The sequence below is a fragment of the Mytilus californianus genome, unplaced genomic scaffold (genome assembly GCF_021869535.1).
Source record: "Mytilus californianus isolate M0D057914Y unplaced genomic scaffold, xbMytCali1.0.p SCAF_6, whole genome shotgun sequence".
NCBI classification, from domain to species: domain Eukaryota; kingdom Metazoa; phylum Mollusca; class Bivalvia; order Mytilida; family Mytilidae; genus Mytilus; species Mytilus californianus.
The window spans coordinates 5,170,333-5,314,511 of NW_026262712.1; the positions used below are offsets into that span (position 1 = coordinate 5,170,333).

Below are 144,179 nucleotides of genomic sequence, written 5' to 3' on the forward strand. Positions count from 1 at the left end.
TGACATCTAAATTGTGCATTTATTCCCACAAGACTAGTAATTATTGGAATTTGTTTGAAGGCAATCAATACTTATATAGATCCATCGAACGGCAAAGTAGTTATTATGTTGTTTTGTAAAGATAGAAGGCAAACATTGTGTTATTCCCCCAAATAATGACCAAGTTGAAAAATTGATTCTAAAAACGTAAATATTTGATTTTGTTTACACATCTAAGATAATGCAATCAATCACCTATTTTTACTTATATAGATCCATCAAACGGCAAAGTAGTTATTATGTTGTTTTGTATCATTTGGCATTAATCATTATAACATATTATGTATTAAGCTTACACTTAAAAATTCATCTAATTTTACTTCAAATATACCTCAGGATATACTGGCAGGAAATGTTTTCGTATTACTTCCTTATGCAATCGTGCTGGCAATTTCGAGTCACATAGTTTTATACAGCAAAACATTTTCCAAGCTGGAACTATTTTTATGAAAACTATCCACATAATGTGTATGACCAGTATAGGCACGATTGCCTTTATAACAATGAGTATTTACATCTGTTGTATTTTTCCAAAAAGAACGTTATGGTTTTTACTTGGGCGAAACTAGGACATTTATACCTCATAACTCTTAACGCCTGCCTTTGAGTATCTTAGCAATCCAGTCACTTCACAGTTATGTAAAATTCCATGGTATGATGATGTGTTTGGGATTGTTCTTGTTGCTAGTACTGTTCTAGAAGAAGTACATACAATTGCTAATTCGTTTTTACTGGAACTTTGAGCATCGGGAGCCGGAATGTCAAAAATAACGTAATTAATGATATTCCCTTTTGAAATTGTAAAATTTTATCAATTTGGATTTGATTTAGGCGTAGAATGGTTTCTTGAAGCTACTTCATCTTGGATATCTGTGTCCATTGAATCAGTAGGGTTTCTGTCAGTTTATTTCATGTTGGTATTGGTTAGTTTTAGATCTGAACAAATTCAAAAGTTGAATGAAAGTATGTATGGCGTCCGTGCTACCATCAGCATAGTTAATATAACGTGTGTACTTCTTGAAATATGCAATCTAACTTGGAATATAACCACCGTCAAATGGAGCTTTATTATACGTATCATATTAGCAGAACTCATTCACCATACTTATGAGCGAGGAACAAACGGATGGAACGAATTTCAAAAGCGCCGAACTGCAGTTCAAAGACTGTCATTCCTACCAAATGCATTTCAAGAACAGTTACGTGTTTTCAACGATGGTTGTGCCTTCTGCCTTCGCAATATGACGTGCGCTTAGATTAAAAAGTGTTTATACTTAATATAAACTTATTATATGTGCAATGCCATCATTATTACTGATTGGTTTGTTCAAAGGTTGTTAAGAACTTTGTTGAATGAACAAAAACTTAACATTCCTGTGCCTATGAACACTTGAAGAGGCATCAATAAATTGGAAATTTGAAAACTTTTATTTTTTATTGTTTATATATTTTGTTAGTATGCGATGAAGATATAGATAGCATCACATTGATATTGACCAATACACAATGATTCATAACTTAACGTTGACTAGATAGGAAATATGTCTATTTAAGGAAAATTCCGTTCTTACGCTCTCTTCATGACGTCACAAATATCTTTTTAGGAACATTGGTACGTGGCTGTTGTTTTTAAGGCGTCGGACATATATATATCGCGTGAGTCGACAAAATATGTTTTAATATAATGTGTGTTATGACATTTTAACTATCTGTTTTATATTATGAATTTGTTTTAGACCATGCTTTGTGTTTCCTCGGTCTATATTTGGATAAAATTATTAAAGTTTTACAAAATGTTAACTTGTGGGTGGTAATTGTTTACGTTTTATAAGAATAGGTGTATAAAATAAAGTTTTATTTTCAAGTTTGAAACAGTTTTAGTGTTTGATTTAATTTTCGGAACCAGGTATGACCCGTTGCTTACTCCGATCCTTATATTGTGGAATTGTACCTCTTTTATTGTAAAACATTGAAAAATTTAAAAAAAACTGGGATTTCAGGATCTCATTGACAATTGGCCATTCTAATGTTAATACGCAAAAAAGAAAACAAAAAAAAGACTCAGTGTAATATCAATTAAACACACGGACATGTATGTTAATTTAGCAAAAAACCTATTGATGATGATTGTCACGTTTTGTTGATTTGAAAAAAGAATACGCATAAAGTAGAATTAAGAAACATGTATTTACAATAACAATTCATTAAAATAATCCCGATGCATGCCAGAATACGATGTCTTTGTCAAAGTTACATATAATAGATTGTGTAAGTACCATTACAAAATGCATACTTTAATTGTTACATCCACATTTCTTTATAAAATTGGGAGCCATCAATTTGAACTCTTCAATGGTCACTTAACCATCAACTGAAAAATAGAAGAAAACAAAATAACCAGATAATAACAATTATTTTTGTATTACATAAAATACATTCAATTTAATACCGTTTTAACGCCAATTAGTGGAGAAGAAGGGAATCAGTGAAATAGTAAAATTAAAGCAAAGCTATAAGCTCAAGAAGCTTAATGACTGGAACTGTAACATTTTTTTGTGTGTGGCTTTTTGATAATCATTTTTTAAACCTATTAATTCTGGATATCAATCCTCGTATGTATGCCTGGCAAACCAGCGACAAAAACAGCATAAACAATATAGAAGGCATTTATAGATATGTTTGGTAGAAGAAAGTATAACGCTACAGTAATTCTAAGATATAAAGGGAAATAATCAACGTTTTAATGATTGTTAAAAAAATCTTAAAAAAAACAAATAAATGAGAAAATCGGATTAAAATGAAAAAAAGTGAAAAATACAAAAAATTACCCATGCTGCAGATCTCTTTTGAAACTTCCCTTTGATGCCTATGTTCACACCTGCATTTCCCCGACTGTTTCCATAAACTGACCCTCCAAATTCGAAGTTTTCTTGTGTATGGGAAATTCCAAGATCTAACCTTAGTCCACTATCTTCATTTTTGGTCAGACTTCCTGTTACTGCGGTTTCCTTATTTTGGACAATAGTAAGACTTGCACAAAAAGCTGACAATACAAGGAAGCAACTCAGTGTTATGTCCTAAAAGGATAAATATTTATAGACATTATTTGACTGACTAGAAACCAACAACACATTAGTTTTCTCTTATCATTACTTCAATATGTCATTAACAGTTTTCTTTAATCATAATTTCAATATGTCATTAACAGTTTTCTTTTATCATAACTTCAATATGTCATTAACAGCTAATAACTATAAAAATAGTATGCTTGTTTAAATTAATTACAAAAAATGTCTTGCTATCATTTGATCAACAAATTACATCACTATTCGTATCGAATTTATCCACCATCTGTTTGTTAATCGAAAGGTCACAATAGGTCTCGCTCAATAGACAAGTGATCATAACTTTACATGATTCAAAATATGAATTTGTTCGTTTATTATGTTTTGCTGTTTTAACACTAGTATTTCACTCATGAAAGTTTAAAGTCAATTAATCGAAGTGTGCCAAACATATGCAATTTTCAAATACTCTTTACATTATTTCCTACATATGCAATATAATACCTAAGCTGTTTGGCAAAACCATACGGAATTTTGGGCCCTCAACGCTCTTCATCTTCGTGTTGTATTTGTTATTTTAATGATTGTTTTTTTGGAATCGAGCGTCGATGGTTAGTTTTGGCGTCTGGCGTACTACTGTTTAAGCTTTCTATCTATGATAAGCTTTTCCCCCAACAATGCATTTTTTCTCAAAATATGTAATGATTTTTTTTACCTGTTTTATTGTCGTCTTTTAGTACATACCATTAAGAATGAACATCATGCTCCAATTTCTTCATGGATTTAAACTTTATCATAAACTGTCAAAATCAAAAGTATAATAGCGCGAATGCATCAACTCTGAACAATTGTATGACCAAAATAAACTAAATCATTCATAAAAACTATCTACTTTGTAAACTTCATCATGTGAACCAAAATACCTACCATTTTGCTGAGTACATGCAGTTTCCACTGAGAAGCCGAATTTATAATTCAAATCACATCTTTCTATTTATATAGTGTACCGGATTCTGCAACTTTACAAAAACCAGATTTGCGGCAAATTTTTCTTTTGTTAAATTAATGTCACTCTTGTGGTAAAAAAAAAATTAAAAACTGCATTTTGGAAGGTTGTTTGATACATGTAAGACAGTTTGACCACATAACACGAAGAGGAATTTTGACAATGTTAATGTGTTTCATTTGTATATGACATATACACATCTGAAAGAATAATTAAGTACAATGTGTCGGTGTATCCCATATCACATATGCAAAAAAAACATGTTGTTATTCAGAAATTTGTGTAACTATTTACGTGTGTCGAATATGACATTAGTTTGTAAACAAAATGCCGTGAGAACCTAACTATCTATTTCATCTTGGAATTGCCTGTTTGTCCTTAAAAAGGATCTTTTCTTGAAATTATAATTTACAAACATATTTGTAAAGTGTACATTGGCATTTGATTTATATAATATGATTAACATTTATCATTACCGCATTTCATCTTGAGAAAAGACATATAAAACGAGTTGTTTATTAATCTATGTAACCGCTATTAATTGTTTTGTATGTATTAAATACAAAACAAAATTATTGGTCTACAAATATGAATTCATTTGAGTTAAATCAAATGATTATCAAAAGACACACGTGTAGTAGTTTACTCTGTTTGTAAGCCGTAACAAAGAAGAAGATAATAATAATGTTAATATCAATGGTACATGTCTTATGTCTTAGCATAATTCAATGCTATACTTAAGTCCAATACAACCAGTGAATGTCTTTACAAAGAAACGGGTGCAAAAGGTTGAGCTAGACATACAGAAACGTTCAACAGTACATTAGTAGTGAAATAACAAAAATACTGAACTCGAAGGAAAATGAGATTGTTATTATAATCTTTAAGTTGATCAGTTTTTAATGTTCTTTTGTTTGTTTGTAAGGTATTCTTGTCACGTAGTGTTGTCTTTTTAGCGGTATTTTTAACATTGACATATAAGCGGGAAGTTTGGCTATCCAAAAAACCCATCATTTTTTCTTAAAATGTCCTGTACCAAGTCAAGGGTATGGCAGTTGTTATCAAAAAGTCCGTTTTTATGTACATTGGTGTTTGGTTAGGTTGTAAGTCAGTGTTTCTGTTGTTCCGTTGTTGTCCTCTTATAGGTGATATGTTTCACTCTGTTTTTGGACTGTTACTCATCATTTGTTTTCTCTTAATCGAAAACAAAAATGAGTCTGGAAGCTTTGTTGAACAGCTACGTGTGCTATTGTTTGTTTTCTCTACGATTGCTATTACACCATATTATTGAAAAGTAAAATATCATGTTTTTTTAGCAGGTAAGTGATTTATGGTTTTGCCAGTAGCAAATCTATAGATGTATACATTCTAAGATCGTTTTTTTGAAAGGAAAACATAAAAGTAGTATTTGTTATCTTCAGTAGGTTTGCTGATATGTTCGTCAAGTATCATCTCTTTTTACTGAACTCATTACTTCTTTTAATTTGATGAGTGACACACAGTTCTCAATGAGCCTCATCTTCGTTCTTTGTTTTGCCGTTTTATCTTTTTAACTTTTTAATTTGAGTGTCACTGATGAGTCTTTTGTAGACCATATGGCAAAATCAAAGGTACTTTATTTAAATCATTTGCACCACGTGACTTTGTCCCTTTTGATCAAATTACTTCCCTTAGCTTAAGATTGAAAATATAATTTATTATAGATTTGCGGATAATCCAGTTCTTTTCCGTCATGTATCTAAAACTAATGTATCTTTAAAAACTTCCTTTGGCGGATATTTACAAAAATGCTGTGTAATTCTAAGGGAAAATGCTTAAAATTTGACTTTTTACGCAATGAGAAGGTTGAAATCATCATGTTTTTAAAAGAATTTGGCCGAAAACTTAAGAAAGCAGGTAAGTTAAAAGTTATTTAACTTTAAAATTCAACCTACAAGGTGTTTCCCTATATGCGAACAAATTATGAACAATATCTTCTTGCATGTGTATTTCTGTTTTGAATCTTGCTATTTTACGATTTTACGTCATTTTATTTGATCTTATATAGCAATTACACAATGGTTACGCTTCCGATTTTTAAACTAAAAAGGCCGAAAGATTTCAGAGTAGACAATGTCCATTTATACACGGACAGAAGCCTAAAAACATGTACAATTCACCTATATGCGAACAAATTGTTCATTCGACATAGGTATTTGCATATTGGCATTTTTATTAAAAGGGCTTATATAACCCTATTGTTATGGCTGCTGTCATGATAAGGCAAAATGGCCGCTATGCAAATTAGCAAATTACCCCAAATTTTTCCATATGCGCAACGCGCGTCTGGCGCAAATACAAAATTATAATCCTGGTATTGATGATGAATTTATTTGCAACCACTGGGTCGATGCCATTGCTGGGGGAGGTTTTTATTCCCCTATGGTATCACCAGCCCAGTAGTCAGCACTTCTGCGTTGACATGAATTATCATTGATATGGTCATACTTATAAATTAACTTTACAAAACAAGAACTTTTGAAATACAAAGGCTTTTCTACCTCAGGAATAGATTACCTTAGCTGTATTTGGCAACACTTAGGAACTTTTGGTCCTCAATGCTCAGTAACTTAGGACTTTGTTTGGCCTTTTTAACTCTTTTTATTCGAGCGTCACTGATGAGTCTTGTGTAGACGAAATGCGCGTCTGGCGCAAATATATTATAATCCTGGTATCTATGATGAGTTTATTCTTTTGATTATTTTCTGTAAAAAGCTCAGGAATTCATCCAATCTCTGTTGCGCTGCATATCGATTAACAAAAGTAAATTAGAAAATGTTGACAAAATCATATGGTACAGGTAAAAGATATTCAACTATTCGTTATGTTATCGTTTACGTCCCTGATGTTAAACATGTTAAAACCTGGTAGTGGTATTGCATATACACAAAAATTAAATATCAGCAGGTTCGTTTGGTAAGTTAACTGTTATATATGACAACATTCATTTAAGATATGGAGTGCGATATGTTCGATTTAAAATTGACAGAAAAAAGAACAGTTTTTGGCAGAGATTGTTATTAAAAGAAACATAAATTGCATGACTATAAACTTTGTTATAATTATAACTGATTCGGAGATAAGAATCGCTCTTATATGCGTTATATCGTTCTAAATCAGAATAACATTTATTTACTAGTTTTGTTAGTGATTGTTGATTAATTAAACACTGGGAAATCTCAGAAGCCGTTTTTTATCGATCATGTCATTCCCTGACTACTTAGTTGATAATATCCGTGGGGACTTTCTGTTCTCCACCAAAAGTATCGACCCAGTACTAGTAAATAAGAATAAAAAGTAAAATTACAAAAAAAAAAAACTCCGAGGAAAATTCAAAACGGAAAGTCCCTAATCAAATGGCAAAATCAAGAGCTCAAACACATCAAACGAATGGGTAACAACTGTCATATTCCTGACCTGGTACAGACATTTTTCTTATGTAGAAAATGGTGGATTGATATGATAGATTGTGCTTTTATAGCTAGCTAAACCTCTCACTTGTATGACAGTTGCATCAAATTCCATTATATTGACAACGATGCGTGAACAAAACAAACAGACATATTAAGTAAAAATGTTAAAAATACAGCAGTCAACATTGTGTTATAATAATCTTAATCACAAAAAAAAACAAAAAAAAACAAAAAAATATGTAACAAAGAAGCACTAAATGGCATATAGACCAAACATATTAGCAAAAAATAAAGACAAGAAAACACAATTTTACCATAATACAAAAACACAATGACGGGATGTTTAAGTACAGAGCCACGTCATATATGTAACGCAGAAACATTTAAAGGCATATAGACAAAGCACATAGCAAAAATGAACAACATGCAATAGACCTATTTATTGGGTACCTTCATACGCGTTATTCGAAAGTGGCTTTCTTTTAATGGCAATAATACAGTTACAAAACAGGTACATAATGCAACAACTTGACTTTCGACTAATTTAGATGTACAGCACAGCTCTTTCTAACAAAACTATACAAATAAATGTGTATATTTTGCATTCGTCTGTTCTATCAATAGCAAACATTTTGTTGTATGATGCTTGTGTTTCATGTAGTGTTGGCATAAATGTTTGATAAAAATCCTAATATGCGTTTTGCAGTCGTTTCAATGACCAGACATTTAAAAAGTCAACAAGCATTTCGTAACATTAACTTGTTCGTAAAGTTTTTTAAAAGTTCATGATTTTTGTTAATGGTAGTATACAGTAAAATCACAAAAATACTGAACTCCGAGTATACGAATCATTTATTATGGCTTGTTCTTATGTATTATATTTGTTGTTTGTTCATTTTTTGGACATGAATTAGGCCGTATAATAGTTTATTGGATTGTTGTTCACATTTGTCATTTCGAAGACTGTTATAGCTGACTATGCGATTGGTGTGTTGCTTCTTGTTGTAGGATGTACGATGACTGATGGTTGTTAACTTCTATGCCATTTTGGCCTGTTGTGGAGAGTTGTCGTATTGGCAATCATTCTATGTCTTCATATATTCAAATCCACCTTTGAAGATTCATTCGTCTATGAAAGTGTTTTGAAGTAGCTAATATTTTCCATTTTAATCGAGTGGGTAGAAATAATCGACCCCTTCTGTTGAAGAATCAAGTGCTACATTATGCTAGTCAAGAACAAAACTGAAATTGTTGCATTAACTTTTGTAGATGGAGATACCAAACATCAAAACAATAAGCCGTTTCATAATCTAGTGCATTATTCGTAATATTTACAATAGCGCACATTAAAACGTGTTGATTGGTTATAGACTTCTTAAAAACTTAATAATTGGAGTGAAATAATATTGCTTTCGGGGTACAAATAATACAATTAAGGATAGTCTTTTAGATTCGGAAACGGCAAATTGATTCAAGCATTACAAGCACCTTATATGCAGTCGATTTACAACATTAGCAAAATGTACTCACGACAAATTATTTCATACATTCACTTTGTCATTTTGAATAGCTACACACTGTGTAATCAATACACAAAGTTACAACGAAGGCGAAGAGCGAACCCCCATTTCCGTTTAATACCATCAGTTCATTACTGAAAATCAAAACGCTGAAATACAGATCAATAAAAGAAAGAGAAATATCAAAATTTTATTTATAATATGCAAAATCTATGAACAAACATATGCGACAAAAAGAATAACAAAACAATATAACTCAGCATAGTATGTCCTTTAACTATTTAACAGAATGTACAAATTCATGACATTAAAATCTACAAATTGTTCCATTCTTCTATCTTGAGATAAACTAGCGTTTATAACATATATAAAACAAATATAACATAAAAAAGTCACGTAAAAATATTAATAAACAATAGCATGATTCTAAATAGTAGGTACAATCGATTTGAGCATTTTAGCTAAGGTACCGGATAACAATTCCCAGTTCGTTTTGCATGCACACTTCAGGGATTATAATTCGAAACAAAATACTACAGAAATAAATAACAGAGGTCTAATTCATTTTTGTGTCTAAGCATTTTCTGAATCTAAATGATTGTCACCAATGTTAGTGTCTGAGTCAGGAATATGGCTTGGCCGATGGAATACTTTTCTTGATTCAGGCAAAGGGTTTGAACTATCCATTATTCTTGCTTTAATTTTGTCTTTGACTTTTACTGACAATACTGCATGAGTTATCTATAAAATAAAGCAAATGGTAACATAGAATATTAGAACAATAATCTACTTCAGAATCGTGTTTAAAAGTCAAATAATTGTCGGTTTTTCAAAACATGTTTCTTTGTTATGCCAAAGGTCAACTCTGAACCGTTGGCACCAGTAACTTCACAAACAATTTTTAATTGTAAGTCAATACGATCGAAAGAGCATATGAAAAATTCAGATTTGAAAGATCAAGCTCAAAGTATGATACAAATAGAACCTTATTGGGCTTTATGTAATGGTGCCAAAATGAGTATTTTAGAGCCAGCTGACTGGTCTACAGATACAACTTTTATCAAGATTTATTTTTAAAATGTGGCTGTTAAAGTGTTTTCCTAATATGTATATAAAACATTGATTGTATACATTAAAAAATCTCATTGTTGCTGTGATATGCAGTTCGATTGAAAAAACAATAAGAAAACAAACCATTGTTAATATTGAATAGTGTACAGAAGTTTTTGTTTAGAATGAACAAGTAATATGAAGTAAAGATTATACCAAGCATAAAGAGTTGCAGAGCCATATAAACTTACTATGCCACCAAAGTGATTAGGCTTTGCAATTTATCCGTATGTATATTTGTCAGGTAGAAAGAAAAAAAAATGAATGATATGAAATTCTAAATTTGTTTCCAATTGCATATTTTATAAATGAAGTTTTCTACTTACCACCTGATAATTTTTTTAACCCTGCCTCCTCCCTCTAAATTTTCTATAGTCAAAATAATGTTTACAAAAAAAGAAATAAAAGAAAACTGTGGATACAATTAAAGTAAAGCATGCAGATGACGTAGTGCCGGTTGTAATTATCTTCATCATCTAGATGTTTTATTTTAATTGCAAAGTATGGACTTGTAAGGAAAGTAAAGTCCGTATGTATTTCGCAAGTGGTGAGTAGAAAACATCATTCTTAAAATCTGTATTTGAAAACAATTTTTCATTCAAATTTATGTTGTACTACGCATATATTGAATAAGCACCAACCTGCATTAACATTTCAATAATCAGTACACTAAGTAGCACTCCGACTATGTAATTCATTTCAGGGCACGACTGAAATGATAATCGAAAAATAATTTACATTAAAGACAAATATGTTTGTTTTAGGTATTAAAACAGTCAAAAAGAAAATAGAATTTCTTGTTTCTGTTTTATTTCATAGGATATTATATTAACATGATACAAATGAATTTGACAATTTAAAATTTTGATATATATGGAAAAACGTCCGTATTTTTCTATGCGGTATCGGTCTTATTTATTGTTAAGGACGAACGATAAAATACAGTTGTTAATTTCTACGTAATTTTGTCTCTGACTTAGAGTAAGAATTATATACAACATTTTATTATTGTTATATAACTAGGTGTTTTAGATAGTTTTCTGTGATTCATGAGAATCAATTATCTGACCTTTGTTTTGACCAATCATGCGTTATTTGCCTTTGAGAAGAGTTTCAACTTTCTAAATAGTTTACATGAATTTGAAGAAATCACCCTTACTATAATTAAATGTTTGAAAGCATCACATTGCAATACGTTTTCAAGGTGAGAGGGTTTTTGTACTCGGAAATATTGACTGATGTCATACTTTAGAGGCCGCACTATCTTTTTTGAAAATATTCGATGTCTTAAGTATATAGTTTGTATTTTTTTTTTTTACATACTTTGTTTTATCTTTCGCTTTTTTTTTTTAACTTTTTGCGTCAAAATTGAATTTTTGTTTTATTAATTCTTAAAAGTTCCGGGAAAAAACTGTTAAGGATGTCAATTTGCATATTTCCGTTACCATCATCTTAAACAGTATTCACAAATATGAAAACAACACGTTACAAATTTACTGAGTCTGTAGCGGTTTTCTGGATTTACCTTTGTCAGGCAAGCTCAAAGCCAAATATTTGGAAGCCGAGAATGTATGACATAAACAATATTGAAATATAGTCATTTATCCAATGCAGAAGTTATGAAAAAACTATTTCATTTTCGAATTTTTAGCCATTTGGTTCACAAAAACCATCAATGAAAAACACTTTCTTATTTGTCATGATTTGATTTTGTGACTGGATATAAAACAAAAGTTATATGATACATACATGAATACTACCATCTGTAGTATAGGTACAACTGTTTTCCTAAAATACAAGATTAAATGATAAAATTCAATCCATTGTCTTAAGTTTTGTGCCCGTTCAATTCACAACACTGAATGTAATCATTTGTCTATGAATTTAAAATATAATCATCAAGATGATATTGCAAATTAACTCATCATAGATACCAGAATTAGATTTTGTATTTACACCAGACGCGCGTTTCGTCTTCAAAAGACTCATCAGTGACGCTCGAATAAAAAAGCAATATATTTGTACATATCTTTATTTAAAAATGTCACTGTTTATTTGTATTTGGTTTATTCATTTTTATACAAAAATTACAAAAATCCTACTCTTGTCAAAGTCAGGTTGTGCCTTATGTTCATGTACGACAGTTTTAAACTAGATTGGTTGTGATTTATTAACACAATTGATGGTATACACTATTAAATTTTCAATTTTTCCATAAGGATCAGACAATTTTCTACGCCATTTTAGCCTAAATTCGATCTAAACAAATGTGACAATACTTTGAATACAAACAAGTGATACACATTTAAGAATAATAAAACTATGTTTATGTGTTTGCTTTTGTTTTTGTTACTGTCCATCTTTGTTGATTTTTGTTGCTATCTTGTTTAACACAATGTGCATACAAGTATATATACTGAATCTCAATGTTGATAGTTTAATTCACCATCTCAGAATCTAAAGGATTAGGGGTAATAAAAATGAAAATAACGTTTCGTCATTGGTTGAATTCCAATTGAATAGAACTTTTTCAACCAATCAAAACGTTTTGGTATACGCTTTTGAAAATTTTGCCAAGAATGCATTAGATTCTGAAACGGCGAATTAAAATGAGGCTGAGTTTTTAATTTAATACTTACAGCAGAAAGGAGAATCGATGTCAGAATAACAAATATAAAGGTCACAACGGAAGCTACTATCGTCAGTATTAAATTCTGAAAAATGACAAACTTATTAACGTACATCTATGACTTTTAAGTTAGTACAAAAGGTTTTGACGAAAATAGACGTTCGATTTCTTTTCGTTGATATAGTAAACTTTTCAAACAAAACTAAGAAATACTCGTCGTCCTTTTTAAATTCACTATTTAGTTTTTTGCTTTTTCAACACCTTTCTTATAAAATGAAATAAAAAACATACCTGAATTAAAAATAATCACATTTGTTTGAATAAGCATGGCGCATTCCTATTTTAAAGTCTCGCTTTTTTTGGGGGGTTTAATATTTTTTTTTTTCAAAATTTTAACTTCAATTAATAAGAATATTAAGCTTTGTCAGATATATATCATCATTTGTTTTTGACCAGTACAAAAAAATTTTACCTTTTCTTTAAGAATAACGCTAATATAAAAAAGTTGTCATTATCCAAAATTGGATTAACTGTGTTCTTGTTCGAATTAGAAACGATGTTACCTTAGTCGATTTATGTTCAAATTGTATTTCCTGTCTTTCACTTACGATATAAAGTATTTTCGTCTGTTTTATTGAGATTGCTATTAGTCCAACGAATCGGTTAATCGAAATGATAGGTATGATTACAATGGAACCTATAGACAAGAATTTGTAGAACACTTCAAGGTCCAATGAAGACATTATGTACTGGTTACTTAGACCTTCTGTTATCCATTTTCTGTCTATCACGTGTGAAAGCCCATATACGGCGTTCAGTACAATGAACGGTATTTCAATCATCTAAAAAATACAAGAGAATACTTGCAATTTTTCATTTGAAAACAGTTGGACTATCAATAACCTTATTTATCACATATTTGTTAAAAAAACATTGAATTTTGCATATGTGATTACCGCAGAATTGTCAGATTCATATTGCTGCCCGGGCCAAAATGTGGTGATTGATTATTGTGCCATGATTCCAAATGACATGACGTCATTTTGTCGTTAACAACAATGGCAAACAACAACGGTACTCAATTCATCTCAGTGAAGTAAAGCGACACAACTATGTAGAGCAAATGAAAGACCCTAACACAAGGAAATAACTAAAAGTGACATTAACATTCAAAAGAAGTGGTTAAAAAGTGCTGGAGATGATATTTCTTGAAGAATTGAACATTTGTTTTGAAGATTTTTTAGATCTTACCTGTTGTGGTAAATTGAATATTAAATTTGATAATTTTTCTCTTTTCTTTTGATCTTAAATATGTGATAAATAGATTATAACATGTCTTATTATATTAGCCCCGGTTACGTAGGTTGATATGAGAGTCTCGGGGTGATTCCAGGTTCAATATGAAAAAAGGCATGTTATTATCATAAATACATCGACCATCCGGTCAAATATAATACCGAGATGCTTAGAAAACGGTGGATACGTTTGTTTATATGGTGCTCAAGTCACCGTTTGGACGTCTAAGGATATTGTTATTTAGGACAGGGTTAGTTTTTGGTAATAAAGCTTGTCGACAGGTTGAAGGTATTCATAAGGTCACCAATAGCGCCTCTTTAATAGCAATCTTACTTATTAATGTACTGTTATGAATCACAGTGTATGGCCAAACTCAGACTTTGATGATATCTTTTCGTTTAATATTTCTTACTATACTGCCAAAATTCAATAATTTTGATTGTTTTCAATAGAGCAAACAGCAACGGTGATAACTTTCCTTTACTAGATCTAGATATTTTATTTTTACACGGAAACTCTACACTTAAATATACGACAAAGAGGACAATGTTTCATTTCCTATTGATTAATTTCCCTTTTTTGGACTATGATGTTCTTTTCGCACCATCCTACGGTATTTGTTTTTCACCACTTGTTCGCTATGTCCTCGTGGTTTTTTCTTACCGTTAATGACGTCATTATACTAAATTCTTACGTTGAACGGTGCTGACAGATATTTTACTCTTAGATGGAATTGAGAATTGAAATAGGGAATGTATTAAAGAGACAACAACCCGACCATAGAGCAGAAAACAGCCATCGATGGGTCACAACACAGCGAGAACATTCCACACTCGGAGGCAGGCTTCACCAGGGCCCAAAAAAAAAATGTGTACTAGTTTAGTGAAAAAAAAACTCATACTAAACTCCAAAACATATAGATTAACTGAAATTAAAAATCATACAATATTTACATAAGCAGGAAGCATGGTTTGTTTTTATTAGTTGTTATTGGCTTTGAAGTAGCCGTAATGAACTGTGAGTACTCTCAAATCTGTCCTGTTTTGTTGTGGGGACATATACACACCCTGTCATTTTCACTTGTGTTTTTTTTTTATGTGTATTTCTGATTTATATCTATCTGATAAATTAAGCACTTTATGCTGATTTTAAACTTTATTTTGTATTCGTTTTTCGTTCATTATTATGCTCATGCATCAGGCCGTTAGTTGAACTGTTTTACATTTGTCATTTCGGTTCCGTGTAAAGCTGACTAAGGTATGGGTTAAACTTATTGTCGAAGGCCGTGCGGTGACCTATAGTTGTTAATGTCTGTGTCATCGGGTCTCTAGTGGAGAATTGTCTCAATGGCAATCATACCAACTATGTTTATTTTTATTTGCTGACTGTTATTCACCAGGGATTTCATCAGCACTTTTCCAGTACTTCACTTTTAAGAACTAGGTTGGGTAAAAATCACCGTAGATATAGGAATGTATGTTTTTCGTATACACCTCTTATTTTTGTCATGGTTTTTGCTCCCTTTTGATGTCATAAGATTGTGTATGAGGTGTTCGATTTAAATTATTCCTGACAATATTATACTGAAGAAAAATTACTTGATAAAATACACATCTAGTATATACTGTTCACATTAATGTTGAAATGCTATGAGGTGATTTATAACGTACTTCAAAATGACCGTATGTTAGAAAACCCAATTCCCTTAAGGATGTACTTAGGTGAGGGTTTGGAATTTGTGTCAGATGTTCGGAATCCTTGGTGTTTTTCCATACGATACAAGGTTAAATATTTTGCCCCATAACAACTATTTATCTTTTAATATAAGACTTAGTAGCTCATAAAAGGTCATTTGACAAAATTTAAGCAGATTTTTTATTTTCTTTTGTTTGATTTGAGACCCAAATAAAACCAATGAAAATATAAGGTAAAAGTCCGAGTCAGCCTTTTGCCGCCATATTTTATAAATCAAATATCTTGAAAAGGAGCTCCATGACCTATCAAAATTTTTAGCTTATTTTGGTCCTTACCTAATACCCTTCCAGCTTATAGTACCAATTTTAAATTCTTGATTTATTTAATTTCACCTTAGATCACCTAAGTACATCCTTAAAAGCAAACAGTATCGGTATTGACAGTGTATCGTATCTTTGCTGATTACTCTCACAATTGAACTGAACCACAATTTGGAAGGCGTTGATTAGAATACAGTGCTCGAATTCTTAGTTGGAGTCGGACCATCTGTACATTACGTTAACCCTTTCACTTTCAACGTCGATCTTATTCAATTATCAGGTTTGAGGTGAAGGTAAAGAAAGGATGCATGATACGTTATGATATGGTTTAACCATTAAAGTTAGACCTTCTGTAATCAGTTCTACAAAACTAAAGGGGTTTGTTATATTACTCGTTCAATACTTACATTGTAAGCGTTATTGTATACTTACAAGTACAATGACTGCTATCACAGAATAAACAGCAATCATAACTTCAGTCTTTACTGCGTTTACGAAAGGTTTTCTGAAGAAGACAAAAAAAAATTTCAACGTAGACAATATAAACAACGTATTGTTAATAACGTGAAAATAACATCCCAGTCATATTCCAGTCAAAGAGCATGACAATACCAATACTTGTCTTTATGACAGATTTGAAATATATTTTGACCTATAACTCCATGTTATAAAGTACTACACCAAATATCGAATTATTCCAAATAAAGAAGAAATCGATAATACTAAATGTTGACTAGGCAGATAGGAATATAGTTCTCAATTAACATCTCATTATAATAAACATGATAAAGTTTCAGACAACATACAATATATTACCTGCAAACTGAGAAATATATAAAAAAACAGATACCTGTTAAGTTAGTATTATAACCATACAAAGAGTCTTGAATTAGGTATTTACTGATTCTTAGGTAAGACCATTGCTACAGTGAAGTGAACATTTCATTAAATAAAATTCCAAATCAAATGATGAATCTTTCTTAAACTCAGAAGTTGAGTGTAATCCTATAAGAGACATGCAAGGATACACGCAGGATACAAACCCCAAAGTGTTTGAAATAAGAATAAGAAGATTTTTTATGATTGACAATGAGACAACTTTTCACAAAAGACATATTTCTTTGTCTTGTTGTTTAGTGACATTTTTTACGACATAAGGATATTTTTGGCCCACAAAAATATATTCTTATACATGTAACTCTATTGATGCTTTATCCTGACAAAATCTTTCTGATATTTTAGAGGAACACGTCATAAATACATCAACAGTGTTTTACAACCAAGCATTTATTCATAACAGATCAGTGGTTACCTTCTTCTGAATGTTTTATCATAAATCATAAGAAAAAGTCCTTTTCCTGTATCCGCATTCGTCGTGTCGTCCTGTTCATTAGGCTGTATCTTTTCAATGTACTTATGACTTCTATCATTAACAGCTACTGATAAAACCTAAAAAAGAATAATTACTTGTTATACTCTACTCTTTGTTTATTTAATGACACGTTGCGTAAACATTTGTAAATAAAGTACAGCAGGTTTAAACAGTTCAACCATTGTCGCGTTGATGGTTTAGCAAGGGAAAAATAAGAAGGACCATGAAAAAAATTCAAAGAAGTAATATGTTTTCCTTATATTACATATAAACATATCACAAAAACAGAAATAAGATTTGATTCTCTATAACTGGCGCTAATACATAACCAAATAGAAAAATAAAACAAAGCATTTCATTATTTAATATCGTTATTCAAATGCTTGTCTTTCGTTTAGTTCGGTACATACCAAGCTTACTAATTCAAAGTGAAAATAAATAGCCATCTGTTTATGTTGTTAGGTGTGAGAAATGTGCTGTTGTATGCAGGGTTCTCTTTAGATAATGTAAGAACATGTTACACGAGAAAGACATAATTCAGGTCAACGCTCCGATGAATTTAGCATCTAAAGGTGTAATATCAACATTGTTTGTCCCTATTAGTCTTTGTTAAATTTGTACTTTTCAAAAAATTGTGCAGAATGTATCTTTACTTCAAATAAAGTAACTATTGGACTGAGTAAAGTTTTGTCCTGTCCAGTACTAAAGAACAAATTTCACAAAACATTTCATTGCATATAAGAAAATAAGCATCTCTAGAAGTTAACCAATCAAATGTTCACCTTTTTTTTACTTGTGTACAAGCTTTAGTAACCATGTAACATCAAGTTCAAAAATATTCTATAGAAACCCCAAATAAAAAAATAATAGTGCTTTGAAATACCCAAGATATATGTTTATGACCCAGAAATGTTTTACCGCAATGAAATATAGAATTAATTACCTACAACGGTCAAATTTAAGCTAATATTTAATTTCAACCTAATTTCGTATGCAACCGGATGTGACGTACTATGATTTGGTAGTATTACACCTTTAGAACAATAAGGTTTATATATATATATATATATATATATATATACTATATACATTGCATACAAATCACTGTCAGCCAATTTCTTTTCTGTTTTTCGTGAACAACACCATCAACACATTAATAAATATCAGTTGCATCTATTATGATTTTCTGTCATAGCTTAATAAATATATGTTTTGCATCTAGAACGTATTGCAGATCTGTTACAAGAGATCACATTAAAATAGCATTATTTGGTGTTTGAAATTTTAATTTTTATGTTGTTCCGTTGTTTTTTCCTTATAGTTGATGTGTTTCCCTCGGGTGTAGTTTGTAACCCGGATTAGTTTTCTCTCAATCTATTTATGACTTTTGAACAGCCGCATACTACTGTTGCCTTTATTTACAGAACCATGAATATATTTTTAGCAAAAATAATATAATTATGAATAACGATAAGTTGTTTAACAATTTAACTTTTACTGAGTATTCATACCCCATCTCCTAATTTTATCATTAGTAGAATGTCGGTACCCAAGAATACTATTAGCGGAGTAGCCATTTGACAGGACTTAAATGCATTACAAAACCAGTTCAGTTTAACATTCTGCATACGCGAAGCGTTTAATTCCGTCATGAAAAGTTGATATTAGAGAGTTGATGCTGATATATTTATATCGGTGTTTAAAAAGTTTAAAGGTCTATTTCATTGATTTTTAAGGTCAAATCACAAACATACCGAACGCCGAGGAAAATTCAAAACGAAAACATATCAAACGAATGGACAACAACTATCATATTCCTGACTTGGTACAGGCATTTTCTTATGTAGAAAATGGTTGATTTCACTTTTCTCTACCATACGTATCACAGAGCAAACACAATGGTAATTTAGAATATATCATGTTTCTCATCTAATTGCAAAGACAAAAGCAGTTATGTAATATTTGCCTTGTAATCAAATAAAAATAAATCGTATTATAGAATGTCCTCTTTTTAATAGGACCTATATATGTATATAAGTATATAATGTAAAATTGTAAACTTAAAGATACCTGCATTAGGAATTCAGAACAAAATATGGCAAGTCCTACTCCAACTGTTGCCCTCATTTTTGGACACTTCTGCAAAGATATTGTTTGAAGACATACATGTAAATTCTGTTTATGAGTAACAACTTCCACCTGATGTGTGCATTATTCAAATACGTTGATGTTCCTTAATGTTTAATTTTCTTTTTAACACTTTTCTTTATAGATTATTGACATTAAACGCTCACAAAATTAATGAGTGGCGTGACACAAACCTATGACGTACAATAAACGTTAAACATATGTAAGATTTAGATGTGCTTTATAAATACTTTGCACTTCAACTTTTAGTAATATTAACAAATCCGCCGCTTCGAAATATCAAAAGAGCGATGTGTAATTTCATGGTTTTACGCTTAGATTACAATAACGTTACGTCGTTGGTTGAAATGCAATTGTCAGCTGATCTTGACATTGATATTTACTTACCACTATAACAGGGTTTAATGCGTCCATATACTGACATTCAGATTCCTGAAATAATGGTACCACAGTGCAAAACTACGTTTGTTTTTACAGCTTTGAAACAAATTCATTGAAAAAAATATCTAATATATGCTTAACATTTCTTATTTTTTAGGTCTCGCGTATCAATTCCACATTATTTGTTATAAAAATAAAATAAACGATACCAATTTTACTGCACTAGTCCAGATTCCCATTTCAATAATTAAGGTCTATTCAGTGATAAATTATGAATCATATTCATAGATGAATACACTAGGATAAACGATGAGAAGTGTTCTGCAAAGTTATGTTTTTTAGAAAAACCGCAAATCTTTCGGCATTTTTCTTTGGTGGAATAGGTCATTTCAATTTGCATTTTACATCCACATTAAGGCAACAGTATTTTACTGATGTTCAAATCTCATAAGTAAGTTAAGAAGTAGCATAAGAAAGTACCAACACCAAGGTAGTCTTCCAAACTTTAAATCATTTTAACCGTCTCCTACTTTGCAGGCATCACCAGCCACGAGAACTCTTACAATCGGGAGTTGTTATACAATACTATAAATACGGGGATTCAAATTACGTTAAACTGAGCCATCCTGTTCAGTTTTCTATATTGTAATTTGTATAATGTTATTTGTGTTTTGATTTAAGGAATGACTGTAATATTTTTTCTGTCTATGAAGAAATAACATCAAAAATGTGGTGCACACTGAATAACCCGCGTAGCGAGTTATTTTAAAGTGTGCACCACATTTTTTATGTTATTTCGAATAGACAGAAAAAATATTACAGTCATTTCTTATAATTTAATTCTGAATTCCATTTTAAACCGTAGTAAACCATGACAAAACGTTGATGACGTCACGGTCACATGACAAAATTATGTCTATGAGCTGATAAACAAAAACAACGTCAGCCAATCAGAAGACGCTTTACATCCAAAATTAAATTATTGTTATTTGTTCTTCTATGGGATTGTCGATATGTTATTGAATATTCCTTTTGTAACTTTCCCCGATATACATTATTTCTTTCGCTATAACTCCCTGTCGATATTGACAATTTCAGCAACGCAAAAGACTGACAACAGGTCAGATTATAGGTCTTGGCAGTTTGGAGATGTTTAACCCCGAATTTAAAACTAGAATATTGGTTATTGGTGATATCATCAATTAATTATTGACAAATGCAAACCCACCTAAAACCAGGGGATAATAATCCGGAAAGGTAAATAGTTTATGTCCAAATGAAAGTTTCTCACTAAAGTTTTGTTGTTGCATTTCTAACTGTTAACATATTGATATCAAGGAATTAATTTAATTACTTACTTCGTGTAATAAGATCGCACCAAGACAAATGAAGACTATATTGATTGATAGTGTAAACGCCATGATAACAGAATTCTGTGAAATAAAATAATTTAAAAATAAAACGATACAAAGAATAAATAACAGGAAATCAAACATACGTAAAAACAGTCTATAAGGGAAACATGTTTAACATCAATGATTTAACAATTTATTTTTCAAATCCATATCTTGGAGTTCTGTACTTTTGTTTCGTACATCTGCTTTTTACGCGGCAAATAAATGCTTTTTGAGGTCATTTTATACATTATACGATATATCTTTTTAAAATATATTTGTTTGTGTTTTTTTTTCTATTTAACTGTTTCTGTGGACAAAAATACCATAAATAGAGTTAATAATCTCTAAGATCGGAATTTTATATATGCAAAATGTACGAACTTGTGACAAATTAACCTCAAATAAATTACAAAATACTTTGCTTACTAAATATACGACTTTGATCCAGCTGCACGATACTGCTATTATACCGATGATTCTATTTATACTGATTAATGGAAGCAACACAAGGCATCCAATTGACAAGAATTTGAAGACAACTTCAAGATTCATGGCAATCTTATACATGCTACTGAGTCCGGTTGTTATCCATTGCCTGTCAAGAACCGATGATAATCCATACACAGAGACCAATACAACAAAGGTTATTTCAATCATCTGAAGAAATAAAAAAAAAGTAGATATTATCACAAAGAGTCGTTTTGTGTTGTTTCATAAAAAGTCGTTCGTCAGAATTCCTTTTAGTGTCTGTAATACATGTCCTTTTTTTCACTAGGATATGTCGAATGTATTCGTAACGATATCTTTAAATATCACTATTTTACTGTTTAAGGATAGTTTTTCTGTTATAACGCATGTAAGACAGATTTGGTATATATGAGTGTATAAGGGAAATAGCAAAAGAAAAGTAGTTCGACAGAGAAATAAGGAATCGTTCATAGATAATATATATTATTTTAGTAAAAAAATAAATATCGTAGCTTAAAATGTCCCTCACAATAATAGAAGCAGGGACAGCCTGTCGTTTATAAACATTTTATAGAGATGTGTAGACCAAAAATCATTATACAGGATTTTAGAGCGTCAAACATTTTGAAATGACTGATATTATATAATACTGGCTCTGTGACGGAATATATATATATCTGTGACATGTATTATGCATTGATAAAATTATAAAACATAGCTTAAAATTTATTTTAAAAGTATCAAAATACATAAGCCAACATACAAGAATAAATACAGCTAGTACGAAATGAATGGCAATTAACACTTCTATCTTTCCACTGCTGAATTTTTTCCTACAAAAGTAAAAATAAAAAATAAAAAGTATGTCTTACTCTTGAATCATCTGTATTACAAATTTCGTATTATGACAGCTTTGTTATGGTGTTCTTGTTGTTTAATATTCAATTTTATTTGTAGTGTTTGTGAGATGGTCTATGTTGGTTTTTTTTTCATTTTATACAACTATTTATCATTGTTTACTTGGCTTTATTTTTCGTTCATGGATAGCACATTAACTAAATTAGGACATTAGTAATTTACCAAATATACTTATCCCATACACTTTCTAAGAAGAACAAAATCGATTTAATAGACAAATATCCGTATATGATAAATTAAACTGAGACTATTAAAGATCTTTATAAATGTCCGAACATTTTATCATATGAATAAACGTAATATAAAGATTATACTGTAATCCAACTTATTTTCGCGGATGCTTTTTTTTTGCGTTTAGCCCTTACTAGCTCAGTTCTCGGCTATTTAATTTCGCAATTTTTAAAATTGTTTGATGTAGTTATATAAGGGAAGATCCCAGTTATACATATTCGTGACGAATTATATTCGCGTTATTTTTCTACTCTCGAAAGTCACGAGAACAAATCGTTCGCGAAAATTAGTTGGTTTATGGTAAAGTAAAGTAAATACCTTCGTCTAAAGAATGTATCATACATCTTTAAAAACATTCCTTTTTGTTGATCTGGACCAACCAAGGATTCTGTACCCTCCTCAGGAAGAAAATATTTGTAGCATCTGTCGTGAACAAGGAAGGAAATCACCTAAAATGGAAATCACTTTTTTAAAGCATTACGTTTACACAAAATGTATCAAACGCAATTTTCATATGAAACCATTACCTTATTGTTCAACAGATAAGTTATCTTCAACCAGATAGGAGCAAATCAATACAATTAAGCTAGAAACTTCAGTGGTTTTATGGTGAAGGCATATATGTATTAAAAAGAGTCATGACGTTCATTTAAGGTTAGATTTTAATTGAGAGAATTAGAGCCTGAGTTTCCTAATAATTCATCAATTAAGAGATGTTTTAAAATGATAGAAATAAGTCATAGATTTTGCAATCAATAAGGATGAGATATGAGAAACCCTTTTTTTATTTCTCGGGATGACGTTGATTAGGTTGATGAGAATTACCTCAGGTCAACCACGACAATGACATCCAGGAAAAAAAGGTAGAGCTAACCTGAATGTAATTATAATTTGACTGTACAAGAAAATAATTATGATAATAATTATAATAATTATAATATGAAACGATCACATTACTTATAGGTTTGTAGTTACCTGTAATAGGATTTCAAGAATAATTATGGCTACTGCTACACCAACTATAACATATCGTCGTGAAGGGCAAGACTAGAAGCAAACAAAATATTCTATATGTGCAAATGAAATAAAAAGAAAATTGAAAATAACAATTTATAAATTGCCTGCGTTCGAAGGGCTGGAACGTTCAAAGCGAATTACTTTAAAAACAATAAGTATAAGAACCGAAATAGTTGAATAGCTATATGACTAAACAAGAGAGAACACGCTGAAATGTCTCGCCTTCTTTACTAATCATTGATATTATGTTGATAGTCCTAAATATAAAGCTTTACTAAAACTATCACATATACTTGACATGATCCAAGAAAATGATCTCAAGGTCATATAAACCAAACAAGAAATACATGTATACCTTACAATCATTCAATACACTAAATATAGTTGACCTATTGCTTATAGTTTCTAAGAAACAGACTTAACCAAGAAAACTGAACATTGACCAATGAACCAGGAAAATAAAGTCAAGGTCAGATGACAAATGCCAGCCAGATATGTACAGCTGAAAATTCTTCCATACAACAAATATAGTTGACCTATTGCTTATAGTTTAAGAAAAACAGACCAAAACACAAAAACTTTACACTGAGAAATGAACCGTGAAAATGCGGTCAAGGTCAAATTAAACCAGGGAGACTGACATGTACATCATAAAATATTTCCATACACCAAATAAAGTTGACCTATTGCATATAGTATTAGAAAAAAAAAGACCAAAACTCAAAAACTAAACTTTGGTACCTATTGCATACAGTATAAGAAAAACAGACTAAAACACAGAAACTTAACTACAACCACTGAACCATGAAAATGAGGTCAAGGTAAGATGACACCTGCCAGTTGGACATGTACACCTTACAATCCTTCCATATCCCGAATATACTAGACTTACTGCTTATAGTATCTGAGATATGGAATTTACCACCAAAACTTAACCTTGTTCACTGATCCATAAATGAGGTAAAGGTCAAGTGAAAACTATCTGACGGGCATGAGAACCTTGCAAGGTACGCACATACTAAATATAGTTATCATATTACTCATTATAAGAGAGAAATTAACATTACAAAAAATCTTAACTTTTTTTCAAGTTGTCACTGAACCATGAAAATGAGGTCAAGGACAATGGACATGTGACAGACGGACACTTCGTAACATGAGGCATATATATACAAAGTATGAAGCATCTAGGTCTTCAACCTCCTAAAATATGAAGATTTTAAAAATTTAGCAAACGCCGACGCCGCCGCTGGATTACTATCCCTATGTCGAGCTTTCTGCGACAAAAGTCGCAGGCTTAACAAAAAGGACACAAAGGAAAATCATTTAAGGTTAACTTTGCCTGACGGAGTTGAAACCTTAGTTTCTTTATAATTTAAAATTCTATAAAAAAACAATTTTGTAAAGGTTTATTTTAAATCATGTTCCAAAGTGCAGACTACTGAGCTAATGATACACCTGGGGACTAAAAGTCTATCGGTAGAGGTAATGCTCAAGAGCTATCAAACGAAAGCAACACGTTATAAAAGATATCTTTAAAAATGATCGTAAATACAAAATGCAGTTGGCTACTTTTAAAAAATCTTTTTATAACTTACGTGATAACTTTTATACCAATTTATCAAAATCAGAATAAAAACCCGACGTTTTGTGTCCTCTGTTTGCCGTTATAAAGTTGTATTTGTATAATGATCAGTTGATAAATAAGATAGATGATTTAAACAATAAGGGTCTTGTGTATCAAAATAAGGCATTAGTATTTGCCGTTGTTCAAATATGATAAGTCTATTCGAAGCTTTATCAATGTAAAAAATACTAAATGTATCGCACGATCTCCTAGAGACGCAAGGTCAGTTGTGTCGCTTGCTATGCGTCGATATGGCAACTATCTCAACCTATGTATGCATCGAGTTATCCTGAAGTAATATGGAACCATGACAATAATCTTCAATATACAAATGTCCCGTCTAGAGGGAAGAATACAAATGATCATATAATTTTTTTAAGAATTAGATAATGGCTTGTCGGTATTACTTTGAAACACTTTCACGAACACAATTTAACATCATAAAGAGAGATAGTCATCACTAATATTTATTACTACAGTACTGTAGATGTGTTACATGTTACGATATTTATGGTCAAACAGAACGAACAAATACGTTGAAGTATCAAAACCACTACCATAGCGACGTATCATATTTATAGTTACCCCGGTATCCAAGGTACACCTGCTCACCTGTGAAACAGAAACAATGAGATAAAGACAATGGAATTCAAACATGAATGATGGAGGATGTATATTACAAACGAATCAATTACATATTTCCCTTAAGATAAACAGCTAACAAAGCAACTGATGCAAAAAAACAGATCACAGTCAATGCATATTTATAGAACCAGCACCGCAAATCAAATTTTATATGCAATGTTTATATGCCAGATGTATGCAGACCTTTCTTTGCGTTGACATCCATGTCAACCATTTGGTACCTGTTGCATCAAGTTAACATGGACAATCATGTTATGTCTCTATATTTTTGTAAGTATTTGTTTAAATTTATGCCTTGAAAAAATATAAGTAGTTTCAATACGAATCATCCAACAAATATATAAACGCCGTTTAGCAATATACCACCATTTTATTTGTCATAAAAACATTTCATTTCCATGAATTAAATCGACTTATCATTCCAGTAAGTACATGATTCATATGTCACAAAGTTAACACAAGTGATGTAATAAGGTTTACCTAGTATCCGTTATTACATGCAGATCGGAAACAAAGGCATTGTTTTAAATGTATACATAAGAACTTTATTTGTTGCATTTAAACGTGGTAAGGTCAAGCCAAAAATGAGATGCATATCGCTGTCAATCTTTTGTGTGTTTGTTTTGTTTGTTTGTTTGTTTGTTTTCTAGACAATGCATACTTACCGCACCCAATACTATTGATGAAAGTATCAGAAATATTATTGAAAGCAGTAATGTGAACGCATGTACACCTGACACCTATAAAAATAAAATATCAACGCAGTTTGAAATAGTTAAACTCATAGTAATCTACAACATTTATAAATACAAAACATATAAATTTGTAAACCTACCACATCATTGATCGCTTAATCGATATTGAAATAAATGGACAACTTTAAACACAACTTTATGAGAAAACATAAAAATTTCTGCTTTCTAATTTCCAACTGTACATTTCTAAAATTCATGAATCTCCTTTCTCGTCGTTTACTGTTCCTATGTATTAAGCAATAATATCGTGTAGTTCATCCATTGCAGGTGCTCATTACAAAAACAATAAAATTCCAACGAAGTGTTTTGCGCCTGAAATCGACATCGATATGTTTTACAGTCACTATTACTAATTGCGAAAGCTAAACACTGTGTAGGTGTCTCATATCAAGAGCAAAATATTTTCACAGTTTTAGATTTTCAGATACAAGAAAAGTATTGTAAATTCGCATGAGGACAGGAAATTGTATATCAAAGAGACTCTGATTTTACTTCTTTTGGTGTTCCAACAGTTCTGCTGTGTTGCCTTGACGTTACACTGTTGTATTTTTAACCGATTTGTGAAGTTTGAACATCGGTTAACTAGCAATGCTTAGATTAATGATTTTGCTAGATAATACCGCTTCACAAATTGATATTAGTTTTTCAAAAGCAAAACTGTATGACTCATATACAAGCATACCACACCTTTTTATTTTTTTCTATTTTTTAGTTTTACCTTTTTTTAGTTGTTCAAATATATTTTTCCCTCTGTAAATAAACATTACATTATATATGATATAGATTTTATGAAATGTGTTTCACTTACCACATAAAGAAAGATTTTACGTCTTGTCAATACAGAAACAACTCCACATATTCTATTTATACTCATTATAGGAATCACAGCTAAAAGGGAAATCTTGAGAAAATCGAACAAAACTCCAATGTTTACAGTTTCTTCATCGAGTATGTATAAACCTGTTGTTATCCATCTCCGGTCCAGTAACCATGAAAAGCCATAAAAGCATACCAAAACAATGAACGTTGTTTCGAGTAACTGGAAAATAATTATCACGATATGAGTGTTGCTTGTGCTTAAAACTCCTGTTATCATTATTGCATGTAAATGTGACGGCAAGCTATAATTGGTAGAGGTACACGGAATGTCCGTTCAGAAACAACTGGCAGGAAAACTGGTAATCCTTGTTAAATTAAGATCGAAATCAAACATACCTGCAACGTTTGGGATGAAAGAGAGGTGCAATATACCAACGAGACATTCAAACGCATACGTCTCACTACCTGTTGTGTATTCGTTGGTTAAAAGCTTATAAGATTTATCTCACGGTCAATGTGTAATAAAATTAATGATTTTAAAACTTATCCCTTCTAAAAATCTAAATTCCTCAGCTAAAAAAATGACTTTATTTTATTAATTTGCAGTTGGCATTCCATTTTTCTATTATATTTGTTATCCAATTGTACCTAATTGAACAGGTTAAAAAACTTATAAGATATATATCACGGTCAATATTTAGATCGTTATTTTATGACGTTTACTTACCGTCATCACAATGCTTGCCCCAACATACACAGCGACAGGGATCTCAAGTTTCCGATTATTCTTAAATAACTGTCTGAAATGTACAAGCATGCACTGCCTTCGTTTTACAAGTAATTCTCATGTTTTACCTTACGTTGTAGTCAAGGCGTTGGTTCTGTTCTGTTTTTTTTTTTTACATTTCTTTCAATATACTTATGATAAATGATTTGTATAACATGTTGTACGCCAGATTGGCGTTTTGTTAAAAGTTGGGAAAAGCCAAATAACATGAAAAAGTACGAAGTTGAAGATCATTTGGACCAAAAATTTCGATATGTCTAAGTTATGTCATGAGCATATGTCACAGCAAACAGCCGTAAAATGTGTATGAAATGTACAATCAAATTGATTCATCTGTCTTTTAATTGTGTTTAGATTTGAGCGTTTCTGATTAGGGCATATCATTTTTTAAAAGTCTCTACAAATGATAGGTTTCGATTGACAGCATTTGAGCAAGAGTCATTTCTCTTTCGTTACCATGCTTTAAGACTCAGTGCACAAATTCCTTCATAAATCAGACAAGTTCAGCATGCTATACTTACTGCTAGACTTTAAAAAAGCTTTTTTGAAAATAAAATTATTTCATAAGCATTTATTGATACATCAGTACGATGAAGAAGGGATCTTTAATCAGACTTGTTTTTATGGCATTTTTCAATTTGGTTAATCAAATTATAAAATCAATCATTTATCCCGACAACATGGTGGCCAAGGGAATTGATTCAAACTCAAAAAACATCATATATTCCTTAATTCATGGCCTAGACTAACTACATTCTTTACCTTTCTACCAACAAAAAGGAGTATACTGTCCTGAAGAGTCCTGGTTGTTTCTTTTCATCTGTTTGAGATAGCTCGTCTGTTAGGTCTGTATACTGATGGATCCTATCATGTATGATCAAAACGCATATCTTTGGATGAGAAAGAAAGATAAAAAAGAAGTAGTTTAACTTAAATGATCTGATTCAGTCAATGATACAGAATGCATTTTTCTCATTGCTGTATGAAGTACTTTGAACCAATTATATATATTGTAGCTATTCTTGTAATGAACCATTATCTTTCGTGTAGGTGTATAACTGTATTGTTTGCATTTGATCAAAATTATCATTTAGTTGAACCTTGACTTCATGAATTTCCGATAAAAAATTAAAGTCACGTGATGTTTCTTAAAAAATGTTTGTATCTTTCTAATTAAGCATACAGGAAACTTCACGTGAACATCACGTTACAGAAAGCAGCATACGCGCATGTGGTAATAGATGACAAAAAGACGCCTTAAAAAAGACTTAAACTTAATTCTATAATAAACAAGGCAAAACAATAGTAAGTCTCAAAATGCTCTTAAGATACTCTCTTGTTTTTTCCGTTAAAATTTATATTTTTAATTATTCACAATAAGAAATATGGCTTTTCATTTTCGTAAAATAAACACCTGCATAAATTCAATGTATATAGATGCTTGAGAAATCTGACAATAAATGGTAATAGTTATCAAAGGTATAATTTGATACACAAGACGCGCGTTTCGTCTACATAAGACTCATTAGTGACGCTCAGATCAAAATAGTTAGAAAGCCAAACACGTATAAAAGATACAACGCGATTACCTGTGAAAACAGTTCGATAACAAATATTCCAATAGCAATTCCAGACGTTGATTCTAAATCTGACGAGCAGTCGATCTTAAAAGAAAATCACCAAGATACAGTTATTTACACAAATTAGGAGAAAACTTTATTTTCAATCGAGACAACCACAAAATGTCGGTGATATAGTAAGTCAACATGAACTACTCATCACATGATTCAGCGTGGATTCAAGCAATATTGCTTGCACTATTAAAAGTCCAGTCGCACGTATGTAACAATCGCCTTTCGTTTTTTTGTTACAAGCAAAAGATTAAACGACAATTCGTAATACTACCTTACATTCCATATGTTCCATACATATCACCTACATTTGTTCCTCTTTATACTTATATATATTTTATGTATTGTCTGATATCGATTCAAATGCATACGATACGTGTACTGAGAAGAACCTTGATCGGATTACACCACACTGATAATTTATTTATTAGCTATAACCCTCGTTATTTTGATATTCGACCTTTTTTCCCTTGAAATTATATTTTGCATTTTCAATTAGAAATGACATTTGAACGTATATTGTTGTTGCATTACATCCTTACATTGCGACTTTTGGAGACATTTTTCTTGTTGGAGTGACTCATTGCAAAATACTTCTCGGACTTCATGTTCGTCTTTTTTTTAAGGGTTAAGTATCGTTAGTTTTCTGTGACTTAAATGTAAGATTGTCCCTTTAATATCATATGTAACTTTTCCGTATAGTCAGTCCAATTTTCAAAATCTGAATAAACCAATCTTGATCGAGATTTCGATTAAAGACTTTTTAAAAATAACATCTTTATTTTTGACTACCTTTAATGAATGATAATTGTAGGCAAACTAAAATAATCGCATGTAAAAATAAATACTCAGAAATTCATATTTTAAAGTGAATAATCTATATAAACACTCCATTGAATATAATGATGTTTTTTTTTATATTTCAACTTCCTTACATGCTGAACAGCTGCCAAATTGTAGTAGCTACATGGATATTCCTGCAATAGATATAACTTTGATAGACTAAGAATTGAATTAAAAACCGCTATACAAATTATAATAAAAATTCAAAACAGTATACACTATGAAAATATGTAATATGTATAATATAATTATTACAGGTGCTGCCCCCACCCATACAAAAAAACAACCAAAATGGCCAAAAACATATTTTTACTATGATGATCAATTGTGCAGATTCTTATAAAAAATGCTAATGTATAAAATAATTCCTCTTTTAAAGAACACGTTAATGTTGAGAAATCTATTGTTTAATATTCTCTAAATGTTGCTACTTAGTGTTTTCCTAATGGCAACAAGTTATAGCAGGTGTATTGTAAAAAGTGAGAGGTAAAACAAAAAATTGCAGGGACAACATTCAAATGAATAAAAATTCAAAATAATTATGACACTGATAAGCAGCTATATATAAATTTCTTATATATTACTTTTCATTTGAGTTGTAAACAACGTACTGTTCTAATTATGGGTAAACATTAGGTACATATGCGTGTCCTCAAAATTGAAATTACAACGTCAGTTGTATTATAAATGACACTGGAGATGCTGGAAGCCAAATGTAAGAAAATCCAAAACCTTATTCAAATGTCGAAGACTCAAGCATACCACATCTTCTTTTTTATATCTTCATCAACAAAGTCTAATTTGATACACTTACTTACATCATAACGCAATACAGATCCCATTATTAAGAATGTCATCGTCAGCAACGTATTTATTGTTACAATAGTTGTTATCTGAAATTTGATAGAATCATATATGTATACCATGAGCTATGAAATATATATTTTACCATGGTTACATTACAATGAAATTTATATTTCATCATGATAACAATACAATGAAATAAAATTATGTATTTTACCATGATTACAATACACTGAAACATATATTTTACCATGATTACAATACAATGAAATATATATTTTAACATGATTTCAATAACATGCAATATATATTTTTACCATGATAACAAGACAATGAAATATATATTTCTAAGCAGCAGGTTACATCTTAGTGTAAAACAATAAGGACTGGCTGCACTCGGTGTCATTTGTTGTCTGTTATATAGACAATAACTGTTTAGTGTCTTTAAATATCATCTGTATTTGTACGAGGGTATAAAACAGGTGTAATGCAAGCTTCAGCGAGCTATTACTCCAGTTTCGAGCCGCGAAAAAAAAGCCAGCGGATATCTAAAGACACTATTTGAGAACTCTGTTGACTCGAAATTTCGGATGAGTCGAAGTTTTCTCGTGGTCCCGAATTTTGTTCCATAAAAATATCTGTTTCGACTCCTGGTGGGTCGAAATTGGATGAGTCGAAATTTCAGTTGAGTCGAACATAATTTACGGTACCAAGGTTAACAAAAGCATTTAAAATTCATTAATTATCTCGAACTGATACACATATGTCAAAACATTACCTCCCGGATTTAAATTGGAATGTGATTGAATTACACATTCTGAGGTCACGAAAGTTCATACAACACTCGTCAACCGCAATTCACAAACATAGTCCGGCAGTGGGCGGAATTTTAAAGCGATATCTGTATAGCATAGAAATACAGGCTTGCGATAAATGTTGGGCTGCTAATAAATGATACATTAAGACACCCAATTGCAGGATATATATACATATATTAAACATGTATTTAAAGCCTTATTTGAAGCCTCAGTGGCCGGGTGGTCTCATTTGTTCATCAACAGTAATATTAGCCTGTCATCACTCAGATTGGGAGTTCTAATCCAGCAAATAGCGGGTCCCTCAAACCATAAAAACGTGTTTCAACGATATAGGTAAGACAAACAAAATTACCGCTGAACACCAACAAGTAAAACATTGAGCTATTGTATTGCTCTTTAAGTACTCGGTTAGCCGAAAGGTAAATAAAAATGAACTGGAAAACGTATTTCACAGTAAAGCATGTTCACGAGAAGCATAATATCAAATTTCATTTGTAGTTTTGTAACGAAATTCTCAGACATATCCAGTATATAATTGAATAATAAATAGACATTCGGTAATAACGAAATTTGTGAGCAATTACCCTGAAACCGCTTCACAAGGAATAAAACAAAGCCTAATAACAAATTTCTGAAAGATATTTTGCGTAGTTCCCTAGTAAAAAGCAATGAAAATGTCATACATTTCCAATATGCTTAGAATTTTCGGTTTCATAGAGTTTAATGAGCGACAAAACTGCGTGGCACGGTTTAGTAACCTGACATGAAGATCGATAATAATTTCAGGAAGCCATTAGGTGTAGTTCCTGAAGAAAATGTGACAGACATTTATTGGGACAAACGGATATATGGACTGTCTGACGGGGTATAACTATCAATCAACATATAAGTTTATAATCAATCAATGATATAAAAGTATATGTCATATAAACAACATTTTAATTTCTTCATAATTATATAGTGTGTTTTTTTTATTCGAGGAAACTGTTAATTCGTTTGCCGTATCATGTTGGAATAATTTCCCCTAATGAGATATAGGTAAATCTGTTCTACATCTTTTCATTATGAATTCAAAAAATAAGATTGAGGAAAACATGGTAAAGACTAAGTATGTCTCCCTTGGCTTTAAAGCGCTATAGAGCACTTATTCCAATTAGTTTCTAGAGTAATAAGCTTTCCTCATGTAAAGTGTTCCTCTTAACGGCTTGGTGGTAAAAATCGATAATTAACCTCTGAATAACGTACATGTGACATTCAACATGCATTAGACTCATCGGTGGTTCTTAAAAACAATTCAATAGGACGGCCATATCAAATACAAAGTTAAAGAGCATCAAAAACAGTACAATCTTAATATTTTTGTCAATTGGTGGCAGAAAACCTTAGTGCTTCAACATTTGATAAGCAGTATGTTTTCCGAAATTAAACTTTAACAAAAGGTCAAGTTTACACGCCGATTACGTGGTTGGTTATACTATTTGGAACTCAAATTAGTTTACACAAATTATATATTTGATAAATGAATGTTACGTGACTTATGTGAACCTTATCAAACCCCACGTTTTACAGAGAGTTTGCAAAATTCAATATGAATACGAATAGAGTACAGAATAACAATTTTGTATTGAAAATGAAGCCGTTTTTTATAAATTCTTCAGTTCTCCAGATTTGACAGCTTACCACATAAAGGCTTTTCTTCCATCTTTTAAGAACAACAATCAAACCAGCAAACCTAATGATCATACAACATGACACCAGGACGATGCTACCAATAGCTAAGAATACATACAAATCTCCAATATGATCTATATAGCCTCTACTGACGTGGTTTGACATACCAAATATGGCCGCTAACACTATGTATGCCATCTCTAGTAACTGAAAAAGATTTTATCAAAGCCAATTGAACTTAAATACACATTTTTGTTGAAGCATATTGTTAAGCAAAACGGATCTCTTATATGACAATGCATTGCTAACTGAATTAATTAATTCGTTCGTGAATTTATCCATTTATTCATTCATTCGTGTATTCCGTTTTGTAGTCATATTTTTTTTAATTTTCTTTTTGTGTTCAGAGAATGAGTTTTAAACTTAAAATACAAGTATACTTTTTATAAGGCCTTTTCGGTGTTTTATATAATTAAAGAAAAAAGTAAAATAACAAACCGAACTTCGAGGAAAATTCTAAACGGAAAGTCCCTAAACAAATGGCAAAATCAAAAGCTCAAACACATTGATAACAACTGAAAAACGCAGAATATCAACAATTAAAAGGATAATATCAACAATTAAACGGATAATATCAACAATTAAAATAAACTTGTTTTTACATTTTAGAAGAATTCAAAGACACAAGGTGTATTTATAGTTCAGTACGCTAAATTCAGTACGCTAGACGCATGTGTCGTCTGCATGAGAAATATCAATGGCGCTCGAATCAATACAGATGAATAGCATTGAAAAAATGTTCAAAAATTGGTGTGCCAAATATAGGTAAGGCTATCTACTTACGAAAGTAAATGGAAAAGAAAAACAAGAAATATACAATTAGAAAAATTGAAAATTATGATACACTTTAATAATCATACAAACCATCATAAAAACTCCCAAACATATGTATAACGATAATAGGAGACTCCTTAAAATAGATAAATTGTCGTACATTAAACAAAAGTCCTATTTGAATAAATCTACATATATATTGACACAATAAAATCCGATTGTATGTACTTCATTAAGATGGTTAAATTTCGATTGGTGTTTGGTTGTTAAAGATCCTTTAAGGATGCCAGCTATTGAACATATGTTATTTTAGTAATCAGCATCTTTTTAAAAAGAAAAAATTCATTCCTTGAAATATTTTAGTAACCGTAACAATTCCTTGACACGTTATAGTTTAATTGATGTTTTATTTGGGCTTTTTTGTTTTCTTAATTTTGCTATCAATATAGAGTTAAGACGATTTTTTTGTAACACGTTTCAGTATGTACTTTAGCTAGTTTACTGGTCAAGAATTTAAAAAAGGAACGAGTGAAGTGTAAAAAAAATGTTTTATGTGCTGTCCAGAAAAACTGTCAGTGTTAGTCTTATACCATTATGTATAAAATGGATACTAGAACCTTGTGTAACTGAATTTACGTAACATATTGGATAGTACAACACACCACGAAAACATAACAGTTATTTGAATTAACATGGAAAGAATTATAGGAACATATAAATTTTACCCCTAAACCTTATACATAACAATTCCAACTCGATTGTGAAACCGAATTTATTATCAGGTGTTCAAACCTGGTAAACACAGCCAGCCTAGCATGCCGGACAAAGCACAGCTAAACGCAGAAATAAACGCTTATGCCATATTAAATAGAAATAGATTTCTTATCTCTGTCGCTCTTATATTTTCCAGAGTATTGATATATTCGTTTTGATTTCTGGATAGTTCATATTATTTAGCGAAAAAAATTAAGTGTCATGATCTTTATATATAATTTGGGCATTAGGATCATATAAGAAATTGCAGGTATAGGAATAGGACACAATTGGTAACATAATACAATAGTATACTTTTGTAATGTTTGAAGATCTAAGACTGCGACAACCCAGAAGCATATATAATTTGATATATAAAGAGTTACATATTTGATTCAGAGGTATACAGAGGAAGTAAGACGTTAACCAAAGTCATGTGGTAATTTTGGCAATTACAGAATCATATATGACGTTTTATATTGACATTAACGGTATCAATGTGTTCTGCAACAGCTGAGTATTTCGACAAAAAAACGTCTCTTTAATGATGCTCGAGGCCAAAATATTTGAAAGCTAATAAAACCAAAAAATGAACAGAATTAAAAGAAATTTGATGTGAAGAAACAGTTGAGTACATGTATTACCTGGTTTGTTGCCATGACGTATTCAAATAGGGAAAAACGATTACATTTAACATACGACGTTGGAACTTTTCCAGTAAACCATTTGCAATACAATCAGATAGTTTATACTTCATTATTGATGGCATTAATTATTAATTACATTTATTATAACAGCCAATGTAAACATGTGAAGATTATAAAGTATTTCATCCTTACTTAACTTTGATATTTCCTTGAGAGAGTTTAGGTTTTTTCAAATGGTTGTCGTATTACTAACAGCCCAATTTGTAGTTTTGTTATGAAAGATCACTTCTCCAATCTTTTCACTATTTTCACATTTCGCCACCGATTGTGAAAAAAAAATGATCTTATCACTAGTGAAATAACTGTTCTCAACAAACGATTGCTCAAAATTTTATTCTGACGTCAACTGTTCTTGATTTCTTCTGAATTTCTTATTGTGACGTCATGAAAAAATTTGACCGTGCCTGATGATGTCATATATAAAGAACACAAATTTCTGCAAATCTTTGAAAAGGAAGGATAACAATCATTAGAGAAACAGATTCCACCCTCATAACTCGTGTATTATGATATTTCTCCGCTTTCAACAGTAACATTTAATTATTTAAAAAGCTCAGCAAGCCTCGCGCTTTAAATATTAAAGTTAAACTGTCACGAGTGGAAAAATATCATAACACACCTGTTGCAGTGGTGGAATCTAAATATACAATATTCATGCTTGCCGCTAAATCAAAAGGGTGACAAAGGAGTCAAAGGCATAATACTCATGTTAAACGTATTCATTCTATCTCGTAGTGGACAAATTTATCAGATTTTAACTGAAACCCTTGCTGTCGATTGTTCTATTTCCGGTTTGCTCTTATAATAGAGTAAAACTTATCACATAACACACATACACAAAGCCAAGGAATAGCAAACAATAAATTTCGAAGCCATTCAAACATTATGAAGATATTTCTATTTAAATGTATAGTTTACCTTGGTTTATCACGTCTAAATAAATGATTTAACCATGGAACCAAATGCATAGCTTCCTTGGTCTCTTTCGCAACGTTTACTCCTTGATTTTCCTTAAATTCTTTACTGATTAAAATAGGTCCTACGAACTGCAATATAGACATGCTTGATATGACATTCAAATGGATATAATATGTTGGTAAAGAGACACATTTAAAAAAAAATAAGCAATCATAAACATTTTAAGTGTCCGACATACTAACAAATGTCTACCCTATAAATAAGTTACCTTACATGTATATGGCAATATCTTTCAGAATTATGGGTCCACAATGCTCTTCAACTTAACTCTTTATTTGGCCTTTAAACTTAGTTTTATTCCAGAGTCACTGGTGCTTCTTTTGAAGAGAAACGCGTGAATGACGTACACAATTAAAACCTGGTACCTGTGATGAGTTTTTATACTTTTTCATATGGATGAGTTAAAAGCATTGGTGATATAAACGTCTTTCCGATTATAAAATTTAAACCCAGGTATTCCCATTTAAGGATGAAAACCACGTAGACATTAGCAACAACATTAACAACTAGAGGCTCTAAAGAGCCTGTGTCGCTCACCTTGGTATATGTGCATATGAAACAAAGGACAAAGATGGATTCATGACAAAATTGTGTTTTGGTGATGGTGATGTGTTTGTAGATCTTACTTTACTGAACATTCTTGCTGCTTACAATTATCTCTATCTATAATGAACTTGGCCCAGTAGTTATAGTGGAAAATATTTTGTAAAAATTTACAAAAATTTACAAAATTTATGAAAAAATTGTAAAAAATTGACTATAAAGGGCAATAACTCCTTAAGGGGTCAATTGACAATTTTGGTCATGTTGACTTATTTGTAGATCTTACTTTGCTGTACATTATTGCTGTTTACAGTTTATCTCTATCTATAATAATATTCAAGATAATAACCAAAAGCTGCAAAATTTTCTTAAAATTACCAATTCAGGGGCAGCAACCCAACAACGTGTTGCCTGATTGGTCTGAAAATTTCAGGGCAGATAGATCTTGACCTGATAATCAGTTTTACCCGATGTCAGATTTACTCTAAATGCTTTGGTTTCAGAGATATAAGCCAAAATCTACATTTTACCCCTATGTTCTATTTTTAGCCATGTCGGCCATCTTGGTTCGCGGGCGGGGTCATCGGACACATTTTTTAAACTATATACCCTAATGATGATTGTGTAAAAGTTTGGTTAAATTTGTTTCAGTAGTTTCAGAGAAGATTTTTGTAAAAGATTACAAAAATTTACGAAAAATGGTTAAAAATTGACTATAAAGGGCAATAACTCCTTAAGGGGTCAACTGACCATTTTGGTCAAGTTGACTTAATTGTAGATCTTACTTTGCTGAACATTATTGCTGTTTACAGTTTATCTCTATCTATAATAATATTCAAGATAATAACCAAAAACGACAAAATTTCATTAAAATTACCAATTCAGGGGCAGCAACCAAACAACGATTTGCCTGATTGGTCTGAAAATTTCAGGGCAGATAGATCTTGACCTGATAAACAATTTTACCCCATGTCAGATTTGCTCTAAATGCTTTGGTTTCAGAGATATGAGCCAAAAACTGCATTTTACCCTATGTACTATTTTTTAGCCATGTCGGCCATCTTAGTTTGTGGGCTGGGTCATCGGACACATTTTTTAAACTATATACCCTAATGATGATTGTGGACAAGTTTGGTTAAATTTGTCTTAGTAGTTTCAGAGGAGAAGATTTTTGTAAAAGATAACAAAAATTTACGAAAAATGGTTAAAAATTGATTATAAAGGGCAATAACTCCTTAAGGGGTCAACTGACCATTTAGGTCAAGTTGACTTAATTGTAGATCTTACTTTGCTGAACATTATTGCTGTTTACAGTTTATCTCTATCTATAATAATATTCAAGATAATAACCAAAAACGGCAAAATTTCCTTAAAATTACCAATTCAGGGGCAGCAACCCAACAACGGGTTGTCAGATTCATCTGAAAATTTCAGGGCAGATAGATCTTGACCTGATAAACAATTTTTTCCCATGTCAGATTTGCTCTAAATGCTTTGGTTTCAGAGATATAAGCCAAAATCTACATTTTACCCCTATGTTCTATTTTTAGCCATGGCGGCCATCTTGGTTGGTTGACCGGATCACCGGACACATTTTTTAAACTAGATACCCCAATGAGGATTGTGACCAAGTTTGGTTAAATTTGACCCAGTAGTTTCAGAGGAGAAGATTTTTGTAAAAGTTTACGGACGACGGACGACGGACGCAGGACGACGGACGACGGACGCAAAGTGATGAGAAAAGCTCACTTGACCTTTCAGGTCAGGTTAGCTAAAAATGATACATTGCTCTGAAACACTAAGATCGTAAATTATATTTTTGGCTAAAGCTGTTGTCCAAACGTCACGACAAAAACGACTTAGATATATATAAAACAACATACGACGAGTATTCACATTAACCAGGCAATTAAACATACGGATCACATGTATAAAGTTCAATTTTGAGATTGTTCATAAATTATTGATTGCAACCTTTTTCCGATCCATTAGAATTTAGAGCTTTACAAAACTACGAAACTCTTTGGATTAAACTAGCTAATTCTAAATATAACACGAATATTTTTTTAGACCATGTGAATATCCATAAAATTGTAGCTACAGGTAGATACATGTTGTATTAGCATACTGTGATACTCATTCTGTATAATGCGTGTGTCTGAATTCGGTAAATGTACTTTTGTGGGCACTTTGAATATACTTACATCGCAAATTAGTCCAAGTATTAAAAAAGAGAAATAATATCCTGATATTACGAATAAGCGTTCTCTGATAGCTTGAGAACAATACTGAAAAAACAAACAAAATAAAAATATTATATTCAAATGATACGGTTACCATGACTGCATGCTTTACTATAAATTAAACTTGTCCCGTTCTAACGGGTCATGCATAGAAGGAGACGTTTTTCGTCGAATGTAACTAATTTCCTTATTTTTCTTTTTAAGGTGGTACCTAACACTACAGGGAGATAACTATGTAAAAATCAGCTAAGCGTTTTAATCACGTTGTATTGTTAAGAAAATATTAAGCTTCTCAATGATCCAAATTAGTGTTTGTTAAACTGCTATATAACCAATGAAATTTTTCTAATAAAGTGGTTGGTTCAAATTTTTTGAAATTTTTATATTTTTGTCAAAGGGTCAAAGTAAACATTTTGTCAAAATTTTATGAAAATTAAACGAGCCAAATTAATATTAGTCAAGGTGTTGGGTACCACCTTAAGAATGCATCAGATTCCAACTTATTTCAATTCCATGTGTGGCTTTTATTTTGTCCTTTGATATATATCTAATTAGAATTACAACCTTAAAAGAGAAGGGATGTTGACTTTATATCTAATTTAGTTATATTCTCCTGATGTCTTTTATTTTAATTTCATATGAAAAATGTTGATACTCCAAATGCTTTCATGTACTGTTTCTGTTATAACAAGCTTTGATTTCCCCCTTCATACATGTATAGATTTATCTCAAAGCTTGATTGTAGCAAATATGCAATTTTTATATATGCATATGCAAATATGTGTATAAACGTGATTGATTAATTGGTAGATAAGTAATAGTATTTGTAGAATTAAAGGATTTTCTTAACCGCATATACTTGACTAACTTGGCTGACATGATAAATGAAATAGAAGTGGAAAAACGAAAAATACAATTTGAAGGATGTATGTGATTCTTCCTGTAATTTGCATACCTTTACACCTTTATCGCTTCCATAGAGCCCATTGTTTACATATGAACGATGATTAGTCCAGGAATGTCCGTAATCAACTATACTTTCGTGCATATTAGAATAACAGAAATACCCTTCAGTGTGTCCTTTTATTACACAGCATTCAAACTAAAGCGATAATAATTAGTGAATCAAAGTTTATATAATTAACACATTTACAGTTTACGTTGTCTTTACAAGTCTACGGTGTTTTTCTGAATTTAAATATTTTTTTTTTGCAATAGCATATGCTTTGTTTATAAGTAACGAACTTGCACAATAAATATAGTTGGAATAAGATTTGCATACATAAATGAATATTACACTTTACAAATTATATTTGTCATTAGCGCTTTTCTGGATTTACCTTCAGCTTATTGTTGATTTAATTACACTGACATAATATATTCGAATTGTAAATACTTTTGAAATACAATAAATTAACTTGAATAGCTCAAAATAATTGAAAGTCACTACGCAGAAACAGGAGGCATACCGCGCATTGGGCTGCTGTAGTAGGAAGTGTCATGGAGGACAAGGGCTTTCAAATATAACAAAAAGTGGTTATGCCAAATTAAATACCTGAAAAGGACAGGGTACCCTGGGTATAATTAATATCCCTTAAAAAGCAAGAGCTTAGGAATTTAGAACCAACTGTGGCTTACATTTTACCAGGTTTTATTTATTCGTAAACCTGATCATGTTATACTAGATATATACTAGTTTATAAATATATACAATTATAAGAAACAAAGGTTTCAACTCTGTGAAGCAAAGTTGACCTTAGATGGATCAGGTTAAAATCTGTATATCCTTTTCGGTCATATAGGTCCTCAACTGTTTCGGTTCTTATATATCCTTGGTTTCCAAATATTCGACTTTTAGTTACAAGCTTGCCCCAAGAGACCAAAGGCTAGAAAAAAATACTGATCAATCTAAAAAACCGTTATCACAAGGCAGTGATTAGAAAAATAAGACCACTGTTAAGAGGTACCACCTTCTTATGATCAAGAGTGTTCCCTCTCTGACAGCTGAAAGAATAAAATAAAGCACCGGATGAACCTGACATAAAATTTCTATAGAAAAAAGGTAAATGAACATTTAAACCTACACACATGAGAGTTTACATATAGCGTGGTGAATCATGCCAAGTACAACATACATTTCTTCGCGTATCGTAGTCTTCCACATGTATCTATCAAGGAAGCAGAATCGTTGTAAATCGTGTTTTGTGTACATGAACAATTTTCTACTCTTTTTTGTGTATGTTACTTAAAGAACGTCAGTACTGTATTTGAAGAGTTGTCGCTCTCAAATTTAAAAATTGACGTTGACAACGCGTCACTTACAGAATGATTATTTCTATTATAATATTCTAATAAAGTACTCTTTTAATATTCAAAGGTAAACTTTTTTAGTATCACTCAAACGTCGACTACGTTTGCGCAACGTTGTTGCCAATGACTCCGATCGTCCATTGTGGAATTGATGTCAGATGTCATCCTATCAAAATTGGATTACATATCTAATTACATTAAAATATATGATTTTTTCTTTGACTAATAGAAATATAAGAATAAATATTTTTAAATTCTTTTCAGTGTTTTTGATTTATGGAACCGGAAAAAGAATAGTTTTCTTTGTTTTTCTGAAAGAGTGAATCCGCTTTAAATAAGAACTCATTAATAGTATTGAGTTGATGTATGTTTAAGATATAATAAAATGATTACTATATGTACATGTACGTTTGGAGACCAAGAAAAATGCAATTTGAGGAATGTGCTATTTGACCAAGTCTCGAACTTTAATGTGTATTTCATTTTAACCGAAACATTGAGTCTGTTTGCTTTACAACCAGCTACAATGCAACATTATTTTTAGCATATGCATAAGCACGCAGATGTATGCCACATGCATAAGAAGGATGTGTCTACCGTTTTCACTTTCGATTTTTTTTTTTTTTTTTTTTTTTGTGAGGTTTGTGTTGCTTGGTCATTCGTTTTCTATGAAGTGTACTGTAGACTGTCGTTTATCTTTTCATCCTTTTTAGTTTGACTCGGTATTGTCGGTTTCTCGGCGAATTGATAATACTGAGTGCTTCCCCTCCCCCCTTTTTTTGTCAAATACCCACCTCCTGCTTTTTCACCCTAACCCTTACCCTAATCCTCAACCATAATCTTCCAATTTTCACCATCTGATACAGTAACACTTTACCGATATACACGTAGATTTATGTGATTTAAGAACGAATTGTGATATAATTATTTTAACTTGACATTATTTCAATCTGACATCACGTAGCATGACGTTATATCACCGGCATGGTGTTGGAAACTTTTTTTGTCTTAAAGAAACCCAAGTCGATACTTCTCCCTTTGTGAATTTAACAATTACTAACCTTCAACATTAATGTAGTGTAGAATATATGAGTTCCACTTAACTCGGACAGCTCATCTTCGACATGGTTTGTTATCTTGTAAGTAGATAAGTAATATAAATGAATAAAACCCGATAACTCGTTGCAAAATACTAAAATTATATTAAATTTACTATGAAGAGATACAACTATGAAATTATTATTTCTGACAATAAAATATCGTGCCCTCTAAAATTGGTATTGTCTGTTCTACATTCAACAATTGCCGGAGATCGGATGGTTCTACAAATCCTTTACAGTTTTTTTTTATTATTATTATTAATCTGTGACTGATTCATTGACCTAAACCCAACATACTCCTCTACTTTTATACATGTTTCGTACGTTGTGCATACTAGAACATGTATTTCAAAATAGTATCACAAATTGTGAAATTTCTTCATTAATCTGAGATCGTGGAATTTGCATGTTTTGCCAGACCTCTGAAAGAGATAATTATTACATTATGAAAATCTCCTAAATTCCGGTTATTTTAACTCTTTATTTGACAAACCTCTTTCAGCATAACAGCCCAAAATATCGATGCCATTATTTTCAATCCTCCAAGTCCAATAGAAGACAGAAATGCCTGAAAAAATGAATGAAAGTGAGTGTTACTATGTTGAAACTATTTTTGGAATCTAACTTGAATTTCTGTATCTTTCAAAACCGAAGGAATATAACAAAAGTGCCATTGGGTGTTTTAAATAAGCAAGTATGTAATTCGTAATTTGACGAGTAGCATGTTTAAATAGTAAGAAAATTAGAATAATTCAGTCCCGGAAATTACACATTTAGGAATCTTTTCTACATAAGAAAATGCCTGTACCAAGTTAGGAATATGACAGTTGTTATCCATTCGTTTGATGTGTTTGAGCTTTTGATTTTGCCATTTGCTTAGGGACTTTCCGTTTAGAATTTTCCTCGGAGTTCGGTATTTTTGTTATTTTACTATTTTCCACATTGGGATTTCAGTACTGATAGTTTTATATATTTCTCTCATTACCGTATTGAAAATTTTTTACCGATTGCCGTTCTCTTTTACTAGGATATGCATAGTGATAACATTGCTTAATTTGGAGTTGCATCGGTAGATGTGTACACTGAAGAATGATCAACCTGATGACCTCTTTGTCCCCACTCAGACGTGTCTGACTATTTTCAATTCCTTGTACATTGCAGGCTTATAAGTATCCCGAAAGGTAAATTTGTAATTGTCTTCGGTGTAAAATTAGTCAACCTGGGATAATTATGTATTGCGACCTTCAAATAGATACACGTTATATTTAAGAACAAAATAGAATTTGTTCTGATTAAAATAAAAATATATTACTTTATTGTATGGGTTTTGATTATTGTTGAATGTCGTAAGGTGGACTGTAGTAGTTTAAATCATTGTGACTCCGGTTGATAGCTTTTTCAATGGAAATCATACAACATCTCTTTATTGCATAAAAAGTAAAATAACGAAAATACCGAACTCAAAGGGAATTCCAAAACAGAAAATCCTTTATAATATTGCAAAATCAAAATCTCAAACACATCAAACGAATGGAAAACAACTGTCATATTCCTGACATAGTACAGGTATTTCCCAATGTAGAAAATGAATTATACCTTGTTTTATATCTAGCAAAACCTCTCACTTTTATTACAGTCACATAGAGTTCCATTCTATTGACAACAATGTGTGAACAAAACAAACAGACAACAACGTAAAAATGACACAAATTGGGGTACAGCAGTCAACATTGATATATAGTCTTAATCACTATAATAACAAATAACTATTTCAAAATTGAAAAACAAAATGGCATATAGACACTCTATATCTCATATCTGATCTTTGTATAACAGGTTATAAACGTCATCTCTTTGGTTATAATGAGGTGAGGTAAAGTCCATAGGTATTTTCGGTTGTTTGTTTTGGTGTATTTTTTCTTTGTTCTTTGTGACGAAAACAATTATTAGATGAGCTATAATTTGTTCTTCCTCGTGCAAATTGGTTACTACAACTGCAGAACATTTTTAGAGCCCTTTGTCTAACCTATGCAAGTAGTATGTAAGCAATTGCCAATTAACTCAGTAAAATAATTAAAAATAGGGATGTCAACTCGGTGAAGAAAAACTAATCGAGCACTCGTTGGCTTTACCGGGCGATACTCGAGTATAGATATTATCTGGGCAAAGTCGGTTTCTCAACTTTGTTGCGTAATTTATAGTCCTGCAGACGAAGATATTTGTGCTGATGGTACAGATGTGGTGTAATAGCTAAGACAAGTTTCGTTTAGCAAAACGTATAAGCATAGAGAAGCTACTTTCGTATATAGTCGACCTCTTTAAACAGGAATTTTAAATGACAATTAATCGAATATATTCAAAACGTATTTCAATATCGATCAATCAAAGATTGCTATTTAATTTCCAGAGAGTCGCTCTCAATACAAATCTTTTTTTTTAAAGAAGGCAACAACATTATAACATGAATCCGGTTAGTCGAGTATCGTTTTGGTATTGGAGACTCGGTCGGTCTTACTGAGCGATACTCGAGCACTATATAACTCTTTGACATCCCTAATTTAAAATTAAATTTTCATGTTTCATTTATTTCATTCACCTCTTCTCTGGTCTTAGTTTTTACGCTAAGCTATAAATTAAGGCGACAGTAGTTTAAAGATGTTCAAATCTCGTAAATCGATTAAGAAGAGACAAATCAAGTTAAAAAAAAAAGAAATGATGGAACCGCATGGACCCTAAAAGGAGCGAGATCAGATGCGTCAACAGGGTACAATCTCATGTTATGCATGTATCACCCGTCAAGCACATTCACACTCAGTCAAAATATCTCAATCGTGAAAAGGAAACAATCGATAAAATTACAGATCAGACGTCTTTACTTGCAATCCAAGGATATAAGGCCATGACAAAATATCGCCAGTGAGTTGAAACAACAACACATCGGTATAGGTCATTCAATTCGTGATGGTGATCGTATACATCACCTTTAGTCTTAAACAAGTTCCGAATAAACTTGCATTTTTAGAGAGCATCAACTTCGAATTATCCAAATGACAAAAATAGTTTTGTATTTGTCTAATTGGTGCAAGGTTGTGAAGTGTTTGTTTTCTCCAAATGTCTTAATATTATACAGATTTGGTCCATATGCTTCGACCTCTTTGTCATACTCAAGATGAATAATTGTTCATAAGAGCCAACAGAGACGACAGGCAAAGTGTCTCCTGTTATGCATCCAACACTTTCCATGCAAATTCAGACCCAGTCAATAATCTCACTTTTATGAATATGACACAATCGATAAATACAGAGCAGACAACTTCTAATACGGCGCAAGATCTTCTTACCCTTCAGGAGCACCTAAGATCACCCCCATTTTTGGGTGGGGTTCGTGTTGCTCAGTCTTTAGTTTATTATGTTGTGTTCTGTGTATTATTGTTTGTCTGTTGGTCTTTTTTCTTTTTTGGCCATTTTTTGCCATGGCGTTGTCAGTTTATTTTCGACTTATGAGTTTGAATGTATCTTTCGCCTCTCTTTTAAGATGAAGTTTTTGAGTCAGACGCACTTTTCTGTTAATGAACCCCACCTGATGTAAACATGCATGCTTATAATGTGTCCTATCTTTGACTGATATGTACGCCTAAAATAAATGATAAAGTAAAACTTACAACTGTGTGTAGTGCTGTCGATTGTTTTGTTGAACCAACAAGGCCAATTACACTTATCACGATACCAAACGTTCCTATTGCAAGTGTGCAACAGGCAAAACCTGTAAATACGTTGTGATAACTGTAACTGTATACATCCATTCGCCGGAAGTAGTATAAAAACTCTTGATTGGTTATTAGATCACTTCTTATAAACCATAGACTAGTTATTATGAGTGCTACACTGGATAGCTGTAAATTATAGAAAAAAGTGAGATAATATTAGCAAAAATGAAGTGTAATTGATAAAACAAAATTAATCTAATCTTGTGACAATCGCGAGATCAATGAGGGAGCAAATTCCATTTATTACGTCTGTGGTTGGTTCAAGTGGGAATTGAAATCCAGAAACCACCACACTCAAAAGAACAGGCTATGAAGATAGTACCGCGGTAGTTAATTATAGTTACATGTAGGGCTGATATCTGCTAAATACAGGACAACCATTATGAGTTACACATAAGACTTCAACGCATATCTTAAAAGTAGACCATTAGATCGTCAACCTTTATTGTACTCAACTACTTAAGTAGGTTAACCCTAAGTTACTTGATATGATATTTTGAATCATTAATGTTTTATGCCCCCTTCACATACACAGATTTGTCTTACGAATCCTTACGAATCCACAAATCGTATTCAATCGCAAGCATCCATAGATAACTCGCTGGTATCCGTCACAACTTGTTAACATTCTTAAGGATTCATGAAAGGAGAAGCAAATGTTTTGAAATGTCAAAATTCTTCTCATACGATTGTCCACGGATTGATTGTTCCGTAAATAACCTTTCACAATACGTACCTTTCCATAAACTGCTCGCAAGAATCCACACACAAAAATAAACACGATTTGTTACAGTTATAGTGTACGATTTGTTTACGGATTGTTTACCTATAATTACGAAGTGTTTATGTGTTGTTTACGGTTTTATTCGGTTGTCTAACGATGGCTTTACGGATTGTTACATTGAAGGTATTGAAATAATTATTAGCACTTTACGCGTAGGTTCGAGTACTATACGAACATATACGTATACTTTACGTATGCTGTCGTCTTGTTTACGATTTGGGGAAAAGTATATAAGCTGCAAAATCTAACACTTCATTTTCAATTTTAATGTCACATCTCTCCATATCTATTGTATAATATCAACAAGCATGACTCCAAAGAAGAAGGCAGTCAACAATAGTATCTTGCTCTTCGAAGTCTTTTTCTTTTATATGCTATGGTGTCCCTCTGGATGTAAGTTGTTAAATGGTGATATATTGAGATTTGTAAATATATTTTTGGCAACCGTAAGGTATGGTAAATACTCGAAACGTACTCGTAACAACACGTACACAGGTCATAGCTATCAAGCAAAATATTTGATGAATAGTAATAGTCCATGATATACTTGCAATAAACCGTAAAAAAACTCGTATGATGCCCGTACATTGCTCGTCGTTATCCGTGACAAATCGTAAATTGAAAAAAAACTCGTAATAATCCGTAATAAACCGTAAATGGCTCGTTATAACTCGTACCAACTTGTAACAACATTAAATTCGGTAAAAGTTGCAAAATCGTAAAAATCTGTGAATTTGTGCGATCCGTAAGTAGCCATAAGAAAACATCCGCGTACGTGAAGGGTGCATTATTGTTTTTCATGTAATAAATAAAATGATTTAAAGTATTTATTATTAACCACAAAGTAAAATTCTCTTTGGAGAATTGAAGGAAAACACATTATGAAAAATAAAGCTGTTTCTTTATCAGTTTATCCCATTTGTTCAATCGATTTGTCGATGAAATATATCTAATTAAAATTGATTGAGAAAAAAAATGAAAATCTAATAAAAACATAAATAATCGAAAAGAACTGTTTTGTTTTAGTTGCCTATAAAATGACTACCTACCATGTTTATCGATTTCACAATAACTGACACAATGCATATGGGTGTTCTGAAAATAGACAACTAAAATAACAATTTTTTAATTGTTGCATTCTTAGCGCGTTTTTGGATTGATATTCATCGGGAACACTCACGCCAAAAAAATTGACAGCAAAAAAAAAAAAAAAAATGAAAACAACTGCACGTTATAGATTTCATGCGTCCGAAGCGCTTTTCTGGACTTACCTTCATCAGGAACGTTCAGAGCCGAATATTTTATAGCCAAGACTGTATAAGAATCGAAATAGTTGAAGAGCTATATAACCAAAAAAGACATAAAGAAATGCCTAAACCATTTAATGTCAACTTTGCCTGAGGGAGTTGAAACCTTAGTTTCTTTATAATTTCAAAATCTATCAACGGACAATTTTAGAAAGGATTCTTATAAATCACATTTAGGTACTGACTATTGTGGGTCTCATTGGGGTCTAAGCGTGACGCGGGATTGCCGATTTTTTGTAAGCGTGACACGTGAAAGTCAAATTATTGTGCCGTGAAAACGGGAAATGAAGTGTAGCGAGATACCGGAAATTCCAAAAAAAAAATGAGAATTGCTTACGTACATAGTGTAAGCGGGATACAGGAATCTGACAAAACAGTAAGCGGGATCCGGGATCAGAAACCCCCAATGAGACCCCCACTATTGAGCTGAATATATCATTGGGGACTGACAGTCCACCAGTAGAGGTATCGACCCAGTGCTGTAAAAAAATAAAACAAACGTTATAAATGTTCTGAGTCCGAGGCACTTTTCTGCATTTACATTAACATTCCTCCGGAAGGCTCAAGATATGTACAAATAATCTACTTTTTAAGAAGTTATAGAATCAAATTAACACACAACAAATGTGCCTATAAATAAATAAATAAAAACTATTTTTATTTATTAATTTCGAATGACTTGAACAGTACCAATTAACTCAACAAGATGCGCATTTCGGTAAAAAAGATGTTTCTTCGGTAATGATCGAGGCCATCATATGTGAAAAAACGTATACAAACGTTGAAAAACTAATCAACCAAAAAAGACCTAAAGTATTTGGACAGGAATCATAGGGAGATATGTTCTCTTATTTTATATAATTCAAACATTGTATAACGAAGTTACCTATTCCAAGTTTCCTTCAGGAATTTTAAGAACGTACGAAAAACTCCATATTCCTTCATACAAAGAAGATATCTCCTTTCTGAAGACAGCTTTTTGACACCTTTGCTTTTCATTTGTTGTTTTATTACTGTATAATCTGCAGCAACAATACCTATAATCTACAAAAAAGCAACACGAGGCTCTATTGGTTGTTTTATTAATGTATAATCTGCAGCAACAATACCTACAATCTACAAAAAAGCAACACGAGGCTCTATTGGTTGTTTTATTAAAGTATAATCTGCAGCAACAATACCTACAATCTACAAAAAAGCAACACGAGGCTCTATTGGTTGTTTTATTACTGTATAATCTGCAGCAACAATACCTACAATCTACAAAAAAGCAACACGAGGCTCTATTGGTTGTTTTATTACTGTATAATCTGCAGCAACAATACCTACAATCTACAAAAAAACAACATGAGGCTCTATTGGTTGTTCTGAATAAATTTAACTTAAAAGAAAACTATAGGTTGGTGTTAGTATTAGACATTTTTATGAAAATTTGCTGCTTTTACTTGTCAAATTGACCAGGCTGTCAATTTTGTAATTTTTGGATTTTATTCTCTTTACTTTTAGAACAAAAAGCATATTATTTGAAATTCTTTGTTATACATGATTGAAAAAATACACAATAGAATTTTGAAAAGAAAAAAAAAAACTGATATGGGATGTAAAAGTTTGTTAAAATCATTTCTTTGTATCCCATTTTCTCAACATTTTGGCTGATGACCCTTACCGGATTGGTGATAGAATTTGAAAATTCTATTACTCAAAAACTACTTATTGTAAGTACACAATTTATTTCAAACAGTTAAGTTTGATTATAATATTTTTTAAATTCATTAATATTTTCCACTTGTATCACATGTTTGGGAAATAAATTTTCGAACGAGACTGAAACAGCAGGAGATTACATCCTTTATAACTTTGACCCGGACATATCACCGACATCATAATGACTGAACCGACGTTGATAAGATTGACCCGAACTTGTCAAGTCATCTTCTGGTTTAATGGTGAAACAAAACAAAAAACATGTAAACTACGCAAATACAACCCGATAAATCGATTATACTATAACATACCTGACAAAGAAAGCATACTATTATTATTCCAAGATAAACCTGAATATATAAATTCATTTTCTCCGAAATGAGGTCAAAACATCCAGGAAAGTTCACACCATGGTTAGAATCAACACCGCTACATGTATTACCAGTTCCGTTGGTGCCACAACATTCCAACTAAAATGCAAAACAAAAGCAACATCGCTATTGAATGTACATATATGAACTATTGCGGTACGAAAATACCGTTCAAACTTCGGTATCTAATTGAAAGGACAGCACTACTAGATATTAATTTAAAGGATTTCTCCTAAAAACATATTTCTATTATTTGTTGATGATTGAAATAATGCTGTTCCATATGACCGTATATAAAAGACACATTTATTCTAATTCACTATGATAGTACTTGAGGAATGGTCAAGGTTGTAACGTCACTGTGATAGTATTGTTTTTGAATTTACTGTTTTTAATCTTAAAAAATCGTTTTCAATGCATCTCCCTCATGCAAAGCTTTGATTCCTTTTCCAGTTTTTGCTAAACTTTTGGGACCTTTACGGTAATTCAAGCTCTTCAAAGTTTGCACAAGGTTTTGGATTTTCAAAACTGTTGGTCTCGAGCATCACTGAATAGACATTGCCTGTCAACATGGTGCAGTAAAATATGTACCGTTAATGTTTTAAGTTTATAGCCACCATTTAGCGTGCAGAAAAATCTGAATAACTAGATGCTTCAAATCACATTTAAATTAACCATAAAATTAACTTTGTGTGGATTTTCCTCTGTGTCCAGCATTTACGTGAAAAGAAAAAAAAAATGTAAATAATGTTCTGTTTAATATTGTTATTTAAAAAATAATTTGTAATTTACATTCTATTCCATGTGAACTTGCATGCATTTAATAAACTTTTTAAAGATACGTACAGTATTATATAAATATCTCCAGTTGTGATCATACCCATTTAAAAGGCGGCTTCCGGAATATCTTTTGAAAAAGGTTTCAATGTTTTCCTCCAGTGCATGGTTTATCTATAAAGTATGCAATTATTATTCACATTTTCGTATATTTTTTTCCCACAAATTCACGATATGCAATGTGAGTGATGCATAGTGAAGGTCTGCGTTTGATGTTTTCGAGACGATTAACAAAATAGTGCATGTGTTATGTTTGCTATGCGGTATGGGGTTTGTTCATTATTGAAGTCCGTGCGGTGATCTATAGTTGCTCACTTCAACGTCATTTCATGGGAAATCAGATATATACACATATAGAAATAAGAAGACGTGGAATGAGTGCCAATGAGACAACCCTCCATCCAAGTCGCAATGCGTAAAAAGTAAACAATGTAAGTCAAAGTACGATCTTCAACACGGAGCCTTGGCTCACATCGAACAGCAAGCTATAAAGGGCCCCCAAATGACTCGTGTAAAGCAATTCAAACAGGAAACGGTCTAATCTATATAAAAAAAACAATAAACAAGTAACACTTAAGAACCACATCAACAAACGACAACCACTAAACAACAGGCTCCTGACTTAGGACAGGTGCATACAAATGCAGCGGGTTTGTTCGAATATCAACTGTGATTATATGCTGTCTTTGCCATAAAAGTCGACGTTGCTTGTTATTTAGACTCTGACCGCACCAAAGGATTCATAATGAACTATGACGGTATCATTTATTTAACCATTGTCTTTTAATAAATAAATAAATAAATAAATAAATAAATAAATAAATAAATAAATAAATAAATAAATAAATAAATAAATAAATACATTTTATATCAAGAGGATAATCCTATTAGTTAAAACTAATCGTCCTGACAGTTAACAAAAAAAAAACCATATACATGTCTGACAGCAAGAGTCACGCATGCAAGTGTGGATCCATAATGGAGATCAGGAATGAATTTGGAATAGTATTTTTACATGGTCGCTGAAATCCTCGAAAAAGATGTCGTCACGTTTGTGAGTGTTAAAAAAAGTTTGTTTTTACAGCCAGTAATCTATACATCATTTTTTTCTTGAATTCCTATAAAAAAAACATTCAAATTAATTTGTTTTTACGAAAGTAAACTTAGTCAGAACCTGGTTTATCAGCGGTTTTAGTTTGTTGCTGTATATCATATTTGTTTTTCGTTTATTGTTTTGTACATAAATCAATACAATAAATTAAGATTCATGTGGGTTATGGATTTTGCTCATTGTTGAAGGCCATATGATGGACCTTAATTCTACGCCATTAGGTCGCAGGTAGATATACATGTATGTCTCATTGGCAATCATGCCACATCCTCTTGTTTTTATACGAAAATTTCACTGTCAATTTTCAAATGCGGATTCAAAGATTTGAAAAATGGGGGCCTACATCGAGACAACGTTAGAAATATATGTAGCTCCATATATTTACCTCATACATTAACATGATTAACACTGTGCAAAGAGATAATGAAACCTGTTGAGACAATCTTGACTTAGTGTCAACAAACAGGCAGTGTGAGTACTATAGGATAAAAAAATCACTAGTCTGAAAGCCGCCAATAAGAAATATTAAATGGCAAAATGGCAAAACATGAGCCAAGAATATGCAAATATAAAAGACTGAAATAATCCAAATAAATCCTATAATCAATTTGTTACAGAAGTTGGAAGGGGGTATTTTATAAACCATTTTGGATTTAAATAGACGAATATTTTATATTATACTTATATGATTGTTCGTGAATGATTGAATGATAAATGGTGACTCTATACCAAAAGCAAACATTAAGACACGCATATTCATGACAATAGTATGATAATACCCTAGTTAGAACTTAGCAACACGCTGATTCGGATTGCTAACGTGCTTGCTCACTGTACGACTGTCAAACGTCCTTCTACTCGGACGAGAAAGTATTCTGATTTTGAATAAACCGGCCACGTATGCATATACCAGTTTAGTGCCTGAGACGCAGCAAATCTTTGTGTGATCTGGTCAGCGATTACATTCACTACTGGTCCTCCTTTAGCAAGTGACAAACACCCTACATATAACACGTGATCACACTGCTTAAATATTTGTTTATGATAGATTTTATGTTAAGCTAATAGTGTATGCCTTTAATATATGTTTTATGAAGGGAGTACAAGCAACACGGAGTATGAAAGGAAACAAAATAAAAATTGAGAAATGTCGTATCGTATGGTGGCATATATCTGCCCCTACTTGTCACTCAGTTAAGCCGTCTTAATTAGCAAAATAAGTCGACTTGTCAGTTAGCTTATTCTACTTTTCACTTAGTTAAGTATATTTGTCAGATAATAAAATGAAACTATTTTTTAGAGAATAAAAACACCTTTTAACGTTTTTGCCCATTTCATGACATGTAAAAACAGACTTATATATCTGACAAGTGCACTTAACTAAGTGACAAGTATACTTAATTAAGTGACAAGTATACTTGGGTATCTGACAAGTCTACTTGTCACTTAATTAGGTATACTTGTCATTTAGTTAAGTGCACTTGTCAGATATATATATAAGTCTGTTTTTTAAATTCTTTCGATTCATGTATGTTGGTATAGAAATACTTGTCCAATAATCAAATTCTTACCCAATAATACATTAGTGACCAGAGAACTATTTCCACTATACAGATTAACATAAAACACAAGCAGATACAGATGTACTACAAAAAAAAAGACTGATATACATTTTAAGTCTTGATGACAACCCCTCCTCCACCCTTCGGATGTTCTTTTATAATTTTGTTTTATTAACATTAAACTAAGTTGACACATTTTAGTGATACTAACGATTTACAAACGAAATAAGTCATACATAATAAGTTAGCTTCCAAAGATACCCAGCTGTTGTTATTGTTAAAAGTTGAGTTTTGTCTGTTTTTTTTTTTCATTATAATTATGTATTTATTTATTTTTTTTTTTTCGTTCTGTTTGCCGGCAGCCCTATTTTAACAACTTATCATTTTTGTTCTCTCTGCTATTTGCATCAAGGCGTGAATGTATACATATACATCTTTTTCTCTTGGTGAACACGCTTACAGTGTATATCGTTTATTTGCTGGTTCATTTGATACTACTTTCTCCATGCACGTACATCAAATCGCTACATTTGTACCTTGTATTGTAGTCGGTCAACTAACCAATTTTGAAAAAGATTACTTCTCTAATTGCCTAAAGCGTTCTCTGCATTGAAGTTTATTTTTTATCATTCCCAAAAAGTAAATCCGGTAGTACGAAATTTTAACAATTACTGCTACAACCATGTGCTATCACTGTTGTTTAATGCGCATGTCTTTGTTTCTATGGTTGCAAACACCCGTTACTTCTTTTGACTTTTCTTGTGTCTTTTCTTTTAACGTTGATTCCGAACTTGTGAGAAAATATATAACATATACTTACAGCGATCAAGAAGTTTTTTCTTTTATTTAAACCAGCATATATACCAAATATACCATTAACAAACTCAAATACGAAAAACACGACAGTCGAAAATACTACTCCCCGGATAAATGTCCCCAGCTGCATGCCATAGATATCCATACTGTTGAGACCAGGAATTACGTCATCGTCAATGAGGTGGTCACCGTACTTCATATAAAACGCCAGCCCTATGCACCCTAATCCAAAGAACTGAAATAGATTGAAAATTCAGTTACCCATTATTTACTTCTAATCCGTATAGAGTTATACTTAATTATCCTTTACCCTAAACCTTATCCTAACCCAAGGAAGTCCTATAACATAAGCCATTACAGATCCATATCAACATTATTTTGTTGGATTCAGCACTGACAGTACACATAAAATATCCGATAAAAAACGTTGAAGGCAAACGATATGGACACACAAAGGCTCACATTATAGGACTAAACCCATACCAAACCCCCTAAACCTAGTTCAAGTCCTAACCCTAAAACTCAACCCTTACCGTATAAAACCTAATCCCATGCACCATGGGTGAACCCTAATCCTAATGTATAGGAACCCCTGAAGTAATAGAAGGGCTTTACATAACATCAATATGTCGAGAAAAAAATGCAAGATACATTCAATCGCCATCTAGATTTGAACAAAATGGTCTTAATTGTCATGTATACAATATAATAAAGTTGCCGAGAGTCTGATCTTCGTAAAATAATTAACACCAATCACACGCGCCTTGAATAAATTATAAAATATAATTCAAGTAAGGATATTGACACGAGGGATTGTAACATATTTGATAGATTCATGTAAACAAAGTTTGGTTTTTTTTTACTTTTTTTTCACATCTCCCATGCAGGGGCCTTTTATAGCCGACTATACGGTATGGGTTTTTCTAATTGTTGAAAGCTGAACTGTAGCCTATAGCGGCAACTGCTTACATCCACCTCATTAGAAATCTGGTGTATAGTCGTCTAATTGACAAACATACCACATCTTCTTATGTTTATAAGACAAGCATAGCTGTGGTAAGAATCTGGTATAGAAATAGAAATTACAATGTTCCATGCAAATGGGGAAAAAAATCACTATCCTGTACCAAAGCGCGTGTGACATCAACATAATACTGGAATCATTGATTTCGTACTTTAACGCGAACGAAAGCTTCAAACGATCTTAGTTGACCTTATTGTGGAAATGTCCGATGACCTTCTCTTAAAATACCCATCGGTGTCGCTCTTTCCATAAAAATAAAGTCGAGTGGCTAATATTTCATGTATATTCAGGAGAACAGCATATTTACAACAGATACATTTTGCAAAGTTTGTCGGCCGAGATGGATGGTTCAAATTTCGACTGCCACTTGCTAATGAACGTTAGTTGATTATCTGTAGAAACAGCCCACATACAAACCCCTCAAAAAGTAAGGGTTGAGCTTCTTTTGCGTGAATCTAATTAGTATATGTGATATAATCCCGTGAATGAGAAGAACAAACTCATTACATCTTCCCAAGTAATCGACAGTTATCAGTCAATTTACATAATATCACAAGGGCTCGTATTTGTGTCTCATAATTGCAATTAATTATTTTGCTCTTCATGGTCCTTTTAATTGGAATAAAGTTATCTTATCTTATCTTATCATATAGGCTGGTTTTAGTCGGAAGCATACACCAGGCGACTGGTATGCGTTCTAGTTTGTGCATTAGAAGGACTAATTCACGGTATAGAACGAATACCAGTCGGGTGGCTTTCTGCCTAATGAACAATCTACAGAACGTATACCAGTCGATTGGCAGAAATTTCCCACCCAAAAATATTTATGATATGCACCCCTGTGATTAATGTGACACGTGAGTTTGAGTACGAATCGGAGGTTTTCAAAAATGCCCAGACATTTGAAATTAATTCATCTGAAATAGAACAGCCTGTTTTCCGACAACATTTATATTTTTCGACCCCCCTTTTTAACTGAAAATAAGAAAAGCTAACTTACCCTAACAACAACAGAGGACAGCATAAAAACTGTAACCGACACCGATAATCTCCCATTAAACAACTTCTCCAGCATTTTCGTGTTTCAGTGTTTATCCAAATATGAGTGCACTTTACATGCACATACACATAAAATTTATATATGGTACTACTTCCTACATTGAATTAAAACCGATTTTTATCTCAAACAAGTAATTTAACTACATCTAAATCAATGGACTTTTAAATCTTTATGCTATCCAGACTATTTGTTTAAAACTGATACCATAATGGCACGTGTCCCGTTGTCAAACTACATTTAAAATAATTTAAGTTTTATATAATATGCAACTTTTATATAAACAATTTAAACTACACACATCTGATGATTTACGTTTCATTCAGTATTGAGTTTTATATACAGAATATATAACCGCGGAATGCAATCCGACCTTATAAAGGATAATACACACAATTAAAATGTACAAAAAAAAAAGAAAAAAAAAGAAGGATTTAAAAAATTAAAATATATATAGTATAAAATTGAGAATGGAAATGGGGAATGTGTCAAAGAGACAACAACCCAACCATAGAGCAGACAACAGCCGAGGTATAGTCTATTTCAGAACAATAATGAGGTAATTAAAAAATAGCTGGACACTTTTTGTACATGTCCTTAACTAAACTTATGCTGTAACGTGTGTTAATCCATTTATTAGGAAGTCAATATATCACTAGATGAGAAAAACGGACGTGTTACAAGCAGTAGGAATACACCACTGAAAATCCATTATCTGCTCAAAGATCCCCGAATATGAAATGTAACTACAATGAACTACGCACAATATCGCCACGTGCAAACATGTAAAGCACATTTTGTATCCTGTTTTCCAAATTCCAAAAATCAAGTGAGTGGTCATAAGATTGGTAACAGGACTGTGCAGGATTTTTTATGATGTGTTTTATATGTTTCATAGTTACGGCAAATAGGCTAGATAGGTTAACAAAGAGGGAGGGGTAGGACTCAGTGCACATCAAATTGTTTCAACCTCATTCCATTCTGTGCTGGTACTACGTCAGGCTACAGGATCATGTGTCGTTTGTTGAAGTTCATCTTTGTAAGTTTATCTTCTCGCAAGAGTCGGTTGTTTGTGGTTGTTGTATGTGCTGTATATCATATGTGGATTTGGTTTATTGTTTTGTAAATAAATCAGGCTGTTAATTTTTTGTTTGAATTGTTTTATACATGTCATTTTAGGGCCTTTGATAAAAAAAATAATAAAAGGCTCCCCAGGGCGCAGCTTGATACGCCCGCCGATGTTGAACCCTAAACAGGGGCAAGTATGGACACATCTTCAAGCTTGATACAACTCTGAATTTGGGTTGTGATCAAACATTTGACAAATCCTAATTTTCTGACACAGAATGAATGTGGTCTAAGAACTTAAAGATTTGAAATTGATATCTATTATGGGCCAATATTCAAAATCTAGATACACGGTTATATTCAGAACCGCAAGAATTTTAATTTTTGATAAAATCAAACAAAGTTTAATTTTGGACCCCTTTGACCTCAATGTAGACCATGATATGCAGTTCTTTTTTGGAAATTATTGTTATCCTTTTAATATTGCCATCATTTTTTAGTGAAATCCGTAGTTTTTCGTTCTTCATTCCGGTCGAGCAACTTGGTAGAGCCTTTTAAATTTTTTAATTTGCTCGCCTTCTGCTTATGCATCACATATTTGCCACTGGACGTTAAGCAAACAAAAATTTAAAACATCCTATTGCTGCGGATGACGAAGTAATTGTCTTATAGATATTCCTTAAAAAAATAAATATTATGTAGCAACACATTGTACATTTAATTGTTATTCAATTAAAAGCATATCGTTTTTAAACCTCCTTCTCTTTCATTGATATTGGTACAGTTCTTTAAATATGTGTGGCCGAATTTTCAATGATGTATTTAAACTGTTTGTTATTGTATATTCCATTACATGTCTTTAAACAAGAAACGTCGTTCATTATTAATAGTATTAGAACAAGTATTGATAATGTCAGAGGTCGTTTTATTATTGGTGTATTTGAACTAGTTGTATTATACTTCAATATGCACATTTCAAGATAACATCATTATTTCTAATCCTTTTTGCATTCTTCAATTTTTCTATTGTCTTTGATATTTAAATATTGTTAAGTTTAAATATATCTATCTTCGGGCACACATGAAGGTAGTTGTAAATAAGCAGTTCACATTACTTTGATTGTATACAAAAGTATACAATGACTCATTTTGTCTGAAAAAAATTAAACATAAATTAAATGGACAAATAAATAAATGAATGATTTTTGAAACTTAAAAAGTACGCTTTTATAACGTCCTTAAAAAGATCAGAAGCAGCACATCTATTGTCTTAATTTTTTTGTCTTATTACAATCAAAATTTGTTCTTAACACACAACTTTACCTCACATGTTCTATTCTAAAAAGTTAGAATGCACTCTTATAAGTTATCATCTGTAATTAAACTGAATACACGAAAAAAGTAGAACGCCGGCTAGCTTCACAATAGTGAAAAAAGTCAATTGTTTCATTTTTAAAATTTATTTACTGTACTTCAAGTAAAAAATTAACATTAATACTCAGCATACCCATTCTCCATACAAGTAGCACTGAATTTTAGTTAAGTCAACGTTTTACTCATTGTTGAAGGCCGTACGGTGACCTATAGTTGTTAATTTCTGTGTCATTGGGTTTCTTGTGGAGAGTTGTCTCATTGGCAATCATACCAAATCTTCTTATTTTTGTATATGAATAATAATGAAAGGACCAGACAGGTTTACATCCGGGCCTCTTGTCCGAGGTTTTTGCTCGATTGACTTAACAAGAACCGGGTATATCGGAAAGAATTTTTTGTTAAACTTTTTATATTGTTTTTTTTTTTTTCTTTTTTTCTATTGAGTGTAAATAGATATAAGAAGATGTGGTATGAGTGCCAATGAGACAACTCTCCATCCAAGTCAAAATTTATAAAAGTAAACCATTATAGGTCACAATACGGTAAAGTATATCTTTGTTCAACACAATACTTATTTATAACAGTACACATGATCATGGTATTTTGAACAGATAAAAACAATGAATTGTGCATAAAGCGGTGATTGGGCCATCTTCAACTTTTGGTAAAAAAACTCATTTAGACTTTGAGATGAAGAACAGTTATAAAAGCTCTGTTCCTTTGCCTTTGGTTTCGTCATATGCCTGCAATGATTTTGTGTCATGAATTAATACTCATATTAATTGCTTCTCGATTATATCATGTTCGCTTTTCGACATAAACATTTACTGTGGCTTTAGGCCTCATTTCTTCTCTGAACATGAAAGAAATGTTTAATAACACCGATTATGCATAATTTAAACATTCGAAATTCAATAACAATTATTCTTTCGCTATCAACACGCAGCAAAAAACACTCGCATTTGTATTAGTCCCAAGGCGCATACATGATAGTTAGGCGTTTCCGTGATGGGTAAAATAGGAATATAATACCCTGTGACAAATACTATCGTAGTTACGGTTGACACGAAGTATCCTTGTCCACATACCTCTGAGTTATGAACGAAATCAATTTAACGAAAGTTAAAAACGTGTACAATTATACACTGCAAGGAGATCAACCAATCAAAATCCAAGATTGATACCAATACTAAAGATCTATCTATCTAAATAATCATAACGTATATAATTTATAGATCTGATTTTCTTTTCTTTTTCTCAATGGCATATATCATAAAAAGACAAAGGACAAATAAACATCAACGAAAGGAAAGGAAAGGTTAAGGAAAACATCCGGTCTTACTGAAATTGGTAGAAGTATGAAGACTTAATTTATTTACGATAATTAATAAATGCCGGCAGCGTTTGCAAAAGAGGATATCAAGGTGACGAATCTAGAGATTTGTGTTCTGAAAAATTCGGATTTCTAAGAGAAAAAATGTCAACTATTTTGAATTTGTTTTCTTATTGTTTTGCTTGTTTGCCAAGTTTTGGCCTTTACATTGTTCGCTTTCTTTTTTCTTTTACGGTCCATATCCAGTTGTGTTAAGCCTTTTAGAAAAGTTCAAACTAAATTTTTAAAAGAACATAATTTTTCCAAAATTGAATAATGTAACGATATATATATTATATATCACTGAAGAGACATTAATTGTCGAAATCCGGATATGGTGTACAAAAAATATTTGCACCTTTGTTTGCGGTATACCATCTTCGCCGCAAGTTTATTGTTTTCTGTTTGGTATTAAATTTAAAGTTAAGATCCATTTATTACACCTTGTGATCCGTTTATTTGGCAATCGCCAATGGCAGTCAGCAGGATTTAAGAACATTTGTTGTTCGACCTGTTAGTCAAATGCGTTTTGTTAAAATATACTTTTTCACTTTTTTGATCTTTTGGAAAATGTTGTTTGTGCTGTATTTAGACCCCTCTAACAAGAAATTTGTTTTGCATGCACACGTATAAAAATTGCGGTTTTTATCCAACGCAATCATAGGTTTGAACGTTGTTTTCAATTTAGACTTGTTTATAATTTTTCGTTTGGGCTTGTATTATATTTGCCTTCGGGTTTATATGATCCGTTCATCCTATTTTGACTCCTCAAAATTCAAGAGTCTATCCCAAATTGAGGTAAATTATGTGGCCTTCCAATAACCGTTTTGATTCCTAACATCACTGAAGAGACATTAATTGTCGAAATCCGGATATGGTGTACAAAAAATATTTGCACCTTTGTTTGCGGTATACCATCTTCGCCGCAAGTTTATTGTATATATATATACAAGTCTAAATTGAAAACAACGTTCAAACCTATGATTGCGTTGGATAAAAACCGCAATTTTCGGGTCGAACAACTGATGTTCTTAAACCCTGCTGACTGCCATTGGCGATTGCCAAATAAACGGATCACAAGATGTAACAAAACAGATCTTATTATTAATCGTTGTCAAATTTGAAATATTTACAAATTTAGATCGTTCAGTGCTGTTTATTTGGAATTCTTATTGACGCAATCGTTCTTGTAACATCATAACTGTCGTCACCGTTAAAGCTTTAGAATTGTGCTAGTTCATATCGCACATTATTATTTTTATTTAAAGCATATATTTGAACTCTCTGTTGTAATTAGTCATATAACCTATGTCGTGTTTAACACATATTTAGAATTGTGCAAGCGTCTTACCTGATGTTCGGTTTGGTTTTTTTTTATTGTATAAATTTCCATTTTCCATTTTCCATATACCTTTTGTTGTTCAACTAAAAAATGTGACATTCAGTATACGGAATGATTAGTACTAAATCTTACTAACAGTTTCGAGTATTTGATTGTCATGGTAACTTTGTTTACAATTCTCTTGGACTCAGTACAATTATAGAAAGAGAGGCGAATTATACCAACGGGACATTCAAAGTCGAAAATAAACGGACAACGCCATGGCTAAAAAGGTAAAAGACAAACAAACAACAGTACAAAAAACACAACATAGAAAACCAAAACCTCGGGGTGATCTCCGGTGCACCGGAAGGGTGAGCAGATTCTGCTCCACATGTGGCACACTTATAACCTCACAAGTTTTCAATAAGGCGTGCAGGTTTCCATATTTCAATGATGAATGTTTTACGTGACAGTAATGTGTACTGAACGTGACCAATGTGTGCAGTATACTCCTGGTGTTAATTAACTACTAAATATTTGGAAATAAAAACATGAGTTATATTAATTTATAGATGTTTAAGTCTAAATATAAAAGTAGGAAGATTTAGTATGATGGCCATTGAGACAACTGTCCATTAGAGACCAACGTAGAAGTTGGCAAATATTATAGTTACCATACTTCAACAATATACTTTTTTTTATTACCGACATTTTGACTACAGAGTGTATAATTTCGGTTTTGTGTTTCTTTACACGACACAATCAATGCAAAACAGTTTTTATTTCCCCAAGTTGCATTGATTGTAAGCTTTACTTCTTTTAGTTTCTCCTACTTGACCTAGTACTAGAATGTCCTACCACAAAGAAGGTAACCCACCAAAAAGTTATACACTTCGAAGTCAAAAGCTGGTAATATGAAAAAAAGTGTATTAGCAAATTAATCTATACCTATACCGCATATTTTCAGTTTAGTAAATATAATTTCCATGGTGTCCAGCGAAAAACATAACAATTATAATAGTCAAATTACATTCTGTTTTATGTTACAATTATAAAAAAAGAACTATGATACATAGTAATCACAAAATACAGAATAAATAAAACACATATTTACAACTCAGGTTAAATATCAACATTTCAGCACTATATAACAGTCTTGGTAGCAATGTCACCTTTCACAGGGATGTCAACACTATTTTTCAATAAACTGGTACCCCTTTTTTCAAGAGCAACGACAGTCAGTTTTCATTGAAACCGGAATCCAGTTAATCTTAAATAACATTTGAGCACGAGAACAAAGGTGTATAATAGCTGAACAATTTCCGGAATAGCAGTAAGTGTTGACAAATAAATTGTAAGGTAATAATCTGTACAAAAATGTCTTGATGGATTTCTAATTTCACTACTCCGTAGTTTTTGGATGTGTGCCTTTCATTATCTCACTAGCACTTGGATAATATAGTTTGTCACTGTATACGGTGAAATGCATTGTCTAGCTGTTAAATGCATTCCTTAGGAATTCGTCGTTAATAAATAAATAATGAAACAAATAATCTCATTTTCATCATGCTGGATCAGGGGGTGCTCCTCTTGTGGGTAAGGTCAAAGTTGTTTTTATTAATGTTGTGGTCAATAAAGTTGTTGGTTCAACAGTTGATGTTAGTAATGTTGTACTTTTGATTGGAGCAGAAGTTGTTTCTGTTGTCGTACTAGATGGTGTGGTGTGTATGTTTGCTGTACTTGAACGAGAAGTTGATTGTGTGGTCGATTCCGTTGTCGCTGAAGTTGATTCACTTGTAGTAGTTGATTGAGTAGTAGATGTTGTCGTCGTGTGAACATATGATGTAGTTGAAGGTGTGCTCGATGCCGTTGTCGCTGAAGTTGTTTCACTAATAGTAGTTGATGGAGTGGTTGGTGTTGTCGTCGTATCAACATATGAGGTAGTTGAATGTGTGCTTATAGGTGTTGAAGTTGTTTCACTTGTGGTGGTAGTTGATGGTGTAGTAGATGTTGTCGTCGTATCAACATTTGAGGTAGTTGAAGGTGTGCGCATAGATGTTGTAGTTGAAGTTGTTTCACTTGTAGTAGTTGATGGTGTAATAGGTGTTGTCGTGTCAACATATGACGTAGTTGAAGTTGTTGTAGCTGTAGTCGTTTCGCTGGTAGTGGTTGACGGAACAGTTTGTGTTATAGTTGTACTGTCAGGTAACGAAGTTGATGATGGGTACGGAGTTGTAACCGAAGTTGTTTCACTAGTTGAAGTTGATGGAGTCGTCTGTGTTGTAGTCGTGCTAACAATTGATGCAGTTACTGGTTGACTTGACGTTGTATCGGATGTTGTTACACTAGTTAAAGTTGATGGAGTAACGTGTGTGGTCGTCGTAGTTGATGGAGTGCTTAGCGTTGTTGTAGCTGATGTAGTTTCACCAACGGTGGCTGACGGAATAGTATGTGTTGCCGTAGTGCTTACATATGGCGTAGTTAATGTTGTGGAGGTAACTGGATATTGCCAAGTAACAGGTACTATAGGTGGCATTGTTCTCCACACCCACGGTGATGGTGTCGTCGAACGAACCAATGCAGTAGTTGCGTCTTTGTATTGTGCTGTAGTTGTTTCCTTTGATTGTGGTGTAGTTATGACAGGTAACCATACAGTGGATGGTTTAGTTGTCGGGGGTATTGTGATTGTGGGAAGTGTTTGAAAATCAATTGGAGGAAGTGTTTGGCTATTCCAATATATTGTTGTCTGTGGTATGGTAGTTTGTTCTGTTGGCATTGAAACAAAAATACCATTGTTCGACATGGTACTTTTTTCAGTTGACCTATCGGTGGAGGTCATGGGTCTCTTTGTTGTAGATTTTGTAATCGATTTAGTAGGTGAAAAAATAGGTAATGTCTGCAATGAAGGCTTCACGGATGAATAACGTTCCCAGTCACCCGAATCACATCGAAAGAATTCAACCTGAAACATAAACATCGAGATTAACATAAAGTGGATTGACAAGTTCAAACACAGTTTACCCTCTTAAGGATGTTCGCTACTCTGTTTCAAAATAACAAGCTTTTTAAAAGACTGTTATAAATTGATAGTATATAGATAACGGAATTAAAAAGCAGAAAAAAATAAAGTGTCCGTGTGCTTGTTTTTGAGATATAAGCCATTGAAAATTCTCTCTAGATTTTTCATACTATTAACATTAGCACTTTTGTTCTTTCAAAAACAATGAAAAAACTACATGGATTTTACAAGATTTTCAAATATGGCTTTTTAAACTATATGTTACAAAATTATGAAAGAAAAATAGGGTTTAGTGGGCAAAATTTGAAATGGCACTACATGGATAAAACCAGAGGATTCCGAATATCTGACAAAAATTCAAAAACAAGAGGAGCGAACATCCTTAATGGCTGTCAGTGGTTATCCTAAGGCTTTATGATATCTTAATAGTTTTATCTTTTAAACAAATTGTTGTGTAATACACATCTTTGATAGTAATTGTTTTATTCATTCACGTTATTCCAGGTTCTTGGCTATTTACAGCTCGTCATGCAGACATTGTGTGATTCTGTGATGATTGCGGTGATATATGATAGAGAGTCTGGACGGGGTTTACAGAATAGAGAATAATGGTCCAATAATACAGAAACATTAGCCAAAACATACAGAATAAAGAAAAATAGGCCACAAAAATAATATGAGTAAGTGCTGTAATATAAAGAATAGAGAAAAAAAGGCCTAAAAAATTGAAGAATTCAAAAATAAATAATCCCCCATCCAGACCCTCATAATAGATTTCGGTTTTTTCGTTTATCATTGGGTTTACTTTCCCGCTGTCGTTTCCCGACGACTTTTTTTATTCGTACACAATTCTGTATTTGAAAGTATTTCTATTTGTCGATTGTTGTTTTTTATTCTATATCTTTTAAATAATTTGTACATTATAAGCATGCAGAGGCCCTTGTTAAAAATAGGATACGATGTCACATTTGTTTCTCAATAATTATGAATATGACAATGATGCAAGAAAAAATTATGTCAACTCAAATATAGACATCAGCACTACACAAACGCAAGCCATTGTTCCAAAACTTTACTCTCAAGGCAAGTTTAATTATATTATATATATTCAATTATACGTTCAAGGCAAGTGCAATTATATTATTTCTCTAATTCTATGGAAATTTATCCCTTTCCGAACCCATTGTATAAAACAATTTAATCAACGTGTGGTTGCCAGTGATCTCAGAAGATGATTGGATGAGTTTAAGGGTCATAACCTTTCTCAGCTCACTGGATGCATCAAAATATGCTAACTTTATGGAAAGTGGAAGGCACTCGAAGGGGATTTTAGTTTAGCAAAAAAGGAAAATTTATTTTTTAATCATTAGTGACATAGTTACTCGTGGATTATCGGATTTATCCAATCTCGGACAAGAGGCTCGGACTTTAAAATTGATAATTTAACTATCTCGATTGGATAAATCAAATAATACACTGACCAGTATCAATGTAAGAATCTATATATATATTTAATTATATTCATCATTGTCTCCGATTCTATCTAGAGTTCAGAGAAAAAAATGACAGCCGGGTTTACATTATCAATTTTTTCCTAGTTTACAAGAAACCAGTATGTCAACGATGTAGTTTAACCGTCGCTGGCGCTCTTACGTAGTTGGCCCACAGTTAGCCATTCATTGGACAAATACACAAACAAAGTACTTAGTGTATAAAACAGGGTCAAACTCGGTTTCTGAAACTATCAATATGTTTATCATTTTCAGATGTTTATCATTTTCTGATAGCAAACTCTTCTTTCTCTCTTGCAAATGAACTATTCATTTCTATATAAAACTTTGAATTAAGATAAAAAAAAAAAAAATGAACTCGGATGTTTTTCCCCCGTGTTCACTACTTCAGCACGTAAATGAATGCATAATAGGAAATTTTACAATTGAAAATTGAATGCCTCTTTTTTTCAATTTCATTAGGGTAAAAAAGAATTGAAGGAAGAACGTTTTGTATGAAGCACGGAAGCAATTTGTTCGTGTACTTTCTCGCATTGTTGACGTTGTCATGAGACGCACGCGCAGTCATGAATGTTGAATTATATTTTGCAATACCATTTGATTTTGGAATGCCTCGCGAATGCTTTCAGCTAATCAAAAGTATGAATTCTTATGAAACATACATGTAATGTAAAATTTTGTTGATAAAAAATTACCTCATCTATAAAACCAACAAAGTTACTGAATCCTTCACCATGACCTATTTGAAGTGCGCATTTTCTCTTCTCAATCTGACCTAAAAATATAAAAATGAAATGGTATTATTACTTTCATTTAAAATAGACAAGCTAACTCGTTAACTTAAATCAAAGTTTGCATACTATTTAACTACTAGCATTTTATTGAAGAAGTTCATTTTTTCTTACCACTAAAATGAATGTCAATTTTTTTTTTTCGCTCCGTTTTGAAGACCTCACTGTGACTTTGAGATTAAAACACCAATAAAAGCGCTGTTCCGTTGCCTCTTTGCGTGTTTTTTGCTGTGCATGTACTGATTTTGTGTCATGGATCGATACCACATATCCTTTGTTTTCCTACTATCTAGTTCATTTGATGTGCTTCTGTAAATCTGTAAAAAGTTTGTTTAATTTGCATTTCCTTGCTTTTTAATTGTGTGTTTTGTCTTTTGAGCTGCGTCCATCTGGTATCGGACATGTGTTGATCCAAATCATTCAAAATGGCAGTTCACTCCTTAGTTACGACATGATCTTGTATCACATGTTTTGCTTTGGTTTTTTTTTTCTTTGCTTGAGACATCACCGAAAACGAATTATCGCCGAAAATTTGGTTGTCATGATCACATGACGGGTGCCACTTATGGAGCAATTAGTAGCACTTGTTTTGGTGGGGTTCGTGTGGATTAATTTCAAATCATACTGTAAAGTTTCGCCGTTTTCCGAGCTGGTATTTTCTGTTTTTCTTCGTTTTGTGAATGATAATTGACCCCCTCCCGTCCCCCGTTATCCCTTCCTGCTGTTAAATATAAAGTATATAATGTTTTTACCTGACGCTATAACTGAGCTTGCCTCTCCGTTGACCCATCCATTCAATTTATTGTCAGTCACATAGTACACAACTTCTGTCCATTCAACTGACTACAAATAATTAGCAAACGTTTTAACAGAAACAAAAACATATTAGGGGTTGACAAGGGATGCTCATTATCCAAATCCTACTCTTTTTTAGTAATTTTTTCCAACTTCACGCTTGTTTTCTTCTTTTTCCCAGATCCCACTTTTTGTACCCCTTATATCCCACATCCCCATTTTTTTTACTCCCTATATCCCCATTTTTTTACTCCCTATATCCCCATTTTTGTTACTCCCTATATCCCCATTTTTTTTACTCCCTATATACCCATTTTTTTAAACCCTATATCCCCACTTTTTCACTTCCTATATCCCACACTCCAACCTTTTTACCCCTATACATCCTACATCTACACTTTATTACCCCGATATCTTATATCCCCACTTTTTATCCCTATATCCAACCAATCCCAAAAGCGTGTCACCCCCTCAAAGACACGTTATTGTCACCTTATTATAGCGTACAATTCTTAACATTTTTAAACAGAATAAAAAATAGACATGTGCATGTCCCATTATGCGGTTGAATAATTTCGTATCGTTAAAACTACAACAAAACAATGACTGAATCGAAAACAACTGCCTCGTATAAGTACATTTGCACTTACATGATTACTTGATTGACAATGTACATTTTTACCCTAAAGGTTAATATAATTTATTCATTAAACAAACATTCAAATAAGACAAATACATAGAAAATATAATATTCATCAAAATCTGTAACAAACAGCTATTCAAGTCTTCATTAATTCATATCTATTGTCTTAATATAATCGCGTTCAAATTTTGTAATATTTGCGGCTGGATATAAGCAATAAAAAAGTGCACAAACAAATCCTCCTTTATACGTACATGTTTTACTTATCTTTCAAATGTAGATCTTATTGACAGACATTGAACTATAATAGTGTTCATTTTCAAAAAAGTATTAACAAAAATAATTAAACTCCGAGGTAAATTCAAAAAGGGGAAAAAACCATAAAATCAACGTTAGGCCATATCAACCAAAGGAACGAATAAAAAAAAAACAATTCAACAACAATTCACACTGATATTAAAACCAAATATTATCATTTTTCTAAATTTGAAATTGACCATAGCTGTTAAAGTCATTGATGACTGACAGTATGAAATAATGGATTTTGCTTTCTTTGACATTTACACATATAAAAACTTCTATTATTTAATTGTCATTTTTCACAGTTGGGACGACATGTTAACAATAAATTTCACCATAAATGTCCACCATGATGACAATTGTAATGCAGAAATGATTTTTTTTTTTCATTTAGTTAAAACGGAGATCTTGACGATGCCTTGATTTAGATCTTATACATTCTTATTTAACTGGCTAATTTTTGTATTGATTTTACTAATTGGTGTACTATATATATCGGCATTATTCAAATTTGATGGACGTATACATGAATTTAGGACTGTTCCTGATTGTTTTCCATGTATTTTAATATTCACAAAATTTGATAAAGTGTCTTATATACTTATGAATGATATTCAGATATAGTTTTTTAAATTTTAATTATATATTGTCTTGTGTATTGCTAAATTATTTAGTAATCGGTATATTACTTATTTCAATCTTTTTTTAGGTGGTCTCCCCTTATATAACATGGACTTGTATCATTGGAGGGAGAATAAGGGAGGGGTTACGTATCGTTTATCGTTAAATTCTCCTTACTAATGACTAAATGTCACAGAAGCTTACAGAGAAGCTTCATAGTATATAAAGGTTTTGTGTATCCCTTTGTTTCGATTATTTTATGTACCGGTAGGAACACCTGGATTTGCCATGAATCACTGACTGGATTTCAATACACGTTTCATAATTTTTCCTTAAATAACAATTTTCTTAAGGACCTTTTTTTTATTGCTAAATTTGGATTTCCCAAAGATATTTTGAATCAACAACTTATCTGAGATGATTTAAATGAGACTTTTAAAAAATATCCTTATCGTCAAAATCCATAGTAGAAGTCAAAATGTATGTTTTAATCAGGACGATTTTATGGGAATTAACTCACATATTTATAGAAAACATTTGACTCTGCCATATATACATTGAATCAACAAAAGAGGAATGGAAGTGGGCGTCTGCTAACAACTTTTGTAGTTTTGTCCCAGGCTCTCCAAACTTAAGGACTTGACTTAAATTGATTGCGCAATGAAATAAAGAAATGTGACTTTCAAATTACAAAACTGTGTCAGTAGAATAGCGTAAATTAATTACTTATTAACCTACTTACCGACCTTAATCTACATAATAAACTATTCAATTATGAAACGTGCTCGTACAGAACTATCTGACATTTTTAAGTTGTAAATCCTCCCTAGTACCCTAACACACTCAGGATTCATTAATTAGTGTCATCTTCGGAGAAAAATAAAATGACATAAGTTCACGTCCTCGTTTTTGACACCTACTTAAACGGAACCTTACGTCAGTCAATTGACGTATTTTATATGTTCTGTGTTGTTGTTAATAAATTACCCTGTACATTTTAATTAACAAATAGTTTATTTGTAAAATTAAAAAAAAAGAAGGTTTTTTTTGCAATTTTTTGTTTTATCATCTCACATGACATGCACTTTAACTTTAAAAGTTGTTACATGGAGTCAGTACAGATAAATGAATGGCGCTCATAACCCGTATCAAGACCTTTTGAAAGAGTTTTAGAACGTCATTTAATTTTGAAAATACCACACTAGCATAGTACCGCTGGGTCGGCAAGGGGTGTATATGTCATTTTAAAATCAACTTCTACGCACTGCACCATCAATGCAAACCGATCGTTATAGGGTATTTGTTAATAGATTTCTATGTCCGGTATAGTCTGTTGTATGTCTATATTTGCACATACATTGTATGTATAGTGATCGACATACTTTGTATAGAAAATCTAAAGATTTCGCTCAATTTGGTGATACCGGCTGTCTTGGAAATAGAATTGGGAAGCTTTGACCTTACAGTGGCATTCAAATATAGAAAAAAAGTTTATGACACAACTATTGTATAAACTTACTGGTTTTTTTATACGTAGTTCCTTAGGTCCTTCTTCACCATCTGTTTTAAGACCAAACTCCACATTGTTGTCGTTTATCGTCAATCGAACAGACCCAAGATCACCACAGTCGCCATTGTTGATAATGCTCTGCCTCAACCCATGACCAGGATATATCTTGGTTTCTTTAAATCTAATCCGAAATCCAAAATTATTTCCAAGTTCAGCGTTTGTAAATTGCGGAATAACCAGTCGAGCACTTCCGTTGAAATATGCTACCCCGTCTGTGACTTTTACATTTTCATTTTTGACAAATACGTCATTTCCGGAACTATCACTGATGTGTTTTGTAAACTCTAAAAACATCAGAGACTTGCATGCTGTAAAGATATGGAAGACATGCATCAAAAAGAATATTTTTATATTAATGCAAGACTTCGGTAATGTTCAATGAAAGAAAAACGTTCTCTAATTGAATTTCAGTTTCCTCCTAAAAACCTGCAGTTATGCTTTATATAAAAAAGAAGATGTGGTATGATTGCCAATGAGACAACTCTCCACAAGAGACGAAATGACACAGTCAGCTATAAAAGGCCCCGAAATAACAATGTAAAACAATTCAAACGAGAAAACTAACGGCTTAATTTATGTACAAAAAATGAACGAAAAACAAATATGTAACACATAAACAAACGACAACCACTGAATTACAGGCTCCTGACTTGGGACAGGCACATACATACAGAATGTGGCGGGGTTAAACATGTTAGTCAAGCATTTAGATTCTCTTCGTTCATCCTTTGTACCCAGTATTAGTGTTTCCATTTGTACAGTTATTCTGCATGATAATTTACTTTTGTGCTGAACATTTATAATATATGTGCCACTGCACGTAAAACAAACAAAAAATTATTAATCATTTTTAATTTACCTTGTGGGAGATTTTTACTAGACGTTGTCAACGAGCAGGAACATTCTGCAGGGTTGAACTGTGTTCCAGCGGCACAATGCATCTTGACCCAGCCGTGACCAGGAACCAGTTGTTCAAACATGGCGGGATCACGCGAATGGATACGCTTGTCACACCCTACAAATACAAAAATACACCGCGTTTAAATAGACTATTGAAAGTAATTGTCTGATTCCAAATCAACGGTAGTAGTTTCACTTTATTCGAATAGTTCATGTATGCAATATTTTTAACAAAATAATAGAAACCAATAAGATTTTGACGAACATGTAATTTGGTCTTTGTCTGTTCGTTCAGTTGCTGTCTTATTGAAATACCAACGTCTCTTATTGATAGATTATTTTATATTTAACGCCACTTTCAGCACTTTTGGCTATTTCGTGGCGAGCAGTTTCTTTATTGAAGGAAGCTGGGATGTCCGGAGAGAACAACCGACCTTTGGCAGGAAAACTGGCAATCCTAGTCAATTAAGACTGGAATCGAACGCACCTGCCATGTGCAGGATTCAACTCTCAACCTCAGTGTTGACAGGCTAGTGATACAGTAGATGGACTACTTGATCCACTCTACCACCGAATCCATTTGTAATTTTGTAAGGAAGTATGCTAGATAAGAGTGATTATGTTTGTTTACAATACCAACATAGTTTCTTAGTACACCTGTATTGTAAGATCATGGTTAATATCATTTACCTGAATATTTCGAAACATTGTCTAATTGGCGTTCATCCTTGTATGCGAGATAAAAACATTGGTGATTTACCTGAATATTTAGGAACATTGTCCGATTGGCATTCATCTTGACAACTGTAATCTCGAACACAGCCGACATTGGACAGATACGCATGACCTTGAGGACAACACATCGGCACAGAATAACCTTGACATTCCCAATAAGCTCTACAAGATGATTTAGCTGCATACGTTTCAAACCGGACATTCAAACACGGATCTGCAAATAGAAAAGTTCTAAATATAACAAATACTGCATGGGAAAATATTAAGATTTACTATGTGGTTAAAAGATCCGCTTGAACTATTTATTTTTGTATTTTTTTATATCTAAAACGTCACTTTCCTAGTTGATTCAAACCGGACATTCAAGCACGGATCTGCAAACCGGAAAGTTCTGGAAAGTATTTGGATTTATTATCTGGTTAATGGATTCGCTTGAAATATCTATTTTCTTATTAAACAATGCCTCTTTCCCAGTAGATTCAAACAATTAAAATAATAATTTTTGAATAAGTTAAAAAAAACAAATAGTGACTTTCAAACTATGTTAATGTAAAAACATGAAAATATTTTTTGAGTAGGAGTAATTGAGAGTTTGAACTATTGAATAAACATTTGTCTTTTAGGAAGATCATAAATTGACCTTTAAGACGACTCTTGATTTTTGTGATGTTGGGTTACTGCATATGTTTACACCCCATCTCTTGCTCTTCATATTTGATAATAACCTTATCTGAATCTGATGTTCAGTAGTTGTCGTTTGTTGATGTGGTTCATAAGTGTTTCTCGTTTCTCGTTTTTTATATAGATTAGACCGTTGGTTTTCCCGTTTGAAAACTAGTAATTTTTGGGGCCCTTTATAGCTTGCTGTTCGGTGTGAGCCAAGGCTCCGTGTTGAAAACCATACTTTGACCTATAATGGTTTACTTTTATAAATTTTGACTTGGACGGAGAGTTGTCTCATTGGCACTCATACCACATCTTCTTATATCTATTTACACCTCTCAATGTGTTCTGGTACTTATACATCCCTGGCTAATATTTTCTTGGTTGAGCGTTCCTGCTGAAGGTGAATCCAGAAAAGCGATTCGAACACAGCAAATTAGATTTGTCTTTTGCAATTCATAGATTTACTAAATCATATATAGCAAATTAATAAAGTTTCGTATTAAGTAACGTCATCGCTAATTTGAATACACCGAAGAAGTATATGCAATATTATGTGAATTACCCGAGGCCCCCAAAATAGTATAATTTAAGAAATCTGCTACATTTTGAGGACGGTCTTTAAGATACATACCGTTTTTACACATTGCATGTTTTGGTGGTTGACAGGACAGAATGTCCTGGTTCCAATGTTGTCCCCACGGACAGTTTCTATAGAATGCTGTCAATAAACCTTCTTTATCGAACAAACACTGAGTATATTTATCACAGTCTGTAGGATGGCTGTTATAACCGGCTCCATTCTCCATTTTACAACCAGTACATGCACCTTAAAAAACAAACAATTCTTTATGTGCTTGTCCCAAGTCAGGGGCCTGTAATTCAGTGGTTGCCGTTTGTTGCTGTTTTATATATCATATTTGCTTTTCGTTTTTTGTTTTGTAAAGAAATCAGCCGTTTGTTTTCTCGTTTGAATTGTTTTACAATTGCAATTTCGGACCTTTTATAGCTTACTTTGCGGTATAAGTTTTGCTCATTGTCGAAGGCCGTACGGTGACCTATAGTTGTTAAATTCTACGGCATTTGGTCTCGGGTGGATAGTTGTCCCATTAGCAATCATGCCACATCGTCTTTTTTTTTATACATAAAAACATCTGACAATATTTCGATATTTGTTATTACGATATAAATGTAAAGAGAATATAGTGTATATACAATGTATGCCTTTATAACATCACCACCATATCAGCCTGAGACCTCAATATAATCCCGGGAGCTTTTTGTGTACTCTTTAAAGTCGTATGATGCTTCAAATACATAACGTTTCATTTAATTGAAAGGCTTAGTTTGACTTCCCGTACCCTAATTCGCGGACAGCTTTTCCGTATGCAGTATCCTTACCGGGACACCCCACGTTAGAATTTCGATAATCGTCTAGCGCATACCACGTGCGAAGGGAAACTGTTGTATTATAACGGCGGTGTCTTATCCTTCGGAAAAGAATCAATATTGAGAGATTATAAAGCATTTTATTATTTTGCCAATATTGAACCCATTATGACAGAACAATTGGCTACTGGACATTATACTAATTTTAAATCTGGTAGTTTGTTTTGTGCTTTTTTTAACGTAAATTCATTCTGTTTTGCTTAATAAATTATGTGTACTTCCTTACATGTTTGGAGCTTAATCTCTGGATATGCCGTATAGGACACTCAAAATACATTATAAAATTATAGCCTTTGTATGAGGTCGATACGAGGTTATATCGACCTAAGAGAAACATATTGACTAAGGACGAAGTCCGAGGTCGATATGCTTCTCTATGTCGATATACCATCGTACTGAATTCAACCAAGGGCTACAACTGTTAATTATTAATCAACAACTATTGCAAGAACAATGTAAAATTGGGGATTTCTAGAAATATATTTTTAGCAACATGCTGTATGCCCTGTGCAATATGCTGTTTTTGACCTACGAAAAGCTGAACACAACAGTATTCATACCTTGAGCAGCAATCGTTTCTAAAGGCGTAATTCTCCTATCACTCATGGCTAAATTAGCAAGATAATTGTCTTGTACCATATCTGACGAAATAACTGGTAATTGCACTGGTACACCGACCGCAGAAGATCTTTTATTTGGAGTAGATTTTGTCGGAGATGCCACCAAAGGTTCATGACTTGCTACGAATGATTTGATAGTCGAATCAAATGAATTCACTGTTAATCCATTGAGAAAAGGCCATTGTGTTGTTGCAATTACAGAAGGCTTGTGAAAGATTCTGCTTTCCTCGCGTGTTCTATCTATTGATTGTTTGCTGAATGGAGAATCATTTTGCACATTTAGAAATATCTCTCCGTTTTGTCTTGCTCGAACAGAAATAGTTTTCTTAGAACTATTTCTACCTATAATGTCTCTATATGTAGGTGTTACTATTGTATAAATTTCAGATAAAGGTCTGAATTCGACAGTAGCAGGCTTGTATTCTTTTGTGATTGTATATTGAGGGTCAAGCATACTTGTGCCAGGAGTTGTGGTCACGTGTTTAAAGATTTGTTTTAAGTCGTTACGAAATACTTCCTCAGCTTTTTCTATCGGCGGTAAATATTGTACACCAGTATCTTTATTTTCCTCTTTATCAAAAACAGTCAAGCCACCTGATTCTGGCGTTTTTCCGTTACTTAGGTTTTTACGGACATCTTTTGGAAGCGAAATCAATGATGATCCTGGTGACATTTTACCAACTGTTATATTATTAGGCACAGCCGTTGTCGTTGGTATCACCACAGCAATATTTCCCTGTACAGTTTTTATTTCATATATGTTTTTACCCCAACTAGATTCCGCTGATGTGTGGCTAGTAGATGATTCGGAAACAGTAGTTTCCGAACTTACTGTTTCCGAACTGGTGCTTACATGTGATCCAGTAGTAATATGAGGTGTAAAAGTGTCACTTTTGTCTATTAAAGGATTGCTGTCCTGTTCCTCTAAGGCTTTTTGTGGCGAGTTGGTTTGTTGAATAGGATCGAACCTGTTAACAGGAAGATCTATAATTTCAGCATTTAAATTGTTCTTTGATTTTTCATCGCTTAAACCTGAATTTTTATTGTTTAGCTTTTTATGCGAATCATCGTCATTTGAATAGGTGTTTATGGTTGCCACTTCCTGTTGCATCTGCGTTGAGAGTAAATTCAGAAGCGATGGTGTTGAGACTACATGTGGCAGAGTTGATGTCGAAGCAGATGACGTCCTAGAATTTAGAATTTTCGATTTCGCAATTTGCTGATGTAGCCAACCTTTTAAAGCTGGTCTCGGTGTCAATAAAGTTGCAGCATTGTGCTTTGGAAAAGTATTTCTTTGAAACCAGTTATTATTTAGGCCTACAAGGAAAATAATCATAAAAAAATATTCATAATATACATAAAGCTTTTCGCAATATAAATGATATACAACACATTTATAGATTAAAGTCACACAAAGAAAATGTATGGATTATTTCTTAGACCAAAATATCTGATTACTGCGTTGAAGACAGAATACATAGGGTCCAGCGACACATATAACACGAGTATGCATATTATTGACTAGGGAAAAATATTAATACTTTATTTCATGTAGTTTTTACTGAGGAATGCAATTTGTCTAGCTATATAATAGATATGGGCGTATCAGCATGCACAATAAAATGGTGGCGAAGCCACTCATATATATTTTTGGGATATTGCAATAGTTTTGAAGTTATTGAAGCTATATGTATCATAGTTTTGACAAATAAATTGTTCTAGTAAATCAAAATATGGCATATGATCAACGAAAATAAGGCGTCATTTAGTATGGCAGCAAATCAACCGATTATATGTCCCTATTTCGTGCCTCAAATCGTGTCTTTGCCCGAGAGAGCTGCGTAATTTTGAACTTTAAAATACTGACAAACATGTCAACTCAAATCAATCAACTACTAGTAGATTATTTATTCTCCAATTTGCAGTGGCAAATAGTGTATTCCTGGAGAGAATCGAAACCAAGTTTACCAATAATTTTTTCAAAGGGAAAAAAGGAGGGGGGGGGGACATTTGCTGAAAAACAACTGAAAAAAAGAAGGTATTGTTGATTGTTGTAGAATATTTGCGTTGCTATCAAGTCTCCAACGGACCGCGAGGTACGATTTACTTCTATATACATGACAACTCGAGGAGCTATAAGACCGCATACGACACAGTTTTGATCCCACGTTGTTTTTTTAACGAAAATTTGCATACAAGCTATTTTTTATCTAGTCAATTCTAATATGTAATAAAAAAAAATATACCTCCATGTGCTACTTTAAGAAATAAATGGGGTCGAAATTTTTGACATTTACTCAGAATTTGTTTGTTTTTGTTTTGACATTTCTATCCTTTGGAAAAACATACATAACTTTTTTTGTTTCAAAAGATAAACATAAGCGGATTTTTGTAAAAACATTTGGAAAATCTTCTTTCCATAAGTATGCTCTAAATTTGTATAAAAATTCTTTGGGAATAATTTTTTTTATCAAAGTTTCATGATTGTAGAAAAAAACGGCTTTTTTGCTGTACATTTATCTAATTTAAAAAAATTTCATCGGTGACTTTTTCATAAAAATTGATACAAATAATCTTCATACGTAATCAATCCTAATGTCATTTTAAAAAAGAGGGATCCATGAACTCGTTCTCAAGTTAAGTCAGTCTGAATAATAATAATCAGTCGAAAAATGCATCTTTTCCAGATATGTCACAGTTTGACGTCGCGAAAATAATATTTTACGTTAGCAACGTCATTACCTCCCCTGTACCTGTATCGTATGTCCTTGACCCTGCAGAAAGAGAGAGAGAGAGTAGACATTCTAATTTGTGTGACTCCTGATTTAACGTCCTTTATTGTTCAGTTGTATGGCAAATGTCCCCTCTTTGCAGAAACTATTGTTTAATTTTTATTTTATTCTCTCTATTCATGAACTATTTGCTACTGAAAGTTTGAATCATGTCTCAGTTTATCTGTTTTCCTAACTTGCCAAAAGACGACGGTTTTGCAGTTTAGTAATTTGATACATATTCAAATTAGATAAAACGCATGTAATTGGTCACACAATCATTTAAACTTGAATCTCAATTTATCTTTACAAATTTTAATAGGTCTTTTTTGAAGAAGATTGCTAACAATACAAAGCTATAGAAATTGTATATCACAAATTATGTTAATTATCTTTAGTAAAATTCTTAATTTTGTAGTATTGTATTCCTATTAATAAATAAAATAAACAAACAGAGTGGTGTTTTATTCTATCGTATGGTTAAATTGACATTAACGATAAATATTTCATTATAAATATGTCTTTCAACAAATATGATTTCTTAATGAATAAAGCGAGGGACAGTTGGACCAGCAGACCATAGTTGTTGAATTAATAATACGATCGTAAAATTATCATAAATATCTTTGACTTTGTATCTTACATATTTGCGGTCAAAACCTACAAGTACATTCTGTAGACAAAATACCTACGATCTACAAGAATATTGCAATGAATGTAACCTATATGGATAAAACATTCAACTGAAAATCACCAATTATTTTTAAAGCGATGGCGGATTCAGGGTTATAGGAAAGAAGGGGGGAGATTAATAGTGACAATGATAAAACACTATGTTTTTGACGATCAAACAGGGGCGTACGCCCTCTACTAGTAGTAAGAAACAAAGGTGCAACGCCGATTCGTATTAAATAATTTTGTATCCTCTTAATTATATCTAAAAATAAAAAGATGTGGTATGATTGTCAATGAGACAACTCTCTACGAGACCAAATGACATAGCAGTTAACAACTATAGGTTGCACATATCTGCATGCTTAGATGATACAAAGTCATGTTGACAATTTTCCAAAAATATTGCATAAAATTTTGGTCCGCTATTTAAAATCAAAATACTTAGATTTTGGAGTTGATACTGCAACACTACATGTATATTAATTGTGTTAACATATTTTTCAACAGTAACTTTGTCTATTTCCTCAATATATTTATTTTTCTCAAAAGGAAGTATAACTTTAAGAAAAAGGTTTGTGAAGTGCACTGTGATTAAGAACCCCTCCCGTTACCCCCTTCCAAAGGGTCCAACTATGAAACTAGCATTTGTTAAAAAATAATATTTAGTTCCATGACATGGATCCCAGCAAAAATCTGATAAAAATTTTCATTTCATTTTATTTGTTTACAATCTATACCATGTACATTTGTGTAATATAAAACACATCATGCCGGTGAGACAATTATCAACTCAAGACCAAAGGACAAGGATACACACATATACAGTATACATATAAAATATAGTTTAAGTTCTATGGGAAATACATTTTGTACTTTAAATTTAGTATTTAAACTTAGAGCCCTCGTTTTGACATCTTTCATTGGTCAATGTTAAAATTTTTCACGATTTACATTAATTCTGGATGAATGCGCTTTATAAATTACATATTTTAAAACAAACAAAATGAGCCCATTTCACAACACGAAACTCCTGTTATTAATTTTGTACACCTGTCTGGAATTTACAATGATGAAGACAAAGTGTCGATTTCGTGTTGAAATTCGACATTGATATTAATTACAATGAGTTTAAAGGTTTGCTTGCCATTTGAAATTAATGTTTGGTTTGACCTCTGGTCATCAGGTCATATCATGATCTGTCAGAAACTAGCATTAGCCTGGCTTCATATTTTATCCCGATTACAACGAAACATTATTAAAAGGAAAGTTGACACTTGTGCATCATCAGCACATTAAAGGGAGTGATTACATGTATTAATCATCGTAAAGATCCGGAGCAATCATTTAACTTTACTAGGAGAAAAGATTTGGAGTTTCCCGGTTTGGTTTTTTTTGCAATATTATATTAGTATTATTAAGAATTCAATAAAAAAGCATTTGTACACGTCTCAAAAAAGAGGCGAAGGATACCAAAGGGAAATTAAAACTCATAAGTCGAAAATAAACTGACAACGCCATGGCTAAAAAGAAAAAGACAAACAGACAAACAATAGTACACAAAACATAACATAGAAAACTAAAGACTGAGCAACACGAACCCCACCAAAAACTGGGGGTGATCTAATGTGTTCCTGAAGGGTAAGCAGATCCTGCTCCACATGTGGCACCCGTCAAGTTTACAATAACAACTAACAATAACCATAATCTGAGTGAAAAGAATCAATTACTATCATCCGACCTGGAGAATAAGGGTATTTGTACTTTGAACAGAACCAAATGTTGCTAAGTTTTTTTTTTTTTTTTTTTTTTGTTAATATAGCTTCTGAAGTGCTGAAGGTAAATCTTTGATAGCTAACTGACAGTCAGTTTAACCTCGGGGTAGATTAAGAGCTTGATATACATTTATAGTAACCTATTGTCTCACTGACATATAGCCAACACCCCAATTAATAAATGACCTAATTTTTTTTATTATACGTCATGTTAAAATGCCAGATTTTGATTGGTTAATATGAGGGAGACAATTTACTCTATCCCATGGCAAATACTCTATTGCCCTTCACGGAGACGCTTGCTCAAGTGTGCGCTTTAATAAACAGGGATGATTGTTATGTACAAGACGACATAGTTTATTATTTTGAATTTGAAATTTAATGGACAGAACATTCAGTATAATAAATTAAATAACACATATCTGAGAGGGTGATAGAGCAGATTGTTACCTCTCGAAAAGACATTGTCAACCTTGGCTTCGCCTCAGTTGACAATGTTTCCTCGGGGAAACAATCTGCTCTATTACCCTCTCAGCTATGTTATTTATATAATATTGTTATGTTTTCTTCTTTTATATGCGTGAGTATGTAGTATCTCTATGAAACCGATATCAGGAGTCGCTGTAAGCAATGCTATATTGCTAAGTAACTAACTTCATTGTTAAAAACGTGAATTATCATGATGAACATTTGCTTTTAAAAGTTTTTAAACAAATAGCGCGTTATCAAGGTGTGGTTAAAACGTCACTCTTCTACCAAATGTGTCAATTCTTACATTGAGTAATAATAATAAAAAAAAAAAAAAAAAAATGAGCAAAAAATTAATGAATAGAGAAAAATGGGGTACAAAAGTATAACGAATAATTGTCGAAAATAAAAGATAAGTGAAAAAATACTGATTACAGAAATGAAAGATGTACAGAATAAAGAAATCATATAAAAGAGAAACACAATCATATTAAAATCATTTTTATGCATGAGAATTTTACACAATAAGCGTTATTTCTAAAGATAGAAAAAATGCCACAAAAAAAAAAATCAAGAGTACAGAAATTAAGGACCCCTCCCTCCAGAGTCTCATGCAAAGTCTTACCATGATTGTTACGAAGCCATCTGTGGTATCCAAGTGCAAAAAGTAAATCCTCGTCTATTTCGAACGGGAAGAGATTAAAATCCGGAATTCCACAAATCGTATTGATGCTTATTATAATAATTATAAGACTTAGAACTGGATTCATTATTATGTCTACAAATAAAAAATAAAAAAAAAAGCAATGTGAGACATTATTATGTATTTTAGAATGTCTTCTTTTAGATTTGATTGTAAAAAATGAAAAATAACAAAATAGATTTTAACATAGAATCATGTAATATAAATGTTTTATCAACAAACAAAAAATATTGTGATGAAGTGCATCAACATGTATCTTAATAGGAAAAACATCAATAGAATTTGAAAAAAAAACTTTAGAATTTAGTTTATTTAGAATTACGTTTTAAGGTTTGGTGCAGTAAAACATGAAAACGCTAGACAGACTATTTGCAATTATGAACTTGTTTTCATGTATAAACTAATTTGGTTATTTAACATTTACTTTTTATAAAAACAGACATAAGTATTTTTTTCTACGTACAGCACAATTCAATGTAAAAAATTATCGAATTTTCTTTTTTTCTAGGATTACTAAATGAAAAATAATAATAATATTCTCTTGTGGATTAAAAATTCATCTTTATACGATATGATAATTAAATGCAACTTACCTGTTAATTGTGTGTTTAAGATTTTAATTTGTTAACATGCATTTTAATTTATATAAAATGATCTCCGATCCTTTATCCTCATGTTTGACGTCTTTTCTCTTTTTTACCTGCTGTCTAAAAAAGGAATTAATAAATCTCGACATCGTTTACTCCATCACCCTTTTAATAAAACCACAGGTGTGCTCCAATACACACAGGTAAAATATGTTCGTTTTACGATGCAAACCGCATGTTTTTGACAAATCAGCTGATAAAAAAGAAATAAAGTATATATTTGTTCCCTACTAGTATTGTTGTCCTACTTTTGCCCAATGATTGTGGTCAGTTTTATTTCAAATATCAGACAATTATCAACGACCTCTAGCCTGTAATGATACATGTAACAGTTTGAATATTTAAGAAATATAAACCTTTCACAACAATTATAACATTAGCTAGTATTTTGTTTATGGTATTTTTATAAGCAAACCATTTTAACTTTACAACATGAACGGAGTGCAGGGATATAGATTATACGTAAATCAACAAAAGGTTTCGTGTAAATATTAGTTTGGAGAACTTATTGAAAATTTACGGTGACCTATAGTTGTTAAATTCTATGTCATCTTGAACCCTGGTGTAGAGTTGTCTTTTGGCAATCATACCACATCTTCTTATTTTTACATTTATCGAAAATTTTACATATTTTTGTAAAGTTTGTTATCAATAGACATCATTACCATAAATGATTTCATTCTTTCACTATCAGTTTTGTTTGACTAAGAATGGCCTTATAACTACTCAGAATTTGCAAAAACTGAAGTGTTTCTATAATTTGATCAAAGATGCTGAAGTACATATATTCAAGTGAACTTATGATACTGTAAATTTTAGAAAAGATTGAAAGACTTTTAGAAAAAGACTCTTCCGTGAAATGAATTAATAGGAAATTGGTCCCACCTCTTTTTTCTTTGATTCAGGCAAGATGGCTTATATATCAAATACAAATGTATGTCATGCATATTCAATACAAATGAATGTCATGCATATTCAAATACAAATGAATGTCATGCATATTCAAATACAAATGAATGTCATGCATATTCAATACAAATGAATGTCATGCATATCAAATGCAAATTTATGTAATGCATATTCAATACAAATGAATGTCATGCATATTAAATGCAAATGTATGTCATGAATATTCAATACAAGTGTATGTCATGCATATTCAGAACAAGAAAAAGTTCGTTGATGCGATGGAAGGGTTCTGAAAGATCCTGAAGAAAAAAAAAAGGTTGACCAGGAGCACATGAGATCACCCCCAGTTTTTGGTGGGGTTCGTGTTGCTCAGTCTTTGGTTTTCTATGTTGTTTTTTTGGGTAAACGGACAGAAAGTCACAGGACAAAAAGTCACAGGACATAAAGTCACAAATTGGATAGGACAAAAAGTCACAGGACAAAAAGTCACAAATAATTAGTTGACAATTGTTTGAATATATAAGAGAAAGATCTTCAAATAATTTCTTTTTTTACATTTATTCATTTTCAGTTTAGGAAATTGTTCATAAGCCTTGATAAATGAAAAATTATTAAATTTTAAATCGTGCAAATGATATATTTCTTGGCACCATGAAGCCATTTAAGTGCCAAACTACTTTGACATTTTGTCATCATAACAATTATTTGATCATCATAGATATTTATTGAATACATTTTAATTACAAAGTTGCTTCATATGTAATAGTTCAAGAAAAAATCAAAAATTTATTTTTAAAATTAGTGTTTTCTTGTTCAGAGAAAAATAATCTCAAAACTGAATTGTGACTTTTTGTCCTGTGACTTTTCGTCCGTGACTTTTTGTCCGTGACTTTTTGTCCTGTGACTTTCTGTCCTACATTCGTTTTTTGTACTGTTGTTTTTTTCTTTTTTTTTAGCCTTTTAGCCATGGCGTTGTCAATTTATTTTAGACTTATGAGTTTGAATTTCCCTTTGTTATGTTTCGCCTCTCTTTGAATAAGATTACGGAAGGACAGAAAATTACAACTGCCACTGGAAAAAGAGGAGAGTATAATAGATAGGGACATACATTATTATGTCTTCAACAGGTGAGCTACATACCATCAGATGGATTGATTGCTTGATTGTTGGTTACTTAACGTCCAGTGGCAAATATTTCATGCATTTTTAAGACGAGAATAAGTTAACAATACAAACAATATGCAGGTCCTGTAATCGTGGGGAAATTTGGACTGTCATTGGAAAATAATGGTATATTGCATGGATAGGGACAGCAATTTTGACTTGTAACAGGCCACCAACGGACCCTTGTTGAATTGTGTCGAGGGTTCTTAACGTGCAGATAACGTAGGTTCTCTTTACAAGAGGCATCGGATTTATAACGTCCTCATTCTGACCGGACGTGACAAACTATTTGTACATCGTTCACAGTCAAACGGACGCCCCACTTTTGCATCATGGATGTTAAAAGGTTTTTTTTAACGTGCTTGATAGCATGACAATTAAACTGCACGGGGTATCCGATTTAATTTCCCTATTCCGATCGGGAGTTGAAATCTCGATGATATACATGTATTTAGTCTAATAAAAGGAATATAAAACAACTTAATTGCAGAATAACCAGAGAATAAAAACCTACTTGATTATTCGGTTAATATACACACTATACCACAGTATATCCTTGATACATATGAACTTCTCTCTGCGATCAAACGTCAAACATTTTTTTTAATTTTGTACCGTACAGGGATTAACTTGCAGTCGAATAAAATAGCTACTCTTAGCCTAAAAAATTGATATTTATTGATTTTTCATTGAATAAATGCAGGAAAAAAGGAAAAAGTACTAAACACGGCGAGTCGATTTATATTTATGATTTGTTAAGCACTACAAGAAAATATAACTACTGACCCAAATTTTTAATGGGATTCTAGTGGGGGAAATCTGAAAAAAGGAAGCAGGGTCCAGCTAATTTGTGGCTACTTAATAAAAAAATATAAAACTCTGGTGAAAAAGGGAGGGTCAACCTGGACGTCTCTGAATTCTCCAATTGAAAGTTTAATAATTATTCTTTTGTTTTTATTAATCCCTTTATGTTCTAACGGTTGATTCTAGGCACTCTATTATCAGGGGCTGATGAAGGTTATCAAATAAACAAATAAATGCGGTTTTTTTTTTAAAAGAGGCTATAACATTATGGTGTGGTAAGTTTTATTGTTTTGCAGGTGTTAACCTACGCGTCTTTCCATCTCATACCTGTGCGTAGTAAAAACATTGAGTACATTAATTATGTCATACGAATTGTTAAAATTCCGGTGCAAGTTTACGAATCGGTCGTAACTACGAGGTTTGCCGATTATTAATTAAGTAAACATGCAACTTCCTTAAATATGCAAAAGTATTTTAATTATGTTGTTGACACTTATACATGCTAATTAGTCACTTAAACTGACGTATTTTTATTGCATCCTAACTAGTGTGTTTGTGTCATGTTAACATATATATACATCATTACTGACACAGTGTACATGTATCAGTGAGGAATTAGGTCATATTTGCCAGTGTTGATGTTAATCTCACAGGGACTCGGTTGTATGTATAGTCACATAGAATTATTTTTTTGTAATAATTATTGTTTTTCTTTAATTTTATTAAAGAAGGGTAGGTTATTCAAAATGACGACTTAGATACCTTCATTATATTTCAGTATACGGATATGGATAGTAAACTGCACATTGCTAGAAAACAAAGAAATAGTGATGCCAACGTTGAATACAAAACAGACAGGAAATACGAAAAAAAAAATAATTTGAAAAACATCATTGATTAACAAAATTTTAATCTGCTAACCGAACTCCTGTGGTTAATCTTGCAATCAGCCCATAGTTGATATGTAACAAGTATCCGGTTTTTTTTTAATATTCATATAGCCTACACATAAAGTCTCCTGCTACTATTAGAGGAATGACTGTAATAATTTTTCTGTCTATGAAGAAATAGTATAAAAAATGTGGTGCACACTGAATAACCCGCGAAGAGGGTTATTTAAAAGTGTGCACCACATTTTGTAGGTTATTTCGAATACCGGGGTGCGGTATTCAGTACGTAGGTGAAACTGGACGATATTTATCTAAACGCACGCAAGAACATCTGTATCGTTTTAAAAGACCCAATAAATTCAAAAGTATCATTTATCAACATCTTAAAAAGCACAATCATCCTATTAAATATTTAACAGTTCAACCTTTAGAAGTAGTAAATAAGCAGCCTGGTGAATCTCATTCAAAGTTTGTACGATCACGGAAAATAATTGAATTAAATTGGACACAATGAAAGTCCCAACTATGTACTGGCTTCCGAAGCTACACAAATCACCTTACAAATATAGATTTATTTCGTCTTCAAGCCATTGTTCCACTACTAAATTGTCTATTCTTCTTACCAGTACACTTGGTACAATCAAAAACCTGATAATAGATTGTTCAAATAAGGACATTGAAAATAGTGCAATTAACTACTTTTGGAGTGTCAAAAACTCGTTGGAAGTACTTGATAAATTGCATGCATATATTGGTGATTTTGAATCTGTTCAAAGTTTTGATTTTTTTACCCTATATACCACTTTGCCTCATATTCTCATTAAGAAAAAAATCACACACCTAATTAAATGGGCATTTAAAAAGTCGGAATGCGAATACATATGTTCAAACGGGTCTCACTAATTAGCGACAAGAAGCGTCAAGAAGCGACAAGAAGCGACAAGAAGAATAATTTAGCGACAAGAAGCGACAAGAAGACTATATTTAGCGTCAAGAAAACATTTTTTTTATTAAGATTACTTATTCCAAATAAATATTAAAAAATATGCATTTACTTTTTTTTAATATATGGGCAGAAATAAATTGATAATTTTTTTTTATTATATTGAAATAGTCTTCTTGTCGCTAAATATATTCTTCTTGTCGCTTTTTGTCGCTTCTTGACGCTTCTTGTCGCTAAAATTCTTCTTGTCGCTAATTAGTGAGACCGGTTCAAACTCTTTTAGGTCATTTTTTAGTAGCAACAAACAAAAGAACTATGTCAATTGGACATGCTTTGATACTATATCTGCCCTTGAATTTTTACTTGATAACATTTTTGTTCGCTTTGGAGATTCCATATATCGACAAGTTATCGGAATTCCAATGGGGACTAACTGTGCACCACTTATTGCGGACCTATTTTTGTATTGTTATGAGTTACAATTTATGACTAAAATCAGCAAAGACCCATCGAAACAACATCTGATACAAAAATTTAACAATACTTTTAGATGTTTGGATGATATATTGGCTCTCAATATTGACGACTTCAGTATGTATACTAAAGAAATTTATCCTGTTGAACTTACTTTAAATAAAGCTAATACTAACAATGACCTCTGTCCTTTCCTCGATCTTGATATCTATATCATTAACGGGAAGCTTAATACAAAAATTTATGATAAAAGAGATGATTTTTCATTTCCTATCGTTAATTATCCATTTTTAGATGGTGACGTTCCCTTGTCACCATCTTATGGTGTTTATATATCTCAACTTGTACGATTCGCTCGTGTATGTAACAACGTATTAGGTTTTAGCGAGAAAAATTCATGAATTACTGAAAAATTATTACACCAGGGTTTTCGATATCATAAACTAGTCAAAACATTTACTAAATTTAATCATCGGTATAAGGACATCATTCGTAAATATAACTCAACATGCAGACATCTTATACGTTCGGGTATTTCACATCCAATCTTTTATGGTAATATTCTTTACAAAGCACAAAAATTTCAGTATTCACCTCAAAAGCTAACAAAACCTTTAAACAGACTTATTAAGAAGGGATATAGTTACGATACTGTTGTCAGGTCATTAAAGATTGCATATTTTGGCTTTAATTTTGATTCAATTATAGGGTCTTTGCATCGGAATTAAACATATTTATTCTAAAACCAGTTGTTGGCATGACAAGGGTTATGTTCTTCTCATATATTTTATGATGGTATAATACTAAACCCCTAACAGGAGGGATTGTGCCTGATATTCATATGATGAAGACATAATCTTTCAATCAGTTTAATTGAGGTCTGGAGGTGGCATGTCAGTAACTGCTAGTAGTCTGTTGTTATTTATGTATTATTGTCATTTTGTTTATTTTCTTTTGTTTCCTATTCTGACATCGGACTCGGACTTCTCTTGAACTGAGTTTTACTGTGCGTACTGTTTTGCGTTTGTTTTTTCTACATTGGCTAGATGTATAGGGGGAGGGTTGAGATCTCAAAACATGTTTAACCCCGCCGCATTTTTGCGCCTGTCCCAAGTCAAGAGCCTCTGGCCTTTGTTAGTCTTGTATCATTTTTAATTTTAGTTTCTTGTGTATAATTTGGAGTTTAGTATGACGTCCATTATCACTGAACTAGTATACATATTTTGTTTAGGGGCCGGCTGAAGGACGCCTCCGGGTGCGGGAGTTTCTCGCTGCATTGAAGACCCATTGGTGGCCTTCAGCTGTTGTCTGCTCTATGGTCGGGTTGTTGTCTCTTTGACACATTCCCCATTTCCATTCTCAATTTTAGATTTAATGTTTTCTCTGAATGCCTGTTGAATTCAAAAATCAGAATGCATGTTTTTAATAAAGTACTTTTGCAACATCCTTCACAATTAATAGGACCTAGCGGCGGAGAAGTCGATTGAATAATGAGCGCTTCACGCGAGTCTTAAGAACCACTGGGTCAACTTTGCCCGAGGGAGTGGAAACAGATACTATATAGTTTCTTAAGAAAAAATATTTTCAATCTGTAAAATAATACTATGAGCTTGGTGTTATTTCGAAGATTATATCTAGAAATAGTTGAAACAGGAGGTGGTATTAGTGTTCCTAGATGACAAGCAGCTTGTCCATGATTGTAAATTTCCCAAGGCCGATTTAAAATATACGATTTTACTGTTGCAATAACAAGTAGACCTGTAACAATTCTTGCAGCCTTACGTTGAAGGTTTTTTTTTCCTTCCAACAGTTCAGTATTTTGCGACACCACAATCATCACATACTATGAGTACTTCACAACTGGACCCACAACTTACATAAGTTACACAAGGTTTTCTTTGTTTTGAACGAGTGAGCTTAAATCTTAATTTACGGATTATACCCAAATGAGGGTCTGGATGGGGGTCCTTCATTTCTTTGTTCTTTATTTTTTTTAGATAATTTGCCCTATTCTTTATTCATTTACCCAATTATTCTCTATTCTTTTTATTTCAGAACCCCATTATTCTCTATTCTATTCTGCATTTAGGTTTTTTGCTATTTTTCAGTATTCCTAATTTTTAGCCATTTATTCTCCACTTTTTTGTCCATTATTCTCTAATCTGTAAAACCCATCCAGACTCTTCTCAATGTTTTAACAGGATAGTTCCATTTACAAACGCCACTTTAAGTAACCTCAACAGATTTATGATTAGGTATTATCGGAATTTTGTGGTTACTACGTAAAAATGAAAGGTTTTCTGAGCGTTGCCAGTGTGATAAACATATAATTTTTCATAAAAAGACGTTAAACCAAGGATTTCTGATAGCATATCCAACGGAAGTAATATCCGCAAAAAACCCGAAGAGCGAAGATAAATTATTGAGCATACCATCTATGTATATAAGAACAACAAAGATACCCGAGGAAACCCCTGTAGACTATTTACACGATAAGTAAATAAATTGCCAGACCTTCCATAGCCTTTTATAAGAGAGGCTAAAGATACCAAAGGGATGTTCAAACTCATAAGTCGAAAGCAAACTGACAATGCCACGGCGAAAAACGAAAAACGACAAAATGACAAACAACAGTACACAACACACAACATAGAAAACTAAAGACTGAGCAACACGAACCCTACCAGGGATGATCTCTGCAGGTGCTCCTGAAAGGAATGCAGATCCTGCTGCACATGTGGCACCCGTCGTGTTGCTCATTTAAGTACAAACTCGATGATATTAAGTCTAATTCGGTAGGTCACATTCGAGGATAGGAGGACGGGATTATGGTTACGACAATTGGAACATATATGTCGTCATCTGTGAAACAGATATTCCATAAAGGCCAGCCAACTCATGATGACATCCGTAAACTATAGTAAAAGTATACTAAAGAGTCAGACCCTTGCGCCGTACATACGAATGCATTCGAAAAATTGTCAAAAAAACCCCTAAATCTTCTTTATTTTTTAAGTGAATTTAAATAAGACTTGTTAATTTGCAAGAGCTGACATGTAGTCTAACGTTTGAACACTAACCTTTACACTAACCCACAAATTCGACTTTTAGACATAAAAGAGGTTATGTTCAACCATCAACTTATGAGGATGTTTAAATTGAACTTTTTCCATTACTTATAGAATATCGTTGATCATCTCAACGAGATTGATTTTCTCGCTTGAGCCGGTACGGCGAGTTGAGATGACCAATGATAATCTGTTTATCGCTATTTTACCTATGACGACGTTGTCAATTTCATGTCAATTTCATTGACTACGCCACGTGTCCCCTTAGTTTCTAGCGGTAATTTTTCATATCACTCGACCCCGCTGAGAAAGGAAATTATCAGTCAGCGAGACCAAAGGAAAATTTCGTAAAATAGCGATAATAAACTTTATATACAACTGATTGTAAGTGATATCGGACGATAGTTAGTAGCGATTGATCTCTGTTATTAAAAACTGGAATAACTGCTTAGCCAGTTTTGATTTAGTATATGTAAGATATGTATCTTTATGCATAACTGAAAGTTAAAAAAACTATTACGTAAAGGAACTTCTATTTTTTTCTGTGGAGCGTATCAGGGCATTGTAACTTGTGGGCTCCAGTAGGGTACCCCCTTTAGGTCGCTATTTAAAAACGACTCTTGTTATCAGGCCACTTTAAGCAAATTTACGTAAGTCTTGTAAATTAGATTTTTATAGGTCGTTTTAAATGATATCAGGTTGCGAGGTACCCTCAAACCCCCATCCACTCTTCCAAGGTATTACGTCGGATTTGAGCATGTTAAAGCCACCAATTGTGAGTAATTAAATCATGCAGGTCTTTTTCCTTTCTTCAAATGTATGATTTCTATAATATCTATATTTTCGTTTTCGTTTTATAATTGTATTATGTGTTGTCATTATTTGGAACCATGAGAGTTTTGAATGTGAAACAGATCAAAAATAATTATTCAGCATTTTCGCATTTATTACAGTCAATCTAGTCATTCGATGATAAACTGCCTTTTGCTATGCAGTGCAAACAACTTTGTTAAATATAATTGAAACGACATGTGCTTTATTAACTTACAGTGGTCATAGAAATATCTATCAATTTCAATATCCTTCACAATTAACTGGAACTAACTAGAGGAGGGAAGATTGATTGATTAATGGGCGTGTCACTTTCACGTTACTTTTAACAACCACTAAGTCCATACCATTGCTGATGAACGTATCGATCTCGAGAGTCTGGCAGTGCTTCGGTGCAGACACAAGTATCATTAATATGGTCATTTTCTGTAACTTTACTAAATTTCTAGCCCCTGGTACTGAGAGATGTTGGAACAAAATTTTGGAATATTTTTGCACATTTAAAGATCTTCAACTTCGTAATTGACTTAGTCTTCAAACTGATCACCATTTGATTTGTTTGCATTAATGATGTACACAAAATGCTCGTCTGGCATATTAATTCACCAATTTGTGATATTGATTGATTGATTGTTGGTTGCTTTACGTCCAGTGGCAAACTATTCATGAATGCTCAGGACGAGAACAAATTAACATTATGTAGGTCCTGTAATAGAGGCAGTCCAGGATGAAGGTCGGGAAAATGAGGGTGTATTAGATAAGGACAGACATTCTGCCTTGCAACAGGCCACCTACGGACCCCTCAAAGAGTTGTTGCACGGGTTATTTACGCGCAGAGAGCGTGTCAATCTCTCTACACGAGGCATCGGATTTAACGTCCCCATTCTGACCGGACGTGGCTGCGTACTTGTACATCCCGCACAACCAAACGGACGCCCCACTATAGCAAGGGTTTTACTGCCGGTCGGAAGAAGACCAAGAGTGACCATATCTATTCCGCAGTCTCGCTTGGGATATCAATTTGTGATAAGTCCAGCGGCATATATTACATGATAAAATGTAAATGAGATATGAAAATTCATCCGGTTTTGTTCTATTGAAGCGCTGAGACGTCATGGGAATAAATATGCTAAATCACACAGTAACAGTATGCAGAAAGACTTATCAAATTACACAAGCATACTGTTGTTTTACATTGAAAGGTCCAGCATGTTCTTCCGTTAAAATGTCACGTGATTGGCGATGAAACAAATAACAAATTAAAAGCCTCTAGTTTGATGCATACTGCTCTGATTTTTTTGTACAAATATAAATTTAATTTATTATTGTTCTGATGTTGATCAAAAGGGATGCGAAAGATACCAGAGCGGTCGGTAAATAAACCCATAAGTCGAAAAAGAACTGGCAATGTCATCGCAAAAAAACGAAAAAGACCAAAAGACAAAAGACAGTCTGAAAACATAAAATTTACAGAAAATGATTAACTTGTACCGTTTGAGTTAACGAAAACATCAGAAAGTGAAACATAACCAAAATTTGATATAGTTTGTTCTTATGTTGTACTGTTACACCACTGTTCCAGGTTTAGGGGGGGGGGGGGGGGGGAAGCCCGCTTACATGTTTAACCCCGCCATATTCTGTATGTGCCTGTCCCAAGCCAGGAGCCTGTAATTTAGTGGTTGTCGTTTGTTTCTGTGTATCATATTTGTTTTTCGTTTGTACATACATTAGGCGGTTAGTTTTTGTCGTTTGAATTGTTTTACATTTGTCATTTAGGGGCCTTTTATAGCTGACTATGTGGTATGGGTTTTGCTCATTGCTGAAGGCCGTACGGTGACCTATAACTGTTAATTTCTGTGTCATTTGGTGTCTTGTGGAGAGTTGTCTCATTGGCAATCATACCATATCTTCTTTTTTTTTATATCTTAGACTTCATCATATGAATAGTTTGATACAAATTAATTCTATCGTTGTGTCGTTGCTTATTTTCGAAAAAAAGCTTTGGACATGTTATACATTTCCAATCTCAGATATCATTGAAAATGATTGGTTAATTTTAGCGTCGTTTTTCTCTTTTTTTTTGCCATTGGATTGCTGCCTCATAAACGTGTACTCCTTTTCTATTTTTTTTCATTCATTCTCTGATAAACTCTAAACGTTTACAAAATATGTAGCTGTTAAATATTTTCTTCCGTCCCCATAATGATTTTGATTTACAGCTTATGTATAGAAAAATGGTCATTTCTGGATTTCTCCCGAAAAGCAGTTTAATCTATGCAAATAAGGGCGATTGTTTGTCTGTCCGGTGGAAAATAAACGTTAAATGCGGTGCCTCTTGTAATGATAATGTGGTGCTATCCACACGTGAAATAACCAGCATAAAACCTTTTTTCAGGGTCCTTAATATAAGTCAAGCAAAATTTATGTATAGCAAAAGTACTCTTATTTTCCAGTGACAGTCGAAATTGTCATCCTTTATCCCAGTCGACCCACTCACCTTTAAGAAGAAATGAACATTCAATCTCACATGTCGAAAACAAATTGACAACGCCATGGCAAAATAAACGAAAAACGATTAAAAGACAAACAACAGTATACAAAACACAACATAGAAAATTAAAGACTGAGCAACAAGATCACCACAAAAAACCGGTGTGATCGTAGGTGCAACGGAAGGGTAAGCAGATCCTGCACCACTTGTGGCAATCGTCGTGTTGCTCATGTGAGTACAAACCCGAGGATAAGTCTCATTCGGTAGGTGACATTCGAGGAAAAGAGGACGGGATTGTGGTTACGACAATTTGAACATATTCGTCGTCATCTGTGAAACAAATATTCCATAGCGGTGAAACAACTGGAAATGGCGTCCAAAAATTTGGTGAAAGGATGCTTTCAACTTCACCACTTTATTTGAGGTGTGAGACAACAACATTCTTAAGTCAGCACGAAAATAACGTACTTTCTAAAACAACTGTTCATGATGTTGCTCTCTAACGTCTTGTCTAATGAGCGGATGTCTGGAACAAGAAGATTTCTGATTCAACGGGTCAAATTCTTTCTTTTCCATAATAGTGCAAGATTCTTCCAAAAGGTAATTTTAGTGGCGTTGTTATTGTCCTTCTCTTTCAATATATAATTTACAATTGATATAGAGTTTTGTGTTTTTTCTGATTTTTTGTTTTAGTATGTTGTTCTTTTTTTTAATTTTTGTTATTCCACACTAACAAATCAAAGATGTAAATGAGAATTGAGAAAAAAAAATAGTAGACCGATACGAAATGAACATGTGTCTTTCCAAAAGCAGAAATTGTGTCAAATGTTTTCTTTCGTTAAATCTAAACATTGTTTTACAGAATTCCGTGTTGATGGAAGGCCGTTTACGATCTCTATCAGCGTAAATCACAGTTTGTTTAGACTTAGGTGATTTGGACTTGACATATTGTGTATAGACACTTATCTTTTGTTTAAAACGGTATCCTAACCAGTGACATGTACATAAAAAAAAAGAAAAAAAGAAGATGTTGATTTTATTGCCAGAGAGACAACTCTCCACCAGAGACAAAAAGATGTTGATGAAAACTACTATAGGTCACCGTAGGGCCATTGACAATGAGCAAAACGCAAATGCTTTGGTTTTTTTATGCTGAGGGGGCATTAAGGGTTACCCTTGTCCGTCAGTAGGTCCGTATGTTCCGTTCCGAAATTGGTTTCCGTTTTCTAACTTTAGTTTGCCTCAACCAAATGTTATGAAACTTATACACAATGCTTACTATTACAAAAATCATATCAAGGTCGAATTTGGGTGGCGCCACTATAGTTGTTTCGTACATGTACATGCTAGATCTCCTATTTTGATTCAGCTATTATAATTCGTATCTACGTTAAATGATGTTGCCACTCCCTCATAAAGTTGACGTGAAAATATCCAAGTTTGTTTTCCTGGTCAGACGATTGTATACATTCAGTGCATTTTATTTCTCAACTTCTGTGTCAAGTGCATGTAAATGTGTACTGATCTTTTCATTTCAATTAAAGGAAATAACTTATTGTTTATTATTCATTTTTTTTTACCATTCCTCAATTTGTGAGCTCTAAGCGTACCTGGGGAAGATTAACCTAGCAGAAAGCTTAAACTGCAGCAATTTGTTGATCAATTATTTGAAACATAGGTGACGAAATATTATAAACAGGTACATGTAATTTCTAGGACAATATAGTAAAACAAAATAAGACAGAATAACATATTTGAAAATATTTTTAATAACAAAAAGTTGCTTAAATTTTAAATTAAAAATGTGTAATATAATCATAATTAAACTGAAGAAACATACATGCTCATTAACATACACAATGTACACTACAAACCAGTAAAAGTCTGAAATGGCCTATATCTGTACTCGACTGTACTGATTTTTACTCGACCAGTCTGAATTGGTCTGAATTTTACTCGACATTACTCGACCCCAGTCTTAACCATACTCGACTGTACTGATTTGTACTTGACACTTATTTTTGCCATTGAAAATAGTCTGAACTATTACTCGACCAGTCTGAAACAGTCTTAACCCATTCTCGACCTGTACTCGACCAATTTTTTCAGTCTAAACCATACTCGACCAAAGGTCTGAACAATACTCGACCAGTCTGAACCATACTTGACCAAAAAACCTATACTTTTTTTAATTTTAGCTTTAAAAATTAATTTCTTTTTTTCTGACATGACAACAGCCACAATAAAATAAAGATAATATATAAAAACATATTTTTACATTCTTACATGATTCTCAGATTTATCAAATAGAGATAGTTAAATTAAATTATCTTATACAATAATTTAATTATATTAATTAATTTTAAAGTTTTATAGTTTTGTTAAAAAAAAAGACTTTCTTTTAACTAAAAACCACACCTTTACTGAGGGTAATAAAACCTTATTAACATGATTAAGGTGCTTCTTGTTTGGCTTTTTTTTTTTTTTTTTTAAACTTAATTTTCCTAAATTCCTAAAGAAAAACTATATAGGTTTCATGGTTACATACAATAGTTATATAATTATCTTTTTAATGAGGTAACAACAGCCAAAAAATCACTGAAATTGTTTAACCTTATATTAGAAATATACCTATTCTTAATATAATTTGGGATATATTATATATAATATATATCAAAAAGGGATAAAAGATTAAAGAAATAGATAAAAAAAATTCTTCTGATTAGTGGTAAAGTATAAAGTAATACCTCCTGCTTGGGGCAAACTCATTAAAAAGATCACACCTGGTCAGAGAGTATTAATTTCTAATTAACATTCATTAAAAATTGCAACATCCTGTAAAACTTAAATCGCAAGGCCTTTTGAATTCACTAGATAAGTAATACACGAGTTTAAGAATAAAAGGGCTTTCTTTTTACCTGTAAAACACACATGTACTGAGGTAATTAAACCTTATTAAAGTGCTTCTTTATGCCATGTCCTTAATTTTGACAAAAGTTATTTAAATTTAATTGAAATAAATTTTTTCTGCAACTTTGGAACACATTTCCTTTTTGAAATGGTTATCAAGGATTGCTATGGAAGTTCTATTATCATGATTATATTAAATTCTTGGTTTTACAAAACAAAGGTGTAATTTTAAAAATTTATTAAGTTGCTTTAATATATACTATTTTAAATATATTTTAATAAAAAAAATGTTCACTGCATTATTAACTAAACTCAACTGACACCATAAATCTATACAAGGCTTAAGTAAATGGTGAAAATTGTCCAGTAACCATAAAATATATCTGAAACATTCAAAAATTTTTTAATAACATTGAAAATATTAGTCACAATTCAGTTTTGAGATTATTTGATTAGCTTGTTTTATTTTTATTTTAAAGGTGATATATATTTATATGTAAGTGTTGATAAATATGGTGTTGAATTTATATTATGTTTATTGTGAAATTTTGGTTTCAATGCCATATTGAATACATTTTAAATTTCATTAATTGTTGTTCAAATTTCTAGCCAGGGGAAATAGCTGTTAAAAACAGTTCCTAAATTGATGAAATACAATAGATAGATACAAAAATTAGGTCTAGGTTGGTTAAGACTTAGTCGAGTATGGTTCAGACTAGGTCGAGTATGGTTCAGACTAGGTCGAGTATGGTTCAGACTAGGTCGAGCATGGTTCAGACTAGGTCGAGCATGGTTCAGACTAGGTCGAGCATGGTTCAGATGAAAAGTAATGGTCGAGTAAAGGTCGAGTACAAGTTCAGACTGTTAAGTATGGTTCAGACTACAGTCGAGTATTATCAAGTAAATTTCAGACCAATTCAGACTGGTCGAGTAAAAATCAGTACAGTCGAGTACAAATATAGGCCATTTCAGACTTTTACTGGTTTGTAGTGGTATGGTTCAAGGGGGTATCCAACACTATACCCAACAAAAACCTGTCGTTAAATTTTTCTTGTTTTTATCTCATTGATAAATAAGGCCTAGCTAAACATCATGTAACATTTTTTAAAGATTTGAACCGTTGGTAATAAAGATATGGCCACCCAAATATGGCATGGGTCACATGCTAATTTCGGCCGAGCTTGGAAGTTCCAGAAATATGGGTATAGGGGTATATATGTTGTTTTTTATGTGTAATTTTTAGTTGATTGACACCCTTTACTTGTAATTTTTTTTATTCTCGATTTGAATTTTAGTGTGAAATAAAAAGGGGGTCTAAGTTATAGCGACAAAAAATGACTATGATTAGTCAAATATTTTAAGAAAAAAATGTTAATAAAAAAAAAATGTGTCGTTTATTTTTTTTTTTAAACTAACCATTTGTAGTGCTATATCATTCTGTTATTTTTGCAAACAGTTATAACAATTTAACTGCCTGATTGTTTTCTATTCAAGTTTAAAATATACCCCACCCTCAATAAATAAGAGCAAGTTCCATTCTGATAGTACATATGTGCCATAACTTTTTTGTCTTTTGATCTTGGTCTTAAATATTTGGCATGTGGATGTATCATCATGAGGTTAAGTGTATTGTACCATGATGACCTTCATGTGACCTTCACATTTGACCTCAAGGTCAACTTAACGTATTTTTTTCGTAAGAAACACGACCAGGTCATAACTTTTTTGTCTTTTGATCCAGTCCTTACATCTTTGGCATGTGGATGTATCATCATGAGGTGGTGTGCCCCCTTACAATAACGACCTGCATGTGACCTTGAACATTGACCTCAAGAACGATAAATGTATTTTTGGCAAGAAACACTTAACCAGTGACATGTTCAGTGGTTGACGTTTGTTGATGTGGTTCATACGTGTTTCTCGTTTCTCGTTTTTTATATAGATTAGACCGTTGGTTTTCCTATTTGAAGGGTTTTAGACTAGTAATTTTGGGAGCCCTCTATAGCTTGCTGTTCGGTGTGAGCTTAGGCTCCGTGTTGAAGGCCGTACTTTGACCTATAATGGTTTACTTTTATAAATTGTGACTTGGATGGAGAGTTGTCTCATTGGCACTCATATCACATCATCTTATACATTGTTATATCTATTTTGACCTAGGCCTGAGATATTTGGCTTGTTGATTCAATTCAATTCAATTCAAAGTTTTATTTAGAGTCGACATTTAGTAAGCAAACACATATTACACAAGCTCTAATGAGCTATTCAAATCGACCATACAACAATATAGACACACATCATGACATATCAACAAATTCCATGCATACAAAATACATAAACTATCTGTTATCAAGACAAAAAATACAGGTACATTTGTAGTTCCATAAAATTTGAAAAAGGCATAGTTTCTATTAAGGCAGGTTTTCGAAAAACTACTTGCAAACTAAGTACAATTAAAATGTATCATTCAAGATTTTTAAATTTTTTTAAAAGCACCCAAAAAGAAATGCAATACAGACCAAGAAGTGGCTGAAAATTCACTGGACTGGAACAAAATTCAAACTTCATCAGTAAATTTGTCATACTTTCTAAATTCAAAAGAAATAAGTCCAATTATCTCCTGGTGCAAATATTGAACACCTAATCTGTTTATACTAAAATGTATTATGAAATATTATTCTTGTGAATAAAGTTTCACTGAAGAAGTATTATCAATAACATTAATAGACAGATCAACAGACAGTGTGATTTCTTTTGATTTACATGTATACAAACACCACGAAAGAAAATTTACTTGGCCATCAGTTCCTAAATTATGGGACCAAACTCTGGAAAAAATCACCGAATCAGAACAAAATTCAAACTTTATATGTAACTAACGTCATGATTAATAACTTCGAGCATGACCAAAAAAAAAAAAAAAAAATGCAGAAAACTTATTATTTGCATGAATTTTCTAAGTGTGAGGACCATTAATCTGCAGAAAAAATCATTCGAACGGAAAAAATTAATTTGTATTTACTTGTCATGGTAAAAATATCTATATAATATCTTCAAGCATGACAGAAAAAAAGAGTGAACAACTGATTATTTGCGTAAATGTTCTAAGTCTCAGAACCATAACTGAAAAAAATCATTGAACCAAAAATAAATTCAAACTTAATTTGACCCTTGTGGTACACCTTTAAACAACTGCCCCATTCACTATTTGAACATTCACTTTTGATACATTTATTTCTGTTTTCTAGATAATTTTGTAATTATTTTGGAGAAATTTTTGACAGGTCATATTTATGCTTTCAATCTTAATAAAAGTAAATAGTGAGGTAAACAGTCAAAAGCCTTTAATATACAAATAGAAAGACCCTTTAAAAATGCAGCAAATCATTTGTTTTCATCCAGAGCATGCATCCAGTCTTCAATTATCTTTAAAAATGCTGTTTCATAACCATAACTTTTCTTAAGGAAGAGGGACGAAAGATACAAGAGGGACAGTCAAACTCATAGATCGAAAACAAACTGACAATGCCATGGCCAAAAATATGAAGACAAACAGACAAATATTGGTACAGATGACACAACATAGAAAACCAAAGACTAAGCAACACGAACCCCACCAAAAACTCGGGGTGATCTCAGGTGCTCCGGAAGGGTAAGCAGATCCTGCTCCACATGTGGCACCCGTCGTGTTGCTTATGTTATTACAAATCCGGTAAATAGTCTAATTCGGTAAGTCACGTTCGTGAAAAGGGAGGGTATTGTAGTTACGACATAAGGAACATATCCGATATCATCTGTGAAACGGTTATTCCATAACGGTCAACCAACTCGTGATGGCGTCCGTAAAATTTACGAAGGGATGACTTCAACTTCACCATTTGGAACTCTTGGTTTAATAGCTTCCTTGTGAGCAGCAATCCTCTATCAAGGAAATCATGATAGGAAACACAAGCCCGGGAATATCGTATCAATTGGGAGATATATACTCCGTTTTCTTAAGTTTTGGTATTAGGGACACTGGAAAAAAGGTGGATTGCTATTTCGTAAGGTGATCAAAATCTCAACTTTGGGTCGCATGTTACATTAACTATCATTGTTAGATGCGTTTCATGAATTGCACTTTTACCTACGTCGTGTATGCAAATTATTGAACTTCGGAGTTTTTGAAATTTAAAAAATATTAACAAATAAATACGTAAAAACATACCCATAAAAACAAACGAATAAACTTAATTAATTGAATAAAGAAATAAATTTATGGTAGAACGGTCATAATCAGTCAGAATAAGTTATAACTGACAGAAACTGTTCTAGAGTTGACCACCCAAAGCAGTTCTAGGATGGAACTGTCTCTGTTATAAGTGTTTTAAAGGTCTATCAGGAGAACTATTCTATATACGGATTTAGAACAGTTACCCTTATAGTTCCAGGCAGATTATAAGATCGGAATTAAAAAACCCTGATGCCAACCGACGAACAAAAGGTTTTATTGAAGAGTGAAGAGTATGCACTTCCTTCTGCACAAGTTCGATTCTGTCGTGATGATAATAGAACATCTAAAGAATCAACGTCAAAAAACCTGTATCATGGATACTAAGTCATAATTAGTCGAGCCAATTTCAGTTCTTTGAGAGAAAAAAACCCCGATGCTTTAAAAAGAGTGCAATGTTTTATGCGTGTAAATGGGGAAATCAAAAACTATGGGGATAGGAAATACCATCAAAAAAAGAAAAAGGTGAGAAGGGACAACTGTCCACAACACATTGAATAGAAAAGAAGAGAATGATAAAACGAAAGCGGGAATTACGTCAGTTCCTGAATAACTAACATGATTTTATAACAGAAATACAGATTACAACGGTAACGATAATATATTGACAATGTTAAATTTGATATTTCGCTTTATTTCATTTCAGTAATTCCGTATATTACTGCCTCGCCCTGGTAGATGTTTCGACTCTAGTACAGTTATGTACAATTATATCATTTAACAGAATATAGATTTTTTTAAATAAAAAAGAAACAAATAAAACTTAGACTTTTATATAATACTACTAAATCATTTTTAAACTAAAAAATAAAAACAAAGTGAACAAATATCAATAAAATCATATCGAATAAATCAGAAAACATCAAGGCTAAACAAACTATAAGGAGGAGAAGACAAACAACAGTAACAACACCTTGAAAATAATACACGGAGCACTAAAGATAGAGCAATGCTAACTTAACTCCGAGTGAAATCTGGTGCTCCGGAAGTAAAAGCTGTTCCTGCTTAACGAGTTGCAAACACTTCCGTATTCAAAACCGAAGATTGACATAATCTGGAACATTATGTGCTAGTTTAACAGTGGCTGACGTTGACCTATCACTATCAATTTCCTCAGATTGATTGACTAGAACACTGTATTGATGAGTGTCTAGGCTTTCCCGAATTAATGGTTGATACGAGTTTTCATAGAAGCTGTTTGACAAATGATCGTCTTGATGTGCACTACTGTGAGATGACTGTAATGAATCACCTGCAGAAGCAGCAGCTTCCTCACGGTAGCTCTCAACACTGTGAAATATATCATCAAAAGACAACACAGATGACGCTTCAACTTCTTCTGCTTCTGAATTATTGTTTTGTCTCACATCATCATGTTCATCTATTTGAGGCTCTTGAACTGTCGATTGCGAAGATGTAACTGCATGACCGTCTATTGTGAGTTGGTTTCTATAATTGTTTGTGTAAGATTCATCTTGGGGACCATGAATAACACTTGTTTGCAAAATCGGTCCTTGTTGATCAGAAGATATCCCTCGAACGTTGACAAATTCATAGGAAAGTGATTCTATTTCATCACTAGTGTTAAAATGCAAGGATTGTGGTATACTACCTCGACGTTTTCGTTTTGTTTTCTGTCGGACACAAATGTAGGTGTGAATTACGATTATGTAGACCAATAACCCGGCGGCTATACTACTACTTGTTATAAATCGCTCTCTTGACTTTCCGTTGTTTTCAGCAAATTCTAAAATAAATAAAACGAAGGCCTGTCAATACAAGACTTTAGTTTTTTTCGCCATCTTCTGATACAAGATAAATGTTATTTAATATTTGATTGAATACTTTTCTCCATATCTTTTTTTTAAATCAACAGTTTTCGGATGATCTGTTTGTTTTGAATTTGGGAGCAGAACAAAGAGATCTAATTCTAAATAAAGTAATTAATTTAGAATGCAATATAAGATGTATTTTACCTGTGTGTTATGTGAAGCGTGTGGATTTTAACTGATTGGTTTGTTATGCCAAAAGAGACATGCATTGTCAACTTACCATATCTTCTCATACATCATCGACGAAGTCCCCCACATGTACATCATGTACATTTAGAGGGGAATGAAAAAAAACAAAACATCAGCGTCCGTAAAAATGGAAACATATTGACAACATGAAACAATTTTGAAACATATGTATACCGGTGTCACATGTGGAGCAGGATCTACTTACCCTTCCGGAGCAACCGCGATCGCCATTGGCTTTTGGTGGGGTTCGTGTGGCTCTAGTTTTCTATGTTATGTTTTGTGGCTACTCAATTGAAATTGTCTTACCAGCTGTTATGATTTCAAATCTATAGGAAACGAATCCTTTTTGATTTTTTGCCAATATGTTATACACCTGTAGTTCATTGCTGCTTAAAATGTTTATTTCAATTATAATTTCACAGCCGCTGATATTCCCATTGTTTCCAAAAGCTGTGTACGGCAAGGTTGTTTCTATCACCTGAAACTCATATTTTGTTCTGCTAAGGTTACCTTCAGTACCGACATCTTCAATCCATACATCCTCTACCATAGGGTCGCTGTATACGAGAAATGCAAGTGTTAAAGGATTACCAAGCTCGCCATGGGTTACATTTCTGTTCTCAGGTAGAAATATTGGCGCACCTGTAACAAATGTTAGATGCTTAAATAGTAAAATCACAAAAATACTGAATTCCGAGGAAAATTCAAAACGGAAAGTCCCTAATCAAATGGCAAAATCAAATGATAAAACACATCAAACGAATGGACAACAACAGTCATATTCCTAGCTTTTGGTACAGGCATTTTCAAATGTAGAAAATGGTGGATTGAACCTGGTTTTATAGCGCTAAACCTCTCACTTTTACGACAGTCGCATCAATTTCCATTATACTGACAATGATGCGTGAACAAAATGTCACAAATAGGGGTACAAAAACAACACGGACCCCACCATAAACTAGGGGTGATTTCATGTGCTCCGGAAGGGGAAGCAGATCCTGCTCTACATGTGGCTACCTTCGTTTTGCTCGTGTTGTTACAAAGCCGGTAAATAGTCTAATTCGGTAGGTCACATTCGTGAAAAGAGAAGGGGATTGTAGTTACGACATAAGGAACATATCCGATATCATCTGTATAACGAATATTCCATAACGGTCAACCAACTCGTGATGGCGTCCGTAATATTTATGAAGTGATGATTACAACTTCACCATTTGGATCTCTTGATTTAAAAATGAAAAGGTCACAATTGGGAAGCTGAAATCATCTGTTTTGTCGTAAATTTGAAGTTTCAACCGACCCTCATATTCATTCAACATAAAAAAAAACATGAACTCTAAGAACAATGGTTATAATATCATTTATAAAGTGAAAATTGAGCAGATAATTAAATAAAGTTTACATTTTTTCCTCAAGATTCTTGATTTCTAAGTTTTTTCAAATAAGAAAGAAAGGTTCAATTGATTATTCGACACAACCAATAATTGAAGGAAAGTAATTGTCGCCATACTCATAAATAATAAAAAAATAATAGTTAATTTACGATACATTTGTACAATGGTATGTGACATCAGAATAGGATGTAGTGGACATGGTCAATTCTGATGACAAAAACTATATCTGATAACAGATGCTTTTAGCAGAGTTTTTATTAGTTACCATGGTTACTACTACCAAAACAAAATTGTTTTTTGAGGTTCAATATTTCGGAAAAAAATGAATACAATTGTGTTAATTTTCTTAAGGAATTCTTCATGGAATTAATATTAACATTAATGGAACATAATACATATAGATACAGTTTCAAAAGAGCACACATTGTCAACTAAGTTTTCCAGGTTAGTTTCCATTTAACATATATAGCGGATACTAGAAATCTTTTACAAACACTTCATTGTATTCTCCATTTCATGGTGATGTTCATGTTGCTACAACATATATTTTAAGACACTTACTTGTTCTATTCCCAAATAGATTGAATATTCTAATCTAAATACGAAAGATCTACCAACTGTTGGAAGACAGAGCAACAACTCTAAAGTAAATTACATAATCATTTATAAATTTGTTGCCTCAACAGCACATTTCAAGGAGTGCCCATAACCAATCATTCATAAACTAAGAACTTGACACATTTAGAAGTGCTAGAGCTGTATTACCTAGAAGGACAATCATACCCAAAAGACACAGGTCTGCTTTACTCTCAGAGTTAGGACCAATGTAAGGACATCTTATCTAAAACAATAGAAGTTCAATACATTTTTTTCACTTAATAACGGAACAATCAGGCAACGTAAACAACATGACAACGGCACCATAAGTAAAACAGTTTTGATTGGCGTGAGTACATGTACTAAATTCAATCCGAAGATATTATCATTGACATCACAATGACTCACTATGTTAAATTAAAGCTTTAGAATGATCTTACCAACAGCTCGGATTCTTAAAGTTGTCGACACTTCTCCCAATCCATTTTTTGTCCATATTCTATACATTTCATATTCGCTGCTAAACATTTTGAGCTCAAATGCAATTTGTTTGCCTTTGATATGTTTATTGCTTCCTAATTCCGTGTACTTCAGTTTTGTTTCAGAAATTTTGAAACAATGTACTGTTTCGTTTTTCGTATAATTAGAAGCAACGCCTTCAATCCAAATTTCTCCTACAGTAGGATTACTGTATAGGAAAAATGACACCGTTAAGGGTTGATACAGATCGACATTCATTGTAAGTGTGTTTTCATTGACAAATATTGGTGGACCTGTAAATATTTTTGGTAGTTATTAAACATTTAGAATGCATTTAGATATAAGCGAACTTTGAAAATTCTTTGTTAAAGTCTTCGGGAGTATACGTTAGATCTATATCAAAATTTCTGTATTCAAATCATCTCATAATTGAAAAAAAACTGCCATATTTCTGGAGAAAAAGTAATAATTCTAAGTTAAATCATTATTGCAAAAAAGAAGTAATGGTCAAGTGAAAAAGGGATTGAATTATCAAATTTGCAGCATATCTTCATTTATGTAACACCTATTTGATGCATCCATTTATATTTCATCAACATTTTATAAGTAGTAATGTTTAGAGGATCAATTAACCTCAAAATGGGTTCAACGATTGTGTATAAGTATTAATTCATTGATTATCAATAACATATAGATTTATTTTGTTATGCGTAATAAATGTTCTGTAGGAAGCAAAATTAATTGTGATTTTTACAACATATTCCAGGTATCAACGACCCTCAAATCAGGTCAATTTCGCAATATTTTTTCTGTATATTATTCCGTTGCCTTTGGTCGTGATATTATTCATAAAACATCAGAATCGAGGAAGAAAAAAAGATGAAAGATTAAAAATCGTCATTTGAGACCTGTCGAACACCCACCCACCCCCACACACACCCCACACACACCCAACACACACATACATATGTATTAGATGTAAACCGTGTAGTTGTATATTTACATAACAATTTACCTTGATAACTGAAATACGTAAATCCTGTTTGTAATATACTACCATTGATATCAGGTATACCATTGCTAACAGTGCAAACATATATGCCACTTTTCTGGTATTGCATTCGGATATTTCGCAGAATCAATGTCCCATTGTTCAATCCGTCTAAGAACCGAACATGTTCACCCTTTTCTGATTGATGTTCCCATCTGTGGAATGTGTACGTATCTGGAAAACCATTGGGGTAACAGTCAATGCTATTTTCTCTACTGGAAACTTTAACATCAGGTGCATCTACAATGCAATGAAAAGCATAAAATAATATTTACAGATCCAAAAATTATTCTAAAGAAGCCTTTGCCCTTTTATATAATACATTCATATTTTAATCCGGTTAACGTTTACGAGTGACTTATTTAATCGACTGTCATGAGTGGAAATTAAATAAAACATAATTCGTTGCATACCTGACATTACAAAATACTGATATAATAACAGTAAAGGTACCAAATATACGGCACAGTATGCACATTTAGACAATTAATGTCTGTTCCGTGATGCACGCGATCAAGATATTTGAAAATTCAAAACCTAATATTGAAAACATTGAAAAGATAATAAAACAAAAAGGACATAAAATATAACCGAATATGGAGGACAAGGAATCAAAGGGAGATATATTCCTTAATTTAAAATGATTTGAAAAATTTTATATCAGCAAATGTCAATCAAACATTGTCCGTATTTTCATGCCACTTTCGGCGTACTGGGTACTGGGCTTTTAAAACCGCAGAGAAAAAAACAGCCTACTAACAGAAGTATCGACCCAGTGGTAGAAATAATATTTACGGTACAATTATTAGAGCATAAGATGCGCACTTCAACACTTTTTTCTTCAGAGATGCTCATGGTCAAAATATGTGAAAATCCAAAAGCTTACAAATGGCTGCAATTCATAACTCTTTAACCACGGTTGTATAAGTGCTGTTTTGCATTTGCATTTGCCAATTATCACGGTGAACATCATTTAGTTACTTATAGTTTGAAGCATGACGTAATTCTTCATTGCAAGTCTGTCTATACAGGGTTTACTCGGCATTCCACAAGAACATGTAATGTTTATTACTTTATTGTTTCATATACTCCATGATGTAAAACCACCGATGCACGTCTGTCATGGGGCAGGATTTCAAATCCGTTCAGCAGATTAGTATTTTGAATTTGCAATAAGTATCAAAGAGTTGTTTATAGTGTGTAAGATTTCTTTTTATTGTTGTTTTGATTTAGTTTTCTGGTATGGCGTTATCTTAGAAATTTTAGCTATTTATGTTATAATTTATTTGGCTTCTATTTTTTAGGTCGGCTTTGAGCGTTCTAGGTGTTGGTAAATCCTGAAAAGCGCTTCGAACGCATTCATTTTATTAGTGTTGTTTTAATATTTAATATTGTATGTTCTTAAATATAGCTTTTGTGTGTTCACTGATCTAGATTTAAAGGGGAAGAGTTTGGTAAAATACATTTGTAGTCTAACCCCGCAACATATGCATGTGCCTGTCATTAGTCTGGTTATTGGTTTTTCGTAGCTTATTTTGGGTATTTGAAATATTATGTTGTTGACGGCAACTTTCCTGATGTTTACATTCATAGCTGTTTTAACTGGGGCATTATAGATAACTCTTTGCATATTCATGATATAGTACTGAAAACTATCTATTGTTGATGACTGTTGTTTGGTCTGTTTTTTAATATATTTTGTTTTGCTTTCTCTTTGACGTATACCCCAGATCTGTAATTTTTTACGTTTGAAGCAGACATGCACGACAAATAAGAAAAGGATATTATATAGTCAGCAACATCCGCTGTTGAGTACCATTCAATTGTCAATACAACAAGTACAGTTGCAACAACCAGCTAAAATAACTTTGTAGACACTGAAAACAGTGCTTCATGGTTTGCCGCAGAAATATTAAGTCGACTGAAAAAGTATTTGATATTGGCAAATTTGACGACAAAAACAGAGGTATGTACAAAGTATCAAATGCAGGCTATTGATGAACGTTTTTAGTACCGTTATCTTGCATAAAGTAACGAAATGGTAACACAATTTACGCTATTCATCATTGAAATTGAAACAACATGTGGATAATGTATACACAATTATGAAATATGCGGGCGCATAGAATCGATAAAATGGTTGTATACATTCGATTTCTTAACATAAAAAGAAGCATTATTATAAAAAGTTATCACGTATAAAGCATAAAAATAAAGTTTTAAATAAAACGAAGATAATAACATGTACATGTATTGCCCCATTCAGAAGTATCTTTACTAGGGATATCACGATAATCTTTTCCTGTCATACATTATAATCAAGATGTTAATACTTGTCGCTACTATTATATGTTTTAAACTATATATGTAATAATTTTGTATTATGATTGCTCTTTTTTTTTATATGAAATCGGATGAATTAACATTTCATAACTTTTATGTTTCAAATTTTAGAGAAGAAATTTTACATTTAAAAAATGCTGTCATTAAGAAAAATAGAATATGTTGCAGTTCAAAATGAAATTATTTATTGTTAATACATTTCAGTCTTGATACTTACAGTTCACTACCAATTTAACATGGATATCTGCTTCTGGTTTAGAATTCTCTGTGCAGTAAAAATGAGAAATGTTGTGTCTGTTTGCTACAAACGATAAAATAACAATGCCATTGTTACTTGTTGCCAACTCCCTTTCGTATTGGTATATCAATAATTTTCCAACTTCATAGCCTTTTACACTAGTGCATGCTATATTTGTAGAAGAACCTTCTTGTCCATATATAATGTTGTTGTCTGTCTGGTTTAGAAAATGTAATTCTACAAATAATACATTACAGGCATTTAAACGTTAAGCATATCTTTGATTACGCCATATCTGAAAGTAAATTTCAGGAGATCAAGCAAATATTTTCGAAAAAGAGGGAAGTATGCGCAAAATGATATATGGTATAACTTATGTTGCTATATACGTGAACTACTACCGCCCAAACAAAAGTTGTGTCGCAAAAGTTATTTCATTAATGACGAGTTTTGTCCTTAACAATATCATCACGAGACTTTCCATTACTGATGACGTTAGATGTGTTTAGCAAATTGAGAGTGTCATTACAGAAAGGGACAATATTTCTTTACAAGGGAGGAGTGAATATAATTATTAGATTTCGGTTGTAAATCGATTGCTATTCATAATAAGATTTTGCACAGCTTTGAATATAAATTTATTTTGATCTACGGTTAGTCTATCGGAGACAACAAGTAAAATATTGTTGGAAATTCTGATATGATTTCACAGGTTACGTATGTGTCTGGAACGAGGTACTTTGAAATTTTGGCATTATGTCAAATAGTGTTCCGTTGTTTCTGTTTGTCCACAAAACAATTTAGAGCTTTAGAGATTGTATTAAGTTTCTGTCATAGAAGTGTTTGTTGAGTCCGCTACATTTCATTCTTATTCTTGCATGATATATTTGACCAGACCGGAAATTACAATCATAATAAAATACATGCTTAATTTCACGTTTACTTTCAAAATAATTTTTGAAGGCGAGGAGGGACGGACTATGTTGTAGTTCAATAGTCTGTAAGTTCCAGGATTTCACTTTTGAGGAGAGGAAATAGTTAGAGTATAATGCTGTTCTTGTTGCAATAAGTTGAAAAGTATTAGCATTACGCGTATTATATTAATTTATATTACGGAACTGATCATCTATAATATTATCTAGAATATTTGGAGGAATATTGTTAGTCTTTTTGCACACATATGTAAATCTGTTGGCCTCTCGTCTATCCGTTCTTTTTCCCCATCCCGTTTCCTACTTTAGTAAAAATATATGTCAGCCGTGTCCTTTCAGTCACAATCGTTGCTGCTTCTATTTGGATGCTTTCTATTTTATGAATTAAAATTAATGTAGATATATTCAACACAACATCCGCATATTTATGAATTGGCTGTATATAAGAAAAATAGATTTGTTCTAATTTTTTTAGGTTAAATTAATTTGAATTTTCTAAGTATATGGACGGGAATAAGATTTCTTTTCTGTCATAACGATATGCTTGTGCCAATTAACGTCGTTTGACAGTATCACTCCAAGATGTTTGTGTTCATTCACAGAGTTTTTAAGGGAAATTATTCATGAAAAGCTGTGGATGTATTGGCTTTTAAGTTTCCAGGATATGGTCGTGCTCTTAGTTTTATTAGCATTAAAACCTTTTTTTTTTTTAAATAATCAGGATTTTTTTTATACACACGAACTTTCGAGACCAAGTGTGCTAATATACTATTAAAGGTGTGTTTAATTTCTTCAGGTATTAGATTGACATGAAAAACTCATCAAAGGGGAAATAACTGTCACTTTTATTAAAGTTTGGACCAAATAGATACATGTATTAATGCTTGAAATTGCAGAGTTCAACATAGAAAGCAAGGGGTCATACAATAGTGGTTTTCTACCTTAAACCTATTGGTCATCTGAAAAAAATTATTTGTAAAAGTTATTCATTCAACAAGGTACCTCGATCTTGGAAACGTATTTCTTTGTAGTGAGTAATATTGATTGTTTTTAAATGTCGCATACATAACTAAACATGAGATGCAATTCATGTATTAACACTGTTGATTCTTCATTCTACATATATTTTTGATTGCACAAAGTAAGATTGTTTTTGACATCTTTGCTTCATCTCACTTTGATGTATACTGATTGATATACTAGTCAAGGTGAACGTAGTTTATTAAAATAAATCATATTAGGCTATTTATTAGTTGTCAGTAAATTAGATTACTCTTTGATTGGTATCGTACGTCTTTCGTATGACGGCGTTTTATACCTTAATATATTGTAGGAATATTGCTAAATGTTGTTGCAGGCAGAACGATGACCTGTAAATGAAAATATCTCAAAATGTTACTTTAGTTTTCATAGCGGTCTCATTGGTTTGTACAACACATCTAATTATTTTTATGTTCGTCTTCTCTTCAAGTGTTTGTTTGAAGCAGCAAATTCAAGACTGGCTTTGCAAACAATAGGTTTATTTGATGTTTATTGTTTTTAATTCGATGGTTTTGTTTTTGTATGTATTTTCTATATCGTTTCAATTCATATTTCAAAACTATTATTGTTTTTTTTAGGTTGTTACTATGAATAAAAGTTACTTACTGGAAACCACAATTTCCAACGTATGAATGTAAAGTTTGCACTTATATACATCTGCGTTGAAGTCATTTAGTGATCCTTCTATATTCAGTCTTAATTGATAGAAAATTCGTTCGACGGATCCATTATTCATACGAAAAGCATCATGATCATCATCCGAGGCAGTTGATGGATTGAATAAAAACAGATGCACTATTGTTGTTTTTTCAACGGAACTAAATTCTTTAATTAAAAAGAAATATCAAAATGGAGTAAAAGCTTAGCGATAACAGTCTGTATTTTCATTGTCTCGTATATAGATGTTTTATAACAAATTTCTCATTATTTTTTTTTTCTAAATATATTATGTGGACGTATGTTTTATATATATGGTATATAACAGAGAAATGCACTTTGTTAAGTAGAATCTGTTGTCGCATAGCATTTGTCAAAATGAAAAGATGAGTCAATGGAGATGTAGAGAGAAAAAAACCAAGTAGTCAAAAATCAAATAGACATCTTAAGATTATCATTCAGTTCTCAAAAAGTAAAAGGTGTATTGGTTGATAAATATAAAGCAACAGAATTTAACATGTTGACACATAAAACAAATAGACCTTGCCGACATATTTTGATTCTCTGTCTCCCAATTCGTTTTTTGTTTTGATATACAATATTAGATTTGTAGATATATGAGCCGTCATCAATATATTACTTCAGGGTTGAAGAGCATGTTTGTTGTGTTATTGAATATATTCTCATATTTTCGAAGAAAAATACCTGTAATTCTTATCTTAGTATTTGTAGGCGATGCATAATCTATATACGAACTTATCTATTTTCAGTGTATCGTATTTAATGTTAAATGCAGTATTAATAGCAACTTTCCAAAGTGACTACGACAACTTGGTTTTCAATTTTTTTTTGTTTGAGCGTTCTTAAAGTAAGTAATACCAGAAAAGCTCTTAAGACGCACCAACTTAATAAAGTGTTGTGTTGTTTTACTTTCATCATCTAAAATTGCACATTGTTTTCATCTGACATTTATAATTGCAACAATTACCAGGAAAGTGAAAATCATTAAAATGACAAGTTAGACGAACGGATGACGTTTAACGGCATTTATTTTATTAATCATTCTTACAAGTACACAATTTTGACCAGAATGGTTTTACTTCAGTTCATTTAAAAAAATAAATGAAGAATGTGTCTGAGGACACCAATGACTCCGCTCAAGCTTTGCAACAAAATTGGGACAGACGGATGGACGGAAAGACAGACAGATGGACGGTCAGGATTAACACTTAATGTCCCCGTGGCCTACGGGGGGATAAAAAAGAACAAGACATTATTTTACCTACTGTTAGGTGAACATATTTCATAGCTGTTGTCCATCGTTTAATGTATCTTTTCAGGTACAGTTTAAATGAACAACTATATAATACAACGTTTTGCATTCATCTGCGTTCAAATAACTAGTGTTTCTTTTATATGAAATTGTTGATGTGTGGTTTCATTTTAGGCTTTTTGGGATATGTTTACAAATAAGTTCAATAATGAAGAATGTTCTTTCTATGCAGTTCACAATAACGGATTAAACATTTCAACTCTTCACCTGAATTATAAAGAGTGCTCAATGTTAATTGAAATTTATTTGGCCTATGTTTCCAAGTGAAAGTTCGTTTACTTTTCAGTTAATTTTAATCCACTATAATACCATTCAGAATATAAGTACAGTGTTGGTTTTTCCTGTAAAATTAATGCACATGTTCTGCTATATTAAAAAAAAAATCGTTTTTAAACTGTATCTTACTTCTCCATCGTAGCTGGTCCTCAGTTGGGAGAAACCTCAATTTGTAGTTCCCCAGTTGATGTGGTGCTTGAATGTCAAGTTGGTTAAATTTTGTTGATATAGTATGATATTTTCCCGACTCCAATACACCTAAAAAAGTACCTATTATGTTCCTTCCCGCCTTTTTACAATAGATCGAGCGATCAAAATCACTCAATAACAGTACTAAATTCGATCCTGGTGTTGTATAGACCGTGTCAATGCTAAGATGTCCTGTAATGAGATCACTTCAATTATCAGTACCCCTTTAACATACGAAATCAGACGCATATGTTGATTAAAGTTATTTTCTATTTGAATTGCATTTATGTTGCATTTAAAAGATAGCGATAATGGTATCTATTTATTATGTTAACATTGCATGGACATTTGTAAAATATCAAAAATAACTTTGATACTACAAGGCAAATATGCAAGGTAAATTAACACCCTGTTTGTACTGATTAATGTAATCATACAAGAAGATTAAACAAAATGTACAACGTAAATTGACAATCTGACAGTATATTTAAAGGACAAACAATTGGACAAGGATCGTATTGAATAATAATTTCTATAAACAACATCACCGTAAACATTTTGCGATCGACAAATCTTTAATGAGAAGAGTCGAAAGAAACGAAGGGATATTCAAAGATCATAAGTTTCAGAGACACTGACAAAGCAATTGCAAAAAAATAAGTCGACGAAAATACAAAGTAGTCTTTAAAACACTACATAAAAAGTAAAGTCTGAGCCAATCGAATACCACACAAAAAGTTGGATGGAAGATCTCAGGTGCTCCGGAAGGGTTAACTGATGAGAATATATAAAAATAGAAGATGTGGTATGATTGCCAATGAGACAACTCTTCACAAGAGACCAAATGACACAGAAATTAACAACTATAGGTCACCGTACGGTTTTCAACAATGAACAAAGATCATACCGTATAGTCAACTATAAAAGGCACCGAAATGACAAATGTAAAACAATTCAAACGAGAAAAATAACGGCATAATTTATGTACAAAAAATGAACGAAAAAACAAATATGTAACACATCAACAAACGACAACCACTGAATTACAGGCTCCTTACTTTGGACAGGCAGATACATACAGAATGTGGCGGGGTTAAACATGTTAGCGGGATCCTAACCCCCCCCCCCCCCCCCCCCCCCCCCCCCCCTATCCTGGGACAGTGGTTTAACGGTACAACATAAGAACGAACTATAAAAATGAGTTGAAAAAGGCATAACTCATCAGATGGATACAAATAAAAATATACATCTAACAAAAACACAGAGTGGACGTGGCCGGGTACTTGTACATCCCAACAACAAAAAGACACAAAGTACAGATCTGAGAGTACTCGCAGTTACTGACAGCTAGTTCAAAGCCAATAACAACTAATAAAAAAATCATTATTTATGATTGATAACATGATAGAACCAATGTTTATATTGAGGGGTGCCTTCCCATGGGAAAATCCACCACTGGTCGATTCACCTTAAACATGTTAAACGAACATATATCAGTCAAAATGTATTCTTAGAGGATCACCAGTCCCTCATCTTTCATTTGATACCTAAATTACCAAAATATATTCTACATAGTTTGATATTTACACCTATGCGTAGGGACTATTTTGTTTAAGATATGTACTACTTTCCAGTATGTTCTGTTTTGTCCTGGCCATATTTGGTGGTGTTACATCTTCAAAGTCTATCCGAATTATTTTTGTAAAGAATTCCGCTCAAGCCGGCGCTATGGACATTTTTAAACTTGCAGTGAGGTGAGAATTTGTTTTACTCCAGGTTGAAGGCCCCACAGTGACTTTGAGATGAAGAACAACAATACAAGTGCTTATCCATTGCTTTTTGTGTATTTTTGCTGTGCATTTACTGATTTTGTTGTTTTGGATGGATATCCCTTATCCTTTGTTTTTGTTTTTCTTTATTATCTTAACACTGTGAATACGTGACCAAACAGCTTTACTCATCTCTGAACAGCTGTAGTAAGTATTATTTCCTGTTTTACCTGTGATGCTTTTGGTTTAATGATACAAACTGATTTAACATCATAAATTTTCCAAACTTTTGCGCTCGTGTAATGCAATGTATTTTAACAGTTTAATCCAAATGCGTAATTCGTTTTGGCACAGATTTTTGTAAATGTAAAACTCTAAATAACAAGACGATGATTGAACTGTGAGAAGTGTTGAATATTTCATTTGTAGCATCATTTATTTACAAGATCGTCATCAAATGACACATCAAATATGTATTTATTAAATGCATCGTGTTTGCCAAGCATCATGTTTATATATGAAATACAATCTATATCAAACACGAGACTGATTCAATGTAATACCTTATGATTTATAACAACTATTCTAACATTCACCGTTAATAGATATCGAAATTGATTAGAAAAAAAGGTTCAAACTTCTACAGGCAAAGTTGACATTAGAAGAACTTAGTATTTTCTTTTAATTTCCTTTTTGTTTTATACTGCCTTACAATTTTTAAGTTTGAGCGTTCCTGATAGAGATAAATCCAGAAAAGCGGATTTTATAAAACGATATTTTCCTTTAAAAAGCATTACCTTGTGCAATTGCGAAATGTAAGTATGTATGGTCATCAGCTTTAATATCCTAATAGCAGCTTATATTATTCTCATTTTGTTAATTAATGTTTTTTCGGAAGGTGTGTATATTTCTCAGCAAGTTCACAATACCCGTGTCTCCAACGACGTAATGTAAGTATAATTGACAATTATTATGTCACAAATTTTTTCCAAAGACTATATTTGGAAGTTTGGCTGTACCTGTAGAAAATTAAAATTATTACAAACGAGATATCACTTTTTTCGGAGATGCTGTTTATAGAGGAACCAGTAAATCAAGATACGATCTATGTAGACTGGTTGATTCTTTGAATACATGTTTATATGTAGATTTTTTTTGGTTTATCACTGCATTTAGATCTTTGAGTTTTGTCTTTATCGGTACTTACAATAATTTGGTTATTTATAAGTTCCAATATGACTACATATGTATTGCTATACATTTATGAAAAACTACGGTCCGATGTCCTGAGGATGCTTAAATTTTGGCGTTACAGCAGGTAATGTTATCCTCAGATTGATTATGACGTCTTTTCACTAACTCAGTTAGATGTATACTGTTTGATATTTTACTCTTAGAAAACATGGGTTTAATGTAAAGTTGTAATTGGCTTTGAACCTGCTATTGATTAGTGAATGCAGGGACTCTTAGATCGGTGCTTTGTGTATTTTGTCTTTTTTGTTTGCGTAAGTTGTTATTGTACTTTGATCTGATGAGTCCAGCTGATTTTTACAGTTTGTTCCTATTAAATGCTGTTTAACCACTGTTCAAGTCTAAGCGGTCTCATACATGTTTAACTTCACCACATACTGTATGTGCAGGTCCCAAGTCAGATCCTCCTGTAATTCATTGGTTTTCGTTGGTTGTGGTCTGTCAGAGGTGTTTTTATTGATTGCTTAAGCATAAATCATGCCATTTGTTTGCTATGTTTGAATTGTTATGCTTTTGAGTGGACTTTTTAAAAGAGAGGCGGAAGATACCAAAGGAAAATTCAAACTCATAAGTCGAAAATAAACTGACAATGCTATGACAAAAAAAAAAGAGAAAAAGACCAAAAGACAAGCAACAGTACCCAAAACACAACATAGGAAACTATTGACTGATCAATGAGCAACACAAATCAATTTATACCGGGGGCGCTAAAACTGTCTATACGGTATTGGTTTTGCTCAAAGTAAAAGGCCATACGGTGAGTTATAATTGCTTACATCAGCTTCATTTTGACTTTGGTTAATAATTGTCTCATTGGCCATCATAGAACATTTCCGTATGTGTTGTTATGTAAGTGACGAAAAACATAATAAAACAATAAACGAATGTTAATATCAATGAAACAATTTCAAAATGTTATTCAAATGTCAACTTGGTTACCGCTACGAAGGACCTTTACTTCTACACTTACCGTTCTGTAGGTCTAACAAGTTTTCCTATTTGCATCTTCATAAACAAGTTATATAAGCACATCAATTGAACAATAATGATGTTGTACTCGTTTTGTAAAACGACTAATACAGGAACATAGCATGCACAGGTACAGTAGAAATGACTTGTTTTCAATAGCTCATATTATGCCTGGGACTATCACTTGTAGTTGTCATGTGTCGTCTTTTAAATTGGTAACTTTGATGTGATTATGCCAATATAATAGAGTCAAGTTATCATATATATATGTATTGAGAATTTCTGGTATATTAAACCAATAATAACTCAATGCAGCGTGTATCCAATACCGATCCATAGGCCTTTAACGTCAAGATAAAATCATATGTGTATTTACCGTCCATGGGGGACTTATAACACAATAATATAAAATGTCAAGAAGAGATTCCGTTATTGAATATGTTCTTATTTTGTCTTGCCATGATCTTTTTATTATTCCAACGCCGTGTCGGATGGTTGCCTTCTCAACGACAACTTATATTACATTTCATCTTTTCTACTAGTGTGTATGATATGCTGATTCAAGCTAAATGTGTTGAATTTCAACATTTAAAAGAAACCAACAGGCTCAGGAACACGGATAATTTGGTTGAGGAAAGTTATCGTCAAAGGAACTTACCATTAAGAAATACCAATAACATTAAACAGATTTCGGTTGTAAACTGAAATAAGAAAAATCATTTATTATCTGAAATTTTTTTTAGAAGCACCACCACATCCTCCGTATGCAAAATTATCAACAATCAACTCGTAACCTTAACACATATACATACTGTGCTAATCTGCAAATAAACGGTAGAACATGTGACACTTGTCACACACATTTAAAATAATCTCTTGTATTACATACTAAAAAATTTGGAATATCGTGTACCCTTGAGATAAATGAATAATAGATACGAATGTCTTGAAACATGTAGGACCCCAAACTATTTAAAGCTTCTATTATTGCAACGTTTTTGGTGGAAAATGTGTACATTATCCTTTTGAATAATATTTTGAATTAGTTAGTTCAAGATGCATATATACATGATGTAAGTAAGTACATAATGTAATGAAAAAATGAGGCGAATTAATATAAATATAATTTCAAAACTCACCATCGTCATTTTGAAATTATTAATGTAAACACATTTAATCTTCATTACTTTTTTCAAATATGCATCATCGTGCACGGAAACGGAAATGTGACATGTTTATCATATCCTGAAAGTATTGTTTAGAACTAATAGAAAATAATGGTACAGGGTTAATGTTGCAAAAATCGGAAAGGTTAACATCAACGTTTGTATTAGGTTTAAAACTTCACATAGTTTGGCCTTGTGCATCACAATGAGACATTTATTGTCAACATGTGTATCTGCCTCATTAGGATTGGTACCTTGAAAGATAAGAAGTTAGCAGTATCCTTTAACTTTACGTTCCGCTATATAGATGATGTTCTCTCACTAAATAATACAAAATTTGGTGACTATGTTGAACGAATCTATCCCATCGAACTAGAGATAAAGGATACTACAGATATAGTTAAGTCTGCCTCATATCTTGAATTACATCTAGAAATTGACAATGAGGGTCGGTTGAAAACAAAACTTTACGACAAAAGAGATGATTTCAGCTTCCCAATTATGAACTTTCCATTTCTATGTAGCAACATTCCAGCAGCGCCTGCATACGGAGTATATATCTCCCAATTAATACGATATTCCCGGGCTTGTATTTCCTATCATGATTTCCTTGATAGAGGATTGCTGCTCACAAGGAAGCTATTAAACCAAGAGTTCAAAATGGTGATGTTGAAATCACCCCTTTGTAAATTTTACGGACGCCATCACGAGTTGGTTGGCCTTTATGGAATAACCGTTTCACAGATGATATCGGATATGTTCCTTATGTCGTAACTACAATACCCTTCCCTTTTCACGAATGTGGCCTACAGAATTAGACTATTTACCGGATTTGTAATAACATAAGCAACACGACGGGTGCCACATGTGGAGCAGGATCTGCTTACCCTTCCGGAGCACCTGAGATCACCCCCAATTTTTGGTGGGGTTCGTGTTGCTTAGTCTTTAGTTTTCTATGTTGTGTCATCTGTACTATTATTTGTCTGTTTGTGTTTTTATTTTTGGCCATGGCGTTGTCGGTTTGTTTTCGATCTATGAGTTTGACTGTCCCTCTGGTATCTTTTGTCCCTCTTTTAATGTTATCATAAAATAATAGGTTTTATGAAACTATACAATCGTAATGGCTGGATATGGTTCAATGTATTAATGTATTGATGAATAAAAAAATGAAAACAACACTTGATAATTGTTTTCGATTCTTATACATCATTGGCTTTCAAATATTCGATTTTTAGCGTTCTTGATGAGGTTAAATTCAGAAAAGCGCTTCGGACACATGGAATTTATAACGTGTTGTTTTTCGTGTTTTTTTTTGCATGCGTACGAAGCGGTTTTCTGAATCTATCTTCAAAAGGAACACTCAAAGCCGAATATGTGAACGCCAAGGATGTACATGAATTGATCAAAAAGGACCGAAGGTCAACTTTGCATGAGAGAGTTGAAATATTAGTTGTTTTATAATTTCTAAATTTTTAAACGAACAATTTAAGAAAGATTTGTTACAAATGCTGTCAATATCTAAGTACTAACTACTAAGCTGATAAAACCCTCAGAGACTGATAGTCCACCATCACCATACTGTAAAAACTGGAAACAACACTATATAAAATTTAATGCGTTCGAGGCGCTTTTATTATGTCGAACTCATTAATATGGTCCTACTTTGATCAAGAGCTTTTACATACTATTTGCCAGACGATCAATAGCGCGTGTAGTAGAAAAATTGTATACATTTCAAGAACACCTTAATTATCTGCTCAAAACGTTATATTTGCATGTTATTGATAATTTACAGTAAAATATCTATAATCGATTGTCACTATTTGTATTTAGATAGATATAGGAAGATATGGTATGAGTGCCAATGAGACAACTCTCCATCCAAGTAACAATCTATAAAAGTAAACCATTATAGGTCAAGGTACGGCCTTCAACACGGAGCATTGGCTCACACCGAACAGCAAGTTATAAAGGGCCCCAACAATTACTAGTGTAAAACCATTCAAACGGGAAAACCAACGGTCTAATCTATATAAAAACGAGAAACGAGAAATATTTAGAAGCTGGAGACGTCATCTTGGTGTTTTATATAATTTAGACGTAATGACGAAGATGCAGTTCTCTACATTGCTTCAATTCCAAGCATAATATTTATCAAAACATTTTTTTGAAGTTTTGCACTTTTAAATGATTGAAATATTGACAGTTATGTTGAATGATTTCTTAGGCAAGACGGTAAACAAAAACACTATTGACAAACGCATTTTTACACCTACTTTAGACATCAGACCCATAATAAGAGAATACTGAAGGAAAGTTTTATGTTGAATCTTGTGTCGCTGAATTACTCTTTTATTCATCGTATAATAATGCCATTGTCATTATTTCTTGGATGACTTATTGTGGATGTTAACCATCATTTAACCTTAAATAAAGGCAATATCTTTAATATTATATATTAAATGCCAATTATATATAGCTATGTTTTAGTTCGATGCTCAAAAGGCATCGATTTCACATTACTGTGTTCAAACAGGGTATTCAATTTAATAAATTCATCCAAATAAAACCTTAAAGACAATTCCACTATTCTTTATGCGCAAATATAGGCGCAACAGTATTCTGCCGTCAGCGGTATATGACGTCGTTGTTACATCGAACTGGAAACGTGTATAAAAATTATTCCTCTTTAATCCAACCAAAGAGAATGACAATCGTTTTGAAAAACAAAAATAGATATGCCGAGAAGAAAATGATATGGTCAAAAGAATTGTTTTTCGGTTTCGAGGAGCAACTTAACAGTTAGGAAACATAATAATATGCACATAAAAAGAAGTATGCATGGTATACAAGGCAAACATAGAACGAAAAGGGGACAAACATACATTAAAGCAAAACAAATACTTTACAGGAGGTCGGTTCTTTTCTATTTAAAAATTCAGGTAGACGTGTAGATAGATGTGAATAAAATGAGATGAGGGGTAAACGCCAACTATACAGTTCTCCAACAAAAACACACAAAAAAGTGCCAAGAAGCGAAACCTAATCTAGAAATTCGTTAATATGTAGATTATCTGTCTCAGCTAAAAAGTTACACTATCATGTGAACATTAAAAATAAACGTTCATTTAGTGTAATTGAAAACAAATAAAAAAACTAATGCAGGAGTATGTAGTACACACACATATTGTTCTTAGGTATATAAAACCAAAGAGTAAACGAATAGATGAATGAAAGGACAAGGTTTGATAAGGGGTGTTTTTGGCCCCCTTCCCGAATTAGTTTATATATAGATTATTGATAGCCTTTGTATAGAAACTAGACAAAACAATGATTTTTTTTGTGTTCCGGTGAAAGGATGGTTGTCTAGCAACGGTTTTATTAAATAGTCAAATTATAACTTATGCATTGCTTTCTCATTACAAATTAGCATAATTCAAAATAGTATTATTTGTTTGAACAATAACTTAAAGTTGCAAATGAATAGGCACTTCAATTTCAGTTTAATAAATGCTTAGCAACAACCTAGCAACAAAAATATTGCCTAGCAATGGTTCAAAAATTTGTAATCTCTGCCATATGAGGTATAAATATAGCAATGTTTGAAGATTTAGCAGCCACACATGATTTTTCATTCATATATGATGTCTGAATCATCATTTTTTTTTTAAGAATTTCATATTGAGCATAACAACCCAAAAGTTGCTTAGCAACACCCAAAAAAGATAAATTAAATTTAGCTACAAAAATACAGTTGTACAAATTGGAGTAAAAGCAGATCAGATTGGTTTATAAGAATAACGAGCAGTAAGAAATGAAAGTAATTCAATTGTATATCATGCTAATCAACAATTTAGCAACCAAGATAGTGCTTAGCAACGGTTAAATAATGTTTTTTTATGTTACCTGAAGTATGAATTTGACATCATTATTCTATTTTGATGAAGTTTATATCCACCATATTAACTCATATGTTGTTAACCACAACATAAAAAACGGAATTAAATCAAAGACAGCCACCAAGGAATTGGTCCGATTTTTCCACAGAAATGCATAAATGCAAATCAGATTGTCAAATAATAAACAGTAAGAAATGAACATTCTTTACATTAACAAGTTAGGTAAAATAAAAGAAGCTTTTTAGTGACACTTATATTCATAAATTATAGTCGAAGTTATGAATATAGCTTTAGCAGTACCATTTACATGATGATTACATTAAAAAAACACAAAACGGTTAAAAATACTATTGAAAATGCAATATCTGATTAATACGGTTAACAACGTTTTGGAATTTTTGGGTCCTCAATACTCTTCAACTCTTCAAGCTTTTTAACTATTTTGATCTGAGCGTCACTGATGAGTCTTATGTGGACGAAACGCGCGTCTGGCGTATCAAATTATCAGCCTGGTACCTTTGATCATGTTGATAACTATTTAAGTATTTATAACAAATACGCGTTGCTTGTGCAATGCCATTGTTTGTCAGTTTGAGTATCTTTTTAACACTAAAAGCAATATTTTAAATAAAGTAATACTGAACGCAAAGTTCAAAGTTCTCGTCGAGGTCAGTTTCAAGAGGTAATAAAACACTCACGAAGATTTAGACGGAGAAGGCGACCTTCATGAACATTTTCAACTTTCTCTGAAAATTCATTATTTTTACGATAGATTTCCTGAAATTAACACATTGATCGCCGGTGAATAGTATCATTTGCAATCATACCACATCTCCTTATTTTATCCAAAATGTAACGCTAATGTTTATATGGAAACATATACATATGTACTTGGTAAAAATATTTTATGAAACCCCAACATAATTGAATTTGATTAGAAACGAACACATACTTCATTAAAACGTTAATGTTGCGGCTAATTAATATTAGTGAAAATGAACACAGTAACAGGACACCCTTTGAATCACAACCATGCAAAGTCCTGATTTATACAAAGCCGTCAAGTGGTTTCTTGATAACAAATTATAGATTGACCAATTAAAGACATCGAAAACCAGTTAAGAAATTCAAAAGTGTCATCAGTGCAACTTCTTAAAGGACTATAATATTAAAATTAAATTATAGAAAAACGATATAATTAAACATTATTTCTTGTTATTATGAAAGTGCATATAGTTGCGCCAGTTGCCCATATTTATTATGATGACTGAATTGTGTTTAAAATGCAATCAGAAATATATCATGCATATAAGCACAAGAAAAAAAAAAATAAAGTGTGCTGTGTACTAACCAAACGTTCGGAGCAGAACATTTGAGTGCTACTTCACAAGGTATCATAAAGCTTTACCCGGACACATTTTGTCTGACTCAGAGATGACAAGTCTTTGCTTTTACAGATATAGAACCGCTTATTCGGGCCAGTTGAAACTTTGTTGAAATTTTCCATTGAATAATAATAGAAAAAAAAACTAGATATGGACGATGCCCACCTCTGCTCTGTCATATGCATGCGTATAGTTCCACATACTTTAGATTTGACAAACAGTGATGTTGAAGTACAACTGGAAATTATTGCGATGTCTGTAAGACACAAATGATGCTCCCGCCTGATCATAAGACATTATTAATTTAATACTATGTATGATAATCTATCTTTTATTTTTATTCTGAATGTCTACATTTGCAGGACTGAATATCCAACCAAAAGGTTTCAACTTTCAAGTTTCAAGTCCAAATACCTGGCACTTTGAGAGTATTTGAAAAACATAAATATCATGTGGACATGCACTTTTCCATTATATGTACAATAAACCTATTAGATATTAAGGATGTAGATCAAAAACAGAAGGAGATAGCCGGAAAAAAACCCACGATCTCTGTATGCAGCTAGTACCAAAAAATGACTAAGCCCAAATACCTGGCATCTTAAGAATATTTGAAAAAAAAATAAAATCCTGTAGACATGCACACCTCTATTGTGTGTAGAAACATTCTACAAAATATTAAAGCTGTAGCTCAAAAACTGTAGGAGGATATAGCCAGACATATCATGTATCTATATACGGAAGGATAAACAGACGGACGGACGGGTGGATGGACGGACAGGTTTAAATTAGTATGCCCGCTCGACATTTTGTCACGGGTTTGGGGGGGGGGGGGGTGCTTACAAATATGAAATTGAAATAATTTACCTGTACATTGGTTCAGGTCAGAAGTACCTGTTTTGTACTACCATACTCACGAATACTTAGGACTTCAAGTCTGTTTGCCCTGGGTTTTTTCCAATTTGTATTTATGCAAGTAAAATATGTTGAAACTAAGCCTTTTTTGTAGTATGTTTTATTTGAAAATCCAAACAGTAGCTAAGTTAATGAAATGCTACTATATAATGGAACTGCACATTTCATGGAACAATCATTTTTTATTACACTACTTTGTTAGTATCTGTACATTGCACAAGATTATTGTCTGTTCTATAGATCAGTGTTGTAGACGAAATAAATATAAATATATCTAAATCAATTTTTCTGAAGATGGTCAAAAAGAAAGTTTTCAAGTGCAAAATATATTGGAGGAAATGAACAATTTACTTCAGAATTACAAAAAGAGTTTAAATGTATTAAGACCTTATTATAAAATTTATTTAATTGAATATTTGAAAATAATAATGAATGGAAATTAATTCACCATATTTCAAGGGACACCACTCTGTGTTTATGTAATAAAGCGATGTTGTCTATACTGTGGTAGTCTTTTTTTGCCTGGGTTTATTTACACGTACATCATATTATCTTTAAGAGAGTGACATGTCTTGATGACTGGATACGACGTAAAAGTTATTCGTACGTGATATTCTGATTAATTGTGGACCCCGAAATAATCTCGTAACCCTTGCCGTTTCGTTTGACGTAATATACGGACTTGACAAAATTGTAAACAATCGGATTATTTTTTAAATTTAAGACATGAACGCCAACGTAGACCACCATGATATTTTATTAAATGAAAGATACATAAGAGGAGAGATGATGGTTGATAATTTCATGATGGTCTACGTTGGCGCTGATGTCAAATTTCGTCTCCAAACATGACTAAATTGTAGATTTTTTACACTATTCGTCGTTCATAGCCTTTTCAAGGTCTAAGTTTGTACAGATTTGAGCACATTACACAATAAAATAAGGTGCTACGTGGACGAGCAGATACTGCAATTCATTTCACAGGCGGGATGGGTTTCAACTTCAAAGTTTAAAATTTCTGGAAAAAGGGGGGCCAGAAACAGCCCTCATACCTTGTCCTTTGTCCAAAACGCCAACGAAACAGTCATTTAATGACTGACCACAATGTTATCTAAAAACACATTTTACTCGGTTCAATCTTCATGAACTGGACAAGGGATCATAATAACATACGAATACTGCACCAGATGCGCAGTTTGACAAGTAATGCCTTTTTTATAGCCAGTTTTTTTCTTATATCTTTTTAGTAATGTTATTCACCTTCCTTATGATGGTTACAGGACATTTGGATTCATATTAATCCTGTTTTTTCGAACAAATTGCTTATGAGCCATCCCAACTGTTAACTGAGCCACGTGAGCGGTATATTAAGTTTCGGTATTATCACAAGTGATTTGGATTGACCTAAAGTATTAGTGCAATTGTCAAATTGGCCTGTATGTTAGGACAAACGGATGTAATCGATTTTGTAGGATTTGTTGAATTTGAATAACAGGAAACATACATTATAGAGGAAATATTATTTCAAATAAACAATTCTAAATTTGGTTTAGATTCAATCTGACCCTCATACAGGAAATAAACGTATATACAAGGTCAATGAATAACGTATTATAACAAACATGGAAAATCAACATTTTAGATGTTCTACTGCATGAGGTTTATTGGAAATCAAGTTTGAATTTATTGTCAGACAAACATTTGTTCAATATGATTCTGTATTGATATTGCATTTAACTTTAGGTCTATAATATTACAAACACAATAGTGTAGGAAGTGACATTAATTGTGCTTTTTAGCTTTTACGATTACATCAGGAATGCATTAACCTTCGAATTGATACATAACAGCAATTTAATAATGATCAACGTGATAATTGGACAATTCAGCAGTATCTTGCAAAATATCATTTCTTATCTTGATCAATCGAATTATCCTCTGACGATTCAAATTTATCATAAAGCGTCACATGATTTTTAAAGTATTTCAGTAAACATTACTGTGAAGTGTCATCTTGCGTCTTACCAGTTTATGTTTCACTTTAAATTTCATAATAAATGGTGTCGTAAATCATGATTTTTTATGTGAAGGGATATTTTCCAATATAGGAACATTTAAATGTTGGTTTGTCATTTTGCTTTTTTTACATTGTCTGTCAATATTGTAGTATGGTTTTTAGCCTAATGGATAGGAATTCATTGTTCAATTAACTGGGGGCCTCGCAAACCGAGCACGTGATAGTTCAATCTCAATCTCAATTGACTAAGGATTGTTTTCCTGCCGAAGGTCGATTGTTCTGACCGTGCATTCCGGTTTTCTCCACCAGTAAAAACTGGTAGCCCCGATATAGCCAATAAAATGGCGTTAACTACAAACAATCAATCAATCAATCAAGCAAGTACTTGTTGTTATCCAACGACGATATAGTTAAGACAAATATCATTATCATTATATGAAGATAGAATTAAAAATAAATCAGACCATGTACTGGTTTGTACTCGACCGTTACCTTCACTGTACTTAACACTCTGAACTAGTACTCGACCAATCTATTTCTAGCTTATCAATCTTGATTTTGTGACTTTTATAATCTAAAAATATACGGGTCGAGTACAAATCAGTAAGGTTGAATATTGTTAAGTTCGGGTCAAGTAATTTCAAGTAAAATTCAGACTTATTCAGAATGGTCGAGTAAGAATAAGTACAGTCGAGTACACAAACTGTCCATTTCACACTTACTGGTTTGTAGTGCAATTAGAAAACTATCTACCGTAGACAAAATAACGTCCATCTGGACCTTAAGGTCCGCGTACGGCTTTACAAGATTATGCTATTAGTGGCACAAACATGAGAAATTTAAAACAATTAATGTGAGAAAAACAAACGGCCTGATTTATGATTAAACAATGGAAAAACGACAAATTACTAATGAAAGAGTTCTCCCAATTGAAAAACGTTATTGCAAAGAAGATAGCCATTTATAAGTCATTTGTAAAAGTTATGCATCTGCCAACTTGAGTTAATCAATTCATTTTACGTATTACGCTAAATCTTCATATGGAATGCCAATCTGATATTTCACTTTTATCAATTACAAATGTTTGTCATCGCTTGTATGATCTGAACATTACATAGGAGGGCATGTTTAGTGACCTCGTAACATCCAATAAAATACCATCTGCTCTCAAAGCTTTCCATATGTTTATGCTATGGTGTATTAAAAACACCGGGGTTCACCTGTTACTATGATTATGAATCGGCAGTATACTTTCATTGCTTGAGAAGAATCTAGAGGATGACACGAGCGTTTCATCTTGTAACTTTTATTTTCCTTTAATTCATCATAAAATAAGGCATTTTACAGATGAAAATAGATATTTTATTTTGTACTGATATTAAACAATGAAAATATAGTATATACATTTTTTATAATAAAACTTGTCTGTTTTGCAGATAGCAAATGCGTCTTTGGAAATTGTTCATTACGTGACTTACACATTCCATATCAATTTATGATTAATATATGGATAACAGAACTTACTGAGTAGCTTAAACTATTTTCTACTTATCTGGCCTTTTTTGTTATTTACTTTTTTGATTTGAGCATCACTGGTGAGTCGTTTTAGACGAAACGCACGTCTGGTGTACAAATTTTAATTCTGGTATTTATGATGAGTTTATTTTCATTCATTTAGAAATAACTGTAAATATATACTTTATAAGCTGTATGTACAATATAGAATATAAATCATCAAATGTAAGTAACTTCGGTTTACATCGGTTCAAAAAGGTCCGAATATATTACAGCAACATACATGTTAAAAAAATAAGACAATTTATTTCCATTGATTGCTGATTTTGACGTTTCTTTGTCATTTGCACATTATAACAATTCCCTTTCTACTACTGACGTCCTACATGATGATTGTGATAAGCAAGGTTTCGGTTCCAAATCACATTCGAAATATGCTGTTTCATAATTTCTTCTCATTTGACTGTTGAATATCATTGTTTCGTTTTGATTAGCCTTTCAATCACACAATTTTGAAAAAAAAACCCTAATATATTGCTCTTTCATTTTGTAAAGAAAAGTACATTATGTGTCTTATTTGTCTTATGAGTTCATTACATTCGACAAGTCCCACTGTGATAACGTGAACTGACTGTTATTTGATTGTGTGAATCGTTAACTTCCTGTCACGTTGAGGTATGCCTACATTTTCTTTTATTTCACACTAAAAAATCTATATTATCAAATGTACACTTTAGATATTTTGTAATAAAGATTTCGCTTTCAATTATAATCGCAGATTGACATAGTCCCTATCACTTGCTTGTAGTACAGGATTGTTAGGTCACAACTCAGGACTATCAAATTGCCAAGATTGATATGTTAAATCACTATATGGATGAGGGACTTGGCTAACTGGGATCACTATTTGGTACGGATTCTCGTACTTATCTCTGACATTCCCACCGAATGGTGCAGTAGAATTCGATTTCCATCTTTCTGTTGATATGGTATCACTGTTTGACAAATGTCTATCTCCATGTTCACTACTTTGAATTGGCTCTAATATTATAACTTCATTTTTCCAAAACGGTAATAGTATCATTGCCGTTCTCAGAATTCATGTTGCTTTTCACACTACTCTCGAAAGAAGACGAAGAAAAAATATTATTTGTTGCTCCTGATATATTGTCTTTTTCCAGCGCAATGTCTGAAGATCCTTGAACTGAAACTCTTGACGATGATTCATTTGGATTAACAATCCCAATTTGGTTGATTATATTGCCTGTCACATTTTCATTATCATGATTGCGAAGGCTTCTGATTTGCTCGATCAGTTCTCCTTCGTTTTTAGTTTATCGACGACTTGTAACACCCTGGAAGGAAACAGATCCTATTTCGTCATAAGCGTGATAAAGTAGATCCTCTTGTATAATGTTTTGACTTTTAATTGTTTTTTCTGTATTTTACACAGAAACAACTATGACTAACAATAACATATACCAATAAACCAGCAGCTATACTGGCATATGTAATATTGCAAAACAGGGGTCCTGAATAAAAAAAGAGAGACAGAAATTATCATTTGAATGGGATAAAAAATATAAGGATACAAAAATATAAATTTGTCAGCAATTAATCAATGCCAATGTCTTCTTATAAGCAATTTGTAACGGTCACTGCTGTTCAGATTAACGTTTTAGGTTTTTTTTTCGGGAAGACATGATTAAATAATGGTAGATACAAAAACGGAAAACTGTATCGTTTTGTTTGACGTTCAACTGCTCATTCAATATTATAGTATATATAAGTGTATCTAATGTATAACACTTGTTTTAGGTTGGAACAAATTTTCAACGTAGTTATTGATCTGAATGAATTTACTCACATTCGAACACGTCCAAATAATTAGAATATTTAAACACATAATTGCACTTACGTCATTGTATAGCAACAGTGCGCACACATATTGTAGGAAATTCCATTCATCTGCATCGTATTAATTTCGGATGAGATGTCATTTCCGAGTAAAACAGTGTGTAAATTTGGTTGCAAGAGTAAACGTTCACAAAGATAACTTGTCTTTAAAGTAACAGCAGGAATTGAAAGATAAAAAACAAAACAGGACACTTGATTGAAACAAGAAAGAGGAAGGATAAAAGAAAACGGAAAAACAGCCCTCACAACACCTACAACTTCTGTACTGTGTTGTCCACAAACACACTGAATATTATGTTGTGCCGGAGTTGACCAATATAAGAAATTTCCATTCATTCGTTTTCCTAAAATAGCTTTTTTATAAGGTTTGCAAATCTCTCATATAGAATTTCCATTGAAAACTTTGAATATTATGTTGATGTGTTGTCTGTCTTATGTTTGAAACATTTTAGATTGATGGAAGTCCAACATTTAAATTGGTGTAAATTATGAATATTTTCTCCAAAACGCGTTTTCCGATCAAAAATCGTTTCTAGCGTATTTTTTATACCACTACATTTTGCTTGTTGACTATCGATCCAATGGGAACATATCTACGATTTTTAGCAATCGCTTCGTAAATGGTACACTTCAAGTCATAAAATTCTGTCAATTTTAACATCATAAAATTAATGAATTGCTCCAAAAGTTATTGTGCAACCCCGCAGGATGTATCGAACTAAAAGCAGTTTTTTAAAGGCATTTTGTGTTTTGTCAACAACTGTACGTTGTTTGTATTCAAACATTTTGACATCTTGTGAACCTGATAATGAAGGTTATTCTAGTTTAATGTGCTACGGATATTACATCATCATGTTTAATGAAAACTCAATTTTAAAGTAATATGATAATAATATTGAATTCAAGCCATCTGGTATTTTTGAATATTCAAATAACCTGAAAATACAGACTAAATACAGGAAAATTACATCATGCAAACATTTATAAATTATATTACCAAATCTATAACAATTTACTCCCAGTTTATACTTTACTAACACGTTGTAGACAGAAAAATCATCCATTTCGAAAGGATTTGTTTCAAATTCAACTTTATATCCGCTGATATTCATTGTTTTTTTTCCCGTTAACATTAAACCATGTATCGATTTGTTCCTGCTACGGTCAATGATAGCTTTTTCAATCCATACGACGTCCACTTTAGGGTCGCTGTAGAGCAAGAATGCTAGTTGTAAGGGCTTTCCAAACTGGCTGTGCATTACATTTCTTTTTTCTGGGACACATGTGGGTGGACCTATTGTAAAAAGTATCGTACATATCAATTGTAGTCTATTAAACAGTTTAATAAGAATAGGGTAAGAAATTGTAGCATGCATATATACACTATACTGTTCATCAACATCCAGATATCCTTACTTATTTACTGAAAATTACAAATACTGTATGTTGTTTAAAATACCTCAACCTCCTAAAGTAAATGTATGTGAGTCTTAAACGACCATATCATGTTAAGATACTAGGTAAAATCTCAACATTATCTGACTATAACTAAAAACCTTAAGTATTCCTAAGAGTCGAATTTAGGTTTTCGATATTTTCTTGCTGTTTCATGTAATTCAGTACGTTTAAGATAACTGATTCGCAGTCACTCGGCCAATTCAGCATGTTGTAATTTTCTATAGATTCGTAAAACAAATACTGACAGTTTGAACACAATCTGAAGAAATCGAAATTGATTGAAACCGAAAAGTCTGAACAGTACGTTATTTATCGCTGTCCAAACTCTGTTGTTCAACAGTTTAGAATCAGTCCAGATCAAAATGACAGTTTCAGTCTTAAATTGATTAACGACTCTCCGCTATATTGATGTTCCATTTTCACTGCAAAAGTTTGATGATCATGTTGACGGCATTTATCAGTTATCCCAATTTTAATGATACTGAAGACACAATTGTTTACATCATACCTACTCAGTCAATCATTAACAATGATTATTCTTCGATATGATAATTGATATCTTATAAACATAGTGTTCCATAACCCTTGTTGTTATTGGTTATCGTTCATTTCAACTATTTTGACATCATTCCCGAGACTGTTGGATAAAAATATGTAGGTCAGTTCTTTGAAAAAACTGACACAAATTATTAGGGGGATAATTTATATTTGTCATTATGTTTTACTGTACATAACTATCAATTGCAAAAACTTTTCTATGTTAGAGTCTCTGTCAAAAAGTAAAATAACAAAAATACTGAACTCCGAGGAAAATTCAAAACGGAAAGTCCTTAATCAAATGGCAAAATATCAAAAGCTCAAACACATCAAACGAATGGATAACAACTGTCATAGTCCTGACTTGGTACAGGCATTTTCTTATGTAGAAAATGGTGGATTAAACCTGGTTTTATAGCTAGCTAATCCTCTCACTTGTATGACAGTCGCAGAGATTTCCATTATATTGACGACGATGTGTGAACAAAACAAACAGACATAATAGGTAAAAATGTCAAAAATAGGGGTACAGCAGTCAACATTGTGTTATAATCTTAATCACTATAAAAACAAACAAATATATCAACAAATCTATTTGTACGCTTCTTTGGAATTTTGTAAGTCAGAAGTGTTATATCTATGGCGTATGTTTACACAATTTTGGTTGCTGGATCCTAATTTTGTCACATTTAGCAATTAAACCAGTTTGGGTTGCTCACACAATTGTGTCTTTCAGTTCGGTATGTTTGTAAATACCCTTTTAACGTATCGCTGCTTAGATTAGCAATTAAATTCATATATACCTGCATGTAGGGTTTAACAGAAAGAATGATACACAATCGAAAAAAGATGGAAAGGTGTCAAGCAGGCACAACTATCTAGTCTGTTCAATGGTTTTGTTTGCCAAACAAACATTTAAAATGATGTCAGAAAACATTGTATAGAAAAACATTTTCTTTGCAAAAAAAAATATTACATTCAAACGTATTGTAGTAATTTTTGTAGTTTTTTGTCTATTCTTTTTGTTGTTTTTTTGTTGTTTTTGCTGCAATAAGGGTGACACTGTGTCTGTTAGTAAGCAACGGTATCTAAATGTGTCTTCTTGATCGATATCCAACTTCTTTCAGATGATTTCGCAAGGTTCTGTTCGACAATTTGCGGCATGAAAGCCACTGACTTTTCAATTAAGTACTGTTTGAAAACGAGTTTAGTCGTACCAGTCTTTCTAAAGCAGCATATTTTCGAGCAGATGTGTTTTGGGGTCTCTCAGCCCTTTGATTGTCTTTAACAGCATTCTTAAGTTGGTGGTTACGTACAAGACGACTGATGGTTGTGTGCTGGTGTCCCATCTGCCTGACAATCTTTTTCAGTAACATGTATGTAACAGCATTTCTCATTCCAATAATTTGTCTTCTTTTCTCATTTGATTATTCGCTATTCAAATTGTAAGACTTTAAAGCTAAAAAACAAATTACAAATGTGATACAAAAGTGGGTTTTCGCCTAGTTGTGAGTACAATAATGCACGTGATATTTACGATTTTTACGGTAGACATATATCGATATGACACAGGTATGATATTAACATTATCCATATATTTTTTTTCTAATAACGAAATATTTCATGGGGAACGTTAACTAGTCATTTGTACAAGATGGTGCGATACTTTGTTTTATCTGTATCGAATAAGTCTTAATGAATTTCCTGTATTATTTGGTTAAAGTCAAAAACATGCAAACATTATCATCAGATATAAACTTAAAACGAATAACTCATATTCGTAAGACATATGCAACATGTTAAATGAAACAAATCAATGCATGGGTGTATAGTCATTTATGTTCGCGATTATCAATTCGTTTTACATCGATATTTGCGTAATTAAACACGTGTACACAGTGAACATGATTTTACTACAGTAAACCCAGCTGAGGGAGAGAAGAAAATGTATACTATACTATCATAAGGGTGTTACATTTGCACATTTGCGGTAGCAAATATTTGACAATCACCAAGCGGGATTTTAACATATGCATTGGTGACATTGTGGCAACTCCGTCTGCACTGCCTCTTACCACCTAGGCCACTTGACTAACTATGTAAAAAAAAAGAATTCTTCTTCGTCGGTTTAATCTAGGTTTGTAACACAGTACAATATATATAGTACATGTACATGGAATACCTGTTTTGTTTTCAGTCAATTATTTATACCTATATAATACAAAATATCATTGTGACTGAAGTATTTCTTGTTCTCGACTTATTATCGTCAATTTGAATCCCACACGTGGCAGTTGCACTCGACTCCAATCTTATTTAACTCGGAATGTCAGTTTTCCTACCGAAGGTTACTTGTTCTCTGTGGACACTCCGACGTCCCCCATCAATAAAAACTGACCGTCACATAATAGCACTACAATCAATCAATCAATTAATCAATCAATTATTAGCGTAAAAGGATTACTTTTCGTTTTCGTTTTCCAACCTTGACTTTTCTTGTTTTACATGATTTGAACATTGGTAAACCAATGTTTCCTTAATTTTTCGCAACGTTTCATAGTGAAACGATCAGAAAAAAGGGAACTCGGATAAATACAATCGAAAACTGATTTTGTCAAAATATTTTCAATAGTCAAAGACATTCATAAGACTGGTAAATGAAATTTAACAAACAATTTCAAAGTCGTAATCATGTATCATGTGTATGAATGTAGCGTTTGTACCCTTAAATTATTTTGTTTAAAATATTCACATATAATTAAAATTAGCAAAATCTTTAGAACATTTATTTATAACTATTCTATAATAAATTGAATATTATGGAATGTAATAAACATTTTGATCATAGGACTAAAATCAAGAAAATAAATACACATTATCGGTGAAGAAAACAAGTATATATCAAACGGCAAAGACTTTCCAATTATTATTAACTGACTTATTATTGTTTGTACTATTATCGACTGTTTGGCAACTGCCTCATAAAGTTTGAACCTTAGAATTCTTAAGAACAGGTATTGAGCGTATGGCGTACACAGATACTAGGCTGGTTGTTATTACATTCATGTCGAGATGGTATAGTTCTATGACACATTATGTTTTACTTATATGCATGCATTGCCTTTTGGTCATATTTAAAAGCAATGAAAAGAGAGGCGAAAGATACCAAAGTGACTTTCAAACTCATAAGTCGAAAATAAACTAACAACGCCATAGCTAAAAATAAATACACCAACAGACAAACAACAGTGTAGAACTGATGTATTTGTTCATGGTGTAAATATATATGTCTTATCCTGATAATATACATTCGCAAAACTTTTTTGGATCATTCTATCTTTAGTATCTGGTATACCATTGGAAACAGCGCAAACATATTTTCCATTTATTTGATATTGCAGCATGCGTTTTTTGAAGAATCAATGTCCCATTTTCTAATCCGTCTAAAAATCGAATATACTCTCCATATTCTGTAAGGTGTTCCCATCTATAAAATGTGTATGTTTACCATAAGCGAAACAGTCAGTACAGTTGGGTCGGACGATAACTTCAACTGTTGGTGCACCTACAATGGATCAACCTACTTGAAATATAAATGACTTGTAACACATCATAATACAAGCCGAAAACATTTAATAAATTCATTGACAATTGATGAGTTTTATTACATATTCAAGTAATTTTATATTAATTATCGGGGCTTTGAGCATCTGGGATGAAGGCAAATGCCAAACAAAAGAACGTTAAGGACACACCAATAATTGGTATTTTAATTTCACTATGTTACCAATACTTGCTGCTAACGTCGTTCTGTTTTGAATTATATATAACGCCTCTGTGTTGCTTCCTGCTATAGTTGCGCATGCTATTTCCATGGTCTTTCCTTCTTGGCCGAATATAATATTATTATCGATACGGTTAAGAAATCTTATTGCTGAAAAGTTTTATAGAGAAAAAAGTATGTTGATATAAATGTGAATACATAAGAATTCCTTTCAAATAGCAAATGGACATAATCCACCCTTTTCTACATAAGGAAATACCTGTATCAAGTCAGAAATATGACAGTTGTTTTTCATTCGTTTGATGTGTTTGTGTTTTTGATTTTGCCATTTGATAAAGACATTTCCGTTTTAAATTTTTCTTAGAGTTCGGTAATTTTGTTATTTTACTATATACTAATGTTTTGATTAGATTTTGAAAGAAATCAAGAGACTAAGTGAAATTACATTCGTATAGATTGGGTTCATAACAATGTAACCGTTAGGTGAAATGTTGTAAGCTATAATTAAAAGTCGGTTTTTATCTTTTTATAAGTTATAATGCAGTAACCAATACCCATTGTACTGCACCAGATGCGTATTTTGACGCATATGCAACAACTTCTATCTTCCAGTCTGTGATTTTAAATGGTCGAAGATAGAACCTACGACACTTTTCCGCAGTCGATGCGAGTATGCAAAATTCAAATTAAAGTAGCTATATTCCCTTAGTGAAATTGGCTTACCTTATACTTCTTAAAATGAACCTACATATCATGATTTGATAATCAATGGTAAATAAGTAAAAGGTGTAATTTGTGTTTCTTTTTTTTCTTTTTTTTTTGCTCACTTTTTAATTATTTTTAAGAATGTGAGGATTTTGCTGAATCTGCCATATTTACATTACACATACGGGTTTTCTTCATTTCTCTTGAAATTGTAAATACTACTATGAATGTATACAGGATTGAATTTTGTATTTTTAATTACAGAAATGGGATGAATCTATAACAATTAATGTTTATCATAAGAGCCTGATATGTAGCTTTAATAAAACATAGATGGCGAGTCTGTCTTTTTTATAAGCAATTATTCTTATATATAAAAAGTTTATTTCTTCGAAAATGAGTTGGAACTTATTGACAAAAGCAAATGTGTTCTAAATATCTATGTTTGTTAAACAGTTTAATGTAGTCAATTTACTACTGTTAAGACTTGATTAAATATTGCAGTCTATTCAAATCTGTAATACCACACCATTACTTTTTGATGATTATATAGCCGAACGCACTACTTACAGAGTTAACATATCGCAACTGCCAAATCTTAATTTTTTTTCAAGACTTGCTAAATTTGTAAAGGACAGTCCGACATGATTGGATATGAAAATGGTAAAAATGTATGCAATAGTTTTATCCACTACATGACTAATATGGTTTTTAAACAAATCATATTAACCAAATCTAATTCTTACGTTCGTGATATTCAACTAAGATATTCATTACAACCTGAGTATTTCTGGTCAAGTTTATTATATGAGAAAACAATGCTGATCATTTCAAACAATGACCATTCTATACATCACCTGTTTTATTCAGATTTTGTCTTCATACAAGATAATCACCACCTTTGTTAAGTCTATGTAGTCCTTTTGATTTTCGTTTTGCTAGAAATATATTAATTGCTTGTAAACCTGTAATGATTTGATATTTTGTAGTGTCATATCTATAATATTTTCAGATATATTTACTGTTCTCTTCCTGAATCTGTTTCTGTGTAGAAAAAAATACAGTATATTAATTGTCGATATCATTTCGAGTTTTCTTTTACTTCAAAATGTTTAAAGGACGACAGGAAAGTTGGCAACGCATATCAAATATCATATTTGACACAATATAAATCTAAAACAGTAAACCGAAAAGATATCAACAACTGCTGCCTAGTGTTATTCTTATTGCCCTAACATTTTGCGTTCTAGTTTATGATTGTCATTTATTGTTTTACCATTTTCATATTAAAGATAAACAATTACCACGACCTTTATTTGCATAGTTCGTTTCTTTTAAGTTTACATGTAATCAATAAAAGAATAGAAACTGATGCCGAATTCAGATAAACAACAGCTTCGCTTCCCGAAGCACTGAACATAAAATATAATGTGGGTCAGCTAATGTTGCGTTTAAAATAATTTTGCATTTCAATAGACTTAGTATCTGTCTATCTTTTAAAGTAAAACGAATGTTTGTGTCTTTTCTATGTTGTCTGACCGCTTTGTTTCACAGATGACGACGGATATGTTCCAATTGTCAAAAACACAATCCCGCCCTTTTTTTTCCCGAAAGTAAACTATAGAACTAGACTTACAGAATCACCGGGTTTGTGTTGCTCAGTCTTTAGTTTAGCATGTTTTGTTTTGGATACTGTTGTTGGTCATTTGTTTTTTTTTTTGTTTCTTTTTTGTCATGGTGTTGTCACCTTTTTTTTTAACTTGTGAGTTTGAATGTCACTTTGGTATATGTCGGCTCTCTTTTTGCTATATTTCTATATTATATTTGTTTTTATTTATTTATTTCTCATGCCAGGGGTGGGATTACAAAAGACTACGAAGTGGCGTGTATGTTTGTTTGCTCTTTAGAATCCATCGAAGGTGTTATCGTATGTGTTCATATAAGTCATTAATTTTTGGGAATACCTGTACGCATGTTACTGGGGATTGTATGTTAAAACAGTAAGGCAAAAAGGAATCCCAATTATTTAAAAACAATTCTAACATAAAAACCCGACCTCATCTGCATTATTGAATGATGTGATATTCATTTTTGTTAACTAGTTGTGTTTGTCAGCTGCTCTGCAAATATAATATTTTTATGTTTTTCGTACGATAGTGTTTTTCTTTTTACATGTTTAAGTAATTTCTATAATTGAGTCAAATGGAAAATAATTAAAACTAAAATTCTATAAGATTCTGTTGTCACGTCAGAACCCTCAGCCGCAATTATTTAAATTTATTTATGATAATTGTATCATAAGAATAGGACAAAAATACTGACTACTGCTGACATGATTTTTGTTTTTCCTGAGGAACTAATGATTTCTGTTGGAGTACTAAGGACAATCAAATATTCGTTGATAAATACTTATAAATCGTATCGTAAATAATAGACAAAGAGAGATGAATAAAAACATACAACAGATCTATCGTCAGTTGTTTTGTAGGAAAAATGTTGCAGCCAGCTAAATACTTTGAATAATGTACAACTATGTAATTGTAAATAGAACTTACCATTCAGAATTATCAATAGCATTACACAGACTACTGTCGTAAACTGGAAGAACACACATAGTTTATTATATGCAAATACATGAAATAGTAACGTTATGATAATAACCCAATACACTTGTAATAGATTTTGTTTTCTTTTTGAAATTTTAAAAACTCGGCTAAGTGTGAAAACCCATGGTTCACTTTCATATTACATTAATAAGTCTCGGCCTTAATAAGCTGGAGTTGCTCCTTTGCCTTAATGTTATTTTGTCGTTTGTCGATACAAAGTCAAGATAGAAAACACTGCAATTCCTGACCCAGACTTAGGGATGGAATTTTCAAGTAGATAAATCATAAATCATTTGATTTCCTATTAATTTTTACTCCACGAATTTGTATGTTCTTGCCGTACTAACCCTCCCCCTGGTTGCCAAACTAAAAGCTTTCTTTTAATCAACTCACTATTTTCAGCGACATATTTTCACTTTGAACAGGGCATTGCGATCTCGTATTATTTCTTTGGCAGTTGCAATTGATGTTAATGGTTAACTTGCAGTACATGTATATGATATATCAGTCGAAGAGGAAATTATAGAACTTTATACAAGTCACATGCGTCATTTGCAAAGATAAGTAAGTTGTACTGTCTTATTTGGCCCCGAAGTCCACTGTTCCAAGATATTAGTAATTAAGCAGATGAAATACATGTAAAAAAGAATAGATTTATTTTTGACTAGCTTTTCTTATGAAACGTTTGCATTTACACCCAACAAATAGAGATTTTAGTGACAGACTTCCACCACTAAAGGCCTAGAAAAAATTTAGTGCAGGGTTCGACAAACTAAATATTCAAGTCCGATATGTAATCTGTTTTCACGAACATAACTGCAAAACATCTGTTTTGTCGACGTTTGTTACAGGTCATAAAAAATCATGAGACAATGACCTATTTATTCTATCATTTCGTAGAAAATCATAGTTGGAGCTATTTGTGACGCCAATAAAAGTACACCCATTCGAAAATGTTTAAACATTCGAAAATATAAAAAAAAACTTATTTCCTATCTAGTCATTGTTTTGACCTATGAACCACTATTATAATAATAATGGTCAATCGTAAGTCCTTATTTGCGATTATAACTAAAATTGGAGTTGTTTGAAGCCTTATCGACCGCCTTCTTTACTTACAAAAAACTATGAACACGCAGAAAAATAACAATGTCACTTGACAACTTCTAAAACACGAAAAAAAGGACAACAATAGGGGATAGTAGGGAAGAAAGTTGACAATGATTCAAGATTAATCAACGTTGCTGAGTATGTTTGTATTACGTCTCTAGCAAAACATTAGACGTCTATAACATTCAAAACTTCGACCCCTCCATTAACCAATATTAAACTCAAGACAAGTCCCATTGGCAATCATACCACATCTTCTTATCTTTATATCACACAGATTTTGTGGATGATTTAAAATCTCGGTCATTTTCTGAAATAAATTCTATTAAAATCTATCCACACTTTACACCACCGTATCACATGAAAAATTAAAAAAATCCTCTTAAATATATAAACAACAATGCTTTCCTTCATAGATATAAAATTAATAACGTCTTGTTTTATTTTTTTACTACATGTATCTACCATACCTTTTTGTTGGAGTCTTTATTATATTATTTTTTATTTAATTTTGTCAATATAACGGTACTATAAACCAATGTCATACAAGTGGGAGGTTCAGCTAGCATTGAAACTAGGTTTATTCCTCGGAATGTGGCAGCTGTTTTTCACTTGTTCCGTTGATTGAAAGCGTTTGATTTTCACATTGCAACATTCTCCAAACATATGCCTGAAACATATATAATTATAGCAGCTAGTTCGTACAGGACACACGTGTTTCATTTTATTTTTTATCGAACTACTGCTTTGTCTTTCTTTAAGCGTTACTGGACTACTGTGATTCCTGTTTAAAAATTCAAATATGACCCTGTACATAGAATGAACACAAAATCAAAGGCCAAAATCAAAGAAATTGAAGAATGTTTTATCACCAACTTATCAATAATAGTAGAATACGATATGAAATAAATTGACATATGAAAGAAATAAGTTAATGACAAATGTAAAACTTGTATAAAACAATATAAAAACGAGAAAGAAAATATTTAAGAACTCACCATTGTTATGTTGAATCATTTATGAAAATAATTTTTAAATTTCTAAATTTCCTGGTTAAATATTTTACACCATCATGACCATTCTGCTGTGAAAAAGTTTAGTTTGATAAAAGTATAAAAAGTTAGCATTAAAAGGAACCATGTGTTGTGCATTAATACCTATACATTGCGAGTCAGATATTTCATTAATTTTATTTCTTGAAATGCTGTTTGCATTATTCTATTTTAATTATTTTCAGTTTTTATTTACTACAACTACATAATTTTTAAATCAAATTGTATGAGCCATTTAAGCATTTGTACTATATTGTCGCTAACTGCATATTATATTGACAAAAAAAAAAATCATATGCATGGGCTTGTAAAGGCAACGTTACAAAGAAGTACTAATTTGTTTTATTTTCACGCGTCCGTCTCCTTTCAAAAGATTAGCATAACTAATGCAGCAATACAATTAAAAAAGGGTAAGACATTTAACGTTATGGACAGTTGAATATTAATTTTATGCATTCTTAATGATGTCATACATAAAAATAACTATTTTGAAAAGTTGGGTAAAGTATGAAAAAAAAATATAAGCGTGATTTCATTTGAAGAATAAGTTAAATTCATTTGAAGAATAAGTTAAATAACGTGTTTTTTATAAACATATGTTTTTATATTTTCTTTCTTTGTATTGATGTTGTCAATCTTATTCCGAAACAAACATTCGTTGTGCCGATGGTTCTAAAACGACCACTAGCAATGAATGTACATAAGAGGGTTCGTGTAACACTTAACAATTCAAAACTTTAAAATGTTTTAAAATTTTA

At 32.3% G+C, this 144,179-nt stretch overlaps 3 protein-coding genes and 1 long non-coding RNA gene across 5 annotated transcripts; all 4 read right to left on the minus strand.

Annotated features, from left to right (window-relative positions):
- Positions 1-2,317: 2,317 nt before the first annotated feature.
- Positions 2,318-4,063, minus strand: LOC127705299 (uncharacterized). The gene is made up of 3 exons (XR_007983817.1): positions 4,032-4,063; positions 2,868-3,116; positions 2,318-2,410 (listed from the first exon to the last, which is right to left on the minus strand). It is a non-coding gene; the product is annotated as an uncharacterized LOC127705299 (long non-coding RNA).
- A 5,193-nt stretch (positions 4,064-9,256) lies between these two features.
- On the minus strand, positions 9,257-58,490 carry LOC127706996 (uncharacterized). 2 transcript variants are annotated; one of them, XM_052211757.1, is made up of 37 exons: positions 58,216-58,490; positions 56,196-56,426; positions 55,385-55,459; positions 52,712-52,816; positions 51,806-51,964; positions 50,677-50,834; positions 49,533-49,578; positions 47,595-47,825; positions 44,426-44,500; positions 43,894-43,968; positions 41,478-41,624; positions 40,484-40,567; positions 37,677-37,804; positions 35,389-35,434; positions 34,474-34,671; positions 31,990-32,064; positions 31,264-31,305; positions 30,287-30,361; positions 29,460-29,587; positions 28,638-28,710; positions 27,900-28,130; positions 27,002-27,076; positions 26,277-26,303; positions 24,023-24,094; positions 23,366-23,496; positions 22,662-22,731; positions 21,857-22,087; positions 21,392-21,466; positions 20,040-20,084; positions 19,575-19,643; positions 17,445-17,581; positions 16,565-16,637; positions 13,430-13,663; positions 12,832-12,906; positions 11,942-11,980; positions 10,834-10,902; positions 9,257-9,823 (listed from the first exon to the last, which is right to left on the minus strand). In XM_052211757.1, exons 1-37 carry the CDS (start codon positions 58,288-58,290, stop codon positions 9,656-9,658), a joined length of 4,047 nt encoding a protein of 1,348 aa, XP_052067717.1. In that variant the 5' UTR covers positions 58,291-58,490; the 3' UTR covers positions 9,257-9,655. The 2 variants fall into 2 exon arrangements, with proteins under 2 accessions (XP_052067717.1, XP_052067719.1); XM_052211759.1 differs by having other exon boundaries at positions 55,385-56,426.
- Positions 58,491-64,462: 5,972 nt separating this feature from the next.
- LOC127704445 (uncharacterized) lies at positions 64,463-66,366 on the minus strand. Its single transcript, XM_052208490.1, has one exon. The coding sequence runs from the start codon at positions 66,247-66,249 to the stop codon at positions 64,975-64,977; it is 1,275 nt and encodes a 424-aa protein (XP_052064450.1). The 5' UTR covers positions 66,250-66,366; the 3' UTR covers positions 64,463-64,974.
- Positions 66,367-68,202: 1,836 nt separating this feature from the next.
- LOC127705486 (protein PIF-like) lies at positions 68,203-75,784 on the minus strand. Its single transcript, XM_052209804.1, has 6 exons — positions 75,593-75,784; positions 74,321-74,509; positions 72,610-72,968; positions 69,484-69,574; positions 68,636-68,715; positions 68,203-68,265 (listed from the first exon to the last, which is right to left on the minus strand). Exons 1-6 carry the CDS (start codon positions 75,765-75,767, stop codon positions 68,203-68,205), a joined length of 957 nt encoding a protein of 318 aa, XP_052065764.1. The 5' UTR covers positions 75,768-75,784.
- Positions 75,785-144,179: the final 68,395 nt, after the last annotated feature.

Bases quoted from the DNA above. Each gene is read 5' to 3' on its own strand.
- LOC127706996 (XM_052211757.1), bottom strand. From the start codon at position 58,290: ATGCTGGAGAAGTTGTTTAATGGGAGATTATCGGTGTCGGTTACAGTT. The intron at 56,427-58,215 runs GTAAGTTAGCTT...AATCTATTTCAG, and splicing joins TGTCCTCTGTTGTTGTTAGG to TTCTTTGGATTAGGGTGCAT. The intron at 43,969-44,425 runs GTTTGTCAAATA...TCTACTTACAAG, and splicing joins GGGCTGTTATGCTGAAAGAG to ATAACAAACCATGTCGAAGA.
- LOC127704445 (XM_052208490.1), bottom strand. From the start codon at position 66,249: ATGACCTCCACCGATAGGTCAACTGAAAAAAGTACCATGTCGAACAAT.
- LOC127705486 (XM_052209804.1), bottom strand. From the start codon at position 75,767: ATGGAGAATGGAGCCGGTTATAACAGCCATCCTACAGACTGTGATAAA. The intron at 68,716-69,483 runs GTAAAAACATTA...TTATATTTTTAG, and splicing joins AAGCTCAGTTATAGCGTCAG to GTCAGATTGAGAAGAGAAAA. The intron at 68,266-68,635 runs GTAATTTTTTAT...CTTAATTCAAAG, and splicing joins TTGTTGGTTTTATAGATGAG to TTTTATATAGAAATGAATAG.